General features: G+C 37.9%; 1 long non-coding RNA gene and 1 pseudogene across 7 annotated transcripts; one reads left to right on the plus strand and one right to left on the minus strand.

Annotated features, from left to right (window-relative positions):
• The first annotated feature begins 5,782 nt into the window (after positions 1–5,782).
• On the plus strand, positions 5,783–117,585 carry LOC110347061 (uncharacterized). Of its 7 annotated transcripts, none has more exons than XR_015442421.1 (7): positions 5,783–6,490; positions 8,179–8,279; positions 9,759–9,841; positions 31,265–31,278; positions 47,229–49,219; positions 93,492–93,659; positions 115,730–117,585. It is a non-coding gene; the product is annotated as an uncharacterized LOC110347061 (long non-coding RNA). The 7 variants fall into 7 exon arrangements; XR_015442419.1 differs by lacking the exon at positions 31,265–31,278 and having other exon boundaries at positions 5,784–6,490; positions 47,229–49,029; positions 49,130–49,219; XR_015442420.1 differs by lacking the exon at positions 31,265–31,278 and having other exon boundaries at positions 5,789–6,490; positions 47,229–47,311; positions 48,264–49,219.
• Positions 117,586–138,215: 20,630 nt separating this feature from the next.
• Positions 138,216–139,107, minus strand: LOC101725051 (mitochondrial fission factor-like; annotated as a pseudogene).
• Between the last annotated feature and the right edge of the window lie 5,072 nt (positions 139,108–144,179).

Here is a 144,179-nt window from a genome sequence, read left to right on the forward strand (position 1 = left end):
GAGTTCACATATGCATTACAAAGAAGAACCTTTTACTGAAGATATCACAACAAAAATACCATGAGCAGATCATTAAATTGTGAACTGTTAATGTTTCTTTATGGGCTTGATTTTTAAAAACAATCTAATATAAAATTTGTTTTCATTCTACTGCAACACTTTAATTCAATTTGCAGGCTATAGCTGGACTACTTTGGCACATTTTCATGAGAGAATAGTTTCAGTGAATCTCAAAGTAACTCCTGACTGTTTTAAACGTTTTCAAAAGTTTTTAGAGTCTAGGTAGCAAGATCCAACAATAGACATACAGAAAATTATTTCCAGCTTTGCTTTTTTCAGAGAATTGACACTTTCTATTTCTCCTGGCATTTTTTGACTACGGAGCTACTCTATTCATCTTCAAGTGGTGCAGACATTTCTCAAAAGCATTTGGTTTTCTTTTATGGATAATACACAAAAGGGATGGATTTCTGATGTTGCTTGTGAGTTTATATTGGGGTCTGTCCCAGGCACATATTTCAAAATGCTTTCTTCACTAGCAATGGCAGATTCTACATTTCTATTAAGGCAGGGCATTAGGGGCATGCTGGTTGGGGCTTTCTGACAGTTGCATTTGTATATCAAACACTAGTCTATTCTTCTTAAATATTTTAGGAGGATGGCTGGAGAGGGGGTGGGAGTTGGTAGTTATCAAAGAGGGCAAAAGGCCCTATCCCTGGCCCCTGCACTACTCCTTAGAGCCACAAATGCTAAGTGGATTAAGAGAAATAAAGAGAATAAGGTTCCTGGGACCTTTTGGTCCTGTGTTACAGTCCCATGTTATCATCGGAATCAGGTAGGACTTCTCTGTTATGTAGACTTCTCCCACATAAAGTTCCAAGACTGTTTGTCTTGGGCTCTCCTTTTCTTCCACTTTGTCTCTCCTCTACCCACCTGCTATGGCTTGAATGTTTGTGACCCCTCCAAAATTCATGTTGAAACTCAATCCCTTATGCAGTAGTATGAAGAGATGAGGCTTAGGAGGTGAGTGAACCAGGAGATCTCTGCCTTCATGGGTGGAATTAGTGCCTTATAAAGGGCTGGAGGGAACTAGTCAAGTCCTTCTGCCTTGTGAAGCCACAGGAAAAAGGCCCTGTATGAGGAACAGACCCTTACCAGATATTGAATTTTCCAATGCCTTGATCTTGGACTTCCTAGCTTTTTAAACTGAGCTGGGTGTGGTGGTGCACACCTGTAATCCCAGCACTCAAGAGCCTGAGGCAGGAGGACTGCCACAAATTTGGGGCCAGCCTGAACTGCATAGTGAGGCACTATCTCAAAAAACAAACAAAACAACAACAACAAAAACAAAACCCAAAAATCTAGCTTCCTAAACTATGAAAATTAAGTTTCTGTGTTTATAATTTACTCAGTCTCTGGTATTTTGTTATAGCAGTGTAAACAGACTAAGTTACTACCTTTATCAATCCTTTGTCTAGCTCTTACTAATCTCAGCTTTTCAGCTAACTTTGTAGATACTTAGGATTCCACTAGCAATGAGGGGATATAACAATGAACTGGGAAACATTTAAATTGAGAACTGACCTGAGTTCAGGTTGGGAAATTTTCCAGACTCGTTTATACTTACATAATGTTTTATATTATTTACATTTAATTTTGGACTACTGGAAGACCAAAAGCTTCAATATGTAAAGGGAGGAAGCTATTACAACCCAACACTTAGAGGTGGAATTGAATCAGTGGGGTACATTTGAGTGTTAGGAATTACAGTATGTACACAGGACCCCATCATGCATTTTAAAAAATCATACCATCTAGGTACATCATAATTTCAAAAGAGAAAAATCTCCAAGATCCTTTGAATTCACTGAGATTTTGTGACTCTGTGTTTCTGAACTGTTAACAGAGTTCCATTTTGGAGGAGCTATTAGATTAGGTAAATTCTCAAGATTCCTTCTGATTCCTGGGTAATTCTATCTTGCTTTTGTTCTTTATGCACAAAAATGACTCTGCCTATCATTCTTTTTTAAAAATTAATTCCATTGGTACATTTTAGGTATACAATATAATGACATTCATCATTGGAAATTTGCACCTTGGTTCTTATTTTTTCTGCCTATCATTCTTATATACCCTATACTTGAAGACTTACTCTGTGCTGGGTACAGAAGACAATAGGCTGGCATCACAAGGAGTTTGTGACGATTCTCTGGTGTATTGGTTTCCTAGGACTGCAAAGTACCACAAATCAAGGTGGTGGCAGAGATAGGCACCTTCTGAAACTTCTAGAAGAGAATCCTTTCTTGTCTCTCTGACTTCTAGTAGCCCCAGGTATTCCTTGGCTTCTGGCACATAACTCCAATCTCCCTCTGCCTTCACATGGCCAACTTCCCTCTATGTCTCTGTCTTCTCTCCTTGTAAAGATACCATTTATATTGGATTAAGAGACAGTTCTACTCCACTGTAACTTCATCTTAATTTACATCTTAATTACATCTGCAAAGACTCTCTTCTTTTAAAATTTTATTTTATTGGTACATTTTAGGTATACAATATAATGACATTCATCACTGGAAATTTGCCCCTTTACATAATCTCTCTTGGTTCTATTTTTTCCTCTTTCCCCTGCCATCCCTTCAACCCCTCCATCCTTCCCTATTTACAAAGACTTTGTTTCCATTTTGCAAAGACCCTCTTTTGAAATAAGGTCATATTTATATGTAGCACAGAGTAGGATTTCAACTATTTTAAGAGACACAATTCCAGCTATGACACCTAATGACTAACTATACATTTATCTATGTCTAGGAATAGGACTTTGATTGTCAGCCATGAAAGAGCACAATCAAAATCACCCACAGTGGGAGGAAATCACAATTTTATTAAGCTGACATGCTTATCAGTTGTGCTAACCAGTCATATATTTAATCATCATATCATATTGTCACTTTACTTGTTCCTACTTGCTTCTTTTCTTCTCCTTCTCCTTTTTCTTTTTAATTGTAGAATGATATGGTTAAACAATCAGTGCTGGGATCCGAATAAGGTACTTTCCTATGAGTAAGGTATTCCTATGAGTGGGGTATTCTTCAGTTTATCACATATCCAAAAACCATGAAAGAGCTTATCAAAAGTTTCAGTTTATATTTAGCTTTGAATTATACATATACACACCCACCTACACACACACATATTTTTAAGCATCAACAATTCAATCTGAACATTAGATGGGTGTTCTCTATTCTCATTGTCTTATGAGATAACTACTGACATTTTTCTAACACAAGAAGAAACCAATTAAACTAAATGATATTCTGCAAATTTTAATCAATGATGTTGCTCACTAATCCTAATAAACCAAAGTGAAGAAACGTAGTTCATGGTTTTCTTACAGCTAGAGGAGGAAAATGGCAAAATAACTGTCCTATTATTTCCCTCTAAGCCCATTCTCAGTCATTATAGGAAAGAAAGAAGACTGTATTATGCTCAGACTCACAGCCCAAAGTGTTAAGTGGACAAAAAAACTATTAAAATAACTATCAGGAGAGAATTTCTCAAGAGGAAAAAGCTAGCATGTAATGAAACTTTTTGCTGGGTTGAGAATCAGAAAGGGGATGTTGATAGGATTAAACTGTTAAAAACAAAAATTCATGTTTTATTTTAATTCTCCTATTTTGTCATTAGCACTACCCTTCTAAGGATTTATATAGGATGTTCAGTTCTGTCCACATCAATGTCACAGACAAGTCAAGAGAATGTCTGAAACCAAATGGAGGGTGACACAGAATTCCTTGGGGACAGTGGGAGTGTCCAGTGCTCTTTTTTATTTAAAGATCAGTGGAAAATTCTCAATAGCACAGGAACTAAAAGGGAAATGTGAAATGTAATGGTGTTTGGTCAGTGGAGCAAGGGATTTGTAGTGGTGAAAGAAACTACAGATAGAATTATTTGAATTGTACTTTTTATGCATCTTGTAGCATAATTTAGGCTTAGAAAGAATTTCAATTGAGTTTTGCTGTGTTAGTTTTGATCTCAGCAAAATGGATTTGTTGTTTTTGTTTCTTCTTTTTATTCAGATGGGCCACACCCTTCTGGTTTTGAGAAATCTGATTGTTATCTCTTAGTTAGAACCATGCCTGATGAAGTACTCTTTCCAATTTTGGAAGCTTAATCATGCCGGATTCTTACCAAAAAACCTCAAGGGACATTCAACTTGCAGGACCAAGATGATTGTCAAGTGAGCTGTGGATTAGGGTCTAATTCTTAGAAATTCAATGAAAATAGTTTAGGCAAAGATAGATTCAATAGGGCAGACAGAAAGAAATGGGGAATAACAGGACAAAGCAAACACATAGGAGCTCATTAAAGCAGCAGTCAATGAGTAATTCATAAACAATATCTGATATATAATTTAAGACCCAAAGGTCACTTAATATTAACTCTATTGCAACACATATAAACCCAAAGAATCTGGCCTGCAATTGTTGTTGAGCTTGCCTTAGCTGTTTTTATTTCTTGCAAGTGTTTCTCTGGAGGCATAAAAAAAATAAGAGTAAAACTGAATTTATTGGAGGCATTTACTTGGATTAATTAGCTAATAAAAGCATTTCCAAATTGCTAATTTACTAAGCAATGTCACCAAAATGCTGAATTACTTTACTTTTATTATGATGATCAAAAGAGATAAATGCAGGCCTAGCCGCAAAACCGAAGCAAAGAGAAAAGAGGCAGCAGTCATTCTTTGCATAATTACTGGCATTTGTCATCCTTTCCTTGAAAAGGAGAGCCTCGGTTTTTCTAAAGACTGTTTTCTTTGCCTCAGAATCTCTTCTTCAGAACTGTTTATCATCCACATTGTCCTCATTTACCCAGGAGCACGTACAGTACTAATATACTTTTCATTAGTCAATTTAATGAATTTAATTTCAGTTCAAGATGTTAATTAAAAAGTGTACATTTTATTCTTACAAGGAGAAAACTTTAAAACAAACTCTTGGTTCTCAAATGTTAGGTGGAATTACTAAAAGAAGTTGAAAAACAGGATTAATCAATGTGAAATTTAGTATTATGGGCCTGGGGTGGATTTTGATGATGAATTATAATTAATTTTCCTATCCCCTTTAAGAAAACAAAGGCTCAAAATCATGGCACCTGTAACTTTACTTATATTTAGGGAGACAATTTTGAAGAAAATTTTAAGAATCAGAAAGGAAGTTTGCCTTAAAGAGAAAAGCACTAAACAAAAAGCTACTAGACCAGATAGTCCATTACCAGAAAATGAATGAGAATTTTATTATTTCTTGGCTCAAAAAAAAATTTTGTCCTTTGCCAGATCTAAAAATGCTGCCAACCTGGAAAAAAAGGATCCATTTTTCTAAATAACTACATTTAGTAATTTCCATGAAATTGACATTTTAAAACTGTGTCAAAGAACCAAATTAAAACTTAGGGGTTCCTAATCCCTAAATTCGGAGCCTATTTTGGGAAATACCTAAAATATATTTTAAAACTAACCAATTAATATAATTATAGTGAGTTTAAATAACATATATACACTAGATCTGCTTCTGTAAAGCACGGCTGATCTGTTATTTATATTTTGCTATTTTTAAAAATCAGAGATGTGGGTTTATATACATATGAAATACGTATCTGCAAAGCAACTTTTAAAAAAGTAAATCTGTCTTTTTTCATCATTAAATTACAAAAATCCCAACAACACTACACCAATTAGCTTGAAAATCTTATATTCATCATGCCTGTGAATATTATCGCGGTTGTAACAAGGACAGCAGCACATCCAGGTAGTTAACGTAACAGAAAAAAGGCACAGGCAGTAACTTGCATCCCCTGGCAGTTGACATGGTAATTTCCTCGCCTCCACTCTTTGGCTCTCTCCACCCCGCTTCAGACCCCCTCCCCCAAGACACGAGGCACCCTGGGTGCCAGGGAAGGTGCCTCGCGGGGACTGAAGAGAGCAGGAAGAATTGGGGCAGAGCGCTCGGTGCCCACACTCTTGGCTTCAGGGTAAGTGCGGATGTTCTCCCCTGGAGTGGGGAGTGGGTTAGGGTCCAGGGGGTCCGGGCGGATCCGGATGCCGCTCCCTGCCCTCCCCCCAAGCCCAGTGCCTGCGGCACTAGGCGCTGGCCCCCCAAGCCCCCAGCTGGGCCCCTGCAGGGATGGGTGGGCGGAGCGCAGCGCGGCGCGGGGAGGCGGGAAAGGGGTGGGGTGGACAGCTTGAGTTCTGGAGGATCGCGGATCGGTGGCAGAACCTGCAGGCTAGGTGGGCGACTCTTCTCCCTGGATCAACGGACTTGAGGACCTCAGCTCCATCGGAGTGAGGAGGACCTTGGAGTCCCGCACTCTGGCCTTCGCCACCTTCAACAGCGCAAGACGGTGGACCCGCGGGCGCACAGGCGACCCCACGAGCAGGTGGGCACCCCTGAGCCCGGTTGCTGCGGACTGGATGTCCCCCCTTCCAGGCCTCTGGGTAAGGGCCGGGCATGTCCGGGGGCAGGAGAAAGGTGGCTGGCCCGGGGGTGTGCACGGGTGCCTTACTAGGTGGGGAAGAGGTGGGGAAAGCTCCTCCTGTAGGATTCACTCCCTGGAGTCTCAGTGTCCCCACCCCCACCCAGTCCCCTGCTAAGGAGGTGAGCACTCCTGCGGCTTCTCTGCTCGCAAAGCGCAGGTCGCCCCCTCTTCCCGGCCCACACCCAGCGACCGTGAGGACTCCCCTTGCTCCGGGTCTGCGGGGCTGTGGGGGTCGTGGGGGGAGAGGCTGGTGGCAGGACCGGCCGGGCGTGTGTGGGAAGGCTGGAGTTGCTCGAGTTATTGTGTGCTGGCGCCGGGGCGTGCGCCCGGGGGCTCCCTCATGCTTTCTGCGCCGGAGTGGAGGTTCGTGGGTGGGCTGAACTTCTTCTCTCCAAGGGCCGGCCGAACACAGACCCTACAGCCGCTCCTGCGCGTGTGGACGAACGTTTAATGGACGCGTGTGGAAGTAGTCGTGGTCACTCCCGGGTCCCGAGAGAGTCTCTTGGGATGGCCCAGGGCGCGTTCGGGTTTTGTTAGGCAAGGGAGAGTTGTGTGTAAACGTCCGTCAGCAGGAGAGTTTCTAAAGGAGACTTGATTTTCTTGGATTTGCTGCAATTCCATAAACGAAAACTGGCTTTCGGGGCGTTAAAAGTAAATTACGGGTAAGGCGGATCTGTAGTCGGGCTTTTTAAAAAAGCTTCGGGGTTTGCGGGGTAGTGGGGGTCGGGCTGGTGCGCTCGCTAGGCTTCTGGCGCTGCCTCAACTAGGTGGTGGGGCGAGGGGTGGTGCTTGAGTCTTCAGTTAAAAGGTGTTGGGGCTGGAGCACTTGTGCTGGGTACATTGTGGGATTCCAAGAGGTAAAAAGCTGCGCAGCGCGGTCTGCTCTTCTCCATTGAACTCCAGAATTTCGGTGTTTGTCGGTTTTTCTCTCCGACGCATTCACTCCTTTCATCTCCTGGCTGTTGGACTCGCTGATAGTTGGTCGTGTATTTTTACTCTTCTGTTCCTTTCCTGATTTAGTTTTTTTTTCTCCTCTTTTTTCTTTTCTTTCTAACTTTTATTTTTTTTTAAGGGGAAAAGATCTAAAATGCATGGGATGAAATAGATCTTTCAGCACTTACCGCATACAAATCAGGCAGGCATAGGATGAAAATACCCCCATCAAACTGTTTAGATTGGACAAAGCTCTATTTCAGGTTAGAATTACCGTTTTAAATAGATGTCTTAGACCTTGTGATAAAGTAACCTTAGTTTGGATGTCTCCTTTCTCTTATAATTGCGGTATTTTACTGAATTCTTAATGCCCTAATTAACAAAGTGGGCAGATTTGTCTTCTAATTTTAAATGACAGGTCTTGAAATGGCTGTTAAATTGGTTCTGTGACTCCATCTCTTCAAGAAACTGATCAGAGAGTAATACAGTTGATGACCTGGGACGTAGGTATATTTCAAATTCTAATTAAAGAATTTCTCGAATCATTGGGAGAGAGGAATGCCTTAGGAATTTTGCACAAGAGGAGAAAGAATACAAGGTTTTGGTGTTTTGGAGCAAGTATTTTGCCACTTTTTCCTCAGTTCCTGTTAGATGCCTAGAAAAGATGCATTGTTGATGAATAATTCATGGTTTATTTCCCTTTTATGTCTACAGGTGGCAGTGTAGAAGCCAAATCGGGAGCTTCTAGCAGTGGTTTCTAAAAAATAAGTTGAATGTACATGAGTAAGCAAGCACAGGAATCTGAAAAACCACAGGTATGTAGGACAATTAATCCACCTATCCTGCTTTATAATTAATGCATTCCAGTAATACTAACCCATTTGCTCTTATGTTCAATATTTTGACATTTGTATGGACTTATGAAGTGAAATGTATTTTGGGATAGTCATGGAGGAAAAAACAAGTCTAATCTATTTCAGACAATTTATTTAAATAAAAATACTGCATGTTATTATGGTATCTGACTCTACTATTCTAAAGGAGAAGCGTTTTCTCTTTGTGACTATACAGCTTTGCATTTAACCAGTTGTTATTTGGTACTTGCTTTTAAAAACATTTTTCCTGAAACTGTAGAAAACTGCTAATTGCTCTGAACAATTTTATTTGAGGTACTGTTAAAGAGTCACACTGTGCAGCAATGTAACTGTATCTGCCTTTAATAAAACTTGTGTCTCGTTGTTGACTTACATCGCATTGATCGGAATACAGGTGGCTTTGGGAGGCTTCTTTTAACCCAATCTGTTTTTAACCTGCCTGTCATTTTTCTCTTACCTGGCTGCTTTTCTAGCCCACTAATTTCCCCACTTAAATGAAATAAGGATGGGCTATATGTAGATCAGAAACAATCAAGTTTGTAAAGTTATTCATGATGACATCAAAAGGTTTGCCTGTGATTATCATTACAATGTAAGGTTTTGCATATTAAGGTTCTTAATGTGCACATTATTCTCAATGGTAGAAGAAGCCTGAGGGAGTATAGAGTTCATCTTTTTGTGGATTTTCATTTTCTTTGCTGAGAATGGCAGGCCATAACACAGCTACTGGCACTTTCATGGGGAAGCTACAGTTATGTGTTGGCTGTGTAAGGGGGCTCTATAAGGGTCGGGCATCAAGATGGCTGTTAAAGGGAAGGAAGGTTTCTGTTCTCTAGGGAAAGTACGCGTTCTCAAAGCCTGAAGGTGATGATACCTTACCTTGTGATTTTTGACATTCTGCCTTTATAGCCAGGGAGGGATTTGTTTTAGCTCATGGTAATGAGGGTGTAAAACAAAGGGATTCTGTTCTTAAAGATTAAAAAAAAATCAAATTAGTCATTTAACCAGTAGAAAGCAAATTGGAAGCTCAGACTCAAAGATTAGACTAACCTTAAAGACTGGTATCACTATTAGGACCTCATGGATGGGAAGTAGCTTCAGTAAAGCAGGGACATTTAAAAATGTGTTAAGTTTGCTCTGTGTGAGACTTAGATTCATTATCTGACTGAGAAACAGGAGTAACTCCACCAATAGGTCTGAGAGGAGGAATAAGGTCTAATCTTCTAAGTCAAAAAAGGAAAAGAGCAAGGTTAAGATTATATATATATTTTTTTAGAATCAGCATACACATTGTAGAGATATACTAGGTGTTTTAGAGGTATTTTACTTGGAAGTGAATCATATGATAAAGTGTGTAAAATGTATTGATCTAAACTGTATTGCTCAGTTAATTTTACTTGCATATACACCCTGTGACAGGTCAAGCTGTAGAACATGTCTGGTGTGCCAGAAGATTTCCTCCTGCCCCCCCTTCTCATCATTTGTCTACCTCCAATATGAAGGTAACCACATTATGATTTAAAAAAAAAAGACTACATCTACTAATTTTATCCACTTTTAAGCTCCGATAGATGATATGGTAGGAGCTCTTTGTGCATGTCATTTTTTATTTAACCAAATATCTGTACAATTTATGTGATCATATGGATCAGAAGTTCTTTCTGATCTGTTGTAGAGTAGTAATTATGTGGATATGCTACAATTTATTTATCTCTTTCCCAATTATATCTTTGGGTCATTTCCAGTTTTTGGGTGTGAATAAAACAGCTGTGAACATTTTTGCTTATGTCTTTTGGTGTACATTCCCACTTATTTCTTTGGGCATAAACCTAGAAAAGGGATTGTAGGGTCATAGTATTTAGATTTATTACCTAATGCCAAACAGTTTTCCAAAATGGTTATACAGTACTAATTTAAATTCCACCAGAGCCAGGCTGGTGGTGCATGCCTATAATGCCAGCACTCTGGATAGCTGAGGCAGAAGGATCACATGTTCAAGCCCAGCCAGGGCAATTTAGCAATGTGGCAAGACCTTGTCTCACAATAAGAAAGGGCTGGGGCTTTAGCACAGTGCCAAGGCTCTGGATTCAATCCTGATTACTATAAGCAAACAAACAAACAAAACATCAGTAGTGCACAAGATTCCCTCTACATTTTTACTGACAATTGGTTTTGATTTTTTTTTTTGAGATAGGATCTTGCTATATTACCCAGGCTAGTCTAGAATTCCTCGGCTCCAGTCATCCTCTTACTGCCTGAGTAGGTAGGACTATGGGCACATACCATTGTGCCCAGCTTTTCAGTCTTCCGGATTTCTGCTATTTTGGTGAGGATAGTGGTATCTAGGGACTTTAAAAAAATTTTTTTCAGGGGTAGTGGTATAGCTCAGTGGTAGAACACTTGCCTAGCATACACAAGACCCATGGATTTCATCCTCAGCACTGCCAAAAAAAATAAAAGAAGGAATTAAAAAATTATGTTAAAATACACATTATACAAAATTTACCATTTTTAGGCATTTTTAAGTATACAGATAGTGGCTTTAAGTACATTTCCATTGTTGTGCAACCATCACTGTCCATCTTCAGAACACTTTTCATATTACAAAATCTAACACTAATTTACCTATTAAAAACAATAATGCCCCATTGCCCTTTCCCCCATTTCTCAGTCTCCAGCAACCACCATTCTACTTTCTGTCCTCAAGGTTTATCCATGTTATAGATTGTATCAGAATCCCAGGCTAATTAATATTCTGTGTATATGCCTTTTGTTTATCCATTCATCTGTCCATGAACACTTGAGTTGTTTCCATCTTTTGTCTATTTGTGAATAATACTATTTATTATGAAGATGGGTGTACAAATACCTCTTGAGACCCTGCTTTCAATTTTTTTGGTATATATCTAAAGCAGAATTTCTAGAATAATTCTATTTATAATTTTTTAGGAATTGCCATATTCCATAGCATATACCGTTTTATATTCCTAATAGCTGGTGTACAATGGTTCTAATTTCTCCACATCCTCACCAACATTTATTAATTTCTATTTTTTGATAGTAGCCATTCTGGTGGGTGAGGTAGTCCATGTAGTTTTAATATACATTTCCTGGTGAGTATTGATGTTGCATGCCATTTTATATACTTACTGGCACTTCAATATGCTTTTGTTAGGTGCCTGTTCAAATCTTTTGCCCTCTTGATTTGGTTTCTCCCTATAGTTTATTTGTAAGAAATTTTTTATATAATGAATATTTTCTCCCAGTCTGTCGTTTGCCCTTTCATGATGCTTTTCTTTTCCAATACGGAGAGTGCTAAGCTCATATCCCTAGCCCTTTTAAAATTTTATTTTGAAATGGGGTCTCTAAATTGTCTAGGCTGTCCTCAGACTTACCAATCCCCTGGCCTCAGTCTCCTGATTAGCTGGGATTACAGGCATGTAATAACATGCCCCAGCATGTTTGATGGTTTTAAAGAAACCAGCTATCAATTTTTCTCTTATAGCTATTGCTTTTTTGTTCCATTTAGGAAATGTTTGCTTTTTGGGGGGTTCTGTGTAAGCTTGCAGCATGCCACACAGAGGTGAGTCTTGAGGTTGTGCTGCATGGATAATGTGGGATGGAGCTTGTCCTCGGGCAGCAGGCAGTTAGTTCTCCAAGAGGATGAGCGTGCCCTAGCACAGGCTGTCTCCATTATTGCCTCTTGCCGCCCAGAAGCTGCATTCCCTTATCCTGAGGCACCACCCATTGCTGGGAAGGGGGTGGGTAGGTGCCAGCTCTAGAGCCCCCAATATTTGTGTGTATGTGTGTATGTGTGTATGTATGTGGTACTAAGGATTGAGCCCAAGGCCTCATATATACTAGGCAAGCACTCTACCACTAAGGTACATCCCCACCCCTTTTTAAAAATTTTCTTTTGAGATGGAGTCTCTTGAAATTGATCAGGGTGTCCTCAGAGTTGTAATCCTCCTGCTTCAGCCTTCCGAATAGCTGGGATACAGGCATGCCATGTGCCACTGTGCCCAGCTGCCAGGGTTATTATTATTTTTTTTTAATTTACTTTTTAGTTACTGAAAACATACGGAGACAGTTTGTTTGGAAGATGTAGTAGATTAGCTACAGGTTTATTCTCCCTAATCTGAAATGCTTGGGACCAGAAGTGTTTTGGATTTCAGACATTTTAGGTTTTGACATATTTGCATACGTATAATATAACATACCTTTGGGATGGGATCCATGTATAGACACAGAATTCATTTATATTTCATATATATTTTATACATACAGCCTGAAAGTATTTTAGTTGACTTTTTTTTTTTTTTTTGTACCGGGGATCGAACTTGGGTCCTTGTGCTTTCGAGGCAGGCGCCAGAACCTGAGCTAAATCCCCGGCCCAACTTGAAAGTATTTTAAACAATATTTTTGGTCTGACTCTGTTTTGATTTTGACCCATCACATGAAGTCAGATGTGGAATTTTTCAGATTTTGGATTTTTCCATAGCAAGTAACATAAAAGGGGTTTGAAAAAAATGAATCTTCAATATCTATGATGACAGATGTTATGATTCATGTGATTCCCATTGTTCCTATCCTTGTCACTAATTAGTACCCAGGACCCCTCTAGAGTGGGAGGAACCATAGGGAAGTATGTGGTGATAAGTTAGCATTAGGAGAGGGGCAAAATGATGGGTTGGGTAGCCACACCTCTATTTGTAATGCATGCTTGCTGAATGATTCCTTCCTGCCCCTCTTGTACCTCTCAGGACTATTGTTGTTGTTTGGAGCCACATCTTTCCTTTAGCCCCTAAAATTTTAGTCCCTCAGGGTTCTGGCATTTATTAGCTTTCTTCCTGTCCATTCTATAGCTTTTCCCTGAATGCCTTGTCATTAACATGAAATTTCACTTTAATTCTGCTCCTTGGTTTTAGACAATCCCCCAGGTCTTTATCTCCTGCTTCTATTACCTGTTCATTATTTCAGGGTCTTGATCTATATCCTTAATTGCCCTGACATCTGGATGTCCTGCAAGTACCTTTATAGGAAGCATGAGTAGTTCTTCTCCAGTCTGCTCTGCTGCTTTCCTACCTCAGTCTATTTACCATGAATTTAGGATTCTGAAGTGGAAGTCTTGGCACTGTCCCCAGTCTTCCCACACAACTTTCATCACCCTCACAGCCCATATTTAGTTGTCAAGGCTGTTGAGCCTTTCTCCTATCTCTGAAACCACTTTCAAAGACGTCTTCTCCCTTATTCACTGTCTCGTGGTTCAAGTTCTTTAATCCCCCTTTAGGATGTAGTAATAGCCTCCTAACCGGTCTCCCTGATTTGTACTCTAGCCTCTAATCCATCTTCCACTTGTCATCAGCTTTAATCATGCCATTTCCTCTTTAAAGACAATTTGTAGCTCTCCACTGCCTACACAAGGCATTCAAATCCCATAGCATGATTTACAATATGAGACCCTTCGTTATTTGCCTCCATCTGTTTTTTCCGCTCCATCATCTGCCATCTCCACCCTACACTCCATCTGTCCTGAGCTATTTTCCATTCCTAGAACATTCCTTGAGTTCTTCCCCACATCCTTTTGTACATGCTGTTTCTTCCACTTCTGATGTCCAGGCTTATCTGGTAAGTTACTGTTTTACCTTTTAAAAATAGCTCAAATTTGGCTTCTTTGAGCCTGCCTATCTGCTAGGTAGACCTTGTTACTGATTTTTTAGTGTGCTTAGAGGAAGTAACTATAATTGCAGGCATCACTATATGTTAATCTTTGTATCCTCAGTAACTTGAGGCAGTAATTGAAATACAGAAGTTATTTAATAAATATTCATAGAATCAGTTAGGTTTTTTTGCTTAACAATTCACCACACTACTAGGTTCAGTTAGTTATTTTAAGCCAACATTTATTTAGCTCTTGATTTTGTGGGTTGGCAGTTTGGGCACCCAGCTGGGTGGTTCTTTGGATCTGGGCAGGTCTCTAGACTGAAATCAAGTTCATTCATGTGGGTGAGTTGGGAGCTGGCGTTTCCAGGATGGCCTCAGCTTCTCTCTGCTCCATGTGGTGTCTCTAGTCTATAAGGAACAGGGAAAGGGGGCGCTACTAGAACCTCTGCAGTAAGTCCTAGTCTCCTGCGAGCCATGGCGGCACAAGGCGAATTACAGAAAAGGTAGAAAAATGAGACTGAGAAGAAGCTGAGCTTTGGGTCTGATCAGTGCTGCTCTGGGCGGCAAAGACCGAAGTCCCCAGCTTACTGCCCCTTTTATTCAGTACTTTGGGAGAAACAAATGTAACAAATGACTTGCAGAGAGTTCAGTACATCCTGTGTAAACAAGATGTAACAATCCAAGAACAATGAGGAACTGAGTTGATGTTCGTTCCTCCCAGGAGTTTTCAGCTTCCAGGATGTTTCTTGTCCTGGAGAATCAGAGACAGCATCACCGGATCGTTGAGGTCTCAGTTGTGACCGGAGGCCAAAATGGAATTATGTCTCGGAATTCCACAGCTGGGCTATAGGCAGGAGAACTAGGTTAACCAAATGATTTTTCCCTAAAATTATGTAGCATTGCTCCCGACACTAGTCTGGAACCTGAGTAAGCCAGGCTTGTTAACAATTTGGCTGGCAGGGTTCAAAGAGAATGCAGAGGTATAAAAGGCCTCTTGTACGTGAGGCCTAGGTTTTCAACTGGTATATACTTCCTATGAATGAATTCTGTTAATCAAAGCAAGTCACAAAGCCAGCCCTGATTCAGGAGATGAGGAAACAGATCGCATCCCTTAATGGGAGGAACTGCAGTCATGTTGCAAGAAACACGGGAGGACAGAAGAGAAGAATAATAGCTGCCATTTTGCAGGCAGCCCAGGAGAAGGAACAGATGAAACCAGCTAGGTCCAGAAGGTTGATTCCACTATCACATCAACAGGTTGGGCAGTTCTCACCTGACTTGTGGATCTGATTGAACCTAAGATAAGCCCAAGATTCCCTCACGGTCCCTGGCATCCTCTGTTGGGCCTCCTGTCAGATCTTTGACCTTTTTCCTTTTATTTCAAACCCATTATGTGGGATGAGGAAGGAGCTCAGCACTACTGGGAAAGGAGAAGCATCTCTCTCGAATATGGGGTTTTCTCATTGTGTGGCACTCTCAAGTGTTTGCCACTGATTTGTCTTACAAATTCATTTAAAGAACATTTTCCGGGTGTGTGTAAAATGATCTGATTGATTGGGGCTGTTCATCTGCCTTCTCCCCCACCATATGCAAAAGTTTAAAATGCCCACCTGCTGAGAAATAGTAGGTTTACTCAGTCTTCAGTGTATATACTTTTCTAGTGGTTATAAACTGTTTAAGGTGGTAACATGAATTTAAATGTTTTTGATTTGCCTCTCATTCAAGGATCCTTTTTATTTTGTGATACTGGAGATAAAATCAGGGCATTTGCACTGAGCTACATCCCTAGCCTTTTTAAAAAAATTTTATCTTGACATACAGGGTCTCACTAAATTGCCCAGATTGAGTTTGAACTTGAGGTCCTCCTACCTCACCCTACTAGAGTGATGGGATTAAAGATGGTTGCACCCTCTTCCAGCTACGAATCCTTTTGAAAATTAGAGAACTTTAGGAAGAAGTTTAGGTATATGTAACTTACACATATAGGAACTTAATCAGAATATGCTAAAACATACATGAAGGGACTCCAAGTTTCCAGAGATAGTATACATTCCTGGATAGTCTGAGCTAGGATTTGGCTTTAATATACATCTGCATATTTCAGTACATTTGTTAGAAATAGTAAAAAGAAAGCAGATACAGGGATGAGGGGTGTGGTTTTTTGGCAGAGCAATTGCCTAGCATGTGCAAGGGCCTGGATTCCATCCCTAGCACCGGAAAAAAATGATTGCCTCATTCATGCCCATTTCCACTAACCCTAGAGATGTAGATGAACTATGAAGTAACTGAAAGGCATAAAGGAATGGTAAGCTTTTAAAGGCCCTAAGATTCCATATGACCACAAGGAACTTCTCACTGCCTCATACCACTCTTAAATTGGATCCTGGCACTGCTAGAGGCAGGAAAAAATTCACACCCTGATGAACCCTCTGCCAGTGTAATGAGCTGTGCTATTTGTGGATAAAAGTAGAATTTTTTTTTTCTTTTGGTACCGGCGATCGAACTCGGGTCCCTGCGCTTGCGCAGCAGGCAGCGAAACCACTGAGCTAAATCCCAGACCCAGGTAGAATTTTAATTTGTTAAAAAAAAAAATCTTAAAATTTTTTCTTAAGGAATGTTTTTCTTTTTTATTTTTCAGAGAATGAGAGATTTGGCTCTTATCTCACTATATATACCTTTGTAGACCAGTTTCTAATTGGATCTCTATATAACCTTCATTTTTCACTTAAAATGACATTAACTCAGATGGCCATAGCTCAGTATTTTTAGAGACCACAACAATTTGAGTTAGCAATCAATATTTTTATCTTAATTATCAAATGAAGTATTTTAACAGACTAAATGCTATTGAGATAGCATTTATGGGCATTCATGCTTTGTTTTTCTTAAAAGAGCTGTTTTCACTGGGCTTAATGGCGCATGCCTATAATCCCAGCAGAGGCAGGAGGATCGCTGTGAGTTGGAGGTGAGACTGGGCCACATAGTGAGTTCAAGGCCAGCATGAACTACATAGTGAGACCCTGTCTCAACGCGCCGCCCCACCAAAGAGCTATTCTCAACATGTATTATAGGAATTTGTTGTAAGCTATATTTATTGATGTGTAAATACAAAGTATTATGTGTGCATAGACACACCCTCATTTGTGTGTGCACATATATGGTACATGTCATATGCACACATCTATTTAGTTATAGGCAGCCCAAACATCCTCCTCTATAAGGTTGACATATTAGCAAAAGCTATATGAAAATCATGAATAAATGTAGAGCTGGTGTTTGTTGAAACACCAGGGTAGGACAACGACAGGGTTTTATTGGGGATTTCTTGTTAATTATACTTATACTGAGGGAAGAGCATGATAGAGAAAAGACTACTGAATTCAAGGTAGTAGTTTCAGAAGGAGTCTGAGGTGCCACAGTGAATAGCGTTAATGGCCATACTGTTTGTTGGCATTTACAGTCTTGAAGACATACACAAGTAAGGTGGACTAGATGGTGATCAGTCATTCTTCTGAATATTAATCCCTACGTTGGAAAATACGATTCACATGTTTTGTAAATAATCTGTTTTTGTCTCTGATTAATGATTTTAGCAAGTTTTTATTGTCATAGCACTGTCAGTAAGTTCAGTTTTGGGATGTAAGTGTGGGCAGAGAGGTCTACATCCATGGCTGCAAAAGCTGCTTTGCTTATCCAGTAGCTCAGCTGTATGTGCAAGAGAATCTTGGGCTGTTTTGACAATGAAAATGAAACCAAAACCTGGCAGGTATATCACAAGGAAAAAACAGTAGAGGAAAACAATGGACTCCTAGTGACTTTTCCTCAAAATGAAGGTATGTGGTGGTTTCAGTATATTCAAGTGCCTCAGATTTATGCAGGACTGAAAGAACAGATGATATTTCCCCTTGGAACAGCTGTGCAGTCATGCCAAATGTGCTGAGGGAATACCTTGTGCCCTGGTGACAAAGAATCCACGCAGAGGATCAGCTGTTGTTCTTTCCTTAGTCCAGGTATGGGCAGTGTGGGAATCATCTCTTCTGGTCTCCATTGTGTGTGTTGATATTAACAGATACTCATATTTAGGTTATGGAGAAAGATCCCACAACTCAAAGAAATAATATGATTGTTGGGGCTTAAATGACAGTTGTTGTCTATACCTTTCCCAACCCCATTTGTCTATTTGTCTGTCTATCTATCTATCTATCTATCTTTGTTTTTTTTTGAGACAGGGTATCACTGTAGCCCACACTGGCCTTGAACTTAACTATGTAGTTCAGACTGGCTTTGAACTTAAGATCCTCCTGCCTCAGCCTTCCATGTACTATGATTACAGGTATATGCCACTTCTCCTGCCTCTTTCCCTACCTTTTTGATGCATGTGCTTTCTCTGCATGTGAATATAAGGTGTAGTCATTGTGTGTGTGTGCGCTTGTGTGTGTGTGTGTGTGTAGGGGCTCTTCTCAGTAATAGATTTACATAACTGCGTACTCAAAGTGAAGAAGTACCTAGTGTACTATGTTTGCATCACTATCAGTAAAAAATTATATATTCATAAGAATAGAGATGTTTCATCAAAAGCTTTAACCTTGGGATGGATATGACTTTGAACTGGATTGGTGTTGGGCTAAGAAGGCAGACCAGAAGTCAACAGACTTGTTCTGGCCCCCATTCAATTTCTAAGTAGCTGTGATGGTTGGGCACATCATTTTTATTGCTGTGCCTTCAGTATTATCATCCCTAACATGAAGATTTGGACACTGATGTCTGAAATCCCATCGTATTCTGACCACGCCAGTCTTCAATACTGTGGTTTTGGTTTCACCCCCTTGTCAGTAAATGTTACCATAAAATTGTTATTGGGCTAAAAATATTTGATTGTATAAAATGTGGAGATGAACTGTTATGTTAATAAAATGATACCAATGACCTTGTGGAAACTAGGGGGCAAATTTTCTATTACAGAATATTCAAATGTCTTATTATGGGGTTTTCCTGTACTTGATCAAGAGCAGAGTAACTACAACTCTATTACCAACTACAGTAATGTTAACTTGTTGAGTTATGATGTGTGTTCCCCACCTCTCCCACTGTCCTCTTTACAGTTTGGGCCCAGTAGGGGCTTACTATATGACTTACTCTGCTTCTGCTCATCATGTTTTTGTATTGAGCATTTGACATTCACAACTCTTGGTGTGGCTTGCCTTGTCTATTTATCCCACTTTTGGCAACTGGGTTCCTTGAATTTGAAGGTTGATGTCGTTCATCAGAATTGGAGAATTCTCAGCTTTTGTCTTTTGCAGTTTTCTAAAATACATTTTATTAGTACCTATTAAATGCATTAATACATTTTTATTAGTACCTAATTTTATAATGGTTTTCAATGTGGTATTTTATACATGCATACAGTATATCTTATAGCCCTACCTTATACCTCTTTTCCTCTTTATTCCCTTCTTCTTGTTTAGTAATAGTCTCCCTTCTACATTTATGTCATTTTTTTTTTTAGATTCTACATACTATTAGGGAAAACATGTGATACTTGTCTTCCCGAGTTTGGCTTATTTCACTTAATATGATCTCAAATTTCATCCATTTTCTTCCAAATGACTTGATTTTGTTCTTTATAGCTGAATAATAACTCCAATTTGTGTGTTCCACACTTTTAGAATTCATTTTTCTTTTTTTATTCATTAAGTTTATTGGTACAATTTAGGTATACAATATGATGACATTCATCATTGGGAATTTGTACCTTTACGTGATATATCTTGGTTCTTATTTTTTCCCCATTCCCCTGCCCTCCCTTCAACCCCTCCACCCCTCCCTATTTACAAAGACTTTATTTCCATTTTTTCCTTTTCTCATATTTTTTCCTTTCCTCTACCCCTCCCAGTTCCCCTTCCCCTTTAGACCTTTTCTTCCTGTTTCACATTGAATAAAGAAGATGTGTTTTTTTAATGTAAAATGGAGTACTACTCAGCCATAAAGAATGAGAAACTAGAGACATTTATTATCAGGTGGATGCACATTAAGGCCATACTCTTAAGTGAAATAAATAGGACACACGGGTAAATACCGAATAGTTTCTCTGGTGTGAGAAACTGAAAATATAAATAGAATTCATTTTTCTGTCATCAGCTATTGTCTCTTAAAGTATTGCTTCTCCCCTGTTAGCTCCTTCTGGCTTTCCAGAGAAGAAACTCTTTGATGGTTTTTGTTTTTGTTTTTGTTTTGTGGTACTAGGGATTGAACTCAGGACCTTGGCACTTGTGAGGCAAGCTCGGTGCCACTGAGCTAGTCCCCGGCCTAAAAGGCACCCCCCACACACCAGGGATCGAACTCAGGACCTTGTGCTTGTCAGGCAAGTGCTGGCACAACAACTAAATCCCTAGCCCCTTCATGTTTTTTATGATTAGCTTTTTAACCTCCTTTTTTTGTTTGGGTTTTAATATATGTATTTTTCTTTAACCTCTGTCTTCATGTACTACTGCAGTGGAGGGGGGAGGCAAACCCTGGCTTTGGCACTAAGCTACATCCCTAGTCCCCTTCCCTCCATTTTTGAGACAGGGTGCCACTGAGTTTCCCAGGCTGAGCTTGAACTTGTGATCTTCCTGCCTCAGCCTCCCAAAGTACTTGGGATTACAGGTGTGCACTACCAACCCTGGCTTTAATTTCATCTTTTGCTATGTCTAGTCTGTTATTAAACCCATTCAATGAGTTAATTTCAGGTCTGTTTGTTTTTTTCTATAGTGCTGGGGATAGAACCCGTGGCCTCACACATACGTGCTAGGCAAGCTCTCTGCCACTGAGCTGTACCTCCAACCCTTGTATTTTCCTTAATTTCAGATATTTTATTTTTCTAAGATGTCTGTTTGATTGTTTTTAAAATAGGTACTAGTTTTCTGCTGAAATTACTATTGCTTTATCTATTTCCCCTTTTTTTTCCTGTTACATTCTTTAACCAGTTGATCATGGTTATTTTAAAGATCTTGCTTACCAAATCCAGTATTTAAATCCTGTGGGTCTGCTTCTAAATTGTTTTTCTCTTAAATATTGGTTACATTTTCTTGTTTTTCTTCTAACAGCATATATCAATATTTTGGTTCTTTTTTTTTTTTTTTTTTTTCCGAGACAGGGTCTTGTTTTGTAGAGCAGGCTGGCCTTGATCTCACTATGTAGCCCAGGCTGGAGATCCTCCTGCCTCAGCCTCTCGAGTGCTGGGACTAAAGGTGTGTTGCCGCCGTGCCTGGTTCTAATAGTATATTTTATACTGGTCATTGTATCCAAAAAAATCTTACTTGTTCTAGATTATTTCTTCCTCCAGAGAAGATTTCCTTCCTTTCTTCTGTTAGGTAGATATAATGAGGGGCTGATCATATTAACTCCATTTAGAATTGAGCAAAGTCAAGGCCAGGTTACAGTTTTAGGAAGACTCAGTTTAGCCTTGATTGTCTGCATTCTTCAGGCATGGTATTCTTCTTTTGATTGAAAGTCTAGAGGATCTTTCTTTGTCTTCTTAGCCCTGAAACACTGTAGGAGATTCAGTGCTGCTCTGTGGAGATTTGTGCTTAGCCTCTTGCCCTCTTATTTTGAAATTCTTGCAACCAGCCATGTAAGTATTGTGTACTGGAGAACTCTTGGTGTCCAGTAAAGCCCTGAAGAACCATAGGAGACCTCACTCTGCTTTCTAGAAACCCTCAGCCTAATATCTGATTCTTTTTCCCAGCCCCAGAAATGAGCAAATGGGAGCATTTCCCATCTGTCACCTTAGCCTTTGAGTGTTCACCATAAACTTTGCTGAATCTCTGTTCCTCGCTGGAAGTCCTTCCTCTTGACAAGACTCAGCAGTGTGAGCCCAGAGTTCCCAGGTGCCCTAAGGAAAGTTTACTGAGGGCGCCCTTCCTCTGACATTCTTGTCTTTGTCCCTTCTAGTCTAATGAGAGCCTCACATTATTTTTCTCCATAAATCAGGTCAGATGGCATTTTCAGTTTCCTAATACGCATCATCTGCATGTTCTCATCTATTCCACTTGAAGTCTTCTGTTGAAATATTAAACATTTTTCAGCTTTGTAGTAAAAAAATAATTTTGGTGGTAAGCACCTGCTGACTCATTTCAGTATTTCCAGGGAGGAAAATGGGAACACAGTACTTAGACAATATGGCTTTCTTCAAAATATTTTCATTGCGCTTTTTTAGTTTTTTGATTTTAATTTGTTTAGAAAACACTTTGTAGGTAGAAGACAGTAAGGGAGGCAGTTTCAGTTGGTTTATAGCTCCCTCGGATGGATTCCTTATTAGTCACATTTACTTTGCTTTTGTAGTGAAAGGATGTATGAGTGTCATTACAAGCCCTCTTATTTGGGAGGAGATTTGCTCCAGAGAATTCTAGTACCACTAGCAGTCAGTATCCATATGGTTTGCACATGTAAAAACAAGACTGTGTAGACCCCTGTCACTTAAAGTTGAACCATTTCACTGTTAAGGAGCGATCCTGTTAAATTTCACTTGAAGCTGTGTAAGACCTGGCCCTATTAAGAGCCTCAGGGCTGGAGGAGAGCCTGAGTTCTAGTGTTGACTCTACTTCCCACAAGCCATTTGTCTTGGGAGGGGCCTCTGTTTCCTCATTCTGAGCATGAGTACATTGACAAAATTATGTGTCACTTAACAAAGTAGGTTAAGTTCTGTGAAAAATATCATTAGGCTGGAGATGCTGTGGTGCAAACATCATAGTGTATTTACACAAGCCTAGGTGACATAGCCAAGTATTATGTACTGCACGTAATGGTGCATGCTATAGTTTTGTGTACACTGGCATCAACACAAAGGTGACAAATTCCCTGTGCTCTAGTTAAGACTGATAGGGATGTTTCGGCTCACATTATTGCCTGAAACATTCTTAACCCTGTGTGTGACTGTAGTTGAATCCTCATCCTTTCCCTCTCTTGCCTTTTGGATTGCAGTGAATCATTCATCATTTGGAAATTAAAGGTTGTATTTGGATTTCAATAAAATTACATTGCTAAGATCAATTTTAAGAATAAAAGTATGCAGATTTCTTTGTATTCATTTAAATTTTGTGTTTGTGACAACTAATGGAAAAACAAGGTGCTGTGTGCCCATGTGTAAGAAAAAGCATGAAACAAAAAATAGTAATTTTAAATCCTCAGTTAACCTGGATTCAAGTCCCAGTCTTGTCAATTATATGCTTTAGGGTGTTGGGGCCCAACTTCTATAAGTCTTAGTTTTACCAACTAGAAAATGGATAGAACAGTGCAGTATCATTATCTGTCTCATATGCTGTTGTAGGAATCAAATTAAACTGCTTCATGTGTGAAGAGTCTTTCTGAGCAATAAAGAGCTGTAAAAACATCCATTATTAGAACTAATGACGCAGCCCCTGTCAGTAGCCATCTGTTTGTTGTGGATGTCACTATCAAAAGCAAGACGTGAAAATGGCTCAAGGGTATTGAAATTATGTACACCTTGATTTTTGTTCTCCCACTTCAGTTTGTTTTTGTGGGTTTTTTTGTTTTGTTTTTTAGTAGGAAAGCTGACAGTCTATTCAAGGTATGAGCTGTCTCCTTGAAGCCATTGAAATGTACAGCCAGAAGGGACTGTTCATCTTATCAAATCTCCCTCTTTTAAAGATGTAGTGTAGGAAATTTAACTGACCTAGCCTAAGGTAACAGATGTATTTCAAGGGAAAAACCATAACTAAGGCCAGTTACTCTTTTTTGGTTTAAACTCCAATTTGCAATTACTTCTTTAGTTTTGATAAAAGACCAAGTGAAATAAAGGAGACTTTTCTTTTGCTTTTAAACATGGGGACCCTACCTCCTTTCTCCCTAACCACATTAACATCCTTCACAGCTCCATTCCCACTCCAGTGGTGATACTTCTTCCCTTCAGAGAAGAGTGTCTTCAGACACCCACATAAAGCTGACTGCCTTGCAGCTTTTTAAGCTTCCATTCATTCCTTCCATGGTGATGTACAATCACAGACTGCTTCTTGGTGGTAGCTCAAAGAAGTTCCCTCCTTCCAACCTTCTCCTGCCTTTTTCATTCCCCACCTTCTTGTTCTCCACCTCCTTCTTGATCTCTTCTTGTCCCTTCCTTGTTCCTTGCCTCTTGTCCCCTGTTCCGTTCCCCACTATGTGCTGCCATTTTGTATTCTGGCCCTTTTAAGAAACATAATTCAAAAAGATCTTGTCCACCGTGACCAAATTGTGAACTTTGATGACCAGTCCTCAGTGATATTGGTCGTCTTTGACTTGCTGCTCAGTTTCTGGCCACTTTTTTTTCTTTAGCCTCTATAATCCCAGTCTCAAGATTGGCTCCCTTCTTGAACCCTTGTAGTTTTTAAATGACACTGTTCTCCATTGGAATTCAACAGCAATCTGCAGTTACCTCTCCACTGTGCTCCCTTCAGTGTTGACCAGCATGGCAGGGTGCTTGCTCACAACTTTGAACCATGCTGAGTTTTGTGCTTTCAGTCCACTTGTCTTCCTTTCCATAAACACTGGGGCCAAACACCCTCTTCATGGAAACCTTCACCAGCAACCTTGGCTGCAGTGCCCCAGAACTTTGCAGGTTCCTCTAGTAGCCCTGATTCTACATTATCTTGTCTACTGTGTTGAATAAATGAGGGAAAATACTCATTTCCATAAGTACAGTATACTTTCTGTAGATAAGAATCTTCTCTTTTTTTTTCTTTTTGTTGCTGTACTGAAGATTGAACCCAGGGCCTTCATACTGTGCTACATTCTTTGCCTTTTATTATTATTATTTTTGAGACAATCTTGCTGAATTTCTGAGTTGTCCAGGGTGGCTTGGAACTTAAAATCCTCTTGTCTCTGTTTCCCCAAGTACTGGGATTACAGGCCTGTGCCAGCCACCATGCCCACTAAAGAACCTTAAGACTGAATGTTGGTTGATCAGCCATGGGCTGGATCTAAGTATAAGATCAGAAGAGAGGAAATCTGGATTACTAGCCAGTTTATTAAGTATTGTTTTATATGAAATACCACAATGTGGTACATATGTAATAATGACCCTCCAAAGATGTCTATTGCCTGATCCCTGGAACCTGTGAGCATGTTACATTGCAAAGGGAAATTGAGGTTTACAGATGGAATTAAAGTCTTTACACAGCTGATTTTAAAATAGGGAGATCACTATGAATTATCCGGGTGGGCCCTGAATAATCACAAAGTTCCTTAAAAGTGGTCTGTGCTGCAAGAGCTCCTAGGTGAATCTGCAGACTGCCGAAGGTCTTAAATTGCCTTGAATATTATCTCTAGTTAATGCCTCATTGATATAGTCCTTTCTGTAAGAGATATAATTGCATTAGTTTTCTGTGATATTAGCTGTAATGAAAGAAAAGTACTTTTATCAAATGCTTATGAGTCAGGTGCTTTATATATGTATATTACCTTATTTAGTGTGCTAAATAGCCCAAGAAATAGATATTAAATCCTTTTATGGATGAGGAAATATGCATGGTGGTTAACTTACACAAGGTCATCCCACTAGTAACTGATGACCCTGAGGTTTTATTGTCCAATAAAGAGCTAAATTGTGAGATGTGGTATTTTCACATTTTGCAGATGTTCATAGTTTAACTGTCTGAGGCTATATATATATTTTTTTGGTACTGGGGATCAAACTTGGGACCTTGCTCTTGCGAGGCAGGTGGTGGAACCACTGAGCTAAATCCCCAGCCCCCCTGAGGCTATATTTTTAAAAGTCTTGTTTTTGATTTTAAAAGTTGAAGATGAATGTATATATTACTTGTATTTTTGTGTGTGTGTGTGGCACTGGGAATGAAATCCAGGGAGCACTGAGCTATATTCACAACCTTTTTATTGTTTTGAGATAGTCTTCCTAAGTTGCCCAGTTTGGCTTGAACTTTAGATCTTCCTGCCTCAGCTTCCCAATTAGCTGAGATGACAGATGAGTGCCACTGTGCCTGGCTCAGGCTGGTTGGTTTTTGAATTCATATTCTATTTTTGGGCCGGGTCTCTGTCTAAAAGGGGCCCATGGCTGCCTCTGTGAAATGCAAGGTATAAGAGAAACAATGTATGGAAAGCATGATATGCATTGCCTGGCATGTCACAAACAGGCTGCTAGCAAATGCTAATTCCCTTTAAAGATGTAATTTTGCCATGGTACCAAATGTGCTTGTTTGGTGCTACGCTGTGTGTATGGAACTCATCTTTGGATTTTTGAACAAAATGTTCACAATGTTGTGGATATTCTAGCCACTAAAGAAAAGATGGACAAGTCCATAGATTGTAGTCTTTAAATCCTTTAATTTATTTAGTCTTTTTTGTGGCTCTTGGGATAAGCCCTGGACCATTCAGTGTCCTATACTTCCAGCTCAAGTCCTTTTTAAAAATGCATAGTAATTACCAAGGAGCTAATTTAAAATTCCTGGCTTTATATCCAAAGGGCTGATATAAGAAAATACTTAAACTAGATATTTATAAATAATAGAAATATGTTGCTCACAGTTCTGGAGAAGAACTGTGAAGTCCAAGATCAAGGCACCAGCAGATGAGTTGTGTCATCAGGGCTTGTTCTCTGTTCTATCTATAGATGTTTTATTGTTTTACCTTCACCTGGGAGAAGGCAGAAAGGGCCAGACAGGCTCCCTCAAGCCCTTTTCCAAGGACGCTAATCCCATTCATAGGGTTCTAGATTAATCCCATGTTGAATCTAGATTACAGACTGTTGGTCCATGACATTTTGTTTGGGTTATTTTAATACATTCATTTTACATTTTACAAGATCAAACTCAAACAGTATTTGTTAAAAGTATCCTAACAGATAACATTTAGAGTCTTTACAACAAAATGAGAAGTCTTGAGCTGAAGAAGCTTTTTTCTCTCTTGCTCTTGTCTCTGTTCTTTGATAGTAATCTTGATCTTGAATTTTGTTTTCTGTGTACGTATGTCTGAGGATCTAATTCACTGTAAGGACTGTGTGGATATGGAATGGTTGTTTGAAAATCCTTAACACTTCTCACTTGCCCAATCAACATAAGGTGTTTGTGTGGTTTGTGGGGCCAAATCTGTGCCCATTTTTGTCAATAAGTTTATGGCTGCTTTCATGATGCATTGGTAGAGCACTCTTAGTATCAACAATAAAAAGTATATAGCTTTATCTGCGTGTGTGTATGTGTATGTGTGTGTGTAATTGAGAAAGATGACTGATAAATTTTGAGGGTTTTTTCATTAAAAAGAAAAAAAGAATCCAAGTAATATTTAATGATTTTTTATTTTTCCTTTGGCAAATTATATACCTTAATACCTTGGCCATAGGTTAAGTGATCTTTGTCACGTTGTGGGATTTTTTTGTATTGTGGTACTGGGACTGAAACCAGGAACATTGAGCAACATCTCCAGCCTGTGCGTGTGTGTGTGTGTGTGTGTGTGTGTGTGTGTGTGTGTGTCTGTACATTTGTTTATACATGTATGTGCACACAACATTTGCAGTTACTGGGGACTGAATTTATGACCTTCTCACTGACCTGTATCCTTTTTAAAATGTTTTATTTTTTAAAATTTGTAATATTAAGACACAGTCTCACTGAGTCACTGAGTTTCCCAGGCTGGACTGGAATTTATAATCCTCCTGCCTCAGTGTCCCAGAGTGCTGGGATGACAGGTGTGCCCTACCAACTTCTGCTCCTTTCGGGGACAAGGTCTGGTTAGGTTGCCTAGGCTGGCCTTGAATTTGAGATCCTCTTGCCTCAGCCTCCTGAGTACCTGGGATTACACGTTTGTGCCTCCATGCCAGGCTATGTACCTATTTTTAAGTCATTTAGTCAATCCTTTTCCATGTTCTGAAGATAATGTTGACTTTACTATACAAATGAAGTATTTCATCAATGAATTGCTTGTATTTTTTCTTTTTGGTAATGAAGAGTGGCTTTGTATGTGTTCAGCACACTCTCTTCCACTGAGCTACACTCTATCCCCTGTATTTATTTTTATATATCTCATGGCTGCATGCTTTCTTCAGATAGCCACGAGTATGTTCCCTGGGAACTCTGCAACCTTAAGCTCTTCCTACTCTGGGGTGCCTCCTGGTGGTGGCTAGAGCCCTTCGTGTAGGATCACACAGTTTTGTCATTGAGGAAAGTGAATCTTGGTCACTCATAGCCAGTGCCACTCACAGTAAGAAACCTCATCGTGTACCTAAGAAATCATGAATCATTAGACTGGGTCAACTTGTTGGTGGGTAGAACTTGGACAAAATTCCGTATTCTGCTGATTTTCAAAGTCCCCTCTCTCTCTAGTGTAAAAGTAAACATTAAAGCAAGAATATTGTGAGAAATCGGATGTACCTTGAGACCATAATGTTAAGTGAAGTAAATCAGATGCACAAACTTATCACATGGTTTCTCTTATACTGAGTAACTCAGTATATAAAGTGCAAAATAAAAGACAATAGGAAAAAAAGAAAAAAGTTATGTATCTAAAAGTATGCCTTGATTTAGTATAATTGTCTTACATATTTTCTATGTTTTTTGGCCTGTTAGTCTGGCAGATAAATGAATCTGCTGCTGGCAAAAATAATAAAATAAAAACATAAGTACAAAAAAAACAAGAATAAAAAAATAACTCTGGAAGGCTTTAGAGGATTTAGTCTTAATTTCCATTTTAGTTAATTTACTGTTCATATTGAGGGCTGGGGATGTAGCTCAGTGGTGGAGTGCTTTCCTAGCATGTACAACCAACCCTGTGTTCCGTCCCCAGCACCAAAAAACAAAGGACAAAAACTCATACATTAGTTTGCTTTATATTGTTGTTTTAAAATAATACATCCATGTTCATATGTGTATATGTATCCATGTGTTTTGTGTGCATGCACATGTATGTGTGTAACTGATTCTCATTTCTGGTGAGCCTTATTACTGAAGGAGTATAAGAGAAGGAACTGTGTGTGATTGTACCTTTACACAGGCCCTTTCTGTGTCTGAATCTCCCACCTATGACCAGTTTTCTTTGGATAGATATTAAGCCATCACTTACAAGTAAGTTAACAGGCGGTTTATGCAAAGAGCTACATCCAATGTCTTATTTTCCACCTAAGTTATTTCTAGAAGAAATATTTGATAAAGCCCGTCCATTACCCTACCAATATTCTAGGCATTCAAGTAGATATGACAATAATAGCTAAGTTCCTATCTAAAAATTGTAACATTTCACAATCTGAAAGTTTATACCATTTATTTGCGACTACTGTCAGAAGTATTAAAATGTGCAGAAGTACTAAATAATCAGTTTAGCTATATATGCAGGGAATTAATGCCTTTAGCTTCAAAATACAGTAATAATGAGCAAACTTATGACCCACCTTATTCTGCTATAACTTTCACTAGTCTGAGTGAGGATAAAGATAGATGTATTACTCACAAGAATTGACAGATCTGGGATACATACAGCACAAATAGCACTTTAGAGACATTTGAAAGTATGGTTTTCAGCTAAATGTTCCCATAGTTTTAAGATGTATTCCTCCCTGGATATTGTGCCAAGGATAGTATTGCTGTGAGCAGCTTGTAGCAGATTTGTGTGGTTGCTATGTGCAAAAACCCCTAGAATAAATGAGTGGGAGATAAAATCAGGATGAGAAAATATTGCTATAGTAGCAATACATTTGCTATAGGAAAAATTTGGAAAATAGAGGAAGAAGTCCTAGAACTTGGATAGAAATAATTTTTGCAGAAAATGGACAGAAAACCAAGTCATGCTTCTGATAACTGCTTTTTATTAAGGATATTTTATAACAATTGTAATGGGGTACATCAATATCTCACAGACACTAATCTACTAAGAAATATCAAACCTGTGAACAAATGGATTTAGTAGATGTCTACAGAGTGTTCCACCAACAGCAGAATACATGTTCTTCTCAGTTGCACATGGGATGTTTTCCAAAATAGACCACATACTAGCTCATAGAACATGCATAAGTAAATGCAAAGGAATTAAAATTATTCTATGCATATTATCAGACTATAGTGCAATGAAATTGGAAATCAGTGGCAAAAGAAACCACAAAAATTACATAAACACGTGGAAATTAAATAACATCCTCCTGAAAAACCAGTGGGTCACAGGTGAAATTAAAGAAGAAATTAAGAGAGTTTCTGTAATTAAATGATAATGCCAGTACAACATACCAGAATTTGTGGGACACAGTGAAAGCAATCCAATGAGGGAAATTTATAGTGGTGAATTCCCACATCAGGAAAACAGAGAGAGCTCAAATAACCTAATGTTGAACCTTGATCTTCTAGAAAAAGATATGGAGTAATTTTTAATGTTACATTTTGAGTGTTTTTCTAATGAACTGCCTAGTTTGTATAAAGTTGCAAGAAAATTGCAAAGCCCTAAGAGAAGGCAGTTCATTCCATTTTTTTTCCTAGCATATGCTCTTCAGATGAAATACAGTGTTCTAGAGAAGTTAATTGTATGTATTTCTTAATTACATTTTATCAAATATTCTTGATCATGAAATTCTTTAAATAACAACTTGAATCTCTTGGGTTGCCCTTTACCTGAGTTTTCTTTCTCCTTTTAAAAAGGCCACATATATGTTCAACATATATATTCAATAATGTCTTGCACCTATGCTTTTAGTCTTGATTTTTCAAAATGTTCTATTTTTCAAAATTTTATGACTAACAATTGCTAATTGTGTTAGTTACTTTTCTCTTGTTGCTGAGACAAAATACCTGACACCCAAAGTTAGAGGGGAAGGGGGTTTATTTGGCTTATAGTTCGTAGAGGTTTCAGTCCAAAATCAGCTGGCTCCAAGGCAGGGTGACACAGGCATCGCAGAGGAGAAACAGCATGGCTCCCTCACAGTAGCAAAGGTAACAGGAGAGCCTTACCAGTGTCTTCCTGCACCTTTTATCTTATTCAGACTACTTGGGGCAGCTAGCACTCATGCCCTTAATCCCAATGCTTTAAGGCCTACCCCTACCATGAGTCAATCACACACTCTAGATTTAACCACCTCTGGAAAAGCATGAGGATTTGAGGGAACATCTAAACACAAGCCATGACACTAATGTATGTAAAAATATTTTAATTTTGTGCTTTGATATTCTTTTCAACCATCTTGTTCTAAACCCTTTAAAATTATAATGATTTTTGTGATTTTTCTACTAACATAATCTCATTTACAAGTATTTTTTCTTTCCTTTTAAATCCTGTTTTTTTCTTGCCTTGCTGCAATGATCAAGATCTCCAGTAACAGGTAGGCACCCTATGTCATTCTTTTTTCTAAAAGAGTGTTTTTAATATTTTGTTGTTAAGTATGGTGTTTATCAGAGGTTTTTGGTATGCAACTTTTTCAGAGTATGATGTTTCCTTTTCATTGTTTTCATTTTTTAAAAAAAAATCACCAGTGGATGTGTTACTTCTTATCTATTGTGATGAGAATATGATTTTCTTCATTTAGTTTATTAGTACGGCAAGTTAAATTGATTGGCTTAAAAATTTAAAGTATGTATGGAATCCTGGTTTGTCTAGTTTGATCAGGGTCTATTATTATTATTATTATTATTATTATTATTATTATTATTTTTGGTATCAGGAGTCGAACTCAGGGTCTCTCACTTGCCAGGCAGGCGCTATGCTGTAGAACTACATCCCCGGCCCAGGGTCTATTATTGTTTTTAAATAATGAGAATTTGATGTGCTAATATTTTCTTTAAGATTTCTGCATCAGTGATCACAAATGAAATTCACCAATAGCTTTCAATTCTTACACAGTTCTAGTTTTTTCTTTTCTGTACTGGGTATTGAACCCAGGGATACTTTACCACTGAACATTTTTAATTACTGATTCAGTTTCTTACAGAAATGTTCTGTCTTTGTTTCTTAAGACTGTTTTGGTAAGTTATACTTTCTTGAAAATTTTTCTAATTTGTAAAAAGTTTTAACTTACTGATGAAAGTGAAACCTGGTCTTTAATTATCTTTACATATAAACTTGATTCACCACTTTGTCTCAAAGATTTGGCATGTTGTAATTTTCTTAAATGTCTAACTATGCCTATGCCCTTATTCAGTGGTGGCAAATTGATGGCACTCATGCTGCACTGGACTGTTTCTATCATTCAGGTTCTAAAGGTTCGCCATCATTGCTAGTTGGTCATCTCTGTTTTATGCTTGTTTTCTCTTTCTTTTCTACTTATTAGTACTTCCTTCTGTTGTACTTTCTTTGGGTTTATATTTCTCTTCATTTCCTGAGTTATGTTTTTAGCTTTTTAAAAAGGTTTTAGCTGTTCTCATTTTATAACACATGTATGTGTTACCTAAGTAGCTTTGGCTCCATCCCACAAGTTCAGTATGCAGTAAATTTACTATTTAGTTTGAAATATTTTGAAATTTCATTGACTTCTCCTTTGACCCATTGGTTACTTAGGTTTGTTAATTAAATTTTGAATACATTTCAGAATTCTTGATTCTGCTTGACAAGCATGGTTTACCATTTCCTTTAGTGTGGTTCTTCTGCTTGCGATAATTTCAGTTTTTGTTAGTTGAGAAGTGCCTTTCTCATCTTCATTTTTTTTTATAGATTTGTTAACTGGTTATAAAATTTCAGATTGCCAGCTAGTTTCTTTTAGCATTCTGAAGATACCACTGCCTTCTGACTGGAGTAATTTCATTTTTAGAAAGTTAACTGTCAGTATAATTGTTTCTCCTTTGAATGTAATTTGCCTTTTTTCTCTGACTACTTTAAAAATTTCATCTGGATCTTTAGTTTTTTTTGAACTTTTACTATTATGAACTTAAGATGGTTTCTTTTCATTTTCCCTTTTTGGAAATTATTAGGATTTATCCAATGTTGAAAGTGTGTCTAAAGTGTGTCTAAGTTTTGTATACCTAAAATGTACCAAAAAATAAAGTTTAAAAAAAAAGTGTGTATAATGAATTTTGAACACTTTGTAGCTATTTTCTATTTTCTTTCCACATTATATGTATCCTGTTTTCTTATTCTTCTATGTCGGTGGTTCCAATCTAATACATGTTAAACATTGTTAGTGCATCCTTTATGTCTTCTCCTGTTGTAATTACTGCATATGAGTCACTCCAAAACTTAGTAGTTTAAGACAAGAAGCATTTTGTTATTTTCATGCTTCTGTAGATAGACTACGACTCAGTTGGATGCTTCTTCAGCTGGTCTTGCAGAGCGTCTGTCATGAAGTTCCAGTCAGAAGGCATCTGAAGCTTAAACATGGAAGATACTTGCACTTATATATCTGGTCTCAATGGTGGTAACAAGACATCTTGAGTCTTAGGGACACCTCTTTTCTATATGGCTTGTTATTGGAGTTTCCCCATGTTATCTCTCCAGCAAGGTTCGGAAAAAGGCTTCCAGAAGTGTAGAAGCTGTCAGCTTTTGTTAAGTCATAGACCCAGAATTGGCACAGTGTTTCTTTTGCTCCTTTCTTTAAATGCTGCCAAAGATTTTAGTTATATTTAACATGGGCAAGGGATCTGCCCAACTACATGAATGCAGAGAAGCATGTACAGTATTACGGTCTGTGTTTGAAGAGTGGTTCCTTTTAATTCTTTTCTGTGTGCTTTTGCCCACCCTTATGCCCCTCTATAATCCACTCTGAATACTTTTTTGTCCTAGTTTAATCTTACAGTTCATTTTTTCTTCACCCATTGAATTTCTGATTCTTTGGAAATTTTATTTTCAGGTCTGGGCTTGATATTTTTTCTTTTTTCAAATCTATGTCATGACAAATTCTACTTCTAGTTTTCCGCTGAAAAAGTTATATTTGGCTTTTGAACATTCTAAAACCATAGATATTTTACATTCTAGTTCTGATAGTTCTAATATTTTGTTATCATTTTTCTTTTATCCTGTTGTGTCTTATTTCTGCCTTTTCTTGCTTAGTAGATTTCTTCTTGCATACATGGTTATCTCTGATTGTGTCTGGATATTGTATTTGAGAAGTTAGTTGTCTTAGGTCTTTAGAGAATGTTTCTGTTTTCTGCTTTCAAATGGCTGAAGGTGCTAGCTTTCTGGAACCATCTTAATCTAGGTATCTAAACTACCCAGATGACTTGAGGGCTGTATTTTCTTTTTACTTTTTTTAAGTCCCCAAATTAGATAATTTACTTTTAGTAGGCCTCAGATTGTTTTTTCTCCCTCAGAGATCATCCATCAAAAATATCCTTCATCTTATCAGCTTCTTAGGGTATCAGCAAACATTGCCCTAGCAAAAAAACAGCCCATATGTAGTCTCTTGCCCACTTTCAGACTTGGTACTTGGTTGTTCTCACCATCTTAATTGTTCTTTGGTAGTTTTAAGATGTTCTCTTCTACTTTGGTCAGCCTCTTCAGTTATCTTCAGTGGGACTGGTGGTTCTATTTATCTGCTACATCATTACTGAAATTAAAAGTTGGTATAATTTAGTACTGATATGCCTTTCAGTTTGCATACAGTCCTGTGAGTCCATGTGCTCCAAATCTGCAAGTTCAAACAACAGTAGTTTGAAAGCATTTGAAAAAAATGAGTGTCTATACTGAATATATACTTTTCTTATCATTACTCCCTAAACAATATAGTAAAACAATTATTTACAGAACATTTATATTGTATTAGTGTCTTAGTTAATTTTTTTGTTGTTGAGACAAAATACCTGACACTTACAAGTTAAAGGAATAAAGGTTTATTTGGATCACAGTTTGTAGAAGTTTCAGTCCATAGTCAGCTGGCTCCAAGGCAGGGTGGCATGGCAGAGGGGCATCCCAGAAGAGCAACATTTAATGGCAAAGCAGGCAGGAAGCAGCAAAGCAGCAACCCTTCTTTTCCCTCTTATACCGTCCAGGCTACAAGCCTTTTGGGTGGTACCAACAACATCCAGGGTGGGACTTCTCATTACCCACTTCCACGACTATGATAAACCAATTAGTGTACTAATCCAGTACTATACACCCTTAATCCTAGAGTCATAACTTTAATCCACATTCAGACATCCTAGATACAACCACCTCAGAAAAGCACCACCTGTCACCACATGAGGCTTCACAGGAGAATCTAGATATAAGCCATAATAACAGTTAGGTATCATAAATAACCTAGAGGTGATTTCAAATACGTATATTTGAAGATGTGCTTAGGTTTCCTGCAAATAGTGTACTATTTTACATAAGGGATTTGAGCATACATGGACTTTGATGTCTACACAGGTCTTTGACAAATCCCTTACAGACACTGAGGAAACAGTTGTATTCAATCCTTAGGTTGTATATGCATTGTTTATATGTAGAGCTAAGATGCAATAATCCTGCTCTTGGAAGACCAACAACTTCCTGTATAGCTCTAGTATAGTATATCTATCCTTATGTGAGTTGGGTTCTTGTGTCTTATCTCATCTAAACTGTTTTATATTCATAGACCATTAGAAAGTCTTAAGGACTATATAAGCCAGTGCACATCATGATTCTTGTATATAAGAATTATGCCAGAAAGGAAGGAAAAGTAAAAAACAATAGAAGAAAAAATGGAAGCAAAGCTTTTGTAAATAAGGAGGGGAAGAAGGGTTGAAGGGAGGGGAGGGGGTTGGGAGAAAAAGAAGAATAAAGATAAATTTTGTACAGGGGTACACATTCTCTATGATGAATGTGATCATTATGTATATCTAAAATGTAACAATAATATCAATTTAAACCTGAAAGAATTATGTTGGGGAAGTTGTGAAAATGATCTTATGCAATTATCTCATTTTTTTGTGTAGGAAAACACAGGGCAAGAGTGGTTAAAGATTGTATTTAAAGTTGTGACTACATTTGTTGATAGGGTTATACAATTGAATGTATAAATACCTATGCACAAATCTATGCTACAGCATTGTAACTTGTTTGGAAATGGTGGTTCGTACCTTAAAATGATCTGAGTTATGTCTAACACCATCCTGGGCGAGTGGTGGAGAACCTATGACATGTGTGCAGCAGTAGGTTTATTGTTATCATTGAAAGCTCTAAAAGGTCCACCATCACTACCCTAGATGATGTTTGCTTAGGCATATTAACTGAGCTTTACTTTTCTTCATCAGCCTTCAAGTTCTTAGTGAGTTATCACTTTGGAATTGAAAGAGATGTGTTGCTTGCTGTGAAACTTGACCTTGTTTTGAGGCTGGGAAATAAAGAACATGAAATAATTTGGGCTTAGTGGTGTATGCCTATAATCCCAGCTACTTGTGAAGTTGAAGTAGGAATACTGCAAGGTTAAGGCCATGCCTCAAAATAAAAAATAAAAAGAGCTGAGGTGTAGCTTACAGGTAGAGAATTCTGGGTTTAATCCCCAGTACCCAAAAAAACGAAACAAAACCAAAAACCACAAAAGACCCCTTTGTCAAGACACACACACAGAGGAAAGGTCCAACTCCAATCCATGCAATTAGGAATGAAAAGGGTGAAATTACAACAGAATACCTACTTTGAGAACCTATACAACAATAAGATGGAAAACACAGAAGAAATGTACAGATTCCTAGATAGGTATGAATTACCAAAGTTAAATGAAGAAGATCTAAAAATTCTAAACAACCCAATATCAATCAATGAAATTGAAAACATAATTAAAAACTTAACGAACAAAGAAAAGCCTGGGTCCTGATGGCTTCACTGCTGAATTCTACAAGACATTTAGAGAAGAACTACTGCCACTCCTGTTAAAACTCTTCAATGAAATTGAAAAGGAAGTAATACTCCCAAATTCGAGAGTCCCGCCATTCCATCTGTGAGTGCATGGACATCCCAGGAACAGGTGTGTGGCCCAGACCAGTGCACCTGCAGGCAGATCCCAGTCAGGGTCGGTGCTGATGCCAGAGGCTCCGGTGTACCCATGCAGGCCAGGGGTCCACCCAGAGAGGAGCTCCACGGGCATGCTGGCTTCAGCCAAAGGCCCCCCCATAGCATTGGCCACAACAAGGGACATGCCTGAAGAAGAGCTATACAGGCACACAAGCAATACCCAGAGGCTCACCCCAATACCATTGATAAGTGCGTGGAGACCATGGGCAAAGACTGTGTAGACAACAGGAACTGGAGTACTCAGCCCCCAACCAGAGGCCCTCCCAGACAACAGCTACATAGGGCCCCCAGTGAGAGGCACACCTAGATATCATCCAGAGTGTGGACAGGCCCCAGCCAGAAGCCTGCCCAGACAACAGGTCAGCTCAGGGATCCAGAAGCCAACCACTCTGAACCCAGGAATTGGTGTACTGGTGAGCAGCAGAGTAAAGTCTGTTCGGTGGTTTGCTGAGAATTCAAGACCAATGGGTGAGCAAAAAGTCGCCTCAACAAAGATATAGCAGGCTGCATCTGTTGAAATGAGAAGACACCTAAATGAGTCTCAAAACCAGACTTCCAGATCACCTAAGGCAACACCAAAGGGCAATGAGATGGAACAGTCTTACTCAACCACCTGGACTCCCTGAATTGGTAACGAAACAGGATCTGGAAAAACTGAAATCAGAAATAATTTCTCACATAACAGCAGAGATTGTGCCCATAGTATAAGACATGATTAATAAATCTAGAGAGGACACAGATAAAAAAATAGAGGAGCTGAGGAACATGATGGAATCCCAACGTAGGAAACAAATGGAATCCATAAAACAGATGCAAACAGATTTCCAGGAGATTAAAGACTATTGAAAGTGTATGCAACAGAATGAGCCAATGTGAGGATAGAATTTCAGATATAGAAGATATGATTGCAAATAGTGACCAGGAAAAGAAAAATTTCTTTAAAATAGTAACTGACCATGAGAAATCAATCCAGCAGCTGCTAGACAATGCAAAGAAGAATAACATAAGACTGATTGGAGTCAATGAAGAAACAGGAGAGAGCACAGATGACATAAAGAAAACTGTTCACAGAAGTGATGGCAGAAAACTTCCCAAGTAGGGGAAAAGAATTTGACATAGAGATAAGTGAGGCATATAGGACTCCAACTAGCCTTGATCAAAAAAAAAATCTACACATAGGCATATAATAGTTAAGATTCCAGAAACCCAACAGAGGAATAAAGTTCTACAAGCAGGTAGAGAAAAGGAACATATCACATACAAAGGAAAGCCCATCAGAATCATAGCAGACTTCTCAACGCAAACCCTCAAGGCAAGAAGAGCATGGAGTGACATATTTCAAGCCCTAAAGGAACACAGCCTCCAACCCAGATTGATGTAACCTGCAAAACCATCTTTCAAAATTGGTGGAGAAATAAGATACTTTCATGACAAAGAGCACCTGAGAAACTTCATGAATAACAAACCAGCACTCAAAAAATTTTTAGACAATATCTTAGGAAAAGACAATAAGGATCACAACCCCAGGAAGCCCTGCAGAATGAATCCATCAGGCACAACAAAAAATTAAAAGCAAAGGGGGAGAATCCAACAAAAAGTCATGACAAGGATAAGTCAATGCATATCAGTTCTAACCATCAATGTTAATGGTCTCAATTCACCAATCAAAAGAAATAGAGTGGCAGAATGGGTCAAGAAGCAAGATCCAACAAATATGCTGCATCCAAGAAACATACTTAATTCAAAAAGAAACTCATAGACTGAAAGGTAAAGGGAGGAAAACAATACTCCATGTGTCAGGAACCCGAAAAAAAGCTGGAGTAGCTATCCTCTTTGCAGATCAAGTGGATTTCAAACCAATACTGATTAAGAGAGACAAAGAATGGGCCAGAGATTTAGGTCAGTCATTCCGACGCCTGCCTCTCAAGCCCAAGTTTCTGAATTCGATTCGCAGTACCAAAAAAAAAACCAATAACACAAAAACAAACCAAGAGACAAAGAAGGACACTGCATTCTTGTAAAGGGAACAATCCAAGACCAGGAGATGACAATAATATATATGCACCAAACACTAGTGCACCCAACTATGTAAAACAAATACTAATGGACATAAAAAATCAAATAAGCACTAATACAGTAGTAGTGGAGGACCTCAATACCCCACTGTCACAGATCAAATAGACAAAACATAAACAACAAAATACTAGAACTCAATCAAAAGCTTGAACAAATGAACTTAACAGATGTTGACAGAGTGTTTCACCACACAAAATCAGAATGCACATTCTTTTCAGCTGCACATGGGTCATTCTCCAAAATAGACCACATACTTGCTCATAGAACATGTTTAAATAAGTGCAAAAGAATTAAAGTTATCCCCTGTATATCATCAGACCACAGTGTGATGAAATTGGAAATCAGTAGCAAAAGAAAGCACAAGAATTTCATAAACACATGGAAACTGAACAACACACTTCTGAATAACCAATGGTCATAGAGGAAATTAAAGAAGAATTCAGACAGTTCCCACAATTAAATGACAATGCCAGTACAACATACCAGAATCTATGGGACACAATGAAAGCAGCCTTATGAGGGAAATTCATAGCAGTGAATACTCACATTAGGAAAAGAGAGCCCAATTAAACAACCTGAGGCTGAATCTCAAGCCTCCAGAAAAAGAAGAGCAGGACAACCCCAAAGCTCATACAAGGGAGGAAATTATAAAGATCAGAGTAGGAATCAATGCAGCGGAGACTAAGAGAATGATACATAAAATCAGTGAAGCAAAGAGTTGCTTCTTCGAAAGAATAAACAAAATTAACAGACCCTTAGCCAACCTTATCAGAAAAAGGAAATAAAAGGCCCATATCCATGCAATTAGAAATGAAAAGGGTGAAATTAAAATCAATCTATCAGAAATCCAGAGGATCATCAATAACTACTTCAAGAAAATATAGGCCAATAAAATGGAAAATACAGAAGAAATGGACAGATTCCCAGATACATGTGAATTACCAAAGTTGAACGAAGATGACCTAAAAATTCTAAATGACCCAATATCAATCAATGAAATTGAAAATATAATTAAAAAGTTACCAACTAAGAAAAGCACGGGTCCTGATGGCATCACTGCTGAATTCCACAAGACATTTAGAGAGGAACTACTACCAATACTGTTTAAACTCTGCAACAAAATTGAAAGAGAAGGAATACTCCCAAATTCATTCCAGGAAGCAAGCATCACCTTGATCCCCAAAGCAGAGAAAGACCCAGCCAAAAAAGAGAACTATAGGCCAATCTCACTAATGAACATAGGTGCAAAAATCCTTAATTAGGTACTGGCAAATAGAATGCAGAGGATCCTCAAGAAGATCATACATCCTGACCAAGTGGGATTCATCCCAGGGATGCAGGGATGGTTCAACATAGTCCAATCAATAGATGTAATACACTATATCAATAGAGCCAAGGACAAAAGCCATATGATGATCTCAGTAGATGCAGAAAAAGCATTTGACAAAATCCAACATGCATTTATGATAAAAACCCTACAAAAAATTGCAACAGATGGTCTCTACCTCAATCTGATAAATGCCATCTATTAAAAACCAAACGCAGTTATCATACTAAATGGTCAAAAACTGAAATCTTTCACACTAAAATCAGGAACAAGACAAGGATGTTTACTATCACCACTCCTGTTCAATATAGTTTTGGAAATGTTGGCTAGAGCAGTTAGAGAAGAGAAAGAAAGAAAAGGAATAAAGATAGGAAAGAAGAAGTCAAATTGTCATTATTTGCAGATGACATGATAATCTATATAGAAGACCCCAAGAACTCAAACAAAAGTCCTCTAGACTTAATAGCCAAATTCAATAAAATAGCTGGATACCTGGTCAACACACAAAAATCAACAGCTTTTTCTGTACACAAAATACAGACTCACTGAGAGAGAAATGGCGCAATCCATTCCTTTCACAGTAGCATCCAAAAAATTGAAATACCTAACAATTGAATCAACCTAACAAAAGAAATCAGAGATCTCTACTCTCAATACTATAGCACTCTGAAAAAAGAGATTGAAGATGGTGTCAGAAAATGGAAAGACATCCCTTGCTCATGAGTAGGAAGAACCAAAATAGTGAAAATGGCCGTACTTCTGAAACTGCTATATAGATACAATGCAATCCCAGTTGAAATCCCAGCAGCATACTTCACAGACCTGGAGAAGACAATCCAAAAATTCATTTGGAACAAGAAGAGACCTATAATATCAAAAGCAATAATAGCAATAAAGACAAGGTAGGAATATTGCAGTTCCTCACTTGAAACTATACTATAAAGCTACTGTGATAAAAAACAGCATGGTACTGGCAGAGAAACAGACCTGACATCCAGTGGAACAGATTAGAAGATGCAGAAACAACTCCAGACACACTCAGCCACCTCATCTTCATCAAAGGAGCCAAGCACTTTCACTAGAGGAAAGATAGCCTCTTTAATAAATGGTGCTGAAAAAATTGGGTTTCAACTTGCCAAAGAATAAAACTAGAGCTATATCTCTCACCATGCACTAAACTAAAATCAAAATGGATTAAAAATCTAAATATTAAAACAGAAACTCTGAACCGGCTGGAAGAGAGGTTAGGTAGAACTCTTGAAGACATTGGTGGAGCAAAAGATTTTATGAACAAAACCTCAGTGGCTAATGAACTACCACAATCAACAAGTGGGACCTCTTACTAAAAAGCTTCTGCACAGCAAGAGGAACCACCAACAGTGTGAAGAATCAACTCACAATGTGGGAAAAAAATTTCAGCTGTCTCTCAGACAAAGGTCTACTATCTAGAATATATAAAGAACTGAAAAAATCAAACCTCCCAAATTCAAAGACCCAATCCAAAAATGGGCATTTGAAATGAGCAGACATTTCTCAGGCGAAGAAGTAGAAATAGCAAATACACACATGAAAAAATATTCAGCATCACTGATCATTTGAGAGTTGCAAATGAAAATAACTCTTGAGATTTTACCTCAACCCAGAAAGAATGGCTGCTATGATGAAATCAACCAATAACCAATGCTGGCAGAGCTGTGGGGAAAGAGGAACCCTATTCCACTGCTGGTGGGAGTGTAGACTGGTGCAACCACTGTGGAAAACAGTATGGAAATAACTCAAAGAACTAGGACTGGAAGTCTTATTTGACCCAACTATTCCCCTGTTGGGTATCTTTCCCAAAGAATTAAAAGAATCATACCACAGTGATATATGTGCACCCATGTTCATAGCACCACAATTCATTATAGCTAAAACTTGGAAACAACCCAATTGCACATCAGTTGGAGGCTGGGTAAAGAAAATGTGTTTTTTTATAAATATAAAATGGAGTATTACTCAGCCATAAAGAATGAGAAACTAGAGACATTTATAGCTACGTGGATGCACATTGAGGGGGTACTCTCAAGTGAAATAAATAGGACACACATGTGCAAATACCGAATAATATTGAAAGTGTAAATAAGGCCTAAAAGATATAATAGATAATGTGAAATAGGAAGAAAAGGTGCAAAGGTGAAGGGGAAGTGGGAGGGGTAGGTCAAAGGAAAGAAGGGAATGGAATTAATGTGAGAAAAAGAAAATATGGAAACAAAGTCTTTGTAGATAGGGAGGCATGGAGGGGTTGAAGGAAGGGCAGGGGAATGGGGAAAAAATAAGAACCGAGATACATTATGTAAAGGTACAAATTTCCAATGATGAATGTCATTATATTGTATACCTTAAATGTACCATTAAAATTAATTTAAAAAATACTCCCAGATCCATTCCTGAAAGCAAGCATCACCTTGATCTCAAAAGCAGAAAAAGACCCATCTGAAAAAGAGAACTATAGGCCAATCTCACTAATGAACACAGATGCAAAAATCCTCAGTAAGATACTGGCAAACAGAATGCAGAAGATCATCAAGAAGATCATACCCCCTGATGAAGTGGAATTCATCCCAGGTATTCAGGGCTGGTTCAACATATGTGAATCAATAAATATAATACACTATATTAATAAAGCGAAGGAGAAAAGTCATATGATCGTCTCAATAGATGCAGAAAAAGCATTGCACAAAATCCAACACCTATTCACGATAAAAACCCTACAGAAAATTGGAATAGACAATCTCTATCTCAACCTGATAAAAGCCATCTATGAAAAACCAACAGCCAATATCATACTAAAATGGTCAAAATCTGAAAACCTTCACACTAAAATCAGGAACAAGACAAGGATATCCACTGTCACCACTCCTGTTCAATATAGTTCTGGAAACGTTAGCCATAGCAATTAGAGAAGTGAAAGAAATAAAAGGAATAAAGATAGGAAATGAAGAAATCAAATTGTCATTATTTGAAGATGACTCTATATAGAAGACCCCAAGAACTCCTCCAAAAGTCTTCTAGATTTAATAACCAAATTCAGTAGAGTAGCTGGATTCAAGGTCAACACAAGAATCAATTGCCTTCTTGTACACAAATAACAGACTCACTGAAAAAGGAACTGGAGAAACAACTCCCTTCACAATAGCATCCAAAAAATGAAATACCTAGGAATCAGCTTAATGAAAGAAATCAAAGTCCTGCAGTCTGAAATTTAAAGCACTCTGAAAAAAGGGATAGAAGAGGATATCAGAAAATGGAAAGTCCTCCCTTACTCCTGGGTAGGAAGAACCAATATAGTGAAAATGGCCATGCTTCCAAAACTGCTATATAGATTCAGTGCAATCCCAATTGAAATTCCAACAGCATACTTCATGGACCTTGAGAAAACAATCCAAAAATTCATTTGGAACCAGAAGAGACCTTGAATAGCAAAAGCAATTCTAGGCAGCAAAGGCAAGGTAGGGGGTATCACAATCCCCAACTTGAACAGCGACATGGCTGGAGGTATTACAATCCCCAATTTGAAACTATACTACAAAGCTGCTGTGATAAAAACAGCATGGTACAGGCAAAGAAACAGACCTGTGGACCAGTGGAACAGATTAGAATACGCAGAAACAACTCCAGACTCACTCAGCCACCTCATTTTTCACAAAGGAGCCAAACACCCTCACTGGAGGAAAGATAGCCTCTTTAATAAATGGTGCTTGAAAATCTGGGTTTCAACTTGCCAAAGATTAAAACTAGACCTATATCTCTCACCATGCACTAAACGAAAATCAAAATGGATCAAAGATCTAAACATTAAAAGAGAAATACTGAATCTACCAATTAAAACAGGAACCGGCTGGAAAAGCGGTTAGGTAGAACACTTGAAGACATTGGTGTAGGAAAAGATTTCATGAACAAAGCCTCAGTTGCATGTGAACTAGCAGAAAGGATCATCACATCAGACATAAAGAATTGAGAAATTAGAAGCATTTATACCTAAATCGATGCACATTAAGGCAGTACTCTTAAGTGAAATAAATAGGACACACATGTAAATACAGAATAGTTTCTGTGATATGAGAAACTGAAAGTGTAAATAAGGATCAAAATGTATAATTCATAATTTGAAATAGGAAGAAAAGGTCTAAAGGGGAAGGGGAAGTGGGAGGGCTAGGGAAAGGGAAGAAAGGAATGGAATTAATATGAGAAAATATAAAAATGGAAACAAAGTCTTTGTAAATAGGGAGGGGTGGAGGGGTTGAAGGGAGGGCAAGGAAATGGGGAAAAATAAGAATGAAGATATTATGTAAACATAGAAATCTCCAATGATGAATGTCATATTTTATACCTAAATGTACTAATAAAATTAATTTTAAAAACAATCAACAAATGGGATCTCATCTTATTAAAAAGCTTCTGCACAGCAAGAAAAACCACCAAGAGTGATTAGACAACCCACAATGCGGCAAACATTTTTTACCAGCTGTTACTCAGACAAAGGTCTACTGTTTAGAATATATAAAGAACTTAAGAAATCAGACCTCCCAAATTTAAAGACCTAATCCAAAGATGGACATCTGAAATGAACAGACATTTCTCAGACAAAGAAGTAGAAATAGGAGATAAACATATGAAAAAATGTTTAACATCACTGGTTACTGGAGAGGTGCAAATGAAAATAATGCGGAGATTCCACCTTACCCCAGAAACAATGGCTGCTATGAAGGAAATCAACCAATAACAAATGCTGGCAGGGTTTGGGGGAAAAAGGTACCCTTCTCCACTGTTGGTAGGAGTGTAGACTGGTGCAACTACTGTGGAAATCAGCATGGAGATACCTCAAAGAACTAGGACTGGAAGTCCCGTTTAACCCAGCTATTTCCCCGCTCGGTATCTTCCCCAAAGAATTAAAAGAATCATACCACAGTGATATATATACACCCATGTTCATAACAGCACAGTTTGTAATAGCTCAAACACGGAAACAGCCCAATTGCCCATCAACTGGACAGAGAAAAAGAAAATTTGATTTTTTAAAATAAAATGAAGTACTTCTCAGCCGTAAAGAATTAGAAACTAGAGACATTTGTAACTAAATGGATGCACATTCAGGTGATAGTTTTAACTGAAATAAATAGGACACATGTGCAAATACCAAAGAGTTTCTCTGGTGCAAGTAACTGAAAGTGTATATAAGAAACAAAATGTATAATAGATAATTTTAAATAGGAAGAAAACGTCCAAAAGGGAAGTGGAAGACGTAGGGGAAAGGAATAAATATGAGAAAATTTAAAAACGGAAATAAAATCTTTTTAAATAGGGAGGGATGGAGGGGTTGAAGGGAGGGCAGGGAAATGGAGAAAAAAATAAGAACCAAGATACATCATGTAAAGGTACAAATTCCCAATAGTGAATGTCATAATACTGTGTACCTAAAATGTACCGATAAACTTAATGTTTTAAAAAGCGAGAAAAAGGAAAGTAAAAGTTACATTAAAAATTAAAAACGCACACACAAAACATACATATCAATAGAGATCATTCTGCACCCCTACTAGTTTAGACTTACTTTGAGGAATGCTGCAGATCTTTGAGGCCTGCTTACCAAACTGGGCACCCAGAGACTCAAACTTCACTTCGTGAGAATTCCTTTCTTTTTTGCAAGTTGTAGATGATTCCTATGTCTTGAGAATGGAATCGACTTGTCCTAGAATGACCTGAAACTTTAATAAACCATGAAGGTACAGTTGTCATCTCTTATCTATCTGCTAAGTTTTCATGGATTGCCTCTTATTCCGGTGGTTTTCCATTTTAGCTTTGTTAGAAACTAGAAACTTTGTTATTATTTTAATTTACTGTTACATTCCCCTTCCCTTTATTTTCACCTTTAAAATACCCTACAGTGTTATGTTTTTTAGTGAAGAGTAAACAGGGAATTGAAAACATTAAGTAGTTACCTCTTCCTTGTGTTTGGGGGGATGATTGGGGTTTGAGACAGGATCTTACTATGCAGCCCAGGCTGGCCTTGAACTCACAGTTCTCCTGCCTCAGCATCCTAAGTTCTGGGATTGGAGACAGGCATGCCCACCATGCCTGGGTTTCCTCACTCCTTATTTTGAGAGATGAGTATTTCTAGGAGCCATTGCTTCTTCACTTCTGAAATCAGGGTTTAGACTAGATAGTTTTACAAGTTGAATCACTCATTGTGTAACAAAATGCTTATATGTTAGAGATATCCAAGTGATGATGTTGCATATTTGATTGACTAGCTGAGCCTTTGTCAGTGTGGCTTTTTAGGCTGAAGGTAGACCTCTAGGAGCCATTAGAGCAGGGATGGCATTCTAAATCATGAGCTCAGAGAATGAGGTGGTCTGAGCCCTTGGACACTGCTGTTGAAAGTAAAGGAACACCAAAGGTATGAGTACTACTGAAAACTTGTGTCCAGAAAATTAGGAAGAGAACCAAGAGAAATTAGTATCTTGGAAATCAAGAAGATTACAGGTGTGTACCACTGCTGCCTCACATATGCTTCTCTTAGAAAGTATCTGTTCCAGGGCCAGGGATTTATGTTAAATTCTTTTGTTGGTACATTTTAGGTATACAACACAATTACATTTCTCATTGGGAATTGTACCTTTACATAATGCATCTTGGTTCTTATTTTTTCCCCATTCCTAGCCCTCCCTTCACCCCCTCCACCCTTCCCTATTTGCAAAGACTTTATTTCCATTTTTTCCATTTCTCATCATTTTTCCTTTCCCTTCTTTCCTTTCCCCTGCCCCTCCCACTACCCCTACCCCTTTGGAACTTTTTTTCCTATTTTGCATTATCGATTATTCATCCTAATCATTGGTACATTTTAGGTATACAATATAATGACATTCATCATTGGAAATTTGCACCTTTACATAATCTCTCTTGGTTCTTATTTTTTACCCTTGTAGGGCCAGGGATTTACCTCAGTGGTTTCACCGCCTGCTGTGCAAGAGCAAGGACCAGAGTTCAATCCTTTGTACCACAGAAAAAGGTATCTGTTCTTTTCTTTGTCCTCATCATTCTTGATTTAAACTCTACCATGATACTCATTGTCCTTCTTTTGTCATTCGTGGTTTTTCATGTCTCATGGTAGGGTTTGCCTCTTGGGCAAGTGAGGAGGCAAAACAAGATGGCTGGAGGTGGGTTACTGTGGTTCAGAATTAGGTTTGAGGGTATTCCTCAAATGACCCCTCACAAAATGTTTTGACCTCATTGAAGTAAAGACTAGAATGATTGTTACATGAGGCTGGGGTGATTAAGAGAAGGGGGCTTGGGGAAATGTTGGTCAAAGGCTGTATAATCACAGTTAAATCCGTCGTACGCATGATTATAGTTTTAAATGATGATATATTGTGTTCTTGAAAAACACCAAGAGTGGATGTTATGTTCTCACCACAACAATGACCATTAGGTGAAACAATGCATTTGTTAATTAACTATATTTAACTGTTCCACAGTGTGTGTGTCAAAACATAATATTGTACATGATAAATACAATTTTATCTATTAATTTTAATACTTAAACATTTTTCATAAAGGAATGTAAGTCACCCTGTGAATTCTACAATTTGTGAGGAGACCTGAGGTGACTTATGCAAACTTACGCAGTAATGGGGAATTGTTAGCATCCCTCACCTTTTACACAGGGCTTTTTTCCTGTACAGGAAGTGCTGGCTATGAATAGTAGGAATTGTCCCTAATTCTTCCAGGTAGTTTTATGTGGACAGTGTGCTTCTTCCAGACAACTTAGATCTAAATAATGTCCCAAAGGACATACAATCAAAGCGTCCTTTCTCTCTTTTTGCAGCTTCTAGGTACAGATACTGATTCTAATTCTGGAACTGTTTACAGTGAGGCCCTGTATTGGTGTCAGGTCACTAGAAAGCCAGCAGGGCGAGATCATTTTGAGTTGTTAATTATGCTCCTTGTGTTTCTTTATTCAGATAGGGACAGAGACGAAAGATGGCTGGTTTGAGAAGGCCCTACTGTCTGCTTTGGTCCTGAGTTGAGGATCCCAGATGCCCTGTCAGGTCACCTTATTGGCCCACCTTGCCTGATGTGATGGAGAGGATGATGGAGGGGGTGCTCTGTGCAGTAATGGGGAGAAGCACCTGTACATATAGGTCCCAGTGCTGGTGCATCAGGGCTACTGTTTGGAAGCTGGGGCTGCCCAGAGAAACAGGCTTTGGCTATTGGGGGCAGTCCTCTCTGGTAGCCAGGAGTCTCCACTGCTACTTTTGACACTTGTTCTCTTTCTCTCCCCCCTCCTTTCTCTCCTCTTCCTTCTCCTGCTGTTCCTGCTATCGTGCTGGGGATGGAATCCAGGGCCTTGCATATGCTAAGCATTTGGTCTACCACTGAGCTATACTCTAGCCTAGCATTTTCTTCTAGATGTTAGATCTTCGATGTTTCCTATTAATAGAGTGACATCCCTAAAGGAACAGAAGGTTGAACTCCCCTGAAGAAATATCGTGGAAAGGGTCATTTAGGTATTAGTAGCTTGTTGGTAGCTTGTAAGGTTGCAAGGCGGAGGTGTTTGAATGAGGAGGGATGAGAAGGACAGGACCATAGTTGAAGCCCCTGCTCTGCTTTACAGATGTGAATTTGGGGACTTGGGAGAATTCCTAATTTTCACTTGGGCCTTTAGCCTTTTGCACTGTTTGATCTCTTTCTCCTTTATTCCTGAGACTCCTGCCAGTAAGTACCCAGGTATGTACCTTCTGCAGCCTTTCCTAGGCAGTGTCCTCACTGAGGGCTCCACGGGACAAAGGCTCACAGGCTTGCTTCTCTGGTTTTTTACCCCCTGTAGGTCTGGAACAGTCACTCTTGGCTGTGATTATGACACTATTATGAATTCACTGAGGTGGCTTAGAAGCAAGAAAAACCATAGCTTGCTCTGGTGAGTTTCTGAAACTTTCGCTGTTTTGCTTTGCTTTCTCAATAGACTATAGTTTATGAAGGAATATGCAAATCACATAGAAACTTAAGCAAATATATTTCCCATCTTGTTCATGATTTTACATACCTGAACAGTGTGTCTGGTAAAATGCAAATAAGGCTGTTTTTCTGAATCATAGATCCCAAAAACCAAGGAATCATGAACTCTTGGGAAATTCAGTTATATAGTCTTTGTTTCTTAATCTCTAAGGCCAAGATGTAGAAATGTTCATCACATTTCTATTATAGGAGAAATAGTCTTGGGCATTCAAATTCATTCACTCATGTAATCATTTTTACAATGAAAAGTTGAAATCATGAGCTTTTAGAAAATGTGCAGTTTCCTTTGAGTGTAGTGTTTTCTGAAAGGAAGGCTCAGTGAACACGTTTGCTCTGCCTCTTTGCTCTGTCAGCTTTAGTTTATTGTTCTTACAAATGTTATCTTCTTAAAGTAACTTTGACTTTTCAGAGGAACAGATGATGGATCAGTGTTTAGAGTAATGAGAAAGTAAAGACAGGTTTGGTGGAGGGGGAACCAGTGTGGGAACCATTGAAAAAGTTGGACAGTAGCTTGTAATGCTTATATACTTCCAGCCTGTACGCATGAATGATTCATTTTGCAGCCGTTGTTATAATAGCCACAGTGTTCAGTCTCAAAGACTGTCTTGTGATATATCCTTCTTTTGCTAAAAGGCTACGTATCAGCAGGCTCATTTGATTTAGAAGCCAATTCAGCATACCACACATACCATTTGAGAAGAATGTCAGAATCCTTCCTGCTATGAAAATGTCATGCATGCTTAAAATGATAAAGTTTGTCCCAAGCAGTGGTTTCAAGTGCTTTATAATCTTTGTTCTTTTTTGAGTCTTCAAAGCAATTTAACTTGAGTTTTTGTTTTAAAAAGGAAAAATCCCCCAAATATTTGTTTTATTTTAAAATGTCAAAATATTGAATTGGAGATTTAGAATATCCAAAATGTAGAATTAAAGTGGTACTTTTTTATTGTGGCAAAAAGCCCATAGCATTAAATTTACTATCTTAACCATTTTTAAGTACAGTATGGTAGTGTTAAGTATATTCACATTGTCATGCTACAGGTCTCTATAACTTTTTTGTCTTAAAGAACTGAAAAACCCCCTTCCACTTCTCCTCAGCCCCCAATAACCACGATTCTACTTTCTGTTTCTGTCAGTTTGACTACTTTAGTTATCTCATAAGTGGAGTCAAGCAATATTTGCCCTTTTTGTGTCTGGCTTATTTTACTTGAATCATATCTGCCACATTCATCTATCTTGTCATAAATGACAAGATTTCCTTTTTAAGTAAGCTAAATACTATTCCACTGTGTATATATGCCGTGTTTCATTTATCCGTTTATGAAGATAGTATTTTTTTCTCAAGTGTTCTCATTAAATCTTTTCTTAGGAAGTACAGTAACCAAACCATAGACAACATAGACAAATCAAATCTGACTCACATATGATAAGAAATGGAATTTTGGTGATACTTAATATCAGACTTTTGTACTTGCAAAACACAGAATTTCCTCAATTGAAATTTTAGTATGAGTGGTTTCAGTTTATACTGCCCCACTGCCCCCCTTCCCACACACCCAATCCGACTCTGTCTTAAAATTATACTCCCCTGGACTGTCAGGCCTGTGCTCAAGTGCTCAATGGAGAGTAGCATGGTAACCCATGGCATTTTCTCCTGAAGTTGTCTGGGCTTCTCTAGAATGTCTAGAGAATCAAGATAAGGGGTAAGGGGACAGGGCGGGAATGAGGCTCTTGTAGCTGCTAAAGGAAAGGTGACCTATGAGATCATATAGGGTTAGTAATGGGTTTTCCCACTGGACTCTGCGGGATTTTCTCACCGATCATCTTCTATATGGATTCCAGCCCCAACCTGTAGTTGAAGCAGCCCTGGCTCAAGCAAAACCAGTAGTGTGTTCTGTGGTCTGGCTTTAGTCTAAGAAGCGTGGTCAGAGAACCCAAAGACAAAGGTTTGACTTGAAAGAACATGTACTGAAGAAGAATCACCAGTGTTACTTTCACTCTTTCTTGACTTTTATTGTTTACTGTGTGCAAAATTATGAGGCAGACAAAGACTGGGCTTGGTTAGGGGTTGGGGTCTCTGTTCTCACAGGTGCCTCAGTGTCAGCGACTGCCCATCTTGAAGGTGCAAGCTGTAAGAATGAGCCTTTCCTCCCTCTGTGTCCCCTTTACAATTCAGGAATGAGTATGAGGATCAAAAGAGAGTGGGAGTCCCTATCTTTCTGTGCTCTGAAGATTCCTGACCTGAGTTTGTATGTCCTGTGGCCTCCACGCCAGCCCTGAGAATGCTTCCCCTCTGCCTGGGCTTGGGAGTGGGGTAATGCCTTGTCTTTCTCTGTTCTTTGATATTCTCCCAGGAAAGCAAGGCAGGGCGCCATGGAGTAAGTGAGGGAAGAATAAAAGCTTTGAGAACAGTCAGGGGCTGACAGACACACCTGAGAGGCCCAGGGAAATACTTGCATGCTGTAGAATGTGGCTCCTTGAATGCTTCAGTCATGGAACCCAGATGGGATTCAGGCAAACCAGGTACACCATTCTCTGGCAGTGGCAGCTGGTTTATGCCTGCCTCACTTGACAGAATGCTGGGGAAGATGTGCACACTTACGCCCTGCCAACTGGCAAGATGGTCAGCTAATTCTCAGGTGTGAGTCAAGTGAAAACCAAGACAGATCTTCCCCCAAAATGGCAGGCAGCCAAGAGCTCCCAGTTTGATGATGCCACTTTGGAGGACAAAAATACTTTAAAGAGTTTTTTTTTTTTTTAAAAAATCAAATCCCTTTTTGTGTATATATGGCTTTAAGAGTAAGTTTATGCTGTACTTCTCCCCTTTTATGAAAATCTTTAAGTCTGCAACAAAACTGAATGAATTTTACAATGAACAAAAATGACCACCACCTAGATGGCTAGCATTTTAATATACTTTCAAAAAATCAAATGTCTTTGTCCATCTAACTATTCATTAACCAGTCTTATTTCTAATGCATTAAAAAATACTTTCCCGGCCTAGGGCTATATAGTTCAATGGTAGAGTGTGTACTGCTCAAGGCCGTAGCTTTAGTCTCCAGCACCAAAAATACATACATACTTAATTACTTTCTTCCAAATGTTTTTGCATTATAAGTTCAGTAGGTATTGTAGAATTTTCCTTTTGAAATAAAATTGATACACAATGGAGAGCACAAATGTTGAATGAACATTTTCTGTCTTTGGAATGCTGTGTGTTTTTATTGTTTTGGCAGAATTTACAAAGCCAAACTTTCCATTTTGCAAAAACAGTTGCTAGCTAATTATATAATTTCTATAAATTACTTCAGAAGTGCAGTTTGTAAGGTAGTTGGGAATGATAGACTACTACTAGCTTATTGGAAGGATTGTTAACAAGAGATTCGTTCTCTTGGTCCTAGCCCTTGCCTACACCCCCCAACCCCCATGAAAGCCTTGCAATTAATTGACTGAGGTTTTTCTTGGATCCACATATGAAGGGCTAGCTAAAAGGGACTTCTGAGGTTTTGCTGTTCACATCTTGGCAACTTCTTCCACTTTTTCTTTTCTTAAGAAAGGAGAAACAGTTCTGTCATGCAGTATTTCACACCAAGCCAAAACCTTCCCTCGATTCAGTATAGTTATTGTGTAAAGCCAGATAAGACGGTTTCATAGCAATTCTTGGTGGCATTTGTTCATACAGAATTGACATGTCTCAGTGACATGGCAGATTGCCTTAGTATTACAAAGAACACATTTGTCATGATCAGTAGGAAAATGAGATGTAGGTGTTGATTTTAAATTTATTAGGGGCTCACAGGGGAGTCCTTAATCAAATTATTTGTTTTAATTGTTCCACCATTGCTATATCAGGCTGCTTCAATGATGGAAAAGAAGCCACAAATGTGATAGGTTCTGGGTCTCGGTGATGTCCTGCCTTAAAAAGGGAGGAAATGGAGGAGATTTGGCTTGGCACATAATTAGTGTGTGTCTCCAAATGCCAGTTGCTGTGAATACAGCAACTAACCTTAAAGATAGACTCTCCAGAAGGACACAGTTTCCTTGAGAAGAGAAGATGTAGGTACATAATGGGTCAGAAAGGATGACGATTTAAATGCAGTGTGGGTCCAGAGAGCATGGGAGTGGCTGGCAGCCAAGGTGATGAGGGAACTTTTTATTTCCACTTTTGTTTCTGTGGATCATGTGTTTTAAGGTGGTTGGAGGCCCCTGGACAGAGGGAAAGGAGAGCTTTCTAGCTCCCTTACAAGTAAGCCTTTGCTTTCAGTCCAGCAGGCAGGTTCTAGGGATGGTAGATTTTGCCGAAGTCTTGTAGCTGACTTTGTAGAACTTTAATTGGACAGATAATTTTAAAAGTCAATATGGGCCTTATCTTGGATCAGTTTTCATTCATTCCTTGCCTGTGATTGACAGAAATCCTATACTAGCCTTTTTGTCAAAAGAAAGACTGGTACCCATATACCCATTGATCATTTTGTGTAAAGGAATAAAAGAAGAATTTGACTGTGTGAGCTATATCTAAATAAGCTAAGAGAAATAATGTTTAAACAAAACATGCAGAATAAATTTTTTAAGCCAAAGGCAACATTCCAAATTCCAGGTGTCTCCTCTTTATTAATGATAAGCAATGTGATCATGAAAATTAGCACTCCATTTATTAAGGAGGATATGGTTGATGTTTAAACCACAAACAAACAAGAAAAGCCCAGAAACATTTCTTGGGTATAGTTACTCATCTCAACTGTTGCAAAATACCAAGAGGGAAAGGAAAACTAGAAAGGGTTGGGTGGTTAGTGGTTTAAAAAATACGGTGACTAACCAATTTGTGCTGACTAATATCAGTGAACTCATAATGAGTAACAATAGTGAATTTAGAAGGGATATATAAGTAGCAGGAGTGCTATTTAAAGGTTGCTTAAGTACAAAAGGCAGCTGAAATGTTGATCATAAGTAAGGATCCCTTTTGGGAGATTTGGACATAATTCTGCCACCCCACGAGTTTTGTCTCCTTTAGTATTCTTGGGTAGTGTGGCTTCTTTTGTACTTGCTTCCTGGGAGGAATTCTTGGCAGATGAGCCTGCTTGTGGTTTTGCATTGAAGTAGTAGTATTAAAGGTGTAATTGATTAAAACAAGGTGATAGTAGTGATGCCTGTGACCTGGAAAACAAAAAAAGTTTGTTTGAATTTATCTTCTTAGGGTTTTTTTTTTTCTTATCATGGTGTGAAAATATAAAAACTGGCCAACCAACCTTTTTTAAAACATAGATGCTCTATATCTTTTAAGTGAAAGATTATAACCTACAAATAAACACATAACTGACCAAAATACACAAAGACAAGGTAGTCTCTTGTAGAGTTTTCAGTTATCTGAGTGTTTGTTCCTGTCTTTGTTGAAGATATTTTTGAGCATTAATTAATTTCCCTGAAACTCCTTTTTAATGACTCCACTTGATCCTAGGTTAGTTTAAGGGGATTTGCTGCCTTTGCCTATTATAGTATCTACAGTTTTTATTGATATGGTGTCTCGACTCCTTTCATGTCTATTAGACTTGAACTCCTAAGAACATCCACCTAACCCAGTGAATGGCACTAGCAGGTACTTAAAATTTTGTTCAAAAAAATAAGATCATGAATAATACATTAAAGATGTCTTAAAGATTATGATATCGTTTATGATTTTTTTCTTCAAAAAGATAGCAAACCCAGCTAAACCTAGGACATGACTGCAGATTTAATTTTTAGGTAAAATTTTTAATTGCATTTATTTTTCCATTCTTTTTCTTCAGTTTTGTTTTCCTCTCATTACTATTTTCAGGGACTAGGGTCAGCCTTGAAATTTTTACATACAGATATTTATGCGTATATAATTGGGGAGATGGTCTCGTTTTATTTAGGTAAATAATTTTTCCTTTTGGTCCAAGTAAATGAAATGATCTCAAAGTATACAAGTTTGAATGGCATGAATAAGGAAGGGAAAAGCCTTCAGTTTTCTTGGAGAAGAGAACTATTATCTGAAGGTCTTTGAATAATTGAACAGAATATTTATGTTAATAAGTTTAAGTCCCTAGGCAAGTTGATAAACAGTTTGAGTTTCAAAGAAATGTAATGTTTCAGAAATAATGAATTGAAATTCTTATTAAAACATGAGTTTCCCTATGTTTAATTTCAGTTTCAACATGAGAAAGTACTTTTTTGTTTATAAGGTTGCAGATAATTCAGGTAATTTTGTCTTGAATTTAACAGACCTATTCAGAGGTAGGGGTGCTTAGAACAGATCTACATAATAATATTCCTTCACAATTGGTGGTAAATTAAGATGAACTTTAGAGCTCCAGAGGAACCATAGAGCTTGGTGTTGCATTTAGGAAAAGTTTCATCTAAGAATTTTACTTTCAATTAGAGAAAACTGTTTTGAAAGGAAATACTTTTCAAAATCCAATTTGGTACTTGTATTTTACTCTTTAGAGGTTTTGTTGGTATATGAGAATGAAAAATGAATGCTGAGAGAGATTTTTATGGGCTTTTGGTTTAAGAATTGCCTCAGGCCTTGAACATGACATTGTATCCAAATTGAGGGTGTCTCCTGTTTTTATGTCTTCTGGTTTTGGGTAGGGCCAGATATTCTGAATATGTCTTATGCAGAATCAGTTTCCAGTCCATCCTAAAGTACTATAAGTGTATATTCTGTAACTTTTAGGGATTGAACATTTTCTAATCTTATCTAAGTTTATAACTTTGGAAATAGATTAGTAAACCACATGGCTCTTATTTATGTTTTGACACATAAAGGCCCTGAATGGGTTCTATTGGGTTTTTTGTTGTTGTTGTTGTTGTTACTATTTCAAATTCACATTAGCAGTGTTTGAAATATGTTACCTAAAATGAAATTTGGGTATTGAATGAGGTGTTGTGGATTTATTACAATTTATTAGCAGAGAGCAGTTGGTGAGCGAAGGAGTATGGATGGCAGGAGTGAGTTTTTAAGATTATTGAATGGATGACCAAGAAATGTTATAGATGAATAGAATACACTTGGAGTGTGGAAGCCAAAGGACTTGTGGATTCTTAGCTATTTGTTTTTTTTTTTTTTTTTCGGTACCAGGGATCAAACTTGGGACCTTGTGCTCGTGAGGCAGGTGGAGGAACCACTGAGCTAAATCCCCAGCCCATTAGCTATTTGGTTTTAACTTAACAAGGTACCTAGGCTTTTAGATTTGACAGAAAAACAATAATCTAGAAGTTATTATTCAACAGCCAACCCTTTATTTGAGCAGTAGAGATGAATGGTGTCCAGCATCATCAGAGTAAGGAAAACAACACCGAAACCACTTGAATGCTCCTTAATCCAAGTTGCTCTCTGGCTCATGTGTAGCTTTCAAGTGTGTAGAAAGGTGGAAAGATTTTCTATTGGCCAACATTAAGGAGAATAGATTCCTCCAGACTGTAGAGACTTCATACCACTCTCCAGTGACACAACGTAAGGGCTTAATAAATGTGTTGAGTGACTGGATTCATACATTTTAACATTCTGGAATGATAAATGAAGCTTAAATCCTGAAAGAAGCAAGAAAGTAAGGCCAGCAGAATTTTATACATTGAGAATGAAATCATAGGGTTTGTTATACAAAGAAATGATGCCCTTTGGAGCTCTAAAATCTCAAGAAAAAATTGCTATTAGGTGATCAATGTTAGGTGTATCTCTGATCACTGAAGAAAACAGTGCCATCTAGTGGAGTCATTTCAGTAAAGTGTACCGCAGCAAATACTTTTTTAGTCTTTATTTTGGTCTTTTTTTGTTTTCTTTTTTGGTATCAGGACTCAAACTCAGGGCCTCACACTTGCCAGACAGGCGCTGCTCAGCTGAGCTACATCCCTGGCCCCCCTTTTTCCATTCTTAATACAAAATGTAACATATCTTAAAACTTTTCACATTGAATTGATTTTACATTTGCAGAAGAGTTGAAAAATAGTAGAGTTCCTATATTCCATTTGCCCAGCTTCCTGCATTAACAGTATATATGTACTGATCATCAGGAAATTAACATTGGTATGAAGATACTAACCAATCTCCAGACTTTATTCAGATTGTACCAATTTTTTCACTTAAGTCCTTTTTCTTTTCCAGGATCCTATCCAGGATCCCACAGTGTTTTTAGTCATGTCTTCTTAGGCTCCAAATCTGAGACAGCTCTTCCTTAGTTCAAAGAGTGTTTACTAAAAATGCTTCTCTAGGGACTGTGGCTGTTGTGAAGTACACTTGAAAATACAGGAGACTCAGAAAATTTAAAAATAGTTGTGAAATAAGAATTTTTATCTAGAAATATTTATCCTGTTTCCACACCCTCCATTATCTTTTTACATAGCTTTCTAAAAAATATTTGCAAAGTGCTTTGTAAGTTTTGCTTGTTCTGAAAAGTTAAGAAGCAGGAACTAATCTTCGACAATTTTCTCATGTTACTTAAAAGGAAATTGAGCCATAGGGGAGTTTTATGCTTTGCTTTTCAAACAGCAGTCTCACACACAGCGGCAGGTAGAAAAAAAAGGTCAACAAATTATAAAGCAACTGAAAAAAAAACACCATTTTGCCAATATTTTTTATTCTGACAGTAACTGAAATTTTAAAATGGAAGGCAAGTCTTCTAAAAATCGCACTATTTTTTTCTACCATTAAAAAAAATTGATCTCTTCAATACCAATGAATGCGTTCAAATGCCCTCAATGTTTGTTGCATTTAAACAGCATATGTATCTAGTGTTTGAGTAATAGTTTCGACCATCCATTTTATGAATCCTAAACTTTTTGCTGCCTTGGATATTGAAATAATTACTTTTATTCACAAATTATTTAAAAAATACAAAGGAGTTTTGGTCTTTAAACAACTTCATGGTTTTGTTGCCCCCAGGTAATAGGTTGTATTTTAAAGGCTACAACAAAATCAGGGAAACACAGGCTGAGGGTTACTTTACTAGTTTATGGATTTATTCCCCAGAGAATTCCCTTTTACACTGTGTAAGTCTCCTGAATGTAATGAGCACAGTGAACTGTGGCATATCTGGAAGTGGCAAAAAAGCAAAAAAATTGCCAGAGGATGTTTCCTTTTATTGCTGCTTCACATCTACCTTTCTCAGATCAACTCCAATTGATGGGGATATGAAATGCAGCTGCCTCTCAGTAAGGATGATTCAGGAAAGGCCTTGGCTAGTAGACTCGACTTCTTCAGGACACTCACCATCCGGCTGATGCTGCCATGAGGGAAGGATGGATGTGGCCTGGATCCAGGATGCCAACAGGCCTTTGAATTATGATTGGTCCGTGAAGTAGCCAAGCTGCAGAGGTGGGCTGCCTTTGGAAGCTATCATGTCTGCTTCCCCAGAATGCTTTTCTTCATTGGGAAATATGAATGTGTTACTTTTCCATGTATTGTATAATTAGGCCTTTTCCTTTTTTTTTTTAATCTTCGTCCATTTTAATTTGTTTTTACCTATATGCATATGTAAAGTTATTTGAAAGTGAAAACAAACATTAAAATAGAGTTATTTACCTTGCAAGCAACTTAGAAAAGAAGAGAAATTAGTGATTCCAGTTTTTCACCTATTAAAAACACTCTGTTACCTCTTTTCCTTCCATTTCCTTGCCACCCAGGCAACCCACTTGGGCCACAGAGGACTTTAACTTTCTTCCCCTCCTGTGCCTGCCCTCTGCCCACAGAACTAAATTCACGAGTAGCATTTAGTCATGTATTTTTGTGATTGTTAGCTATTATTCTTTTCAAGTAAGATACCTGAAACTTAACTGAAGCCTGGGGGAAGGGGATAACTGAAGGGCAAGGACTGATTGCTGTCGGTTTTTGCACAAGTGAGCATTTTGCTGTTGATCCTCATACCAGGAGTGACCCTGCCCTGTCTAGATCACATGAGAAGCATGCAAAATACATCTTACAAAAATACTAATTATAAATATGGCCTCCTTTAGAACACAGGAAGTAAACATATTCCAGGTCTATGAATGAAAGGATTTCCAAATGAAGCCATTTACACAATATACTAGATCATATTACATCTCTGGAACTGAGTGGTAAGGGCAATGTGAACACATTCCATTCTTAAGGAAATGGGAGAAATAAAAAATTTGCCTATTCAGCTGTATACTTCTAGAACTTTACATGTGTATGTTCATTGGAGACTGGATTCTTAAGAGATCATTTTTATATTAATATTTAGCGGGGATATTATTTTTCATGAACCTCCATTTTATCCTGACAACTTGAGTTTATCATTGGCAATTTCAGTAACATTTTGGCTTCCTTTGTATATTTCTCCCCTCTTACAGTAAGTGGAAAACATTCTTCTTGCAATTGCTTATAAAAAAAATTGCTTCAGGCTTTTTAGAACAACTCTTTAAAAATGGTGTAAATTAGACATGCTCTGCACAGTGTTAAAGGCCTAAGATGAGATAGAGTGAGAAAAGAAGAGTTTATGCTCCCCTAGAAATACTGAGAGATGAAGTCTCATTTTGTAGACACTTGGTACATTAGTACAAACTCTCTGATTCTTAATTAATTTTCTTTTGTCAACTCAGTAGAGATGCTTTGTCAACCTTTCTTTACAGTCATAACTCTCTAGTCTTTAAAAATGGACTTGAATCACTATGAAGCAAGATGAGTTTGAGTGCTTATAAAACAACGTTGCTGTAACAACCTATATACTGTTTCCTGCATTGGTCGTTTCCTGTGCTTTTGAACCTGTACATTGTGTGACTGAGTCACTTCATTTAGGTACTCTACAGTTCGTAGTACTTAGTAAGTGGCAGATATTCTATAGTCATGTTGGGTTTCCAGAGGATATAACATTAAGTTTAAGGCCTAGGGGAAGAGTTTGTACAGTATTTAGTAAATACTAAGGTTTCCTCTGGATTAGGGTTACTGAAAAATCTTATTTTTAAATGCATTCTAGATATACTATGTTTTTAAAGTAGGCCAGTGTTGGGATCCACTTGGTTTTCCTGCCCTTTCTCTCATTGTTATTTAAGAATGTTACAGAATAGGATGTGTGATGGTATGTTAACTTGATTATAATTTGCATAGTAAAAAATATATGTGATTCACCCATCATCAACACTAAGTCAGAGCATTCTATTAAGCCTCAGATTGCCTACCTCTTGCACTCCTCTGCAAGGGCTGAGCAGTGTTGTTGATTAGCCTGTGGCACAGGGCCCTAGGTAGTTTTCCCACTGTCCACAGTGTGAAGCTATTGACTCAATGATATGTTCATATTTTGTGATTATTACAACCACATATTTAGCAAGAGTGTTCCCAGTTTGTAAGTAGATTTATTCTATCTTCAGATGAGCTTTGGCAAATATAAGAGGTTTGTGACATCTGGGTGATGTAGTTAAGGAAATTTAATTGGAAGGAAAAGAAGGGTGGGTATTACAGTGGGCTGTCCCATTTTAGAGTGAACCAGGTGTCTAGAAAATTTTCTCCAAGCTAGTATTAACTCTTGTTATTTTTTAAATCCTTTCCTTCATATCCTTCACAGGAACCACATATTCAAAATTTAGCATATTTGGTAATAAAATAACTACCCCAGAGGGAAGTAACAGTGATTTCTGTTTTCAGAAGTGTAGTGTTTTAAAAAAGACTTGGATGAGTCCATCCCTCCCTGCTTGTTTTAAACAGATGGAGAAACTGAGTCATATATGCTGGCTTTTAAAATGGAGACTTTTAGCAGCACTTTGGTCTGTTATCAGTTTAGCCAAAATAACCAGCTGATCCCATGTGTGTTTTGAGGGGGACCTTAGATATAGATTTACTTGAACTTTGTCAGATCACAGCTTGGAGAAGACATTGTCAGACTGCTTTTTCAGTTCTTGGTTAAATGAAGGATGCTTCTCTGAGGCCGAACTCATGTTTTCCCAATTAGAGGTGACTAATCTTGGTTGGTGTTCCCCATGCTGGGCCTGCCTTTCTGCTGTCTTTGTCCACTGCTTTCTTTTTGGTGCCTCTTCGTCTGCAAGTATCTGGGCTCCTGGAGAGTCTAGGGCCAGGGTCCCAGTCCTCAGGGCTAGGTAGCCCCACTCTTCTTACTAACCTCAGGAGAGTCACTTGGAGTATAGTAGTAGATCAGTTGGCTAGAAAGTTCCTCTGGGGGCCCTGCTCACAGCCCGGGTGGAGAATTATTTCTGTAATGAGCAAAGGACTCTTTCGTTTGGGAATAAACTCAGCAAAAGGGATGGTACAAATCTCTATTCAATATCCAGGCTTGAGGCCAAAGGAGAATAAAAGGCTTGGACGTATCTGTCAACATGTGCTTCGTTGGTTGAACATCTGTTGTGTGTCGGGCTCTGAAACAGTATTACCACATTTTATTCATACCGTGACACTGAGAGGAAGGGAAAAGTACTCAAGTCATTTGCCTTACATTGCATAACTAGTAAACAAGGAGACATGCAGTACCCTCAATTGCTGAACTCACCAACCCATATCAAGAAAAAATATCTCAAAATGGTTCTTGGGTTTGATATTTTCTTTTCTATTTGTATATCTACATATATTTTTGTGATACTGGGGATTGAACGCAGGTAGGACCTTTACACCGAGCTACATCCCTAGCCTTTTAAAATTTTTTAAATTTTTAGACAGGGTCTTAGTGTGTTGCTCAGGCTGGGCTAGAACTTGGTGATACTCCTGCCTCAGCCTCCTAGAGTGCTGGGATTATGGGATGCTCCACCATGCCTGGCTACAATATAAATTATAAAAATATTTTTAAGGCACCTATTTTAATTTTCTTAAGAGACAGGGTCTATGTTGCCCAGGTTTCCTTGAATTCCTGGGCTCAGATGATCCTTCGGCTTCAGCTCCCAAATAGCTGGTACCATAGAGGTACATGCCACCACACTTAGCAAGATACATAGTTTTAATTTTGTAGAAATTTTTTTGTAATCATGAGATTGCATATGTATTTAAGAAAACTTTTTTGGAGGTCTCATTCTATCCCAGATGCTATTTTAGGTACTGGGGATACAGCAGTGAACATATATAAAGATGAGTGTTATATTTATCGAGTTCTGAGATAAAACTAGCAGCTTTATGTGTGCATATTTCATCTTGTCCTTTCTTCCCCAGCAAGACATTGAAATACAGAGTCCAAGATAAAGGGTTGTCGGTTTTCCACTGACTTACTGAACTACTGAAGTAGCAGGGCACTTCTGAGGATTCTTAGCTAGCTCTGAAGGCCTGGGGAAAATGTCAACCTAAACTACTCTATTATTAATAATTGGGGAGCCATCTCCATTAAGCCTCTGTGGTAGCCACTGTTTAGGCTCTTACACCCTGTTGTGATGATGATAAATTACTTCTGCCCTGTCAGAGTTGGTCAGAGTAAATGTGATTTTAAGGCTATATATAAGAAAGCAAACAAAAACACATTTTAAAATCTTAAATTCTATGCTTTTAACTAAAATAAGCACCTTGAGAGGTTAAGAAATGACAAGCAGAGAGCACAAGTCACATGCTTATTCAATACTCCTGAATCCTACCCACTGTGGTGTCAGTGCCTGACAATTTTTCCTGCTTTTTTGTCCCAACCTGACAGATAGGTCATTTTACCCCAGTTTGGCACCAGTTTGGAGTGTGGTTTAGTAGCGTCTGGGAACTCTTGGACTAGTACTGTAGTTATCTGAGCCATCTTACAGGTGACTTGATTTTGCTTTTTCTTCTAGAAAGCTCATACCAAGTTTTTGTTCTTATGTTGATCATTATGGTCAACAGAGCCTGACTTACTGTTTTAACAGAAATAATCAGTTTTTGGACCATAGACTAGAGTCTTGTTTTTAAAAACCTTCCCATGCGGTTACTTGCCATCTGCAAAACTTAAAAGGTAGACATACCCCAAGTTTCCGGTTCCTTGATGTGTTTATTCCTTGAAAGTACAGAGAAACATTGAAGGTACTAAATGTTTCCCATCATGAGAATGGGAGCTGGGGAGGAAGCTCTCCTAGAAGACTAAACCTTGACAGACATTTCCCCATTAGAAGTGTTATTTATAGCAGGGTCTGAGATAAAACCTGAAGCCTTATCTCTGCATATTTCATCATGCCCTTTCTTTACTATGGTGGTGTTGAAACGCAGAATCTTAGATTCATCCATTTCCTGCTGTGCAGAACTACCTGGTTTACATAGCTTCTGCTCTCTGGAGTATGTTGTGCCAATTCCTGACCCTTCTTGGCTTTAGGGTTTTTTCTTTGGCAATATCTGGGTTATGTTTAGCTTGAGTCACCTTGCAGTGGTTCCTTCATTTTGGTCTAACAAAAGTGGCCATGTCTAGAACCATTACTTCTTTCAATGCTTGTTTGTCTTTCTTCTTTTTTGGTCTAGTTCCCTAGTATATGTGACATTCTCCTCTACTTGCCTAAGATTGTATTTCAGGTATAGGGCAAAAGTACTTTCTAAGGTGTGGGCTTAATCAGTATCTTAGTTATTTTTCTCATTGTTGAGACAAAATACCCAAGACCCAAAGTTAAAGGGAGGAACAGTTAAGTTTTGGCTTACAGTTCATAGAGGTTTCAGTCCATAATCAGCTGGCTCCAAGGCAGAGGGGCATCTCAGAAGAGAAATAGTTCGTGGCAGGAAGAAGACAGAAGGCACCAAGCTACTAGTGAAAACAGCAGCTTCTTTCTGCCCCTTTTGTACTCTTATCTAGGCTACCTGGCTTAGGGCAGGTGCCAAACCAATCAGTGGACTAATTTAGTAATCACGCCCTTAGTCCTAGCATCACACACTCTAGATCCAGCTACCTTTGAAGAAGCCCCACCTATGACTCCATGAGGCTTTGGGGGGATATCTAGACATAAGCCATAACAATCAGCATAAAATTTGGCTTAATCACCAAAAGATCATGGGACCCTGACTTTCCAAGGTGGAACATTCCCATTGGGCTGACCATGACTGTGGGGACATGGTGGTGGTAAGCTGTGTCTTGGAAAGATTTGTTTAAAGTGATGTATGTATTTACACTCAGCACTGCTCCTTAGTAACCAACTCTTATTTCCATTTTAGTTATCTGTATAATTGTTTAATATCTGTATTCACCAAGGTTCAAATTCCACAATAGCAGAACTGTTGGCACATTGCCTCACATATACTGCAGTAGCTTTCCAACTAATGCTTTTCTGTTAGTGTAAAGAGCACTGTGCTGGGAACTTATTCCTGATCTCATTTTTGAGATCTAAAGAGCACCCTGGAACTTATTCCTGATCTCATTTTTGCCTCAACAAGGTATGCAGCCTTGGGCCAGTCACTTCCTGTATCTGAGCAACAGTCTCCTCAACTATGAAATAAGGGCATGGACAGGGAGATTTATGAGGTTGCTTTCAGCTCTATGAGTCTTAGCTTGTGTCTGACTAAATGGGGGAAGAATTGCAGCCAGTCAGTTAGATGCCACAACTTCATTGCCAAGCTTCCTCTGACTCTACACAAGTGTCTTTGCTTTGCCTTGGGTTGGGAATGGCTGGCCCATTACTTCCTGAGAAGTCCATGCCAGAATTCCAGGTCACCTCCTTTGGGACATATGAGAGCTGTGTTTTTCAGATTTTTTCTGTAGCAGTCGAATTCCCTTCGAAGGAATGAAGAATTAAAACAAACCTGTTATGTCTGGGTAGAAGCCATGTCCACCCATGCTTAATCTGTGGCTGGAAGGTTGTTGCATGTAAGATGGAAGAATCTCAGAAGGTTGTGTTCCCCAGGGTGGTCAGAAAGTAGTCGCTCTGTTTGAAGAGGAACCTGGCCTTTCCTGGTTCTGCCCCCATGGCCCCCTTTGACCCTATCGCCAGTTCCATACTTCTCATGTCATTTCAGAAAACATTTCAAATACTCTGTCCTGGCCAGGTAATAGGGATTTGGATGACTACAGTAACCATAGCTGTATGAGACAGATCAGTCTTTGAAGCTGGGAGCCTGAAATACCCTTTATCAATACCTATGAACCCTCTGTAAACCCCTCCCCCATTGCTTCTAAGAAAATTTGAAACCTCTCTCCTCTGTTTGGAAGACCCCAGATCACAGGATCACTTCTTCAATCCAGAGGAATTGAGTAACTGAATCAAACTTGAGAATTCAACAGGAACTTCTTATAGCTCCAAATCTTGATAAAACCAAATTCAACCAAAACTCAAGTAAGATGAAGTAGATAACTTGAAAAGTCCTATAACCCTTAATAAAACTATATTTATAGTTGAAAACCTCATGACAAAGGAATTTCCAGACCTAGATTGTTTCACTGGCAAAATCCTAAATAAGGAAGGAATAACGCAAATTTTAGACAGTCTATTCAGAAGAAGGAAAACATTCTAACTAATTTAATGACATCAGCATCATACTGGTATCAGTGATATTAAAAAAATTACTTTTGACAGACAAAAAAATTCAAGCAGTATTAATCATCAGATTTATCTATATAGAGTTGCTAGGAGAATTAACAGTTGAATTGACATTTTCAAAGAATCAATTTTTTGTTTCATTGTTTTTTTCTCCCATTTTCTGTTTTTCATTTCATTGCTCTCTGCTCTTAATATTATGCTTGGACTGAATTTTGCTCTTTGTTTTCTAGTTTCTTTAAGTGGAGGTGTGGATCATTGGTTAGAGATCATTTGTTTTGAATATGGACATTTAATGTTAAAAATTTTCCTAAAAGCACTATTTTACAAAATACACATTTTGATATGTTGCATTTTTATTTTATTAAAAATATTTTTTACTTGATGCTCATTGAAAATAATTTTTACTTGAGACTTTTTCTTTGACCCATAGGTTACTTAGAAATGTGTAATTTCTGTACATTTGGACATTTTTTTCTCTGTTGATTTGCAAGTTTAATTTCATCATGACAAGAAGACATGCTTTGCATTATTTCAGTTTTCCTAGATTTAAAGCTGTACTTCAGGTTATGCCTTGATGAATCCTTTATGTGTACTTTAACAGATATGCATATCTGCTTTTGTTAGTTAGAATGTTTTATAAATACTAGATTCAATTAGTTAATGGTGTTTTCTATTTGTTTTGTTTTGTTTTGTTTTTTTAGACAGGGTCTCTCACTATGTAGTTCAGGCTAGCCTTGAACTCACTATTCAAGTGGGTGGCCTTGAACTCAAGGCCTCCTGCTGCAGCCTCTAGAGTGTTGGGATTTCAGGTGTATACCACCATGCCTGGGCTAGGTATTTTCTATTTCTGTGTTTTATTGCAAGGACTATTAAAGCCTCCAGCTGTATAACTGTGGCTTTATTTCTTCTTTTGAGTTGTCTCAGTTCTTGCTTCATGTATTTTGAAGGTCTGTTGTTGAGTATATATGCATTTGGGATTGCCATGTCTTGGCAAGCTGACCTTTTTATTATGTAATATCTTTCTTTGTCCTTGACAATTGCTTTGGCAAATCTGCTTTGTCTGATATAAATGTAGACAATAATAACTTTCCAAAAATGTTTGTGTGGTATGCTTCTTTCCATCTTTTTTTTTATTGTACCGGGGATCGAACTCGAGACCTTGCGCTTTTGAGGCAGGCAGTGGAACCACTGAGCTAAATCCCTGGCCCTCCATCTTTTTTTTTATTAGTATTGAACCGAGGGACTTCACACTGTGCTACTTTCCCCAGCTGAGTTTTTAGACAGTCTTTTTTTGCTAAGTTGCCCGGGCTGAACTTGAACTTGAGAGATCCTCCTGCCTTAGCCACCTAGAGTGCTGGGTTTACAAGTGTGCACCACTAGGCCCTGGTCTATCCATTTAACTTACCTGCCTGTAATATTTTAATTTTTATTAGAGTTTGTGTAGTTGGTTCAAATTCTTTACTCATCCTCACAGTCTCTGCCTTTAATTTTTATTGTAATAAATTTTAAACATTAACCATATATCTTGATTATACTTCATATAATATGCTCTTTCCCAAATATCATTTATCCATTTTGCATATAATGAGTGGTTAAGTAGGTTTTCTTCCCCCTATGGAAAGTAACACCACTACAAATTTTGTTGTTTAAGTCTCATTTTTGTATGTAGGGAAGTGTTTTAGGCTATGTGCATCTTCAGTTTATCTAGATACTGGTAAACTGCTCATCAATACTCACAGCAAAAAGCAAGAATGCTCCTACTGTTCCACCTCCTTACCAGCATCTGTTATTGCGTTGTATTTTTCTCTCAAAATTACTGGGTAGGGAAGGATATATCTAGGTACATTTTCCACTTCAAAATTTCACTGAATACCAGTAATTTCGAATAACTTCTATCATGCCTATTGTCCATTTCTACTACTGCCTCAGTGACTATCTTGGTATTTTTATCCCTCTTTCTACTATCTGCTTTTATCTTATGTCTTTCTAGGAGTTATTATATATTTTATTTTATTTTATTTTTATTTATTTTTTTCCCCATTAACTTTATTGGTACATTTTAGGTATAAAATACAGTTACAGTCATCATTGGGATCTTGTACCATTACATAACTCTCTTGGTTCTTATTTTTTTCCCCTTCCCTTGCCCTCCCTTCACCCCCTCCACCCTTCCCTATTTGCAAAGACCTTGTTTCCATTTTATTCCTCTTCTCATATTTTTTCCTTTGCCTTTTTTCTCTTCCCCTACCCCTCCCAATTCCCCTGCTCTTTTAGACCTTTTCTTCCTGTTATACAATATCAGTTACACATTTTTTAAATTACAATATTAAGATCTAGGAGACATTACCACAGATTTTACAGAATTTGAAAGGATACAGAAAGCATATTACACAAATCTTTTTTGAAATAAATTTGACAACTTCTAAGAAGTAACTCAGAAGACAAATTAATGAAACTAACTCTGGAGGAAATATAAAATTTGAATAGCACCTATTAAAGAAAGTATATTCCTAGCTTGAAAACCTACCTATATGACAACAGCAGGCTCATAAACATTTTAACTGATAAATTATATCAAACATTTAAAGCAGAAAAAAGAAGGAACACTTCTCCCCTCATTTTAGGAACTCAACATTGTGCTAATCCTAAAACTGGATAAAGATAATAGAAGAAAACAGTATGAACATAGATAGAAATTTGTTTAACAAAACAAACTATTGGAAGTCAGATCTGGCAGGATATAGAAAGTGGTTTTGTTATAGGGATGGCAGTGTTGGTTCAGCATTAGAAGATCCACCCCGAAAAGTAATCTTTTTAACAGAGGAAAGGAGAAAGCCATATGATCCTGTCACTAGTTGGAGAAAGAATATTGGACTAAATTCTACAGCTGTTCATGGTAAAAGCTATCAGGAGACTAGAAGTAGAACAGAACCTTCTCAACAGATCAAAGACATGTACTCCATACTTCCAACAAAAACTCCTTCTATGAATGGAGACGATACAATGCTTTCTCCCTAAAGTGGGGAACAAGGGCCTATATGCCTACTCTTCATCTGTCCATTAGACTGTGAAACATAGGTCTAAACCAAAATAGTCTGACAATAAAATGACACAACTAGGATAGGATTGGGACGGCAGAAGCAAAATCTTTATATGTAGATGAAATGATCATCTACAGAGAAAATACTAAGAAATCTCTAGGAGCTCCTAGAACTTGTACTTGAATTTAGCAGGATTAGAAAACACAAGGTATATATAAAAATTCAGGTCTGTATATACTTGCTATAAATGGAGAACTGGATATTGAAATTTAAAAGTTATGTAGGAGTACAAAGGACCCAGAAAAGCCAGCAACAAAAACAAAAACAAAAACAGTGTTGGAAGATGTTTAGCACCCAATTTTAACACTTCTTCTAAAGCTACAGTAATCAAGGCAGTGTTGGTGTAAGGAAAGACATATAGATCATTGGAATAAAACAGAGAATCTAGAAATAGAACCACACATATATGGTCCACTGAGTTTTGAAAGATTATTTAACATTAGCATTTTATGGAATACAAACTCAATTCAAGAGCCGAGGAAGAGATAGTGTCTTCAGCAAACGGCACTAGAACACCTGGTATCCATATATAAAAAATTAACCTCAACCCTTTTTTTCCATACATGAAAATAACTTGAAGGGATTCAAGAACCTAAATAAGAAAGCCTAAAAGTATGAAACTTTAAGAAGAAATTATAAGGGAAAATATTTATGAATTCAGGGTGGGCAAGAACTACCTAGGATACAAAAAACATGTATAAAAGAAAAAAAATTGATAAATGAGATTCTATCAAAATTTAGAACTTTAAATAACATCATTAAAATGAAAAGTAGTCCTTAAACAGAACATATTTACAATGCATATAACCTATGACCAGAATATATAAAGAATTCTTAGAGCTCAATAGACAACCCAATTAAAATGTAGACATAAGAAGATGATAAATAGCCAGTGTTTCACAAGGAATGGTGTGCAATTCTAGAATTAGAAAAATACTAATCAGTACAATAATAAGATTGAATTATACACTCATTAGGGAGATGAAGTCAAAAGTTTTAAAAGCCTTGTCATGACTTTTTCTTTTTGTTGGATTCTCCCCCTTTGCATTTAATTTGTCACCCCCAATGGATTCATTCTGCTAGGTTTCCTGGGCTTGTGATCCTCATTGTCTTTTCTTAGGGTATTGTCTAAAATTTTTTTGGAGTGCTGGTTTGGTATTCATGAAGTTCCTGAGGTGCTCTTTATCATGAAAGTATCTTATTTCTCCATCAATTTTGAAAGATAGTTTTGCGGGGTACATGAATCTGGGTTGGAGGCTGTTTTCCTTTAGGGCTTGAAATACATCACTCCAAGCTCTTCTTGCCTTGAGGGTTTGCATTGAGAAGTCTGCTGTGATTCTGATGGGCTTTCCTTTGTATGTGATTTGTTTCTTTTCTCTCACTGCTTGTAGAATTTTATTCTTCTGTTGGATTTCTGGAATCTTAACAATTACATGCCTATGTGTAGATTTGTTTTTGATTAAGGCTAGCTGGAGTCCTATATGCCTCACTTATCTGTATGTCAAGTTCTTTTCCCCTCCTTGGGAAGTTTTCTGCCATCACTTCTGTGAACAGTTTTTTTTTATGTCATCTGCACTCTCTCCTCTTTCTTCATTGACTCCAATCAGTCTTATGTTATTCTTCTTTGCCTTGTCTAGCAGCTGCTGAATTGATTTCTCATGTTCCCTTACAATTTTAAAGCAATTTTTCTTTTTCTCCTCACTAATTGCAATCTTACCTTCTATATGTGAAATTCTATCCTCACATTGGTTCATTCTGCTGAGCAGACTTTCGATGGAGTTTTTAATCTCTTGGAAATCTGTTTGTATCTGTTTTATGGATTCCATTTGTTTCCTATGTTGGGATTCCATCATGTTCCTCAGATCCTCTATTTTTTTATCTGTGCCCTCTCTAGATTTATTAATCATGTCTTGCACCATGAGCAAAATCTTTGCTGTTATCTGAGTAATTATGTCTGATTTCATTTCTGCCAGATCCTCTTTTGTTGCCAGTTCAGAAAGTCCAGGTGGTTGAGTGTCAGAGTGTTCCATCTCATTTCCCTTTGGGGTTGCTGTAGGTGATCTGGAAGTCTGTTTTTGAGGCTTGTTTATGTGTCTTCTCATTTCCACGGCTGGGGGGTACTTCTGGCGCCCACACTGCTCACCTTCTCTGCCCTAGGAGCTTGGGATGGCAGCAGGGGAGCTTCCTTCTGGGTGCTGGGACCGGCTGAGCATCACTGCCCTAGGAGCCTGGGATGGAGGCGGGGAGCTTCCTTCCAGGTGTTGGGACCAGCTGAGCTTCTCTGCCCTAGAAGCCTGGGATGGTGGCGAGGAGCTTCCTTCTGGGTGTTGGGACAGGCTCACCTTCTTGGCCCTAGGAGCCTGGGATGGCAGCGGGGGAGCTTCCTTCTGGGTGCTGGGACCGGCTGAGCTTCACTGCCCTAGGAGCCTGGGATGGAGGTGGGGAGCTTCCTTCCAGGTCTTTTTTTTTTTAATTTTTTTTTTAGTACTGGGGATCAAACTCGGGACCTTGCGCTTGCCAGGCAGGCGGAGGCACCACTGAGGTAAATCCCCGGCCCCCTTTAATTCTTACATTTACAATATTTGAGCTTACTGTAACTTGATATGTTGAGATTTGTACCTTCTGCTAGTTTTGTTATTATTTTTCCTGTTTCTTCTACTCTGCCCTCTTTTGAGTTACTTGCATATTTTCCAGTGTTTTAATTGGTCTCCTGTGTATCTTTTTGTACCTGTTTTTATGCACACACTGCAGGGAGTACAATTTACGTATTTCACTTTACAGTAAATTCGGAGTCTCTTAGAATTGACATTTTACCAATTTAAGTGGACTGTAGAAACTTTGCCATCAAATGTAGGTTCGTTTCCCTCATTTGTTACAGTTATTTTTTGTTGTGTCAGCATATGTCGGCAACCTCATAGACAATAAACAATGTCACAACTCTTGCTTTCAGTGGAGAGCTCTAGAGGTGAAATACAGTCATACTCCACCTGATGTTTCCACAACAACAGTTGTTCCATTAGATAATACTGTCTAGTGATGTCATAGCCATGTTTGGGTAAGTACATTGTAATGTTTGCACGTTGAAAAAATTGCCTCTGAAACATTCTCCAAGAGTATCCCACTGTAATCAACATATGATGTATAATGTTTTAGATTTACCCAGATATATGCTATTTGCATTGTTCTTCCTTCATTTCTGATGTTTCACAATTTTTTTGTGTTATTTTCTTTTTACCTAAAAATTTTCTTTAGCTGTTACTTTCCAGTGAATTAACTTAGTTTCCTATACTTTATCTTTATTTCTGAAGGACCTACTCTCCGGGCATAGAATTCTTTATTACAGTTCTTTTCTTGTAGGACTTAAAAAATGCCGTGCTACTTCTTTCTGTCCTCTGTAGTTTCTAGTGGTATCTAGACGTATTTGACTTTCTTCATTTTCTTTCTCTTTTTATTTATTTACTTATTTTGAGACCGAGTCTCATGGTGATCTTCCTGACTCCTCCTCCCTACTGTTGGGATTACAGGCGTGTGCCACAAGGCTGGGCTGCTATTTGATTTTTATGTCCCTGAAGGCAATGTGTCATTTTTCTCTCTGCTTTCAGATTGTTTACTTCACCTCTAGTTTTCAGCGTGGTTTTCTTTGGATTTATCCTACATGAGATTCACTCTGGGTGTTTTTTTGAATTTGTAGATTTGTGTGGCTTGTGAAATTCACAGTCTTCATCCATTATTTTGTCAAATCTTTTTCCTGAACTGCACACTATTAACACTCTTTCTCCTCCCTCCTTCCATGACACAAATGGCACACTTGCTCTTATTGTTCCCTGTACCTCTAAAGCTTTTTAAATTTTTTTTAAATTTTAGGCCCTGTACATAATGATTGGATTCCTAACGATTGCATTCCTCATGGGGAGTTGCCACATGTACACAGCACACCTTAATTCTTTTTTATCCCCTTCCCTTCTCTTTTCTTCCCCTCCTTTTCCCCTCCCTCCATCTCTTGGTCTTCTTCCCTCATAAATCTTTTGCATAAAGCTTTGTTTTAAATTTTTAAAAATTGTTGTTAAAAAGTTAGCCAGTTTACAAGATTTGTTCAATTTTGTTTATTTTGTTCAGTTCTAAAATGTCCAACAGTACTTCTTTATATCTTCATTGCCTTGTTCAGACTTTCTGTTCTCACGTAGATTTTAAGATTGCTTATGATTAGCTGCTGGAACATTTTTATAATCACTAAAGTCTTTGTCAGATAATTCAGACCTGTGTCATTTCAGCCGTGGCATCTGTTGATTGTCTTTTCCTGTGCTGAATAATTTTGGATTCTATCCAGGATATTTTGAATATTCTTATGAGACTCTGATTCTTGTTTAAATCGTATGGAGAATGCTAATAGTCTTACTTTAGCAGGCAGCTGACTTGGTTAGCTTCTGTGAGCAAATCCAACTCACTTTCTATGAGCTGTGGTCCCAATGTCAGCCCTTGCCAGTACTATTACTATTTGGCTATGTCTCCTTATGCCTGACATTGGCAATTTTGGACCTCAATAATGGTGAGCCTGGGATTCGTAAATAATATTATGGAGTGATTTTCAGAAGCTTCTCCCCCACCCCATGATCTTTCTAGTATTTTCCAGTTCCATGGAAGTTTTCCTTTTACTCATTTGGGCAGAAATCTTGGGTTTTTGTTGTTTTGCTCTGCCATGTATTTCTACAACTGTATCCACATCCCTGGAGCTGAGCATTAGGACAATAGAGACACTAAATACAGTGGGATTCAGGCCTACCTTCTTGGAAACACACCTCCTCTGAACCTCTAGAAGAAAGTTGTCCATCCTCAGAGGTCTGGTCCTGCAGGCTTGCCTTGTTGCTGGCTATCATCTCTACCACAGGGTTATTTTGGGACTGTGGCCTGAGAGCTCAGGCAGAAAAGGAAAAAATGGAGGAGTTCCTCCATTGTCTTGAGCATCAGAGTTCTCTTTCCTCCTGCTCAAGCTAGAGCTATGAGGCAGCTCCTGCTTCTCTCTCTCTGCTCATACTTAGCTCCACTGGTAGATAAAGGAATGGAAAACTTGGTGTAAGTTTGCTGGTGTTTCAAGTCTGACCCTTCTTCATCTGCCTGCTCAGTTTACTTTGCAAAGTCCCAGCATAGCTGCCCTGGATTTTATAGTTGTGAGCTCTGGAAAGCAGCTAGGGTGCTGTATGCTGCCTGCATCCTGGGTGGAACCACAACCTCCACATCTGATTGTGAACATAGAGAATAGTACGAAGCTTAACAGTGGTGTATTAGCTATCTCTTTAGGGAGGTTCTCCCCAGCTTTATGTATTCCCTTGAAAAACCATCCTTAGGACCCACATACATCTTTTAGGAGGGAGGTGAGGTTAGTACAGCCCATGAAGCAAAACTTCCTTCTTTATTGACTCCACAACGCATACTAAATTGAGACGGTTTTCTTCTTTCTCATTAACATTTAATAAAACGAAGGGGCTGAGGATGTAGCTCAGTGTTAGTGCCCTTGCTTAGCATGCACAAGGCCCTGGGTTCCATCTCCAGTACCACAAAAATAAAAAATAGAAAATACCTTTTCAAAGCCAAGTGTTCTACACATGTCAAAGCCTTCTGAAATTCTTTTAGTCTAACTTACAAAAGGATCATAATGCTTATGTCAATCTGAATCCAACAGGCCCCCTCTCTACTAAATGAAGAGCTACTTTAATGAAGAGAGCTTTGTTGTGCAAATTTTTCAGTGCCACAATTGGGATTCTGAATGTTAAATGTGCTTATAATTCGTGTAGAAGTGATTATTGTGATAATAGTTAAAATAGTTTAGTGGAAATCAGAGAACAAATGTCTATGGAAATCAAAGTGAAGTTGGAAATGGCTCCCTTAATAGCAAATTGCTAAGTGGTTAAAGGTGTTCCCAGGGCAGTGAATGATACTCAAAGACCTGTTGTTCAGGAGAGGTGGGGAGCAGGAAGCTCTGTTGGTGTAAGCGGAGAATGGAATGTTTCAGGGAGTGGGGGTTTGTAATTTCCAGGAGCAGGGCGGGCTACACAGTGGGAAGGTCTGGATCCAGCTTGAGCCCACTCACAGGATGTCAGGGGGAAGTGTGACTAAGGTCATGGCCATGCCACGTGGTAGGCCAGCTGGATCCAGAGCAGGAGCCGCTGTGGCTACACATCCTGAGTTTCCATGGCCTAATGTAGTGGGCTTGAAAGAAAGGGTGGATGCAGGATGCTGGCTGGGTCTGTTCTGTGCGTGGGCTGTAAGTCTTAAGTGACAGTGGGTGGAGATTACAGCATTTCATCTGCTTTTCCTTTGACACCTTTAAAGATACAACCCACAGTTTGCAAGGGTTTATGCCACTGTCTGCTTGCAGTAGATCTTAATCACTTTAGCATTCTTAGGAACACAAGGAAATTTTTTATTTGGGTACCATTTGTAACCAATATGGAGATTTTAAAGTTACATTGAGCATTTGCAGTACTGTTTATATTCAGCAGTTTATTATAGGGGTTACTTTGAAATTCTTATGTAATTTTAAGATGTTTCCACGTCTGAGAAGGATACATCATATTTCTTCTAACTTTTCTTTGGAGAAGGGCCTTTCAGGATGTTTAGCAGGTTGGATTTTGGAATTTCAGTGGCTTTATGGTGGTTTCATGCCGTTTGACAGATTGAATTTGCACTTGGAGGAAATGGAATGTATTTTTAATCACTGGAATGTATTATACCTAAGGAACATAGGAGAGTGTATGTCAAGTTTCATCTGTGATAAATAGTTTGCTGATGATTTTTCAGTTACATGGCATGCTTAGACTCTGCCTTAACTTGAACAGATTCTATTATTTCCTGATTGTAAAAAAAAAAAAGACTTTGAAATTTGGTCTTGAATTCTTATCCTTTGTCCATTTAGGATTTAAGAACTTTTCTGTCCAAAAAGTTTACCATAGAAACTTGGGTGGGAGGCTAAGCCCTCACTGTGAGGTATATGAGCTGTTATATTAGACATCATTGTTGTAGGTACTGGAGTCATTGAGGTGTCAAAAGCATTTCCTTCAGTGTGCTAAGTTTTTATTTAGTTCAGCTGTTCTTCCTAACAATTAAGAATGGGAGTCCTTGTGTGGAGAGAAACCAAAGAAGGAATCATGATCTTTAGTTACATTATTTTGAATGTAGTGTTATATTTAAAATAAGTGAGCTTACTTTGGAAATGAAGTCCCTGGATAGGACAAATCCTTAACAGAAAGGGAGAGCAGGAACCAGCGTTTCTTAAGTGCCTTTTATGTACCCTCCAAGAGGAAAGGTGCTTATCCTGCTTAATGATTTCTTTTAATTTTAACAGCTGTTCATTGAAGTCAGTTTATAGGTTTGAAAGAAAGTTCATAAGTCTGCGTTAGGCTTTTGTTGGGTAGGGAAAGGTAAGAAAAGTAAAGGGTGCACAGATGGATGTTTGGGAATATAAAACTGTGATTTTCAGTTGGGGGCAACTTTTTCCACCATATGACATTTTGCAGGGGTTTTTTGGTTGTAATGATTGGCGAGCGGATATGCTCCTGGCATCAAATAGAAGCTGGGAATGCTGCTAAACATTAAACAATGCACAGGACAGCACCTTCCTTCCATGCAAAGAAAGTTCTGGCTCCAAGTGGCAATACTGGTAAGACTGAACAATGAATGATATATAATTCACAGAGAAGTTAAATTCAGTGTCTTCCCTGCCTCATTGAGATGTATTGAAGAAATTTTAGCCTGATTCACCCATCCCTATAAATAGCTATGCCAAAATATTATTTAACAAAAAGTGGATTTACATGTGATTTCAGGGGTCCCTTTTAAAAAAACGGCTTTCATTTTTAGGATATAATCTAATTGTGATCTAAGCTGGTATGGAACTCGGTATTAAACCCAAGTTGGTCTTGAACTCGTGATCCTCTACCCTCAGCCTCCCCAGTGCTGGGATTATAGGTGTATGCTACTATCCCTGGAAAGCCTGAAGTTCTCATAGTATCATTTTGGCTTTTTCCACTTCCACTCATCCTATAATGGATGTGGTAATAATTAGTTGGTGGTCATTCTGCATGAAGGATGCTTTGTCCAAGGTATGTAGAGAAGATTCTATTAAATTGACCCTGAGATTTGAATAACATCAACCAGTGAGAAATATTATACCCTGTCAACGATATTTAGACTGTTGCTAAGCACAGAAAGCAGTGGGCTGACAAAGACAGAATATAATGTACCATAAGGATGTTGTTTTGTTAACATCAAATGACATTAATATGGGGTTCTTGGTAATAAAACACTTGGAGCTCTATGTTTAAATGTTTAGCTTGTGTCTTAAGACTCAGTTTGAGTTGCAAGGCCTTAGAACTTAAGAGGTTCTGTGTTCCAATCTGCCGTACCAATAGGTCCCTTTCTACTGCATTTCAAGTGGCCAGAGATCTGTAAAAGGTAGTCTGACCTACCTGCACTGTAATGTAGTACATTATTCATAGATATTTCAGATGGCATACCACCATGTCAGAATGTTAAATGTCAGAATGTTAAAATCAATGAAGAGGTGGGTCTTTTCTAATAAGAGTAAGGTGTGTGAAGAATGGCGCAGTAGGGAAGGGCATCAGACAAACCAACAGCACTTAATTCTGCTAGAAATACTTCAGAGCATCTACAGAGTAGGAGTGCTTTAGGCACTGAAGAAAGGCAAGGGCCTTAACTTTCACTGAGTTTCTGTTCAAGATGACAGAAATCTCAGCACAGTCTAGTTGGCCCTCTGAATTTAAGGATTCTGTATCTGAGAATTTAACCCACCAAAGATCAAAAGTACCTGAAAAAAAATTGAATCTGAGCCAGGTGACCTGGTGCATGCCTATAATCCTGGCTTCTCAGGAGGCTGAAGCAGAAGGATCATAATTTTGAAGTCACCCCGGGCAGCTTAGCAACACTGTCTTAAAATGAAATAAAAAGGGGTGTAGAATGTAGTTCTGTGGTAGAGGGCTTGCCTAGCATGAGGTAGGTCCTGGGTTCAGTCCCCAGCATGTTGCCCTGCACTCCAAAGGCAAAACCACATCTGTAGTGAACATGTACAGACTCCTTTCTCTTGTCATTATCTCTGAACAATACAGTATAGCAACTATTTTCTCAGTATTTACATTGTATTAGCTATTATAATCTAAAGATGATTTATAGTTTATCTGGAAGATGTGCACAGTTTTTGTGCAAATCATTTTATACAAGAGACTTGAGCATTTGAGGATTTGGGGGGTTATCTACAGGAAGGGCCTGGATACTAAGGGGCCATTATAACTGATTGTGGAACGTGAATTAAGGAGATAGTTGTGATATGGAAGAGTAAACCAGAAGTGGGCTGTGTTAGGAACTTTAAGGAAGGTGATGTTAGAGTTGAAAGAATGGATGGGATTTAGCTGAAACTCAAAGGGCAGGTGGAAAGAACCACAAAATCTTCAATCTCAGCTCCTGGTTTTATAAAATAAAACATTTTAGGGCCAGGGATTTAGCTCAGTGGTGTCGCCACCTGCTTCACAAGTGCAAGGTCCTGAGTTCGATCCTCGGTACCAAAAAACACAAAACAAAACATTTTATTATAGTCCTGGGGGAAGATCAGATGTCTGCTTCCCAATTTTAATTGTGACTTGCATTTTAGTTACCTGGAAAAGAAATGATTTCTACCCTCTTAAAATTATATTTAAAAGAGTTACATTTAAAATCCTGACCTCTTAAAGTTATATTTTTAAAATGCTACCACCATTTCCATGAGAACAGTAGTATGGGTATAAGTTCAATATTTAAAAACATATTTTTTCCATAACATCTGTATTTTTAAAAAAGTGGAACATGGACATACAGATTTTTGTTGTTACGCTTCATTGAATTTTAACCTTTCATCTGTCTGTTAACAATTTAAATTTTACGGAAAAAACAACAAACTATCCATTTAAAATTAAAGTTTTAAAAATTGACCTTTTGTCTTGAAAAGTATTTACATATTCAATTGCTGGTCTGTTCTCCTACTTATGTTTTTAATTTGCTGAGGTGAGAGAAAAGACTTCAAAGGATGGTAATGGCTTATTCAGGTCTGTGTTTTTTATTTTGTTTTTCCTTAATTTTTATCTCTCTGGGACATTTTTCTGGTATAGTTTTTTTTTTTAATTGAGGTAAAAACACATCACGTAAAACAGCACAGTACCCTTTTTTGGGTCGGTTTTTGTTTTTTTGTGACAGAGTCTCGCTGTGTAGTTCAGGCTGTCCTTGAATTCACAGTCCAGACTGGCCTCAAACTTGTGGCAATCCTCCTGCTTCATCCACCAGAGTGCTGGGATTACAGGTATGCACCACCATGCTCGGCCATATACCTTGTTTTTTTGTGGGTTTTTTCGTACTGGGGATTGAACTCGGGACCTTGCACTTGCAAGGCAGGCGGCAGAACCACTGACCTAAATCCCCAGTCATATACCTTGTTAAACATAGCTTTAAAAAAAACTTGGCCCAAGTTACAATCTTAGAACTGCTTTGAAAGGGGTAGCTCTAAGTGAGGTATTACCATCTCAATATCAATTTCATTAACTTTTAAAATGAGAGAGAAGAGCCAGTGGGAGAATGGATGCAAGATGATTAGCAAAATGTGGGTAATTTTTGAAGCTCATTAAAGGGCACATATGGGACTTTTTGTATATGCTTGGGAAATTTTATAAAAGCGAGGCAGCAGAAATAAAGTGGGATAGGACTGCCATGTGATTTTGACTTTTCTTTTTCCTGGTAAAATCTTGAGCAAGGTCTTTAAAGAAGATGAAAAGGGGGCCAGGTTTTAGCTCAGTGGTTCCGCCGCCTGCCTCAAAAGCGCAAGGTCCTGAGTTCAATCCCTGGCACTAAAAAGAAAAAAAAAAAAGGACGATGAAAAGGGAAAAGGATACTGGAAAGGATTAGATTAAGATAAACATAATGGTACAACTAAAGTGCTTGAAGAATTGCCGTGTGAAGGGCAGATACAGTAAACCTGACACTATCAGTAGGGACTTGGTGACTGATCTATAGGTTTACCTATAGTTAGAACCTGGTAATTCATCACCCACTTTTAAGCTACAGTTTCTGTAATGGAGGAGAAACAAAAGAGGCTGGTTTACGATTTGCTTTTTCCAGGCCATCACTGCACTACTCACTGGCTGCAGCTATTTTGTGCTCTTCAGGCTTAGAATTCCAGTGAGAAAAGTCACTCATGGCACCAGCTTTTTCTAATCCTTCCACCCCTGACAGGTGTTCTGCTTTTCTGTTTCCCTAGTCCACCTGTGGCATTGTGCATGCCTCCTCACTGGTATCTTGGTGGTCCTTCTTCCTTAGTGGGCCTTTTCCTTTCTGCTCAGTGAAGTGTTGCTCACTTTTGAAAGCACTCTCTGTCTGCCTTCTTGAATATTCCAAAGGCTGGATGCTGTGGGGGTTTGAGGCCAGTGACAGGCAGTGGAGAGCAGAGCTGCCTACAGTAGAGGCTCTTCCAGGTTCTACCAGGATGCTTGCCTTTATCTCTTTTAAATGTTAGGCTTCTCAAAAATTTCATTTGAAGAAAGAAAGCATTGCTAAGTTTAAGGTGTTGTCTGTACATTAATTTGGAGCCCACATGTTTCCTTAGACTATTCATCGTCTTTCCTAGTCTTTTTTTCCCCCTTCGGTACAGTGCTGGGGATGGAACCCAAGGCCTCACACATGCTAAGTGAGGGCTTCACCACTGTGCTACATCTCCCGCCCAATCTTTGCTAATCTGTGTTCTCTATAGTCACAACATGAATTCTTGAAGGCAAGGTCCTTGGCCTGTATATCTCTAATGTCCCAGAGCCCAGCTATGACACTGCATACTGTGAGGTCAAAAATAAATATTTTTGTGGAGGAGATTAATACTTCATTTACTGATTTTTTTCAGAGCATGGGGCTTATAGTTTATATTTTCATATGCAAAAACCTTACCCCTTGAGAGGTCATGTCTATTCCTTGCTCCTCAAAACCTGTATGGTTTTGAAAATGGGAACTAGCCATACCATCTTGTCATTGTTTTGCTCATGCATCAGGTTCCTTTCATCTGTCTCTTATGTCTGAGGTTGAAAGTATAGGACAAGTGGGGACAGGCCTGGCTTGGAGCATCCCTGGGAGCTCTGAGTAATCTGATAGGGGGGAGGAAAGGAGAACTGGGGGCTTTGACACAGACTGCTCACAAATAGCTTGGGCATTCCTAGACATTCCTTCCCACTGAGAAACTAGTTACAGGGCTGGAGGTACAGCTCAGTAGTTAAATGCCTAGCATGTGCGAGGCCCTGAGTTCTATTCCTAGTACTGCAAAAGAGAAGAAAAAAAAAAACCGTGTCACATGGGATCTCTCTTTGGACAGGTAAGTACCGTTTAGAGGAGACCCCAAATCGCATAGCAAGGGAAAGATAGCTGAACTTGGGAGTAGGTAGCCTTAGTTTATTTGCTAACTCTACTCCTTACTGCTTAACCTTAGGCAAGGCACTGAGCTTTTGTAGCTGTTTCTTCTAGTTTTAGAAATTCTACATGTGAGAGAACCCTCAGTGCAATTGCCTCATAAGTTGATACCTCCTCTGTGACTTAGACAGTGTTTTATGCCAGTGTCCCTCAGAAGTTCTGTACAAGAACATTACACCTCAGAGAAGATGAGAAGAAAAGGACCCAGGGCAAGCTTACAACTTACTCCAGTCCACCTTATCCTAAAATGCGAATGTAGTACCCTCATTTTCACTACAGCTATGTTTACATATTAAAACAATTGAAAAATTATTTGTTAAAAATAATTTTTTTCAAATTACATATTTATTGTCCTCACATTTTATAATGCAATTGTTACTCTTAAGAATATATAGCATCCTTTTCCTTTGTTTGTGTGAATTCCCTAGATGGGTCTTTCTGCTCCTTCAGCTAATTATTATTTTGTGGACGGTTTTAAATTCAAGATAGATGGAGAATGACAACTACATAATAATTAGTGCATAAAACATTTGACTTACACCTCTTCAGAACCCTGTGAAATAGGTTCTATTTGATACCCTCATTGTAGAGACAGAAAGCGGAGACACAAAGAGGTTCAGGAAATTGCCTAAAGCTATATAGCTGATAAATGGTGAAGGTGGGATTTGTCTGTATTCTGAACCCTAGTCTGCTGTCCTGCCCCTAAGAGGATGAACTAATTCAGGGACTCCAACTGTTGTTCTTTTTGATCATTGATAACAATCTAAGATTTTTGGTGCTGCTTTTCACAGTCAATACTTGGTGCACAGCATTTTTCAATAAATGATAATTTCATATACTGGCACATATCAGTTCCCAAGAACTCAGGTTAGCCTCTATTGTGTGGCCACAGAGAGACTCTACCTAGTGGCTGCCAACTTGCCACTTTCTGAGAGGTACCTTGCCTGGAACGCTCAGAGTCATTAGGGGAGTCACGATCTGAAGTATGTCTTTATACACACTCAATCTGAAGATGGATCTGCATAAGCCATCCAGTTGGGTGTTTTCAAATAATGTGTCTAAGATACAAAATGTACAGTTGCTGTAGTTGCTATGGTGGCTTTGTAGTATCATTCAGTATTGGTGCCCTTTGCTTAGAGTTCATTGTTTTTCTTAGTTGTATAAACAAAAAGCAAGCCCCATTTATTACTCACCACTTTGTCAAATGCTTGTGGTTTACTGTTTGCCAGATAATTTCAATATATAGCCACAGATCACTCTGGGTAACATCAACAACAGCAAAGGATTTCTGTTTCTTTAGTTAATTGTAAAAATTCGGATCGAGGCTGTGAGTTGACCATATCCAATGTGGCAAGAGCAACAATAAAGTCATGGAGGAGAACAAAGTAGCACATGTCTAAAGAGAGGAACTTAGGCAAACATACCACATAATAATCAAGACACAATTGGAAGGAAACTTCCACATGTTCCTACCTGTGGATCTATTGGTGTACCTCCAAGAACACTCATGAGTTACTTTCTTGTCCCTCACACTTGATGGCCATCCTCTACATGGTGCACTAGACACCATCTGTTTGCTTACTGAGGCTCTTGTAACTGGCCAGGTATTCGCTGACCTCATCTGTTTTTCATCCAGCCTTCCTCCAGCTACTGTGCTCTTTCTCTTTGAAAGCATTTGTCTGTATGTACTGCTTTGCATAGCCCTCCTCCCATGCTCTGTTTTGCCTGCAGTGCTTGTCTTACTCAGCCAGCCTGACGCAGCTAATCATATCCTCTTGAAATCATTTATGTCACTTGGTCTCCTGGTACTGCACTTGGTGATATGTCTCCTCCTTGCCAGTCGTCTTTGTTGATCTTCCTGGCATCGCTTCATCCTCTTCATATTCAAGTGCCTCAGTCCTCCTACCACTTTTCTAACTGTCCTCAGTCCCAAAGTTAATTTATCCAGTCTCTTGACTTTAAATGCCTCTTAAACACTGACGCTGATGATTTCATCATGAAACTAACTCTGCTCAATTTCAACTCTGGATGCCTAATTGATACTTCAAAGGTAGCATGGCTAAACCCCATTCTTCATTCCCCTCTACATACCTTCCTGTGTACTATGCTTATGTGTACCACCTTGGTAAAGGCAGCTCCACACTTTCAGTTACTCAGGCCAGAAACCCTGGAGTTAGGGCAGATTCCTCTCCTTAGCTTATACCCCACATCAGAAAATTGTATCTGCTCTTCTTCTAAAATATATCCAGAATCTGAGCAGTTACTTATTATCTCTACTCTACCATGTAACCCAGGGCACTGTCACCTCCCACCTGGGTTAATTACCTCTGTTCTACCCTAGCCGTAAGTGTCACCCTTTGCTATAGTTTCTATCTGGAATGTCCTCCCAAACCCCATGTGTTAAAGGCTTGGTACCAAGCTCATGGTACTATTGGGAGGTGATGGAAACCTTTAAGAGATGAGGTCTACTGGGAGATCTTTAGGTCTTGAAGAGCATGCCTTGATGGGGGTTGTGGGATTCTGGCCCCTTCTTTCTTTTTTACTCCTTGGCCATCAGGTGAGCAAATTTTGTTCTATCATGTTCTTTCACCATGATGTGCTACCACAGGCTCATAAAGTCTGGGGCCAACTGACACGGACTGAAACTTTCAAAAGCCTGAGCTGGAAATAAACTTTCTCTTTTTTTTTTTTTTTGGTACTGGAGATCGAACTCGGGTCCTTGCTCTTGGGCAGGTGGTGGAACTGCTGAGCTAAATCCCTGGCCCAAACTTTCTCTTTTTGTAAGGTGATTATGTCAGGCATTTTGTTAACAATAATGGCAAGCTTTCTAACACCCTCCAAAGATACTTAGATCCTTATGATAATGGTCCTTAACAAGCTTCGTGGTTTTGTCTCTTAGAGTAAGGACCCATAGCCCTGTAAAGATAACAGACTAGGAAGCCCTATATGATCTGCCTCCCGACCTAATCAATCTCATCTTCCTTCTCTTTCTTTTTTGCACATTCATTCTTCTGTGGTAACACTAGTTTATTCACTGTCCCTATAACTGATCAGGTATACTCTCACCTCGCTATGCTTGCCTGAGTTCTTTTCTCTGCCTTTCCCTGCTCTTTTTTTGCCCAGATATTTATGGAGCCCGCTTCCATGCTTACTTGATCAGACAGGTCATCTTTCGCCAGCTACCCTGAAGAAAATAACAGTCATTGCACCTGCACCCCCACCTCCACACTGGGATTGCCTTCCTTTATTCTGCCTAAGCACTCGTCAGCAGCTAGCAGATTTTGAATTTATTTGATTGTATTTCCTCCTCTAGCCTGGAAGCTCCGTGAGGGCAAGGGCTTTGTCTCTTGTTCCTTGCTATATACCCTGATCTTAGCACAGTGCCTGGAAATGGAAATTAGTAGGTACTCAAGTTTTTGAATGACTGAATGAATTTCCTGGGCAAAGTCAGAAATGGATTATAGGGGATGAGGATTTACCCATACTGGAGAAAATCTTGAGCACCTATGATGTTTCATGTATACTGCAACATCCCCTCTGCTCATCTCCTGACTTTGTAAAATTGGGCAGGTAATGGAATGGATGAGGCCTTTCAGTTGTCAGCTGGTCATCATGGCAGTGATCATGATGCAGTTGCTGTTGCCCATGCAATCACAAAACTGGCCATAAGTGGTCATGTGGCGAACAGCTTGAGTTGCTTATATTGTTGGTTCTATGTATACTGAGTATACCTGCCATTTGATATGCCTTACTAAAATTACTCATCAAAATTTAATTGGGATTTAAATGATGTTATTGTGAACACAGAAAGGCATAGGGAGTGAATTTAATGTTAGTGAAACACATGTTTATTGTTGGGGAAATGTCTGAAATTCTACCTTTTCCTTCAAAGCAACACCTAAGAGATAGAAGTAGTTGAAGCCATGTCATGCTCTGTTACTGCATTACATGCAGGAATACTGCCGATCACATGACAAGCAATCCAACTGAAGGCAAAAGAAATTGCCAAATCCTCTAGAACAAAGTAGTGAAAAACTAGTTTGACTGTCACCCAATGTCTTTAAGGCATTGTGTCATATTTTAATTGATAAAGTTTGTTGCTTTCCTAATGGTACCTAACATAATGTGTCTTGCTATCAACAGTATTTCAGCTTTGAAGAAATACGATGGGTCTCTTTGCTAGATCTTAGAATTAAAATGGCTAATTTATAAATCTTATTTTGGTTATGAGTTTACATTTCAGTTTATCAGATAACAAACACTACACTCTTGTATGAAGTAAAAGAGGACAGGAAAGACTTGGCCAAGCATTTGTCTTAGGTTTTCTTGGTGTCCCTATTGAATGTCTTTCTCTAGCATTACGAAGAGAGCTGGCAGCATTGGGATTAATTATCCAGTAGTGAGATTTGACTTTTATTTGTTGTGATTAATTTGAGGATGACTTTTTCAGACAGCTGCAGGTTTTGTTTTTCAATCTTTTTCTTTTGAAATAATTATAGGCTCCTATAAGAAGTTATAAAAGTAGTAACAGAGAAGGCTCAAGTATCCCATCACCAAGTTTCTTTCCATGGTGACATCTGCACAACTATATTACAGCTGGAGTTTTTGATAGATAATCTTGTTTTCTTCTGATGACCTGTTGGGATAAGAATAGAAAGAGAAAAGTGAGTTTTGTCATTGTAAAAACAGCCACATCATTTTAGTGGGGTTCCTTATCGTAGGAGGTAAGTCCAGAGGCAGAGGTGCTGTAAAGGGACTCATATATTGTCATTACATGAAGAAAAGAATCTCTTCAGGTTAAATTTCTTCAGGAATTAATTTGTGCCCTAAAATCCTCCAGCAGAAGAACTCTTCAGCAAACTTGGTTTTGCCTTCTGTTTAAATACATGTAGATCATTTAATCCTGTGGTAGTTTCAGGGCCCATCCCTCAGTCCTGCTTGCTGCTTCGCCACGAGCTGCAGTGTGTTAATAGTGTGGTTCCATCCTAGAGAGAGGATAATGATGGATCAGGTAAATTGGGGGAGTAAGTTGAGAGGTACATTGTAGGAAAACTATGGTAGTGAAGATTTGGTAGGGACATGATTGGAAACTAATAAAGCTCATGTTTAAAATCAGAGTCTTCTAATGAAGTAGTACCTCCCTTTTCTTGTTCCTCTTTTCCATGTCTGTTATTTCTTCCCCTTCATTTGCACTTTTGGATATTCTGTGTATTGTCTTCCATCTTTGGAAGTCTGTCTTGCAGGGCATGGCCTGCTTTGTGAGAGGCCATGATAGACCATCTCCATTGCTGTTCTTGCTCAAATGCCTGGTCTCCAAATTGTCTTTGCTATGTGCTTTGTTCTTTTCACTTATTCGTAGGTGAGAACCAGGTCATATCAGCTGACCAGTTATAATCAGTCTTAAATTCATTTCTACCTAGCATCAGGGGTGCCTTTGAACTATTCTCTCCACTTAAAACATGAGAATGGCTGATCTCTTCTCATGACCCCCAGATCAAATATTTGAGGATCTGAAAAAAACCCATCCAGACTGCTCCAGGACTCCTCAGAGGGCTTGAGAATCCATGAGACACTTTTCACTGTCTTCTCTCACAATTAACATTTAGAACATTTTTTCAGAGAGTAAGAGAACTAAAATATGAATTGAATATTTCTGGAAATTTCTTCACACAGATTAGATGTGAAAAAATTGGGCTGAAGGATATTATTTCTATTACGTAGGAAGTTGGAGATTCTAAGTTGGGAGAATGCTCACTTGTTGCGGTGTATTAACTTGGCTGAAATGGGGTTGCAAAGAACTTGAGGGCTGGTAAAAATTAATAAGACACCCATTCTGAAAACATTAGGCCTGTTTTTGATATATCTTTGTGGATTTTGTAAATATATGTTGACTAAGATTTCCAACTGTTACAATGTAATATAGGCAGATTTGGACATATGTGAATTTGGGCATATAAATTGTCATCCCCAAAGATCTCATTGTTACAGATTCAGATTTCTAAATTGAGGAACACATAGAAATAGAGAAGCTTATTGAGAGTTGTCTTGAAATGATTTATTTGGCCACCCCAATAAAAGTATTGGAAAAAATTCTTGTCCTATAAATAGAAATGAACTTTGGAAAGGCTGACAATACGATAGTGACACTGTTCTCATTGAACTGTTTGTAGACCGTTCTATGTAAGTACTAAATTCATCTAGAATTCTTGCCTATCTACAAAATATCCATACTTATGTTGTAGTAAAAAATGTTAGCCTCTCAAAATAGGTCCCCTTAGGCTTGGGGATATAGAATGCTTGCTTAGCATAACATGCATAAAACCCTGGGTTCCATCCTCAGCACCCCTCATTCCAAAGGTCAAATATAAAAATATCTTAGATTAAATGAATAAAATATATTTGTGAAGGCTAAGAGTCTAGCTCAGTGGTGGAGTACTTGGCCTAGCATGAGGGAGGTGCTGGGTTCTATCTCTAGCTCAGTGGATGGGCTCTTGACTTACTTTAGAAAAATTTTTATTAGCACATGTTTGCAGTATGTAATGATTGCATTCATTGTGGGGAGTTGGCACATGTACATAACACATCTTAATTTTTTTATTACTTCCCTTTCCCAACTTCCTAATGAATACACAAGCCCAGGAGTACCAAATACTCTTTGCATGTATGAATATCTGTACATAATTCCAAAAAATGCATTTTATTTGGGTCCATTTTGTTCATAACACTGCTCCTAATAAATTCTTAAATTGATAAGGATTCGCTTCTTTCAGCCTACAGTCCTTCAAAAGTTTTGTACGAGTTTATTCTCACCACAAACTATTTGGACAGGAATGCCCACTTTTTCCTGAGGGTTCATTGTTTTGTGGTGTTCCCGTTGGAGTGCTCTTGAGAGGTCTGATTTGTTTGACTGATTTGTCTGAGCAGTTGTTTTCATAAATTCAGTATTTTGCTTGCAGCGCTCATGACTAGATGGTGTTTAACCTTGTCTCTACCTGATATTATCCTCGTTGTTTTTCACATCTCTCTGCCAGGGCCAAAGATTATCTCACAGAAGCTCTGAAATAATTCCTGTTTCTGAAATTCATGTGTAAAAGGAAATTTTTAAAGGAAAGAGGGTGTTAATGGAGTTCAAACTCTAGGAATTTTTGACAAGGATTATATTGATTAACAAAAGCTCTCTGGCATCTTCTGGAAGCCTGAGAGAAAGCAGTGATTGCAATTAATTTTTAGTGAGTGCTGCATATTTGCTAATTGCTCTGATTCATGCTATTATTATATTCCCCTTCCTTCACCCACAGCAAAACAAGCTTAATTTGATTCATACTCTTAGGAAGAAAAAAAAGCCTAAGATTACTCACATGGCTGTGATTCAGCTCTTGGCTCCCACTGCCACCACCTCCTCCTCTTCTCCTCCTCCCTTTCTCCCACCCTGCCCACTCCCATATTCACTCCCACCCAGTGGTGTCGCCATCAAAAAACTGAGTCAGTTCTTTAAAATGGGTGGGGAAAGAAGACAACTAATAAAAACTTTTCTGAGTGAAGTATATGGGTTAGATCTGAAATAATTGCAGGAAGACAGGCAAAGTGGCTCCTTATATAACATGGAAAACCTGGTGCAGAGGCCAGTCCTCAAAAAGAAATACTCCCAGTGTTCACAAATCTAGACAGAGTTGGTGTACATTCTGTAGAGGTGTACACAGCCAAAGAGACAGGTTTTTATGAAAAAAATGTGGATACTGGTAATCTTACATGTACATAGCTGAGCTGTTTTCAAAGATCCTATGCTATAATCAAAAGGTAAATATATAACAGCTCTCCAAAGATTTTTGATCATTATAAAACGTAAGTGATAAACTCACTTTATTTGCCTTCAAATGAACAATGTGACTTAGAAGTGTGAAATCAGCCTCCCCCTATGCCCCCTGACCAAATTGGAAGAGGAGTAGTGGAGATGGTTGCTCACCTCTAGTAAGCTGATGTTGGTAGCAAACATTATTGAGGCAGCCATTTCTGTTTCTTGCATTTTCTCACTTCCAGATGAAGCAAAAAGAAATGAAGTGGCTTTCCCAAGTTTGCACAGATAAGTCCCACAGCCAGTATTGGAACTCAGGGTGTCTCTCTTCATCTTGACCTGTAGAGTGGGTTTCTGGGAACCTGACACAGTTGTATCATTTAAGATTGCCTTCAGAGAGGAAGCTGTCAGAGGTCCAAACCAGCCTTTACCTGAACTATTGAATTAGGTCTCTGTTTGTCTTTGAATCAAGCTTCCACACAGAGGGAAGAGCATTGATCCTTCCCCCAACACTCATTTGTAATCCCAGCTACCCTCTCTCCATTTTGCTGGCTTTCCCCCCATTATGTTACCATCTGTCTGTGAAACATTGCCTGTATAAGGACAAGTTGGAGCAGTTGCTTGCCCCAAACGAAACACAGAAGTACTTCTCTTCTCCCCCAGAACAGTGCTGAACACCATATTTGAGGAATTGCATATTTATAAAGCTTGCCTGGGAATCAGAGATGTCTGCTTGCTGTCCTTTTTATTATTCTTCAAATATGTTAGATGCTGACTGGAAACTATTAGCTTTTGTTACCCAAGGGTTTATGAGATGCTTGAACTGCTTCATACAGCTTTCAGATGAAAACCCTTGCTGTTTGCTCTTTTAAGAAGCAAAATTTTCTTAATGAAAGACAATGTAGAAGAGAATATATACTGAGGTTCCCCACCGAACTCCCTGAGTTTCCCTTAGGGTAAGTGTGGTAGAGTTTTATGTCATGACCCCGTAGAGAGAAGAAACAGTGGACCTCAGTCAGGTACTTTTTCTGAGTGTTTCCCCATCTTCATACCTCTGATTGGGGGCCCCTGTTAATGTCAAGGTTCCCCTACAGGGCTGTAATACTCCCCACAATCTTTGACCCATTTACCTTCTTTCCTGGCTGATGACAGTTCCAGTGTATTGACCTATTTGGGCCAACTGGATGAGGGTTTTTCTTCAATATCCTCCCTGGCTCCATTCTGCACTGGCCTTAGGATACTTTAGAAAGTTTGGTGGGAAAGGCCCACCAGATTGCAGATGTAAAACTGGATGAAAATTTCAAAGCTGAAACTTTAGGAGGAAATATGGATTGGCTAAGCGTTTGTCAATATAAGTAGTTTTAAATGATTCTTCTTTTAAAAAGTGACGGAATTATTATTTTTTTTCATTCAGAAATGTTTCTTGGGGAAGACTAAGCTGTGTATAACTTTCCAGTTACATGTCAGGCAGGCACTGTTCTCAGCACTTGCATATGTAGTAGTAACTTTTTATTCAGGTGCTGTACCTGGGAATGGTAGAATCGGCACACACACCCCAGCAAGTCTGAATCCAGAAACCAGACTTTTAAAAGATATTATAGGTCTTTTTAGATGCCAGAATTTGAGTTGTTTGATTTTATTAACATTCTGTTTTCGTAGCCTATGTTTATTTCCATTGAAAGCCATATAATTATAGATTTTATGTTCTCTGTATCATAGGAAGGTAACTGTCTTATAGCCAATAAAACTTTACTCAGAAAAAGGCAGTGGCTAGATTAATACATCCCTATTGAAGTATAAAGAAGTTTTAATAACTGGGTGAGAAATAACGTGTACGGAGTTCAAATAAAGACACAAAAGTGTAATTTGGATATGCATTCCTAAATAGTTCTGTGTGAATTTCATTGCAGAAAACCAATTCTATATGTAAATTTAATGTGGGGTTTATTCTAGTAAACCCTGCAGGGAATCTTTTTGTAAAGTAAATAGTCAACTCCTGAATTAGTTGTTCTATACTGTTTCAGTGTGTATACTTCTCTTTGCCTTCAATTATGAATTTGAAAATTAGATATTTGAGCATTTTGCTATGTTATAAAAATAGAATGTATGTTCCACATTATGACAAAACTAATTATTCATCAAGGCGTAATTAAGAATAAATGCCAAGCCTTGGTGAGAGCAGTTGCTGACTTTGCTCAAGGTTAAAGGAAGTATGCTGAAAAGAGATAACTGTAGTTAAAAGTGCTCAGCCTGAGCCCTCCAGATTTTTTGTGTGGGGAACTGCACTTCTTATTACTGCATTGTTCCTGTCTGTGCAATACCTGGAAACAATTTACTCCATGTAATGCCACTCCCATCTTGGTGGTAAACTTTTTACCAAAGAGGAAGACTTTCTGTCCATGTCAGTTTGTTTAATCGGAATTTTCACAAATGTTACTTGATGATTTTCAAGTGTTTATCTTGTAGCTTTTAGGGAAGCTGGGATGAAAGGACTGAACAGATTGTGTATGTGTGATGTGGTTGTACGGTGTGTGTGCTTGCATGTGAGTGGCTCACATTAGTGATGGCAGTAAATGCAAAGGGAAAGCTTCAGCATGGTTCTGATGTTCCCAACCACCTCCTAAAGAACCCACCACTAAAGAACCCACCACGTGGCCCTCAGATGTAACACTTAAACATGGGTCCTCATGGACCCATGGACAATCTGAGCCCCCCATGGTAAAGATGTCAGGCAAACTTAGATGTGTAAAACCTGTGTATCACTGTTGTGTGAACTCAGGTGTTTGGTTGCTCCACTTGTAAAATTTCCAATCACAGTTCTGAAAGTTACATATTAGGGGCTGGAACCAGAGCCTTATTAAACCTTAAAAATAACTAATCCTGCAACTTTATTGTTTACATGATCTGATTCTTTGAAATCAATTGGAATGTGCATTCTGATCCTTAAATGGACAAGTTATGAAAGAAAAATATGAGCTTGTCAAATAATCTACAGCCACCAGTCTAATAAAACTGAGTCACATTCAAATGGGCTGCACTTACACTACCCTCCCATTCTGGGGAAAACGTGGCCGGGGGAGGCAGACTGAGTCATCACCTGGTTTGTTTGACATATGCTTCCTTCCATAAATTGGGAATGGCAAGCAGCACAGTGTTCCCGACTTGCCTCTGAGAAGGAGCTGTTGCAGCCTCGCAGGATCAAAATAGGGACTCTAGGTTTGAGGTACAAAGCTGAGTCCATAGTTTGACTTCACATAATGGACGAGGGGCAGAAGAAACCAACGGAACTAAACAAGGAGCATTTGTAAGTACCATTTTTGGAGGTCAGAGAAATAGGGGTGTTCACTGTTGAATTTTTTCATAGGATGTTAGAGGTAGTTAAGAGATAAATTGGAGGTGTTGAAATAAAAATAAACTGTCAGCTAGTTCCCAAAGTGGGCTTGTTTACTTAACAAGAGTATTCGTGCTGTGGACAATCCGAAATGATTATGAGAGCTACAGATAGGTAAGTAAGTATGATTTGGCAGTTGCCATAAAAATGTGTCCTGATAATGTTTAATTTAATTCATTTAGGAACCGTTTTGTGACAAATTTCAGTCTCCTTTTTTGAGGGGGAGGGTATTTGGGGTAGATGGGAAAAGAGAGACTCATGTATGTTACACGTTTTCCTACAGTGGCTCTGCCTAGGCTCACTGTTATTTTTTAAGATGAAGTTTAGAATGTAAAAATTGTTGAGATTAGAAGGAGGAGAATGAGGAATAGATTTTTAACCAAAGTAGTTAGTAAACTCAAGGCTCTGCTTTGGGGTTATTTTTTAATTACGTGCCAGACATTCTTCTGATTTCCATCCTGGCTTGGTTGCGGCTCTTTCTCTCTATGTGAGGCTAGGGTGTTCCTTGTTTTAAAGCCGGAGTTGTCGCAGCCGGGGCGTTTTCTGTTTCATTTATGGCTTTTTTTTCTCTTTTCCTGAATGAATGTCCTTTGTGTAACCCCAGTAATTCAGAAAATCTGCAGTCATAGAGACTGCCCAGTCATGTGACTTAGGTACTAGGTGCTGGCTGTGATTGGTCAGCAAATAATTGGCGGGTCCCTATAAGAGGTCCCCTGGTCGGGCGTCCGGTGTCTGACTGCTCTCTGGCCTGGGCTGTTGCTTAACAAGGGCAGGCTGGGGGTGGGGTCTGTCCAGTGATTCAGCCACATGTGATAGATGACCAAGTGACTGCTTCCTTGGGGTCCACACTCAGTGGAAGGCACTCAACTGGTTGTGGCTGAGCTGGTTGATCAAATTCTGGCTTCCTGAACGGGTAACTGGTCACTTTAATGTAGCTTACTGATTAAACTCAGAAAAATGCAGCTGAAAATCTTTGCCAGGAACTTGTGTGAACTTACTCCCTGTTCCCCCCCTCCCCTTGTTCTGATTTGTTTTGTCACAGGAACGAAATGCAGATAACTCTTTAGAAAACTTTTGTAGGAAAAGTACCTCATGTGATCTGGAACAAAGACGTTTTATAATCAGATTTATCAAGCTGCGAAGAGGGAGTTTTAGCGAACGGAAAGCAGCAGCATTCCGTCACCAGGAAACACTGCTTTATCCAGAATTGGTAAGTGAAAAGTGGCATTGCTCCCTAATAGATATCGTATGGTGTGTGTGGGAATTGCAGAATTGTTCACAGACCCCTAACAACTGTGTAGAACACAGAACACATAAACAGAGTGAGGTTTAAAAATGAGCAGCCCAACAATATAGAATAAAGGCTGAGAAGAAGCCAGATAATTAACAAAATTGAGCTGAGCATTACCACTTGAACCAATATAACTAGATTTTGCTTTTTTGATTTTTTTTTTCCTTTTTAGTGGGGGGAAGCATAAAATCAAAATGGGCTGTTTGGTCGAGTCGTGGCATTAACTTTCTAAATATATAGATTTCCACTTGGTCTGAATAGCATGTACAAAATTTGAAGTGATACTTTCAGAATTAGTCAACTTGCCCTCCTTTACCTCTCTCTACTCCAAGATGTCATGTATTTCTTCAGTTAGAACTTTTGACAAAATGAGAAGCAGCCCCTGATTGTGAAGGGCAGATCAGAGCGGTAACAGGCTTTTCTTATTCCTGACGTGGATCTTAGAATTGTTTTATTTGATTACATTAGTACAGCAAAAGTGGTTATTTCTCTATGATCTATTACATTTTGAGAGATAATTGGCAGTCCTTATTGGTTTGGTGTGCATGTCTGCTTGTCTCTCTCTGAAACCTTAAATTCGGTTTTCTAATCTTGAATCTGAGCTGTTCCTATGTTTAAGGTTTCCAGACAAATACATTAAAGTTTTGAGTACTTGTGTTTATATAATAGGCTCTTGTTTGTGAATTGTAAGGTAACATAATTTTACATTGGGCACGAATGTCTGATTTCTTGATTTGGCTTAAGAATGATTACACTGCAAAGGTTAAATAGAATAAGCAAAGACTGTTAAAAGTGGTGGGTAGGAACCTGGTTTTACCAGTTTTTTATTGGTCAATAGAAGTTACATGGTGTCTACTTACATAGAATTAGATGAAGAAATATATTTTTAACTGTTGGCAGTTTTGGTGATTGCCATTTATGAATATGAATGTACATAATTAAACTTTTAACAGATTATTTTGGATTATATAGGATATTGTATTTACTTTTTAAGTATCTTCAATCAAATTCAAAGTAAAATATGTATTTTTTTTGTTTCCATTCTGTTACTCTTGAAACTTGAAAGAGAAAATATATATAATAAAACAATAGCAGTGCTACAGTTTCTGTTGGTAGTGAAAATAAGATGAAGGTGGAGAGAAAGAAGATGAATGTAGTGAGATCTCTTAATTGGTCTGGTTTTCCTTTTACATCTGAGGATTTTAAATACCATTTTTTTCTTTATATATATATATATTTATATATATATATATATTTATATATATATATATATATATTTACCTTTACATAATCTCTCTTGGTTCTTATTTTCCCCCCTTCCCCTGCCCTCCCTTCAACCCCTCCATCCCTCCCTATTTACAGAGACTTTGTTTCCTTTTTTTCATTTTCTCATATTAATTCCATTCCCTTCTTTCCTTTCCCATACCCCTCGCACTTCCCCTTCCCCTTTGCCCCTTTTCTTCCCATTTCACACTATCCATTATACCTTTTAGTCCTTATTTACACTTTCAGTTTCTCACACTAGAGAAACTATTCGAAAATATCATTTTTTCCACACTAATATCTTTCAAGATTTAAGTATCTATTTTCAAAGAAATACATTTTAAAAACACACAACATAAGCATGACTGTTAAGGGCAGGTCCTCCAATAAATCAGGAGTTTGGTGTTGCAAACTTATAAATATCACAAGTCATTTGGCCTGAGATGTGGACCTCATTTATCCAAACCATGTGCATTTACGTGTTTTAGAGTAAGAAAAAATGGTGACAAAGCATGAAGTTATTTCCAGACAATTTATATCTTATTGCTAGTGTGTATTCAGTGACTCACAATTATTTTCAGCCTTTTATTTCATGTAAATACTTGGGTGAAACATGGTGATTTAATAATGTGGCTAAATACTGCCATGCTTGATGAGAAGAAAAAAACCTCTACATAAATTTTAGATTTTTCTTAACCATTTAGAAGGCAATGTTTTGAATGACAAAAATGTGATAGGAATAGATTGGAACAGGAAATGGTAGAAAGTATATCCCAGAAGAATAATATGAGAGCTTCATGGTATTAATTCTATCTGTTCTCAATTTATTAAGTTTTCAAAGTACATCTAAAATGAATGACATAGTAATACCCTAAATTCTCCCCTGGAATCACCAAAAGTATTAGCATTTTTTGTATACTTTGTAAAAAGACATTAATGACATTCATATGCCTTTATTACTGTGGGTGTGTAAAGCAACATACTGAAGGGAATTGGGTCAAGCGACAGACCTCATAATAACTTCTCTCAAATAGTATTTGATATTTGCATATTCAGGAATCGAAACTTCTTTTTAGGCTTGTTATCTTAAATTTTTGGTGTGGTAAACCGTTTTACTCAATTAAATTATTCTTTTGAGGAATGTGTATTTCTGCATATATGTATTTGATTTGAAAGGGGATCCTTAATCACTAGTGAAACAAGTGGCTGTTTGTTAGAACCCAGATAAGTCTCACTCACAGTGTTGTTCCCATGACAACTGAGTAGTTGGGTGTTGAAATGTAGCTTTAAGTTCTTGGTTTGGAAATGTCATTCAGACCTCCCACTAGAGTCTCATTGAGTAGGAAGATCAAGAGAAAGGGAAAAACTATGAAGCAAAATAAGTATCTCCATTCGTTTCATGTCTTTCTGGTCTGCCTTTATGTAGGGGATCGCCATGGGAGTGGTCTTGAACAAGCAATATTTCAGTATAAAATCAGTGGGAAGTGGTCAGAAATGTTGGGGAAGATAAATAACAACATATGGGGGTAATAAAGAGATGGGAGAAGTGAACTTCCATGGATTTATGCAAATCCTTTTATCCAGTACTGACAAGCAGTGAGAACATCTTGAACCAGTTATTGTATAGTTCTTCAAGTGCTGCAAATATTCCCTTCAAACGCAGTGTGGAGAAATTCCTTTTGTGGCAGCATCACATTTATTTCTCTCCCCTAGACTGACTACAGAGGTTACCACTGATTTCTTTGCACGTGTATTCTGAAACCAGTAGTTCATTTGTCATTTCATAACTTTTGTCTTTTTTCTATGGGAAAGACAAGGTTGTACTATGAAAATACCGATAAAAGTTAAGTATTTTATCCTATATTCAAAATTTACTTAAAAAAATTCTTAAAGATTCCTTGAGACTTGTTTGTGGAAATGAATTGGATGCCTGAGGAGCTATGGAATACTGTATTTGAAGGGAGAGATTATTTAGGCTAATGTGTAGCATGGAGTCATTATGTGGTAGTGAATTTTCCATGCAGGAAGGGCTTCCTATTTTTACTTGTAAATAATACTGACTATTTTCGCATCAGCTCCTTCAAATATTAGCAAAGAAAATATTTCATTGGAGTTTGTCCCCTACTTAATAAATACAGGTCTACCATTTATTCTGAAGTCTAAAATGTTCTGAAAAAAAATTCATGTTACAAATTGGCAGCAAATTCTGACTTGAACTTATTATATGGGGCTAGTTATAGTCTTTTTCACTGAGTCTTTCATATATTTATCATAGAAATATTGATGTTTTTGCTTGTTGAGTACTATACTGGATCCCCTCTTCCTATAGTTCCCCCTCCCCACAGTTACTAGCGTACATAGAATCCATATCATTTGCCAGGCATTGGCATCTAGAACACTGCCCCTAGAACATAGTAGATGTTCAGCAGACACATTTTAATATAAAATGCTTATTTTTGAACTAATTTAGCTCAAGAAAACCATACATGGAAAATATGATTGTTGCTTCATTTTACGTGGAGAAATTGATACACTGAGAGGTGAAGCAGGTTGCCCAAAGTGATACAGACAGGAAATGATGGAGCCAAGTCTTGAAGTCTGGCTATATTCTTAATGAGTCATATACAGCCAAGTCCTGGAGACATGGCACTGGAACTCTTGACTGAGTCAGAGCTGGTTCCTTTATTCCTGATCACCTTGGGCCTGCTGTCATCAGAAGGTGATGATCTTATCACTCTGGTCATTACCAGGATCCTGTGTGATGTGCTTATAACAGGTCTTCTTGGGTGGGAGTGTGGGCATTCCAGGGGTCTGATGTGTATCAGTGAATTGACCTTCTTGTACAGTTGGAGAAAATCTTTTTGTAGACAGTGTCTGGGCCCTTTACTCAGCAAGAGGTGTAGATTTTAAAGAAGGCATAATTACCTTGGAGGGGATGGCTCTTTGGACATAGCAAGGGCCCTTGGGAGAAATTGGGAAATGGAGTTGCACAACTCTCTAATTCTATGAAAGGATACCTTTAACAGTAATTCTGGAAAAAAGTATGTAACGTGTCTGTCCAATCCCTATATATCTCTAAGGATTAAAATCATGAATTCCAAACTGATGGCAACCTCTCTGTTTCTTACTGCCCCAGTTTCCCTATATATCTTCCCTGCTTAATTTTTCTTCTTAGCACTTGTCTCTTTCTGACATATTGCACATTTTACTTCAAGCAGTAGTGGTATTGTTATCTTGGAGTAAATTTAAAGATTTTAGATGTATTTCTTTGCTCTCTACCTTCAAAAGTCATTCCCTCCTGTGAATTTTAGACTAATAATGAATTTTTTGCCCATTGGATTTTTCTTACTATTAATTTTATATTCAATGAGAACTTATTTTTCTTAAATTGTTTTGGTTGTACAGCCAGAATGTGGAAAATAGATGTCTTCATTCAGGAAGGGAAACTGGGCCAAATTTGAATATACAATTACCGGACTGTTTAAAATTTAGAAATGAAACAATTAGTATTTCATTTTTTGACATTAGAAAGATTTAAAATTATGACAGAGAACACGCAAACTAAAAATAGACATTACGTGAACTACTTGCAGTTTAGATAGGACCAAGGAGCTGTATTATATGTTTATTTCAGCCAAAACATCTTATTTTTTTTTAAATATATATATTTATTGGTACATTTTAGGTACAAAATACATTTACATTCATCATTGGGTGTTTGTACCAGAACATGATGCATCTTAGTTTTTATTTTTACTCCCATTACCTGTGCAACCTTCACCCCCTCCACCCTTCCCTATCTACACAGAGTTTGATTCCATTTTTTTTTCTCATAATTTTTTTCTTTCACTTCTTCTCTTTCCCCTTTCCCCTCCACCATCCCCAAACCCTTGGACCTTTTCTTATTTCAAATTATCAATTATTCATTTTAATCATTTTCATCCTTATTTACATTTTCAATTTCTCACACTAGAGAAACTATTTGGTATTTACACATGTGTGTCCTATTTATTTCACTTAAGAATATGGCCTCAATATGCATCCATTTAGCTATAAATGTCTCTAGTTTCTCATTCTTTATGGCTGAGTAGTACTCCATTTTATAAAAAAAACCACATCTTCTTTATCCAGTTTCCAGTCGATGCAGCCAAAACATCTTAAATGTGCCTACATATTACATTTTTCTTTGAAAAATACAAAATCAATATGAAACAATTGTTCTACATGTTACATTAAAGAATGTAAGTGATTTAATCTTAGACATGTTCTGGCTCAAGTTCATAAAATTTGCAACTGTAACTTATTATCTTTCAATGCTGTATACTAATTTATACATGCCAAAGTATTAGGCTAATCTAAAACATGAAGTAAAACATACACATTATTAACTAAACAATGTGGTTGCATAAATATATAACTATAGTTAATTGCCTGTCTTTAGATTAATTCTCTCTTTAAAGAAACAGATCTAATGCATATAAAAATTGAATTAGTATGCCTTTGTATGCCAGTATAAAATTGAGTCATTTTTTCTTTGGCTGTAGTAAATATGAAAATTGTTTCTGGTTGTTTTCTTTTAAATGGTTAAAAAGTTTATAACTTGCTTTTTTAAATGAAATATAGTCATTTTAATGTAGAGGATGGAGTCACTGGCTATGGAGACCATGCCAAGGTTTCACTGTATTTTAAAGGATCTCCCCTTTCTACTATGGAAGAATTTAATTTCCCAGAAGAGCCTGTTCTTGTGAAAGCCTGTTGTTGGTGGTGTTATTGGAGTTTCCCTGCCTTTCCTAAAAAGAGATTGGTAAAATATTTTTAAAATGAAAATTCATTAGTTTTTCTGAATTAAGATGCATGTGAGATAGATATATAAAATATATAAATATATAGTATTTATTATGTATGTATGAGGCCAGAGTTTTTTAAATTGAGAGATATTGAGTGAATTTATATAGTAAAGCTTTTAAGCTAGCTTTCACAGTTCTAATTACCCAGGGTGAAAACCCCCAAACCTATAGGCATTTTCCAGTGAGTATCAGGTATGTGGTTTTGTTTCCCATGGCCCCATGAAGATGCTCATTCACAGGATCCATGGAAGTGTTTATTTCTTAAGAGGCCCAGCCTTGGGAAATAAGTAGAATTGAGTGCTAAGCTCACTTTGGCCTTTTGCTAGCTAAATAAGCGACCCCATTTGTTTTCCTAAACCCCAGAATATGGAGCTTTAGAATTAGTACACAGGGGAAGTTGTGCAAGATCAGCCATCACATGGTGAGGAACCTGGAGTAATGGTGCTTAACACACTCATGTTCCCTTCCCAAATCCTTTCAGGTTAGTTCCAAGGCCTGTGGATCCAAGCTAAGTTATAAGACCATTTCCATATCGGGTTAAGCAAAACAGCAACAGTATCGATGACTTTGATTTATTATGCACTTGCTGCGGTCTAGGGTTCTGCTGTAAGTACTCTATCTGCATGGACCCCTTTAATCCACATGGTAACCTTTTGGGGCAATTATAATGCCCATTCTATAGTGAGGACAGAGAGGTAAATGGCCACCCATCTGTCATAGGAGCAGAATCTACATCCAAATAGGCTGTTTGCAGTTTAGATGGTAAGTAGTTTGGGCAGAAAAACAGAGCAAAAGTTGACTGAACCTGAAAGTCTCAGCAGTGATCTCAGTTCTGTTTTGTAAAGTGTCACAGTCTTTCAAGCCTGGCCCTTTCAGTATTAAAGTACAAAAATGACTTTTTCTGCTGCTTATTTCACAGATCAATGGGAACAGTCTTAGTCATTTGTGTTTTATGAGTTTTAATTAGGCCACTGCAGTCCAGGAGGGGAATTCCTTGTTTTCGGTTGATCTCATGCGCTAACAAATTTACTCATGTAACTTCCCCTATTTTTTCCTCTAATGTTTTCACTTGAAAGTGGGGGTGGGGTGGCAGGGCGAAGTATGTGAGCATTTGGGTCCTAGGAATGCACTTTCATCAACCTTTCTGGAGAATCTTCTCTCTGGTATAGAATTAATTCATAGAAAAATAAAATGAGTAAGAGTCTGTATTTACTAACCTTTTTTCTTTATTTCCATCTAGTCCTGGGTGCTTTCTACAGGGGAAAAACTTCTAAGTAAAAAATTATAAGGAGAAATCTGTGCACATAAAGCCTTGTGTTTCAGTAAGGAATTAATTTTCAGAATATAGGAAAGGAGATTCATACTGAAAATGTACTATTTCAAATGTAGGTTGGAAATTTGAATTATGTTATGAGGGCAAGCTACCCCAGCCCTCATGTATTCAAAGTGCTTGGAAATCTCCAAGAACTAACTCCGTGGCCTGGAACTAAGCCTGTTTGTAGGAGAATATGTTAATCGTGCCCATCTTCATTCTTTCATTTATTTGTTTATTCATTCATTTGGCCATATTTTCACATAACTCATTCAGCACTTACCTGCAGACAGAGGAAAGAAAGGACAGGGTGATGGTCTATCAGGGCAGGGAAGAGGAGTAGCTAAGCAATCACTGTTCCTTTCACCTCAATAATTATATCTTTTATTTGTTCATTTGCCATTTTTGAGATAGTGTCCATTTCACAGACTGACACAAAAGTTTTAAACATCTTTCTGTGGTAACCAGGCTTCTTTTCCTTAAAATGAGAAGGAAAGGCTTGTGAGGGCAAAATAATGTAGAGAAAAGGTTGGTTTTTGTGTCTGCCTGTCTCGCTCTCCCTTCCTCTTCCTCCCTCCTCCTCTCTTCCCTCTTTTTCTGAAAGAAGGCCTCATGTACAGTAAATATGGTCTAAGAATTGATGAGCTTTAAAATTCTCTGTTTAAAGGCTATTAAGAAAGTAAGGCCTCCACAAAAATGTCTTAAGAAATAATTTTAAATATAATTAAGCCAATTCAGAAGAAATCATGTTCCAACCTGAGTCAAATTTATTGTTTTTGAAAATATCTGTGAGTACAAATGTGAAAAAGAAGAATGCTTTTCTGTTTTGAGGGAGACAAAGAAAGGGAGGAAGATTTATCTTAGTAACACTTCAAAGGGTGTCATTTTCACCATCTTGAAGTTAGGAATACTCTTCCCGAAGACAGAGTTGTTACCTTTGCTTGTGGTTTAGTAGGGAGTTAAAACTTGATGTCATTTCCCTTAGTTTTGAAAAAACACATACGCATTCAAATTCTTTTTACAGTGTTTCTTTTGTTTGTTTGTTTTTGTTTTTTGAGATGGGGTCTTGCTATATAGTTCAGGCTGGCTGAGAACTCTAGATGATCCTCCTGCTTCAGCCTCCAGAGTAGTGGATTATAGGTGTGCACCACCATGCCCGGCCTCTAATTCTTTTTAGTGACACAAACTTCCATCTCTTTTCAGAGACAGGTTGTTCACAGCCACAAAAACAATGAAAATGCTTATGTTTTACAGCATGAAACATTAAGTCTCTATCATTAGAAAGCATATATAGCCCAGGGGAAGAAGATATTAATGTAGATCAAAAAACAAGCAAACAAAGTTACCTATACTCAAAGCCCTCAGTATCTCAGGACTCTTCTCTCTGAGCAAGACGGCATAAGGACTATTTGGGACAAGTTAGGTTGGTAAAGACAGTGAATTTCTACCTTTCTTTTTATCCTGTTTGACATCCATACTCCAACAAGAGACCCTCCCTTAATTTCTGTCCATGGACAGCAGGGAGATTATAGAGAAGCTGTTCTCACAAACCTCTTAATGCTGGGGAAGTGAATCATTTTCCAGTGGCTTCTGTCCACCTGGTTTTGAAACATGCAGAATTTGGTAAGATGCAGGAAAATATTTTCTCAGGCACCAATTAAACTTTCTAAGTTTATAGGAAAAAAATAGAGATACCACACTGGGGAATTGTTATTTTACAGAAATGTACTGCACACCTATGATGAGCCAGTGTTTTGGGTCTGAGAATACAGCAGTGAACAAAGTCCTTGCTCACATGGAGGGGGTAGATTGGCAGTGATCAAATAAGTACTGTATATGCCGGCTGTTAGAAATTGTTATAAAGAAAAATAAAAGCAAGTCAAACAGATAGGGAGCACCAAGGGGTTGGGACAGATCTGCTTTATCCAGGGCTACTGGGAAGGCCCCTCTGATGTCATGACATTTGCATAGACTTGCCCACAGGAAGTGGGGAGCTTGCCATTGGGGGTGTTTGGAAAAAGAGGATTTCAGGCAGAGAAAATTAGTTAACTACAATGGTGGTGGGAGAAAGTTTGATGTGCCCAAGGGAAACATAACAAATCATATAGGACTCTGTTTGGCCATAGGGAAAAGCTTCTAGAAGGTAGGAGATGACAAGGAAGATGGTAGTCCATGGATGCAGGTGATTTATGTGGGGATCCTAGTGAGTTAATCCCCTCTTGCCTCATAAGCATCGTATATATAAGCTGTGTAGGGATTTATTTTTGGTAGAATGCTACTTTTGAAATTGAAATTATAAGAAAATCTTAGCAGGGAAACCAACTTGAGCTGTTTGAAGCATAGTGCAGTTAAAGAGCTCAAACTGGGTAGTTATTTTTCATATCATATCCATTCAGAGAGGTAGTGAGGTACTTGCTATCTAGTGAGTGGTATGCTTTGATTGGATTTATATTTGCCAAAAACTCCTCTTTGTAGGATATTTTTTGGTAATTTTGCCCTCGGTGATAAGCTGCTTGGAATTTTGAACTGCTTGGATTTTAAGTGTGTTTAAAACGTTTTCCTTTTTTGTAATTAAGGTTTTATGTTCAATTGATAGGTTTTGTTTAATCTGTATGAAAATTTATCATTTTGTGCAAGTGAGGAAGTTGTGTTACACAGCAGTCATTTTACAGTTGGAAGCAGAAAAGGGAGCTTAGCCAGTTGGGAAAGGTGGGATTTTATGTACCTTTTGTCTTTTGAAGTTGTTTTAAAAACACATTTGTAGTTTTTTAAAGGTAGAATTGATTGCTGTAAACAGATTCCAGCCCCTTTTCATTCACTTGTTTTCATAATAGGATGCCGAAAGTCCTTTTTGTTGAAGGGATGTGCAATTTCTATCTTTTGGGAGTTTATATGTTAATACATGGCATGAGTAAGAATAGACATAAAATGTCCACATGTCATAGCAACAACTGGATCACCACAGTCCTGACAGTCTTAGCTGGCTTCACAGAGGCTGATAGTTACTTGTTCGTAGGTGATGTCCAGATCCAGGTTTATCTTAATTCACACCATTTAAGTTTTTATATCTACTTCTTATCTATTGCAAATTTCTACTAGGTAGTGATACATTTGGGTTAGCTCTCATATTCTTTTTAGCAAGGGACTCACCTGCAGAAAAGAGTTACTGGTTTTGTCATTTATAGTTTAGCTCAACTGGACCGGATTTCCTTACTGCCTGTAGGTGAAACTGACTGACTGAATCAGTTTCACTTGTGGGGAGGAGAAATGAGTACTTTGGGAACAGAGAGCGTGGTGTGGAGGAGGGCTGATTTTTCTTTATTTTCACCCTCCCCTAAGGTAGGAACTCTGCAGTTTGAGAGAGGGAAGGTTGGGACATTATGAGGAAATGGATCACCTGGGACAAGCTGCATTGGGAGCTGAGAGAGGAAGATGTAGAAACGGACAAGGGAAGGATAATAGTGGGGCCCAAAGGGCGCTGGCAAGCCTCTGGTTCTAAGCCCAGGTGTCACGCCTCAGTGCTTTCTGGTGTCCTGGACACGCTGTCCATTTCTTCTCTTATCCTTTGAGACAAGAGGCATGTTTGTGAGTTAATGGAGGAGCTAGAGAGGACAGGGAATTTCAAGATTGGACTTCGAAGACCCCATCTTCCACAAATCCTCCTGTGTACATCTCTCCTCTAAAGGTACCACTAAAGTATACAGAAGTATTGTTTTGTTTACTTAAATTAGGTCGGAACCTGTGTACACTTATCAGAAATAGGTGTAATATAAACCTAATATACAGACACTGAGGTTTCTTTTCCACCAGTTTCTGACTTAGCCTTGTGGGCAACATGTGTGTGTTGTCCATGAAGTAGTGTGTTCTATTTGGTTCTTCCTTTTAAGGCCTCAGCCTTGGTCCTCCAAAACCACAGTCTTGGTCTCCTGGGACTTGAGCCATTTTGTCCCCTGCACCTTGGAATTTCCCTCCTCCCCATATATACAATTTGTGCCTTTGTTCTCAGCCCTTGATATTTTTGCCTTTGTCTTGAGTGCCTTCTGAAACGATTGTGTGGTGGCTGGGCACTGCAAAATGAGTCAGTTCCTGCAGTTTGGTTACAAGTTCTCAAAAAGTATTTCAGAATGTGGATGTGGTCAGCAGAGTCATTTTCCAGGCATCTAAAAGGAAACCCACATCAACTGTAACAATTGAGCTTCGAACTGATGGCTCTACACTCTAAAATGGGCCTGCTTTTTCTCAAAGCCTGGAACTGCCTTCCTATCTAGTCTCTACAGATCTTAAAGGGGAGTTTATCTTCATGTTTATAAATCACATTTTACCTGCTACCATTTGCACACACAATGCCATAGAGGTTTTGACCTTTGTCGCTTCTGAATGTGTATCAAACTTTGACATAAATTATTTTTATAAGATGAAATCTGTGGGCTTAGAGTGTAATTAGCATGAAGTTTGAAATATGGCTTAGAAACAAATTTTGATAATTTAGTGAATGTACTAAGGAATAATCTAAGGTGGTTTAGATACTGCTAAAGTGCATGGACATAGTATTTTATTTATGAAGTTCGAACTTTGGTAAACCTAGCAGTAATACTGATATGTAATAAGTAAATCCATTTCAAGGTTTAAAAAACGTTCAAGTTTGTAACAAATATTTAGTGATTATTTTGTGCATTTTTTATCCTCTCGAGTACTTTGAATTGTGTAAAACTTGATTGAGTTCCTAGTTTCCAGTCTCGAACCACTCATGAAAACTAATGGCACTTTCAATAATGGAGCAAGCAACAAAATTAAAAAATGGGCAAGTGATCTGAATAGACACTTTACCAAAGAAAGCACAGATGACATAAGCTCATGAAAAGGTGTTCAACAGCGTTAGTAAGGACATGTGAACCAACAAATGAGGTCCTACTACACACCTTTTTGAATGGTTAATAATAAAAGGGCTGAGCATATCAAATGATGACTAATGTACAGGATTTAGAAGTCTCATGCATTTAGGTAGAAATGCAAAATGGCACAAACATTTTAGGAGACAATTTGGCAATTTCTTAAAATGTTAAAAACCATTACGTTTCAGTTCTTCCACACAGAGAAGAGAAAGCATGTGTATCTGACTCTTCATAGTAGTTTCAATGAGTTATGACTAAGAACTGGAAACAAATTGTAAATTATCCACTGGATGGATACTAGTCAATAATGAAAAATTGTCAACTATTGTCACCTCAAATAACATGGATGACCCTGGCCTATGAGAATAATGCTGTATTATCCATTTGTATAAAATTCTAGAATTGTAAAACCTATAATGACACAAAGCAAATCAGTGGTTTCCTGGGTGGTGTAGGTAGGGGTGGCAAAAGGGAGGGATTTGTATTTATTTATAAGAAACCTTGGGGCTAGTGAATAATTTTGTCATGATAATGGTGATTTCACAGGTGTGTATGTGTATCAAAATTTATCACATTATACACTTTGAATATTTACCAGTTTTTTCATTCTACTTCATTTACAAAAGCTGAAGAAAATAAGTCATTCTTAGTAGTATATGGGGGTTAAAATGTCATTATTTAGAAAAATAAAAATTACTATCTGTGAGATAAAAAACCTGATAGAGTTTTAATATATGAGGGGTGGAAATATTTATGTAGCTTTCATCATAGTTAAACAGTAAGCACAATAAATGCGTGTCTTTAACTTCTTCTGTTTAGTTTACAAGATATTTATGCAAGTGGTTCAGGAAGTATCTTTTCTAGCTTGGTGTGGGGTCAGCTGCACGCCTGCTTTATAAGCATTTGCACTTACACGCCACTGTTGTAGCTCCCATTGTCTGATGGGGTTGCAGCATCTGAAGCTGGCTGTAGGTTGCAAAGAGAAAACACAGAAATGCCTACCATCAGATTCTGCCATTGTTAAAGAGATAAAACTCTTACATTTGTGGAGCTCATAAAACTTTATTATTTTATTATTTTTAAGCTTTGAGGTATAATTGCTAAATAAGTATTTTATATATTTATAGTTAATTGATGTCTTGTTTGTGTACATTATGAAATGAGTACCACACTCAAGCTCATTATCAGATGCATTACCTTACATAATTATCAGTTTAAGATCTACTCTCAGTAAATTTCAGGTATACAGTACAGAATTACTCTCATAAACCTCACTGTGTGTGCTCCTCTCCATAGTCCTGTTAGAGGTAGTGTTAGTATAGTCTCATTTGCTTGAGAAGCAAACTGAGACCCAGAGAAGCCAAGCTGTTTGCCTAGATCACAGAGCCCCCATTCCCCTTTTTTTAGGGAGAAAGATAACTGTTCTCTCTCCTATCCCCAAACTTAGGTCATTGAATACTTGGCCAAGGCCCTTGGCTCGTCAATTTGTCAGGCAGTTAGTAGAGTCCCTTCTATTTGTATATAAGACAATGGTGGCAAACCTATGGTGTGTGTGCCACAGCGAGCATGCAGAGCCCTAGCAGCCTGACATTCAGGTTTAATTGCAGTGTTGGCACTTGATGATAAATAAGTGAGTTTTGGGTTGCAGTCTGGGCACTTGGTCTCTAAAAGGTGTGTCATTACTGAAAGGTATTCAAGGTAGTGGTCTCCTCTAATCCTTAATTCCTTCACCTATAAATGGATAATAACAACCTCTGACCTCCCAGGGTCAATGTAAGAGTCAAAGAGCCATGAAAACTGGACAGCCCTGTGTGCCCAGTGGATGTTGATGTTTACTGTGTGATCACTCTCAGGTGCCTGGATTATTGATGACACAGTGCCAAGTAGGTGGCTGAGTAGACCCAACAGAAACATGGAAGCTTAATTCCATTTGTTGCCTGTGGTTTCTTTAACAGTTGGAAAGTTGCATAATACATGAAATCCACGGCACTGGGTCACTTTAAATTCTTATTTACAAGATACTAAATAATCATTAGTTGGTCCCCAGTGACTCTCAAAACAGAGTTAAAGGCAGGTGCCATTGTGTTTGCTATGCCTGGCACCCCCCCTACCCTTGGTTGTTTTGACTGCACATCTCTCCTCCACATAATTACCACTTTCAACGGCCTTCTTCTTTTTAGGTTCTTGATTTGGGGGCAGTGGCCCCCAAGATTCCAGAGAATTTCTGGTTCTTTGGTCACCCACATTGTTCCCAGCATTTGTGATAAACTGCATGGGGACCATTTTACATTCTTCAGTACTCTCTGGGCAATTTTGGAAAACTTGAGTTCAACACCTTCAGATAGGTTTATATCCTGCAGGATTTCTTGGATACATTTGTAGTGAAATTTTAAGGGGTCATATGGTATTCGAGCATTTCTCTGATTTAATAGATCCAAAGAACTTTTTGTAAATCATCTCTTGGTTGAAGGCTCCAAAGGACACACTTTGGGAATTCCTTTTTGTAACTTGTTCTTTGATGTGTTGGTAAAATGACTATTTTCCTAAGAGCTTTCTGTCTGCCCCACTGGCCCATCTAAAACAAAACTTACTTGTATTCTTGGCTGGGTCTTGAGTCCCAGTTTCTAGAACTTTTAATTAATGGATTAATGGTTTAAAGACTCATTCAGGTGTTTTAACCATAAAAGTTAGGGGATATAATAATGTGAGATCACAATGTAAAGTTTTGTTTGAGGATGAAACTCAATCAAGGGAAGCCTGATTTTTTCTTGTATATCGTTTAACGAAATCCTCTAATTCTGCCCTTTTAAGTGTCTGTATTTTTACCCCTAATTCTGTAGTCCATTATTGCTTTCATAGGGGCAGCTGTGGAAGAAAAGTAGTGACATACATGACATTTGGTGTGCATATACTATTAGTGATCCCAGGGTGAGCATTCCATTTAAAGCATAAAAAGAATGGTCATATCAGGAATTCTATTCCAGTTTGTTCCTCAGATAACAGAATTTGGTAATTACAGTAAGGTTTTTAGGAGAGACAGTGCCAGAATGAATAGTAATTGTCCATGAGAAATTTGAGTGCTCTTGCTGCTGTCCCCTACCAGCTAGGGACTGGAAGCAGGAAAAGGAATGTGGAGTTTGGGGGTTGAAGTCAGGAGGATCAGGTGGTTGATTACAGACCTACATAGAAAGGGACCATTCCTGGCTTGTCACACTTATATAGAACATTTAGAGTGTGTGTCCCAGTAAATGTGTCTTCTGGCTCTGAGGCTCCTCTTCTATCACTGCCGATTATATCTAGAGTGCTTGTTCTAGATGAAAGTTGCCTTTCATTTTGTGAGCCTTTCCTACCCTGCCGTTGTCTCTACCCAAGGGTTTTACAATTTGTCGGGGCAGGGTAGTTGCTGAAGATGAAACCAGGGCCTTGCACCTGTTAGATACGTGTTCTACCACGAAGCTAGAGCTACATCCCCAGCACTACACACACACACACACACATGCACGCACGCACGCACGCACACAGTCCTCCCTCCTGGAGCCAGTCCCTTCAAGGCATACCTCTCCTGACCTCTTTCTCCGCTCTCTTCTTTCAAAGAGGAACCAGATTTCCCCTGTTACTTACCACCAATATAAACAGCAATCTTGTTTCTGTTATTTCCCCTTTCAACCTAGTGATGAAGTTGGCCACTGCTGCTCCCCACTCCTTGCACAGGAAGAAAGACTTCCTTCCTTCATCTTTTGCCTTCCTCCAGACCTATGAATAATCGTCTCTTTCTTATAGATTCCGGACAGTCACCTTTTCTAAATTAAAAAACAACTCCCAAGGGTTGCTCCTCCTGCATCCTTCCCCTCCCAACCTTCTGGTTTTTCTGGTAAACTTCTACATAGGTAATCGTGGGGGCACACGAAGCTGTTACCTCATTGACAAGTGACTGGGTGTTCTGGATAGGTGTTGGGCTTCTCTTACACACCTTTCTGCTGTGGCTACATTGACTGATAGCTCTCCTCCTTGTTCTTTGTCATTTGCAGTGGCTCTCCCTGTTCAGTATCCCTTGTTTTATATTTCAGACTCTGCCCTTGTAGACTAGCTCCAACTGTATGGCAGCAGGTGATCTTTTGATGTTTTCCTCTTCATCATTTTTTAAAGCCTTATTTCTGAGTCTGATTTTTGCTTGTATTAGTAGACCCTCCACAGTCAGCACAGACATAGTCCAGCATCTACCAATAAGGAGGGAAGAGGAAGATTGCTGTCACCAGGATGTTGCACAACCCTTGGTTCGTACTGAGCTCTTTTCTCCAAATTCTTTGTATTTCCTTACAATAGCTTGAAGAACTGGGAACATGTATACTGTGTGGCCACCACTTTTGGAGCAGATACTTAATTTATAGATTAGGAATTTATACTGGTATCTTTCCCCATTTTCTAGAATTTAAAAAATAATCTAATTCTCCATTTTTCTTCCATTTAACACATTTCAGACTAGTCTTTCTTTAAAGTCTCTATGAACTGTTCCATTTTCTCCTTGTAGAATTCACATTTTTTTTCCATTCCTCTTTGCTGAATGCTATGTGTGCTGTAGCAGGGTTGGGCATTAGATAGTGTCTGTAGGTATGATGTACACATTTAGCCCTTCATCATTTTCAAGTCATTTTTGTTAGTTATTCTAAATCTTCACAGTTTACCTGTTAGATTGTCTTCCTCTATCTTTGTGGTATGAGCCATTTGTATAGATCACCTAATTTTAAAAATTGACATACTACCATTGAACGTATAAGAATTGATACTCATAAAGTCTCTGGTTTATGTAAGAAGGCCTCATATGATTACAGTACAGAATAGTTCATTTTATAGTCATCATAAGCAAAAGAATTTGCATATATGGATGTTTCCTTTCTTCCCTTCTCCCTAATTACCTGTTCAGTTATCTTGCCAGAGTTGATCTTGTTCCTAATTACAGGAAGTGGAATGTTAGGATAGGCTTCTTGAGCCCCAAGGACTCTTCAGTCCTGTGAAGTCTGTGGTCATATATGAACGTTCACTCCAAGACCATGCTAAGTTGTAGGCTAAGTGATCTGGGAGCCAGCCCTTCGTAGTTTGCAGTTAACTTTCCAGAAGAGGCTGGGAATGACCTTAGCATCTTAGAAGATTCTCTTGGAGCTGGGCGGGCAGTGTACAGAGGCCAAATATTTGCTCCTTCATTCATCTGAGCTGAGTGGGAACTTGGTGGGAAGAGTCATGGGAGACCAGAGTTTTATACCATGAAAATACTGGATGAAAGAAGGAATTCTGTCCAGTGGTATAAAGCAGAGGCTTGGTGATTTGATTGAAAATGAAGCCTACAATTATAAACACGTGTTGAAAATTCTAGAAAATAACACAAGGTTTAGAAGTGTGACCAAATATAAAAAGACTCCAGTAGTAGCATAGACTAGTAATGGATTAATTATAATAAAGACAAGAATTCTTCACTGTGTTGTACACTGCCAATATTGTATGAAGAGAATGCCTTGGGGATTTCTTCCACAAAGGGAGGAGAGAAGTTATTTGTTACTTAGATTAATACTACCCTTTTTTCTGAGTGTTTCGATGAGTAAGATGATTAATGTTTTAATTTAGTGATTGGTTAAAAACATTGATTTTCATTGGGAAGGATTAAAGGCATACACTTAATTGCTAAATTATTTTTTAAAATCTAGGCTGAGTGTGTCTTTATGGGCTATCAGTGATTTTGCCCTTAGAAGCTTATTTTAGAATCGTGTGCTAACCCCAGTCCCTTCCTAAGCCTGTTCAGGCTGGAATTATTTGGCAGAGTATGTCTTTTATAAAAGTGTCTTGAGCAGGAATGTCCCAGAAAATGTTCACCTCAACTTGAAGATTGAGCAGTTTACTAAATAGAGAGATGTGAGGATCAACTGACCATCAGCTGGTATAAATGTTTCTGGTCAGTGTGGTCACAGGATCTCAGGTATGCAAGAGCTGGATGGACTGCAACCACATGCCTGGTTGTGGTGATACCTTGGCTCACATGCTCTAATGTAACACAGGAGGAATCCAAGTTCAGAAGAATGTACTTTAATTAGACACCTATATTTAAAGATTGGTTTCTCCCCTAGCATAATTTCTCCCCATGGCATACTACATGTACATGGGGCCATTTCTTTCCTCGTCTACAGTTAATTAGACCTTTCACCTTTCATTCTTACCCACATGGCAGGCAGTTTGTTTCTTTTAATAAATAAAACAGTGTTACTGAAGCATAATTGATAAAAGGATGGCACATATTTCATGTGGACATGTTGAGTTTTGACCTGTGAAAACACCTGTAATATCCCAATCAAGGTCATTGACATACTGAATATTTTTCAAAGCTTTTTTTACAGGGTTGGGGTGGGGGATAAGACCATTGAACATGAAACCTATCTGGCAGGACGCAGTTTTTGGTCACTTTTAAAGTAAACTCTGACTTTGTTAGAATAGTAGACTGGCTTCTGCTCTTTCAAACCCATAAAGATGTTTTTGATAGAAGTTGACCATATTCTTTAGTTTGACAGAAGGCTACTGTACTAAAACATGTGAAATGTTGTGGATGGGGACTAGGGTGACACATGGGACTAAGCTTCACAGGATTATAGGAAATGGAACCGGAAAACATTTAGAAATTTTCTTATTAAAAAGAAATAGATCCTTTCACTTTTGAATTTTAAAGTCACTCGGACAGGGTTGACTTAACAAAAGTTATTCTGGCAATGCTATGAAATTGTTCATTTATCTTTATTTACTTCCACATATGGTCCTTGGAATCAAAATTTCTTCACAGAAGCAGCACATGTATATTTAAGGAGGCTTTCTGAAGGGAAAATAGAATTGCCTGGATAATCTCTTTTAAAAGACTGGGTAATTCTAAACTCTGTGTGGCTGAATGACCCATGAAGCAGCATTTATTTAATTTCTGGAGAAGCTTTGATGCGAATGTCTTTTTTTATCTGGCAGCTTGGCTTTAAACATCACTGTGTTTCTTTGCTTCTTGATTTGGCCTACAGACAGACCTCCCCAGTTTGAACTGTGGAGTGTAAGCTCCTCAAATTGTAGGGTAACTTTTCAAGTAATGGACTTCATTGCAGTTGAAAGCAGGCTGTCCAACAGCAGGTGGCAGGCTTAACTTTTAATCAGTTTTTTTTTTCTTCTCTCTTTAAACTCATTTCCTACTTCAAATGGTCATTAGAGTGGATGAAGTTTCCTATTATTGTTTTTGCTCTGTTTGCACTGTGAATAAGAGTTACACTTCTATGGCACGAGGCTTAGTTCTCTTCTTAGTTACTAGATAGCACGGTTATATAATATGATTATATACTTAACATTTCTAGTCTAATACAATGTCTTTCGATTTTTATTTCTAAACTTTGAAAATGCATCATTGGTAATATTCCATGCTGTGTACATTCTGTATATTCTGAACTTTATGTTTTTAATAAGTTTACACATATATCCTATTGTATTAATGGTCTACACTAATAAAGTAACATGTAATATTTTATTTACAGTATTTCCTATTATAATATCTAGATAAATTTTTTTTTTTGGTACCGGGGATCGAACTCTGGTCCTTGGCTTGCACAGCAGGCAGCGAAACCACTGAGCTAAATCCCCAGCCCATACCTAGATAAATGTAAGAGAAGGAAAAGCTCACCTTAACTTTTGTTCTTTAAATGTTATAAGATTTGGAGGGTAAAGGGGGCAGACTTTGAGAATTTAAAGTACGATTCTTTTCTAATTGGAAGAGGAATTAAATTTATATGAGATAGGGCTGGGGATTTAGCTCAGTGGCACCACACCTGCCTCACAAGTGCAAGGTCATGATTTTGATCCCTGGTCCCCTCCAAAAAAATTATATAAGATAATCCTGGATTTTGGCCATTGGAACTAACCAAATGAAACCCCTGTCTCACTTTTTTGGACTTACTCATAAAAGTCAAGTTATAAATAGGTATTATGGTTTATGCAATGTAAGTGTGTGTGTGTTTTATTTTACATTGAGGGTAAAATTTAGCCAAACTTATGTAAATGGACCTTTTCACCAGTTCACTATGTATTTCTCTAGTGTATAGGTAAATGCCAGAACGCACTTCATAGATGAGATTGGTTTTAAATTACTTAAAAATTTAAAAAAAACAAATAATCAAACAAAATGTTATTTCACCTTCCAAATTCCATCTACTTTTATCTTTTCCCAAAGATCTAACCACACTGGTAAAGCACTGTTATTATAACTTGGCCATGGATCACCACTTAAAATTAGGCATTTGTGATTAAATAGTTAAATCATTCCCTAGATAATGTATATCTTTAGCACCACCACCCCCTTTTTTAAAAAGAGCTAACAAACACATTAAAAAAACCTTTCCTCTTGGTAATAGATATTTGAGGGTAATTTGGTGGTTCAATTCCACGTCCAATCAAATTATACTACAGTTCTAAACCTTTGAGAACTTTCTCCCAATTGATAACTCTTGACATTTTTCTAAATGATTACTGAAGTATTTTAAAATCATAAGAGGGTGGGATGAAAGATGTGTGTAATTTTTTCAAAGTTGCATGTTCACTTAACATTCAAGAATAACTGTAGAAAACAATAATTGGCCATGTTGGTCATGTGCTAATATGACATCAGACATTTTTCTGCTTTGGTGTCTTTGTTCTGACTCTTGGTTCTTTCCTCATAGTGTCCGTTTCCTTCCCAGGTACGTGCATGCGTCTGCTCCTCTTCATCTAGACTGCTCAAATATCAGGCCCTCAATGAGACATTTCTTGACCGCCTTAAAAAATAGCATTCTTCTTAACTGTTTATTATTCCATGAAATTACTATACATACCTGTTGGAACATTTTCCTCTCTTTTTTGTACCTTCATCTTAGATTCTTAGTTTCATGAATATGGGGATTGGGTTTACAGTATTGCATCCCCAGTACCTGAAATAAAATACAGGGAAAAGACACAGTATTTTCTGGGTATATCAGTGAGTGGGCTAATGGGAAGGTCACCTATCCCGGGAATTTATCTGAAACCTGCATTGTGTCATGAGAGGAAAGGTTGGAACTGATATACTGGTGAGCTGGTGCTTTGAATAATATGTAAGATATCTTTTCTGCAAAGGTCTTGGATGTTTTAGACATTTCATTTTTAAAAAGCTGTATTATCTTCCACTTATAGCAGGAAACAATTTTTACTACAATTCACCTATGTACACTGTTGCTACACCAGCCAAGTTAAAGTTACAGAAAGTAACAAAAATGATCCAAAGCTACAATTAAATGATTGATTGGGTTTGTTTACTTACTCTGTTTTTGTTTTTCTCTATATGTATTTACATTTTACTACAGAACATCTCTAATAGTCAGTTACAGATTTTCCAACAAGGAATCATGCACATTCTAGAAGGCCATTTTGTTTTGTTCACTCCTGGATCTCTAGCACCTGAGACAGTATGCAGCACTTTACTGAATGTCATTCAATCACCATTTGTTGAATAAGTAAATGAATATAGAATTTGTTTCAAACTGCATACATGGAGTTATTGTCAAAATATCAATTTACAACCCAAAGAAAAATGCAGTTGAAATCTCTTGAAATTGTTTGCACATTAGTTTCCAGACTAACATCTTTTCTTTCCTTCCACAGAGTCTCTCCAGAAGGCCACAAATGGTCCAGCTGCCAGAAAAGTATAGGTGCCCTCAGTGGCTCAGTAGCCAGTGTAGATCCTGTCTTTTGTAATCAGTAGCTACATCTGGCTACTGGGTCTCTGATGACATCTTCTAACTTCTGTTACAATATCCTAAGAAGATTATTGGTCCATCTTCAGTAATGAAAGCTTCGCTTTGAGTCACACACAGAGAGTTTTTGAAGTGTGATAACCTCCATTATTTGCTGGGTTTTAGAAACTATTACGGTTTTATGAATAATGAGAGGTCTGTTTGCTTTCATATCACAAAGGGGTAGATTTCGATTGTTATATCCTCTGTCCCCCTTCTTCCCCTTATGAAAGGAATCATTTGCTATCTATCTATATCTATCATCTATCTATCATCTATCTTACTTGATATACATCCATCCACCTACCTAACCTATCAGTCCATCCTTCTGTCCATACATGAATAGAGGACACTTATATGGCCTTTTGAAAATAACATGATCATTAAATAGTAACACCATAATACAGTGGTTTGAGGAAACTTCATTTTTAGTAGGTGAGTCTCAGCAATTCTGACTTTAGCTTGTCTTTTTCCTGTGGTAGAAATGAGTTACTAATTTTGACATCTTTAATGCAGTAGGTAATTATGTTGAAATAGTACTGGGGGAATGACTTGTGGGCCGAACCTCCAGGTCTGGGGCATGAACCTGGCATACAATGTAGATTTCTGTGTTTGTTGGGCAACAGCTACATTGTCTGCTGGGTTTCAGGCTACCTGGAAATATGTTCTCCATTGACTATGTCATCATTGCTGCATACTCTGAGTAACTTTTCCATAAAACATGTCAGTGAGGTTTACCATTGGACAGTACAGAGAAGGGGTCCTATGAAAATTGTTCATTTCAGCAAAGAATGATTTCATTGTGAATTCACCCAAAAGGGTCTCACACCAGCCTGCAAAACTGAATGAACCAGAGACAAGCTATAACATTATCCTTCCTTCCCCTACCTCTACTCTTAAAGCTTAGGGTTATTACGAGTTGTTTTGCTTCTATTTGTGTACTTAGGATCAGAAAGTGTAGTATCCATGGGCCTAATTACACTACCCTGTCACTTCACCATTCCTCTGCATTTTGCCTTCTCACCCACCTGCAGAAATCAGGTTTATTTTTGTAGTCCCTTTACCATCATCCTTATAACTTTTATGAATGACCCTCAGCCTCAACAGAATGTGAATCTTCCACTCTGCCCTGACTTCCCATTTCCATCATGGATGTGCCCCCCCCATACCAGGGGATCGAACTCAGGACTTTGAGCTTGTCATGCAGGCGCGGCACCACTGAGCCTACATCCTCTGCCCTCCATCATGTGTTTCTTGAAAGTGAATTAGGTAAAGTGGATTATTTACCACTTTCACCAGCTCTCATGAAACTGAAAAAACTATTTTCTTAGGGAATGACAGAGAACAGGTAAAGCTAACACAACAATTTACAGGATAAAAAGGGACAAGAAAATGGAGTAACTTCTAGAAAACAAGAATTTTATAATATGTTTTGTTTGCCTGCTCTTGGCAGATTTTAATCCTGTAAGTTTTGAAGAAACTAGCAGTTTAGATGATGAAATTGTTAATAATAAAAAAACTTTTAAAGAGGAATTTATTAGTCCTTGGTCATATGAACTGGAGATTGTTAGTAAGAAACCATGTATTATAAAAGAATATGTTTTAACATTTAAAGTAGAAAATGAAGATAAAGACCAGTATCTTTATGTAATAGTTAATTATAATGATGATGTTTTTGTCATCCTATTCTCAACTCAGTAAAAATAAAGATAATGATGAGCTTTTGTTCTGTGTGTGAGTCTTTTGGTCTCCTATCCACTAATTGGTTCCATCAACTGTTCTGTACCTGAGCCTACTGGCCTTCGTATCCTGGGAAGTCATTCTACTTGAGGTGTTTGACGGCCATTTAAAAGTGATAAATGGATCTTTGTAGCATACAGTCATAATCATCAAAGGAACAGTGTTTTCCTCCTCCTATCTCTACTCCCATACTTCTGACATTCTTTAAATTCCTTTGTCATTAAACAACATGTTGATGGTGGTGCCAGTTGTAAAGAAGAACTCCCTAGTTCCCCTAGTTCTGCGGTCAAGTTTTCATTTCCTTCTCAAGTCTGATTTATCAAATTAGATTGATTCCCAAAACAAAGCCAAAGATTGTGATATAGCAGGAAATACATATTGAGAATTTGTCTTTTGTCCCTGGCACAGAGCACTTAAATCCTTGTACTTTGCTGAGTGATAGCAGTGCTAGGAGCATCTTCTGTTCTACTACTTGGTCTTAGTCCCCAGTTCCTGACACAAGGGTACCTAAAAACCCTTTGAATCCCTAGAGTGATGAGTCTTGTGCATGGTAATGAGATGACTGGTGGCTGGGGTCCCTTGTGTTTATCTTCAGAAGAAAGGGGGCTGGATGCCAGCCAGAAAGACCAAGATGTGGTTTGAAAGTTGGGATTTTCAATCCCATTGCATGACCCCCCAGAGTCTGAGAACAACATCTTTTTAAAAAATCCAGTACTGGGAATGGAACCCAGGGCCTCCCACATGCTGAGCAAGTGCCCTACCACTTAGGGAGTGTGACTTCCCTTGCCCAAACAGCCCATTAATTATTATTTCAGTCTATTTGTGTTAACAAAGTATCTGAGACTGAGTAATTTATAAATAACACTTAGATTTATATTGTTGCATTTCTGGAGGCTGGGAAGTCCAAGACCAAGGTGCAAGCATTCAGTGTCTGGGTGAGAGTCTTGTTGACACAGACTCACAGGGTAGAATTGCAAAAAGGAACCCCAGGCACTATGTAGTTCTCACATAGTGGAAAAGTGGAAGAAAGAGAACCCTTTGTTTGAAGTGCTTTTATAAGGGCCTCAATTCCCATCCCTGAAGGAGGAGACCTCATGCATGACTTACCTCCTGAAGGCCCCATCACAGTGCTATCACATTGACAACCAAGTTTCACCATAAGACTTTGGAGGAAACACGCAGACCATGGCATTCTATCACACTCAAAATTCATGTCCTTCTCACATGTAAAATAGATTCCAGTCCAGTAATGTGGGAAGTTGTTTTAGCAACTTAAAAGTTCAGATTCTCATCTAAATTTAATCACTACCTAAAAGGCCTCACCTCTTAATACTACTTTTGTGATTAAGTTTCAGCACAAGGGTTTGGGAGGAGTCCGTATCAATCAGTGGCTAATGAGTTAAACATGTATGTAATACACCCCTCCACACCCACACACACTAGGAGGTTCAGGTAGCCTCTGAGTCTGCAAGCAGTGCTGGGAGGGTGGCATGACTTGGAGATGGCATGGGAACCTAGTGCCCCTTCCCACTTACTGGTTCTTGACTTGTATACTACAGTAAACCAGTAACATATCTTTGAGCGGTTCAACAAATTATTAAACATGAAGAGATTACTGGGGACTTCCTAGTTATTGCTGGTCAATCAGAAGCACAAATGGCTCAGGATTTGAAATTGGTATCTGAAATAGGGGCATTCTTGTGGAACAAGCCATTAACTTGTACAAGGCTCCAGGGAAATGGTGTCGAAATTGGGTTCAGTTGTAGACACCCAATTGGTGTCATAAAAACCGTACACATTTGGTTTAAGAGATATACATGAAAACAGGACAGAAAGGTGCAAATGGCCCAGGAGCAGTCTTCTCATTTTTTCTCAACTTTTTAAAATCTCACCTTGACTTCAGAATGTTGAACCACATATGATTGAGAAATTCCATTCCTAGGTCTGTACCCCAAAGCATTGTAAACATAACACATGCACATATGTATTCATAGCAGCAGTGTTCCTATTCACAATAGCCCATGTCCATCAATTAATGAATGATAAAATGGGTTACGCATTCAGTGAAGTATTACACAACCATAAAAGGAATAAAGTACTGATATTTGCTACAATACCAATGGACAAAGGAAGAAAGTATTGATTTATGCTACAATATGGATGGGCCTCAACATTACACTTAGTGAAAGAAGTCAGATACAAAAGACCATGTATATGTTTTAGTTACTCTTGTTGCTGAGTCAAAATATCTTGACACCCAGAGTTAAAGGAAGAAAAGTTCATTTCAACTCAGTTTGTAGAGGTTTCAGCCCATAATCTGCTGGCTCCAAGGCAGAGTGGCATGGCAGATGTGCATTGTAGAGCAGAAGATGAGCAGCAGCAACAGTAAGCGAAAAGTGACAACACTTTCTGTCCCTTATATCTTACCCAGACTACTCACCCTTTGGGCAGGTAGTACTCACACCGTTAATCATAGCATCACAAACCCTAGATCCAGCCACCTCTGAAAAGCCCTACCTATGATAACATGAGGCTTTAGGGGGACATCTAGACACAAGCCATAATTTAGGGTTCCATTTATATGAAATGTCCACAGTACACAACTTCATAGAGATAGTAGATAAATGGTTGCCAGGCCTGACAGGAGGGAATGAGTTGGGTGCAGGGCATCTCTTTTGGTCATGAAAATGTGGAATTAATGTTCTGGTGATGGTTACACACTTTTGTAAATATACGAAAAGCCACTGAATTGTACACTTAAAGTGGGTGAATTTTATGGTATGTGAATAATATTTTTTAAAAATGTTAATGTGGATTGTGTCCGCATACTCTGAATTCCCAAAATGTTAATTATAAAAATCAAGAAATTTATATTACACACACACACATATATCATGTTGAGATTTCACCACTTGTCTTAATGTTTAACTATTGCTATTGGGCTATTTCTGGTTTAGAAGCCAATGTAAGGTCCCACTTTTTTTTTGTACTGGGGATTGAACTCAGGACCTTGTGCTTGCAAGGCAGAAGGTCCACTTTTTAAATTGTCATGTCTATAGTCTTCTTCATCCAGAAACAACTTACCCTGACTGATGCTTTGGAAGAGACCACTTGTTTTGATGAATATTCCTCAGTTTGGGTTTTTCAGATGGTTTCCCCCGCTTAAATTTGGGTTACACATATTTGGCAAGAATAGCACAGAAGCAATGTGTCAGTGCCTCATATCAGCAAACACATTTTGTTGATATGTCCCACTAGTGATGATGCCAAATTACTTAGGTAGATGTCTGGTTGTGGCTACTCATACTTCCCTTTCTTGCTTATATACTTTTTCCTTTTATCACAGTTCTGTACTTCCATTTCCCCTCTTTCCCCATAGTCAATTACATCTTAATATGTATCATTTAGTTCCTATGTATTCTTGAAAAATGTACCTTGTTTTGGTGTGCAGATGTGTTTAATTTATATGAGTGCCACCATGTGTCATTCTCTCTTTTTCCAGTACCATAGCCTTCACATTGAGCTGTATCCCCAGCCCTTTTTATTTTGAGACAGGGTCTCACTGATTTGTCCAGGTGGCCTTAAACTTGAGATCCTTGTGTCTCAACCTCCCAGACTGCTGAGATTTCAGGCAGACACCACCATGCCTTGCTATTGTTTATCATATAATAGGTACAATTAATATAATTAAATAGTGCTTTTTATGGGTATATGTTTGCAGTGTATGTTTAACATTTTTGTTGGGAGTTGGTACATTTTATTTTTTCCATCCCCTTCCCTCCCCCTCCATCTCTTGGCCCTCTACCCTTTTGAAAAAGATCCATCTCATTTCCTATGATCTATTATTTTTCTAAGCACTGCTTTTAAGGTCCATCCATGTTGATTCTAATTCTGCATCATATTCCAATGGAGTGCAACTACCACTTTTCACCTATGCTATTTACAGTGAGTGATACCAAATAAGAACAAATTCCTTGTTGTCACAAGCATTCTTTTTTTTCCCCCATTAACTTTATTGGTACATTTTAGGTATAAAATACAGTTACATTCATCATTGGGATCTTGTACCATTACATGAGTCTCCTGGTTCTTATTTTTTTTCCCCTTCCCTTGCCCTCCCTTCACCCCCTCCACCCTTCACTATTTGCAAACACCTTGTTTCCTTTTTTTTCCTCTTCTCATAGTTTTTCCTTTCCCTTTTTACCTCTCCCATTTCCCCTGCTCTTTTAGACCTTTTCTTCCTGTTACACAATATCAGTTATACATTTTTAAAATTACAATATTAGATCTAGGAGACATTACCACGGATTTTACAGAATTTAAAAGGATATAGAAAGCATATTACAAAAATCTTTTTTGAAATAAATTTGACAACTTCTAAGAAGTACCATGGAAGACAAATTAATGAAACTAACTCTGGAGGAAATATAAAATTTGAATAGCACCTATTAAAGAAAGTATATTCCTAGCTTGAAAACCTACCTATATGACAACAGCAGGCTCATATACATTTTAACTGATAAATTACATCAAACATTTAAAGCAGAAAAAAGAAGGAACACTTCTCCCCTCATTTTAGGAACTCAACATTGTGCTAATCCTAAAACTGGATAAAGATAATAGAAGAAAAAAGAATGAACATAGATAGAAATTTGTTTATCAAAACAAACTATTAGAAGTCAGAACTGGCAGGATGTAGAAAGTGGTTTTATTATAGGGATGGCAGTGTTGGTTCAGCATTGGAAGATCCACCCCCAAAAGTCATCATTTTAACAGAGGAAAGGAGAAAGCCATATGATCCTGTCACTAGTCGGAGAAAGAGTATTGGACTAAATTCTACAGCTGTTCATGGTAAAAGCTATCAGGAGACTAGAAGTAGAACAGAACCTTCTCAACAGATCAAAGACATGTACTCCATACTTCCAACAAAAACTCCTTCTATGAATGGAGACGATACAATGCTTTCTCCCTAAAGTGGGGAACAAGGGCCTATATGCCTACTCTTCATCTGTCCATTAGACTTTGAAACATAGGTCTAAACCAAAATCATCTGGTAATAAAATGACACAACTAGGATAGGATTGGCACAGCAGAAGCAAAATCTTTATATGTACATGAAATGATCATCTACAGAGAAAATACTAAGAAATCTCTAGGAACCCCTAGAACTTGTACTTGAATTTAGCAGGATTAGAAAACACTAGGTATATATAAAAATTCAGGTCTGTGTATACTTGCTATAAATGAAGAACTGGATATTGAAATTTAAAAGTTTTGTAGGAGTACAAAAGACCCAGAAAAGCCAAAAACAAAAACAAAAACAGTGTTGGAAGATGTTTAGCACCCAATTTTAAGACTTCTTCTAAAGCTACAGTAATCAAGGCAGTGTTGGTGTAAGGAAAGACATATAGATCATTGGAATAAAACAGAGAATCTAGAAATAGAATCACACATGTATGGTTCACTGAGTTTTGAAAGATTATTTAACATTAGCATTTTATAGAATATAAACTCAATTCAAGAGCTGAGGAAGAGATAGTGTTTGCAGCAAATGGCACTAGAACAGCTGGTATCCATATATAAAAAATTAACCTAAACCCTTTTTTTCCATACATGAAAATAACTTGAAGGGATCTATGAACCTAAATAAGAAAGCCTAAAAGTATAAAACTTTAAGAAGAAATTATAAGGGAAAATATTTATGAATTCAGGGGAGGCAAGAACTACCAAGGATATAAAAAACATGATGTATAAAAGAAAAAAAATTGATGAGATTCCATCAAAATTTAGAACTTTAAATGACATCATTAAAATGAAAAGTAGTCCTTAAACAGACCATATTTACAATGCATATAACCTATGAGCAAAATATATAAAGAATTCTTAGAGCTCGTTAATAGACAACCCAATTAAAATGTAGACATAAGAAGATAAGTAGCCAGTATAGCACAAGGAATGGTGTGCAATTCTAGAATCAGAAAAATACTAATCAGTACAATAATAAGATTGAATTATACACTCATTAGGGAGATGAAGTCAAAAGTTTTAAAAGCCTTGTCATGACTTTTTCTTTTTGTTGGATTCTCCCCCTTTGCATTTAATTTGTCACGTCCAATGGATTCATTCTGCTGGGTTTCCTGGGGTTGTGATCCTCATTATCTTTTCCTAGGGTATTGTCTAAAACTTTTTGGAGTGCCGGTTTGGTATTCATGAAGTTCTTGAGGTGCTCTTTATCATGAAAGTATCTTATTTCTCCATCAATTTTGAAAGATAGTTTTGCAGGGTACATGAATCTGGGTTGGAGGCTGTTTTCCTTTAGGGCTTGAAATACATCACTCCAAGCTCTTCTTGCCTTGAGGGTTTGCATTGAGAAGTCTGTTGTGATTCTGATGGGCTTTCCTTTGTATGTGATTTGTTTCTTTTCTCTCACTGCTTGTAGAATTTTATTCTTCTGTTGGATTTCTGGAATCCTAACTATTATATGCCTATGTGTAGATTTTTTTTGATCAAGGCTAGTTGGAGTCCTATATGCCTCACTTATCTGTATGTCAACTTCTTTTCCCCTGCTTTGGAAGTTTTCTGCCATCACTTCTGTGAACAGTTTTTTTTTTATGTCAACTGCACTCTCTCCTCTTTCTTCATTGACTCCAATCAGTCTTATGTTATTCTTCTTTGGATCATCTAGCAGCTGCTGGATTGATTTCTCATGTTCCCTTACAATTTTAAAGCAATTTTTCTTTTCCTCCTCACTAATTGCAATCTTTTCTTCTATATATGAAAATCTATCCTCACATTGGTTCATTCTGCTATGCAGACTTTCTATGAAGTTTTTAATCTCTTGGAAATCTGTTTATATCTGTTTTATGGATTCCATTTGTTTCCTATGTTGGGATTCCATCATGTTTCTCAGATCCTCTATTTTTTTTATCTGTGTCCTTTCTAGATTTATTAATCATGTCTTGCACCATGAGCAAAATTTTTGCTGTTATCTTAGTAATTATTTCTGGTTTCATTTTTCCCAGATCCTCTTTTGTTGCCAGTTCAGAAAGTCCAGGTGGTTGAATATCAGAGTGTTCCATCTCATTTCCCTTTGGGGTTGCTGTAGGTGATCTGGAAGTCTGTTTTTGAGACTTGTTTATGTGTCTTCTCATTTCCACGGGGGCGGGGGGTGCTTCTGGCACCCACTCAACTCACCTTCTCTGCCCTAGGAACTTGGGATGGCAGCAGGGGAGCTTCCTTCTGGGTGCTGGGACCGGCTCACCTTCTCTGCCCTAGGAGCCTGGGATGGAGGTGGGGAGCTTCCTTCTGGGTGCTCCATAAACATTCTAATACATGTCTCCTTATGGACCTGTGTAGGAAATTATTTAAAATATATAGGCCACTGTGTTCTCTCTCACAGTGGTCCACCCTCACACTGTAGGATGTACTTCTTTTCCTACATTTACTTGGCCCAAACTCACTCTGCAAAGCCTGTTTCTTTTCCTATCTTTAATAAAACTTTGCTGCTATTTGTGCTTATTTGGCCAACTTTTGTTCTAGACAGAAAGAAACAGAAACCACCTCTAGAAGGAGACTAACACTCCAAAACCTGGTAACATATTTGCCTTAGCCAGTCAGGAGAATGGGTAAGGCCCTTTGGGCACTTTAAAAAATTTATTTATCTCTAAAATCCCAGGAAGGTTTTATTTTTTTCCTTTCCTGTTTCTCTCTCCTAGACTGGGGAACTCAGGAGACTCTTATGGCACTGGGAACTGTTTCCTGCTTTCCCATGTAGGGGTGGGAAATGCATGCCCTCTGTTTTTCTTCCAGCCATAGGAGGCCTACAGGCCTGCTTGAAGTTTATGTTCCCTTTTCTTCTTGAAGTTTATGTTCCCATTTTTGGTCACTAATTGTAGATACAAGTCAGTAAAGAATAGCCAGAGAGACTATTATTAGCCCAGTTGCAGAACAGATTGTTTAGGTACCATGTCTGCTACCTAGAGTTTAGCTGTGCTTTTTGTCCTTATGTTTCTGTTCTCCATGATGCTTTGCTCAGCTTCCTCATTCTTTTGGGAAAAATAGCTCTTAGTAACTTGGTCTCCTGCCTGAGTAGCCACCTACCCAAGTTTACTCCTTTTGAGCTCAAAGGCCCATCTGCACTTTTTCTCTAGATGGCCGTTTCTTTCTCAGACTCCAAATATACCTTTCTGGTGCTACATGCTCATATAGCAATCTAGAAAGAAAGAGCTTGCTAGCTATTTAACAATCATCTATAAAGCACAAGCAAGAAATTCTACAACTCCTAGAGACAGTCCATCCTCCCAAGCAGGTCACAGTCATGCATTGTAAGGGACACCACGGAGACATGTTTAAAGTCTCTTTGGGAAATCAAAAGGCTGATAGGGAGGCAAGAAGGGCAGCCCTACAGCCCCTCAAGACCATAGCCTTATTCCCAGTTCCCGAGGAACCATTGTGGTCCTTCCTCAATGGATTCAGTGACAAGCTATAAATATTCTACATGGGAAGTGGTCATTAGAATTTTCTCAGGACTAAGAATAAAGCTATTCCCGAGAACCACTGGAAGACCTGAAGCTCTTCTTCAGAAAGCAAGACTCCAGTGTTTCTCTAGGTGCAGATAAGTAGAGTCACTAATGACCCTAATTTACCACAGCTTAAGTGGACATCTGTATTGAGGCTTCCGTTTTTAATTAGATGCATTGTATGGGTAACCTTGCTAAAGCTTTGACTGTCAGGCTCTCAATAATTTAACCTCACTCTTTGCCATACTTTGTTCTGCACAAGAAGTGTGGAAATCTGACCTACTCCTCATATTTGGGTTCTATATCCCCAACATACTAATAAAGTTACTTTCAAACAGGCAGCTCAATGGTCACCATTTCTTTTCTCATTGTCTTCTAACAGTTCTTCTCTTCAATGCAGCCAGTGAGCCACAGCATCCCAAGGTAGTTGGAGAACACATAATCCCTAATAGGTAAGGTATACAACCTTTTCCATCCAGAAGAAACTACAGAAGACAGAGGCCTCCACTCCTTCAGTATCCCACAAAGAATTATGGGGATATGTGTCTCAGGAAAGTGAGACAGGAAGGTAGGGCGTGGTTAAAACTGACTGGAGAAGGAGAAGTGAAAAGATCTAGGAACACATGCCCAGAACAATCCCAAAAGCCTTGCAGGTGGACTTCTTGCAAGAACTTGAGCAAGTTTTCAGTAGGATGACCTAGACCTGATGTCAGCCTGAGGAGTGGGTGATACAAAAAGGACAGTCCACATTGCATTTTTGCAATTGTCTTCTCTCTTGCATGGTGACCCATCCTCATGCTGTGGGGAGTACTTTCCCTACTTTTACTTGGCTTTAACTCACTCTGAAGAGCCTGTTTCTTTTTCCACCTTTAATAACACTTTGCATATATATATATATATATATATATATATATATATATATATATATATGAAATTAAGTCATGGGAAATACACATGCGCACACACACTCAGAATGTCCTGAGCAGTCTATGTTCGCAACATCAATGAATGAAGTTTCTTACATACATCTCTGTCAATAAGCAATATAATGAAACTTTTTGAAAGGCAAAAATGTGTAAAGTGGTATCTCACTGCTTTAGTTTACATTTCTCTGAGTACTAATGATGATGAACATACTTTTGCACACATTTGAGTTTTTGGAGTTTTCTGTAACTTTCCTGTTCGTGTCTCTTTTTTTCCCATTTGTAACTTTTCAAAGTATATGGAGAAATGCCTGTAAAATAAATGAACAACTCACTGAATATATTTAACTGCTATCCAGGTCAAGAAATGGAAAATTGCCAGTATCCTAAATTTAGCTCGAATGCATTCTCCCAGTCACTATTCCTCCTCTCTCCCCAAAGGTAACTCCCATCTTGAATTCTATGATTATAGCTCAGTTTTGCTTGTTAATGAAGTCTACAAGTACAGTTACATTATCTTTTGTGTTTGACTTATTTTGCTCAAAAGTATTTGTGAGATTTATTTATGCAGTGTGTAGGTGTTTATCCATGTTAGTGAATATTTCTTCCCTTTCCTCTCCTTCCTATGTTGGGAATGGAACCCAGTGCCTTGCACATTTTAGGCAAATGTTCTATCACTGAGCAATATCCTCAGCTCAATTTTAGTAAACATGTTTCCAGTTGTGTTGTGTGCTTCTATGAGTAGTCTTGCCATAAATAGTCTTTCATTAGTAAACTGATAACACATGTATACTAATTTTGTTGGATTTATACCTAGGGGTAGAATTGTTAGGCCATAAAATATGGACAACTTAGCCTTTGTAGATAATGCCAAACACTTTTACATGGTGACTGTTATACTTTACTCTCCTACTATGTATAGGAGTTCCTGTTGTTCCACATCCTCACCAACACTTAGTATTGGAAATATTTTTTTTGTATTAAATTCTTTTATTGGTACATTGTAGGTATACAACACAATTACATTTCTCATTGGGAATTGTACCTTTACATAATGCATCTTGGTTCTTATTTTTTCCCCATTCCTAGCCCTCCCTTCAAGCCCTCCACCCTTCCCTATTTACAAAGACTTTATTTCCATTTTTTCCATTTCTCATCATTTTTTCCTTTCCCTTTTTTCCTTTCCCCTGACCCTCCCACTACCCCTACCCCTTTGGACTTTTTCTTCCTATTTTACATTATTGATTATTCATTCTAATCGTTGGTACATTTTAGGTATACAATATAATGACATTCATCATTGGAAATTTGCACCTTTACATAGTCTCTCTTGGCTCTTAATTTTCACCCTTGCCCAGCCCTCCCTTCAACCCCTCCATTCCTCCCTATTTACAAAGATTTTGTTCCTACTTTTCCATTTTCTCATATTAATCCCATTCCCTTCTATCCTTTCCCCTAGCCCTCCCACTTCCTTCCCCTTTGCCCCTTTTCTTCCTACTTCACATTACCTATTATAAGTTTTAGTCCTTATTTACACTTTCAGTTTCTCACACCAGAGAAACTATTCCGTATTTACACATGTGTGTCCTGTTTATTTCACTTAAGAGTATCACCTCAATGTGCATCCACTTAGCTATGCCTCTAATTTCTCATTTTTTATGGCTGAGTAGTACTCCATTGTATTAAAAAAACACATTTTCTTTATCCAGTCTCCAGTTGATGGGCATTTGGGCTGTTTCCAAGTTTTAGCTATTACAAACTATGCTGCTATGAACATGGGTGCACATATATCACTGTGGTATGATTCTTTTAATTCTTTGGGGAAGAGCCCCAGCAGTGGAATAGCGGGGTCAAATGGGACTTCCAGTCCTAGTTCTTTGAGGTATCTCCATACTGATTTCCACAGTGGTGGCACCAGTCTACACTCCCACCAGCAGTGGAGCAGTGTTCCTCTTTCCCCACAGCCCCGCCAGCATTTGTTATTGGTTGATTTCATGATAGCAGCCATTCTTTGTGGAGTGAAGTGGAATCTCAGCACTGTTTTCATTTGCATCTCTCGAATGACCGGTGATGTTGAACATTTTTTCATGTATTTATTTGCTATTTCTACTTCTTTGTCTGAGAAATGTCTGTTCATTGCAGATGCCCATTTTTGGATTGGATCTTTAAAATTGGGAGGTCTGACCTTTCTAAGTTCTTTATAGATTCGAGATAGGAGACCTTTGTCTGAGGAAGAGCAGGTGAAGATTTTTTCCCACATTGTGGGTTGTGTCTTCACACTGCTGGTGGTTTCTCTTGCTGTGCAGAAGATTTTTAATAAGAAGAGATCCCATTTGTTGATTGCTTGTGCTAGTTCATGGGCAACTGAGGTTTTGTTCATAAAATTTTTTCCTACACCAATGTCTTCAAGGGTTCTACCTAACCTCTGTTCCAACTGGTTCAGAGTTTCTATTTTAATATTTAGATCTTTAATCCATTTTGATTTTAGTTTAGTGCATGGTGAGAGATATAGGTCTAGTTTTTATCTTTGGCAAGTTGAAGCCCAATTTTTCCAGTATCATTTGTTAAAGAGGCTACCTTTCCTCCAGTGAGGGTGTTTGGCTCCTTTGTCGAAGATGAGATGGCTAAGTGTGTCTGGCGTTGTTTCTGCAACTTGTAATCCGTTCCACTGGTCCTCAAGTCTGTTTCTTTGCCAGTACCATGCTGTTTTTATCACAGGAGCTTTGTAGTATAGTTTGCAGGTTGTGGATTGTGATACCCCCTGCCATGTCTCTGTTACCTAGAATTGCTTTTGCTATTCTGGGTCTCTTCTTGCTCCAAATGAATTTTTGGATTGTTTTCTCAAGGTCTATGAAGTATGCTGCTGGGATCTCAATTGGGATTGCATTAAATCTATATAGCAGTTTTGGAAGTATGGCCATTTTCACTATATTAATCCTTCCTACCCAGGAGCAGGGGATGTCTGTCCATTTTCTGATATCATCTTCAATCTCTCTTTTCAGAGTGCCATAGTTTTCAGAGAAGAGTTCTTTGATTTCTTTCATTAGGATGATTCCTAGGTATTTCAGTTTTTTGGATGCTATTGTGAAAGGAATTATTTGCCCTATTTCTCTCTCAGTGAGTCTGTCATTGGTGTAGAGGAAAGCTATTGATTTTTGTGTGTTGACCTTGTAACCAGCTACTTGACTGAATTTGGTTATTAAGTCTAGGAGACTTTTGGTGGAGTTCTTGGGATCTTCTACATACAGTATCATGTCATCTGCAAATAATGACAATTTGACTTTTTCATTACCTATCTTTATTCCTTTTATTTCTTTCTCTTGTCTAATTGCTGTGGCTAATGTTTCCAGAACTATGTTGAACAAGAGTGGTGCTAGTGGACATCCTTGTCTTGTTCCTGATTTTAGTGTGAAGGATTTCAGTTTTTGACCATTTAGTATGATATTGGCTCTTGGTTTTTCATAGATGGCTTCTATCAGTTTGAGGTAGAGACCATCTATTCCAATTTTTTGTAGGGTTTTTATCATAAATGCATGTTGGATTTTGTCAAATGCTTTTTCTGCATCTATGGAGATAATCATATGGTTTTTGTCCTTGGCTCTAGTGATATAGTGTATTACATTGATTGATTTTCATATATTGTACCATCCCTGCATCCCTGGGATGAATCCCACTTGATCAGGGTGTATGATCTTCTTGATGATCTTCTGCATTCTGTTTGCCAGTATCTTATTAAGGATTTTTGCATCTATGTTCATTAGTGAGATTGGCCTATAGTTCTCTTTTTCAGTTGGATCTTTGTCTGCTTTGGGGATCAAGGTGATGCTTGCTTCCAGGACTGAATTTGGGAGTATTGCTTCCCTTTCAATTTCATTGAAGAGTTTAAACAGTAGTGGCAGCAGTTCCTCTCTAAATGTCTTGTAGAATTCAACAGTGAAGCCATCAGGGCCTGGGGTTTTCTTAGTTGATAAGTTTTTAATTACATTTTCAATTTCATTGCTTGCTATTGGGCTGTTCAGAATTTTTAGGTCTTCTTCGTTCAACTTTGGTAATTCCTATGTATCTAGGAATCTGTCCATTTCTTCTGTGTTGTCCATCTTATTTGCGTATAGGTTCTGGAAGTAGGTATTGATGATCCTCTGGATTTCTGCTGGGTCTGTTGTGATTTCACCCTTTTCATTCCTAATTGCCTGGATTTTGGCCTTTTCTTTCCTTTTTCTGAGAAGGTTGGCTAAAGGTTTGTCAATTTTGTTGATTCTTTCGAAGAACCAACTCTTGGCTTCATTGATTTTTTGTATCATTCTCTTAGTCTCCATTGCATTGATTTCTCCTCTGATCTTTATAATTTCCTCCCTTGTATGAGCTTTGGGGTTGTCCTGCTCTTCTTTTTCTAGAAGCTTGAGGTTCAGCATCAGGTTGTTTAATTGGACTCGTTCTGTTTTCCTAATATGCATATTCACTTCTATGAATTTCCCTCCTAAGACTGCTTTCATTGTATCCCATAGATTCTGATATGTTGTATTGTCATTGTCATTTAATTGAAGGAGCTGCCTGATATCTTCTTTAATTTCCTCTGTGACTCATTGGTTATTCAGAAGTGTGTTGTTCATTTTCCACGTGTTTATGAAATTTTTTTAGTTTCTTTTGCTATGGATCTCCAATTTCATCGTACTATGGTTTGATAATATGCAGGGGATAACTTCAATTCCTTTGCACTTACTTAAACATGTTCTGTGTGTGAGTGTGTGGTCTATTTTGGAGAATGACCCTTGTGGAGCCGAGAAGAATGTTTATTCTGATTTTGTGGGGTGGACGACTCTGTAAACATCTGTTAAGTTCATTTGTTCAAGAGTTTGATTGAGTTCTAGTATTTCATTACTTATTTTTAGTCTGGTTGATCTATCTGTTTGTGACATTGGGGTGTTGAGGTCCCCCACTACAATTGTATTAGTGCATATATGACTTTTCATGTCTGTTAGTATTTGTTTTATGTAGTTGGGTGCACTAGTGTTTGGTGCATAGATATTTATGATTGTCATCTCTTCCTCTTGGATTCTTCCCTTTACAAGGATATAGTGTCCTTCTTCGTCTCTCTTAATCAGTGTTGGTTTGAAATCTACTTAATCTGCAAAGAGGATAGCTACTCCTGCTTTTTTTCGGGCGTGCCAGAAATATTGTTAATTGTAACCATTCTGTTATATATAGTGGTATTTCCTGGTGCATTTAATTTGATGACTACTGGTGGTTGAGCTTTTCTATGTTTGTTTATCATTTAGATACTTTTATGAAATACTTGTTCAACTCACTTATTTTTTATATTGAGTAGGGATACTTGCTGACTTGTAGGAATTCTTCATATGATGTAGATGTAAGCCTGTTATTTCATTGCAAATATATTTTGTTTTATGATTTCTCGTTTACTTTTTTATTGGTTTCAGTGATCAAATATTCTTAATTTGAATGCATTCCAATCAACCTTTTCTTTCATAAGAAATAGCATTTTTGTGTGTCCTATTGAAATCTTTCTCTATTTAAAAATTTTTTTTGCTTTTCACATTTAAAGTTACAATTTTCCTGGAATTGGATTTGTAATTTGGGTGAGTTAGACATCAAATTTAATTTTTAATATAGCGGATTTATAATTTATCCAGCATTGTTGGTTGAAAATATTTTCCCCAGTTCTGGGCAGTGCACTTTTTACAATAAATCAAATGTCTTTAGATGTTATGTCTGTAGATGTTATGTCTGTTTCTAGTATATATATTCTATTTTGTTGGTCTGTTTTAGTATTCTTATGCCAATACCACATTGCCTTTATTATGTAATTGTTGACATCCATTAGAATCATTGATTTTGATATTGCTTTGGATTTGTGTTTTTAGAATACACCAAGAGAAGAAGAAGGAGGAGGAGAAGAAGGTGAAGGAGAAGGAGAAGGAGGAGGAGAAGCCAGACATGGTGGTGCACACCTGTAATTTCAGCACTTGGGAAGCTGAGGTAGGAGGATCTCCGTGAGCTTGAGGCTAGCCTGGGCTACATAGTGAGTTCAAGGCCAGCTTGAACTGCATAGTGAGACCTTGTCTCAGAAAAAAAAATTAGAATCCATTATTAATTTGATGAAAACATTGATATTTTCATTAGATTTGTAGTTAATCAGTTTTGGGAGAATTTATATTTGGACTTCATTGAATCTTCTAATATGTGAGTATTGGGTTCTTTTCATTTGCTTTGGTCTTTAATTTCTCACTAAGTATTATAGTTTTCTGTCTGGAGCTCTTTTCCAGAGCTATGAGTCTATGTATATTATGCATTAGACTCGTTTCTAAGTATCTGATTTTTTTTTGTGATGCTACTATAAATACTATTTTCTTAAAATTACACTTTGCAATGGCTTTTCCAGTATATTAAAATTCAGGTTTTTTTTTAACTTTATATCCAGTAGCTTTGGTAAATATACTTATTAATTTGAAGTTTAGATAACTATAGGTTCTTTTGAATTTTTAAAAAGAACACTAATATATGCATAAAAAGTTTTTCCTTTCTAATCCTTTCCTTTCTGATCTTCATATTTGTTTTTATTAAGTGTACCAACTAGGACATATAGTACAGTGTTAAGTACAAGAATGAATTGAGGGGATCTTTGTCATATTCTTATTCTTGAGGGGAAAGCTTCCAACATTTCACCAGTAAGTATGAAGTTTATTTTGGGTTCTTTGTAAAATAGAACTTCTAATACAGTTTACTTCTCTTATGAGGTTTAAGAATTTTTATCACAAGTTAACAGTAAATTTCATCTAAAACTTTTTTCACATTTACTGAGATTATTATCTTATTTTGGTCTCCTTTGTTCAGTTAATGTGGTGAATTACATTGATTGTTTAAAGATTGACTTTATTGAGGTATAATTTACATATGTTAAATGCATATATAATTTGAAAGGTTTTGATAAACAGCTGTCAAAACTAAGATAGAAATGTATTCTAATACCCTAGAAATCTTCCTTGTGCCTCTTTTAGGTTCATTCTTACCTCTCCCTCCCTCATCTGTTTTCTATCACTATTGATTGGATTGCCTATTCTGGAGTTTTATATAAATGCATGTACAGTGGACCCTTGAGTTACAACTGACCTGACATACGAGCAACTTGGGTTACAATCAGAATTTTAGTTTCAACTTATGATGAAAGTCTTGAATTATGATCTGAGTGCTGGCCAGTTGTGCTTCCAGATGGTCTCAGATACAGTTTTAACCCTTAAAAGAGTTCTGGAAGGAACATCACAACATCCTTTTCTGGGTGGGGTTAATTGAGAAATCCTGGCCAATGTCTCTCTAAAGACACTGCGATCTGCCTGTATAGAGGAGAGAGATTTTGAAGATTGTGTAGAGGAGCCTGAGCCTTCAGTTGACCAACTTGAGTTATAACCAGCCCTTGCAAACTAATTGAGTTCATAAGTCAAGGGTCCATCATATGTAATTTGTAGCCTTTTGAATCAGGCCTTTCATTTGACGTGTTTTCAAGATTCGTCCATGTTGTGTGTGTGTGTGACTAGTTCATTCTTATTGCTGAATAGTACTGTACGAGTTTGCCATGATTTCTTTATTCATTCCTCTTTCAGTTTTTGACTATTAAGAGTAAAACTTTCATGAACACTCAAACTTTGTATGAACATATGTTTCCTTCTCTCTTGGGAAAATACCTATGAGTCATAGGGAAGTATATATATATATATATATATATATATATATATATATATATATATTGTTGTTGTTGTTGTTGTTTATTTGCTTGTTTTGGTACCGGGGATCAAACTTGGGACCTTGAGCTTGTGAGGCAGGTGCTGGAACCACTGAGCTAAATCCCTGGGCCCCAGGAAGTATATTTTTAATTGTATAAGAAACTGCCAAATTGTTTTCCAAAGTGAAAACTTTATATTCTCACCTACACTTCATGAGCAATTCATTTGCTTTGCATTCTTGGTGACCCTTAGCATTGGCAGTCCTTTTTAATTTTCACTGCACTAATGAGTATAATATCTCACTGTGATTTTAAGTTATACTTCTCTATTTTAAGTTATACTTCCCTAATGACTAAAAATATTGACTTTCTTTTATGCGATTATCTGTCATTCATATATCTTTTTTGATTAGATGTCTTGTTCATTTCTAATTGGATCTTTTGTCTTCTCATTATTTGGTCTTAAGCATTCTTCACATGTTCTGGACACAAATTCTTTACTAGATAAAGGGTTTTGCAAATAGTGTATGTATACTAGGCAGTGTCTATGGATCACTTTGCTTTTTGTTAACAGTAATGTTCAAAGAACAGAAATTTTTAATTTTGATATTCAATTCCTCACTTTCCTTTTTGTTTGTTAGATTTTTCAAGTTTTGTTTTTGACAAGTCATTGTATATACTTATAGATTATGATGTAATATTTTGACTTTATGTTTATAATGTGGAATAATTAAATCAGACTAATTACCAAATCCATTATCTCACATTCTTATCTCTTTTTGTGATGAAGACATTTAAAATATACTCTGAATAATTTAAAAATATACATTGAATCATTTATTATGGCCACTATTCTGTAGAACAGATCGCTAAAGCTTATTTATTCTTACAAATTATATCCTTAGATCAAATCCCTCCCTTTTCCATCATTCTACTCTCTATATCTATGAGTTCAATTTCTTATATTCCTCATATGAGTAAAATCAAGCAGTTCTTGTTTTTCTTTGCCTGGGTTTGTCACTAAAAATAATATCCTCCAGGGTTTTTTATGTTGTTGAAAAATGACAGGATTTACCCCTTTTAAAGGATGAATACTATTTCATTGTATATGCTATATTTTCTTTATCCATCTACATTTCAAATTTACCATGCTTTTTATGTTGTACTAAAGAAGTATTTTCTTGTATTTCCTTACAGAATATTATTTTAGGCTTTTGTGTTAAGATTTATGGTCTATTTCTAATTAATTTTTGTGTAGGTTATGAAATTAAGTTTGAAGTTCTTTTATTTCCATGTAGATTTTTTTAAATTTTTGAAATCATCTCCTGAAAAGGCTATCCTAGCCCAACTTAATTACCTTGCCCTCTTTTTAAGAAATCAATTAATCATAAGTGCATAGGTTTGTTTCTATGCTATTATATTCTATAGATAAGTAAGTCTGTCTTCAAGCCAATACCACATAGTTTTGCTCATTGAAGCTTTATCATAAGACTTGAATTAGGTAATTTAAATTCATTAACTTTAGTCTTTATCAAAAGTTATTTGGTTATTTTCTGTTTTGGTTGACAATTTATTAAATACATTTGTATCTTATTCTGTAGGCTTTTAAACCATTCATATATGGAATCAGCAAAAACCTACTTCATAGAAAACCATCTGCAAAACCAAAATGATTAATAAGAACATATAAAATGCATGCTTATTAGATAAACTGCTGAAATGTTAGGAATTATTTTAATCTCCACAGGTTCTTAAGGTAACTATTAAATATTAGGTGACTTTATTTTCTTAAATCTTTTTTTTCTGGTACCAGGGATTGAACTCAGGACCTTGCACTTGAGTGGCAGGTGCAGCGCCACTGAGCTAGGTCCCTGGCAATTTTCTTAAACCTGATGCAGGGCCAGTGTCACCAAAGACTTCAAAAGTGTAGATGTTGAAATATGTCAGCAAAATATCTATTAACAAAACTATTTGCAAAGAAGTAAAAGCAGCAAATATACATATGAAAAAATGTTCAACATCACTGTTCATTTGAGAGATGCAGATGAAAACAACACTGAGATTCCATCTCACTCTAGAAAAAATGGCTGCTATCAAGAAATCAACCAATAACAAATGCTGCCGGGGATGTGGGGAGAAAGGAACCCTTCTCCATTGTTGGTAGGAGTGCAGACTGGTGCAACCACTGTGGAAATCAATATGGAAATACCTCAAAAAACTAGGATTAGAGGTCCCAATAGACCCAGCTATTCTCCTGCTGGGTATCTTCCCAAAGGAATTAAAAGAATCATACCACAGTGATATATGCACACCCATGTTTATAGTGGCACAGCTCATAATAGCTAAAGCTTGGAAACAGCCCATGTGCCCATCAACTGGAGACTGGATAAAGATGTGTGTGTGTGTGTGTGTGTGTGTGTGTTTTAGATAAAATGGAGTACTACTCAGCCATAAAGAATGAGAAACTAGAGACATTTATAGCTAAATGGATGCACATTGAGGCGATACTCTTAAGTAAAATAAATAGGGCACACATGTGTAAATACCGAATAGTTTCTCTAGCGTGAGAAACTGAAAGTGTAAATAAGAATCAAAATGTATCATAGATAATGTGAAATAGGAAGAAAAGGTCTGCAGGGGAGGAGGAAGTGGGAGGAGTAGGGGAAAGGAAAGAAGGGAAAGGAAAAAATATGAGAAAAGGGAAAAAAAGGAAACAAAATCTTTGTAAATAGGGAGGGGTGGAGGGGTTGAAGGGAGGGCAGGGGAATGGGGATAAAACAAGAACCAAGATATATCATGTAAAGGTCCAAATTCCCAATGATGAATGTCATCATATTGTACATTTAAAACGTACCAATAAACTTAAGGAAGGAAAAAAAAACCTATTTGGTCTAATCGGGTTTGCAAAACGAGACAAAATACCAGTTTCCTTGTAGTTACTTTTCGAAACCCACTCTCTATACTCTCACATTCAGAAAAGTATTTGTGTAGACTGATGAGGCACAAAAATCAATTCTTTCTTCTTAAAAAGAAGACTAGAGCTCGATTTGGTGGCACATACCTGTAATTCCAGCACTTGGGAGGCTGAGGCAGGAGGATCACTATGAGTTTGAGGCCAGCCTGGGCTACATCATGACACAGTGAGGTCAAGGCCAACCTGAAGTACATAGCAAGATCCTGTCTCAAAAAACAGAAACAAACAGACAAACAAAGGAAAGAAAGAAAATGTAACAAATTTAAAACACTAAAGCCTGTTAACAAAACATACAAAAGAAGAATTTTAAGTATTATTTCAGAATAGGTTAAATGTGAATACAGCTAAATGACAGAAAACACCTTTACTGATCCTTCCTCCCTACTTTATATAAGAAATGAAATTATGAAGGTATGGAGTGTAAAATGATACAAAATGCAAAGACAGAAACAAAGATGTTTGCAAATTCTGTATTTCTAGCTATTGAGACTTTCTTGGGAGCTGAGTTTACCACTAACGACGGAACCACAGCCAGCTAGTAAACAGCCAGAATGTTACTGTAATTGAGTACATGACCATCTCTCTTTTGGCACGTTCTTTGTTCTCCCCTTCTACAAGTTGCAGGTGTCTATTTAGTTTGATTATTTGTCTTCTTAACAAAGCTGCATCTTCAGCAGTCATGTCCTGTGAGGTTCCTTCAATTGCTGTATTTGTATTTGAAACGCCATGCCTGCTGTTGTCATTACGGATATTAGTGGAGGCAGGAGACCTGCCACCCAACGCAGGTCTATGATTTTCTTCTGTCATATCTAAGATGTAGTGTAAGCCCTCTGAGTAGAACACTAAATAGTTTATAAAATGTCTCAACAGAGAAATGATTAGCTGTCTTCAGGTAACAGCTCTTGAAGACAACAGACCTGGTGGCGATGGTGTCACAGTGGAATGATTTCTAACTGTCCATTTTGATGATCAGCATTGTCACTCATGGAGAGATTTTTTTTTAGTTTGCCAACTGTATGGGTTTCTTCATTTTGAGGAACTAGAGGTCTTTGTAAATCCAGAAATCTGGCGATCTTTCACTTAACATGAGGACATGAAGCTGTGGTTGTAGTCCCAGAGGTTTACAGGTAGTTGACTGAAGGTTGGGATCTGCTGGTCTTGGTGACAGAACGCCCTCATTGTCTCCTGCCATAACAATCCTTTCTACATCATCACAGTAGCATTTTGAACTCCTTGGAGTTCTGTTTCAGGTCACCATTTGATGATGTTACCTTTAATTTTTTCTGAGAGTCTCCCTCGCTGACTAATAACTTTGGTGTTTTCCATTTCTTACTGAATTTAATGAATTTGTGCCATCTCAGCAGCAGTGAGAGAATGAAATGCTGCCCCACTCACCAAATGTAGACCAACTACTGTTTGCTGATTAGTACTATGTGCTCCTGTGCTTTATATTAAATACCACAATGGTTCATGGCCCTTTATATAAAAGCTATTTGTATTTGTTATTGTCTTTCCATTTCTCTGTCTCTGAAAAGACCTTCTTTGTTCTAAGTGACTTAAAACTCTATCTTGATGTGGATCGATTCAAGGTGATCATGAAATATTAGGTGACTATTTTCTTAAATCTGACACAAGGTCTTATTTGGTTACTTTTTGGATAAGTCTTTTCAAACTGGAGATCCTAGTTTTTCAATTTGATGAAAGGTTCTGGAATTATTTTGTTGACAATGTTTACCCTTACTTTGTGTTTGGAGAACACAGGAATGGGTGACAGTAACAGCCCTTGCTCTTTCCCATAAGTCTTTTTTTTTTGGTACTGGGGATCAAACTCAGGACCTCACACTTTCCAGGCAGGCTATGCCACTGAACTACATCCCTGGCTCTCCCATAAGTCTTAGTGACCTATTTGCCTTTTAAACTATATTCCCCTACAACTTTAAGAAAAACAACTAAAAAAGGAACAGTTTGTGAAACTCAGGAATTCCTAAGAATATCTTAGCAAATGATGTAAGATACTTCAATTTTGTTCTACAAAATTAGCACAACTTTTTGAGATTTGGGTTTGATGAGTTGATTCTTTTTTCTCCTATTTTAAATCCCTAATACTTTTATCCATTTATGAGCTACTCTGTTAACTTTTTTAAATTTTTTGTTTTATTTCCAACAGTTCTCCAACATTTTATGGATTCTGAATATTCTTTTTTCATATCATCTGTTCTTGCTTCATGGATAGCTCTCTGAAGATGTTCTTTAGTTTTTTCTTCTCTCAGCAAAGTTTATTTGATAACCCTTGATTGTCAGAATACAAATATATCTTTATTCACATGAGTAGAGGTTTTAACTATGGGAGACACTGTAATGTTGTGGCAAAGTGGAACAGCTCAGTGCCATAGCCAAGTGCCACAGCTCTGAGGCTCAGCTGAGTGCTACAGCTTAGTGTTACAGCTCTGGGTCACGGCTATTGCAATTTGAAGACTCGAGAATCTGATGGTCACTCGAAGAGGTGGAGAAAAACCTTTATTATGCCAGCAGGCTCAGAGGAACTTGTACTCTGAAGTCTGAGTGCCCCACCAGAAATGAGAGCCTCCTTATACCCTCTTCTACAGGGTATGCGAGCATGCTTACTGAAGCAGAGGGGCGGAGTTACAGAACATTCCTGAAAGGCATAGTGAGTGAGTATGCTCACAGAAGCAAGGGAGCAGATTTACAGAACATTACTGAAAGGGGTGCAGCTAACAACATTTCTGAGAGGGTCAGAGCTAACAGAACATTCCTGAGAGGTCCCTAAGTTCAAACAGTTACAAAACATTTTGATATATTGGGCAGAAGGCTGCCCAGCAGCACAAACTGTTACACTTCTGGAACAAAACAAAACAAAAAAACATGGAGGCAAGGCAAGGACCTGTCTCATTGTATGGTATTGCTCTATCAATATGATCTGCCTGATCCATTTTTTTACAAAGTCATCAATGTTAATATCATTTTTCCCCTGATTTGATCAGATTTCCAAGAGCAGACCTTTATATTCTCTTGTGAGCATTGGGGAAGCTGAGTGGCAAAATAAAGCTGGCTGTGTCAGCAATTTATATATAAATTTTGTTTATTCCTTTTACATTTATATATTTCTCTACCATAAGCTATACTTGCTGTTTCCCAATTCAGATACTTGTTGTCCTTTTTGTTCACTATAATGGATTCAATCTTTTGCATCAGTCTTCTGCTAGGATGAGGTAGGATCAGTCAATTAACTGAAGTGGAGGAGATATTTTGGAACCCAACTTTTTTTTTTTTAAGATTTTCAATGAAATATCCAACTTTTAAGTCCTTCCTTAACCCCATTTCTACAGCTGGCACCATTTCCTAAGCCATAAAAAAATTTCTGAGGTGTAAACTGTGTTTTTTGGCTTTCCTCATGCTGGCTTAGAATTCAACTGAGTTGAGTCTCTTAAACTGGTTACCATCCATTCATCTGTTTTCTTCAGGATTTTTTTTTTGTAACAGGGACTGAACTCAGGACCTTGCACTTGCAGGGCAGGCTTGGAGCCACTGAGCTAAATCCCTGGCCCCCATTCGTCTGTTTTCTAGCTTCTATATTTATTTATTTATTTATTTATTTATTTATTTATTTATTTATTGGTACTGGGGATTGAACTTGGTACGTTGCGCTTGCAAGGCAGGTGCTGGAACCACTGAGCTAAATTCCCTGGCCCTTCTATAATTTTATTACTACTGTCTTTTCTGTCTTCTCTTTGTTCTTGTGGCCCTTTGGCAGATGTAAATCTGTATGTTCAGTTGGTCTTCATTCTCCAGAATAGAGTATTCCCTTTAACTTAAATTCATTATAATATTCATGTATTTTCTGATGCATTTATTTCCTCTCATTGCTCCTGTGTTCCTTTTCTCTCCTCACTTTAACCATATATTCAAATGTTAAATTTCATTCATAATACCCACATAATGTTCTTAATGACAGTTGCTTATTTCAGTGCAACTGTAAGAAGAAACCATATGCATGTGTGTACCCCCCCGCCCACACACACACGCCATCGAACTCCTGCTTTATTTAGTTAAGCAAGAACATAGAATATTCCCAGAAACAAGACTATCTTTCCACTCCCTGCCCCTGGGCATCTCTTGGAAACTGGCAGTGACATTAAACATGCAAAGTTGGTTTGAGTTTTGGATTTTTACTCTGAGAAATTCATTTTTTAATTATGGCACAGTACCACTAGGGAAATATTTGCACAAATAGTGTAAGTACTTAGAAGGAAATATTTAGAAATGTCCTGGAAGATTAGAGGTAAGTTGGAGAGTGGATGGACAAGTGACTCTTGAACTAAACTCAGCATCAGCAAACTCTTATGCTCATGTAAAGGGTAAAACACTGGGCACAGTGGTGTATGCCTGTAATCCCAGCTGCTCAGGAAGCTGTGAAAAGAGGATCACAAGTTGAAGGCCAGCCTGGACAACTTAGTGAGATCCTGTCTTCAAATTTTTAGAAAGGGCCTAAGGATGTAGCTCAGTGGTAGAGTGCTTGCCTAGCACATGTGAGGCCCTGAGTTCAATGCCCAGTACTGAAAGGAAAAAAAAGAGAGAGAAAGAAAAGAAGAGAGGAAGACAGAAGGATAAACCAGATCAAGTGCTCAGATGTCCTTGGACATTCTCTGTGCCCATCTTTCTAGTGTCCTGAAAACGTATCTTCCTGTTAGTCTGCCCATAGTCTTTGATACAATATCTCTTTTTTTCAAGGGTGGATCTAATTCTATGTTTGGTCAAAAGATCATCTAACATTAAAATTTTAAAGCAGTCTGCCAGATATGTGACTTTTGTGTTGATAGAATAAAATAATGTTGATATCCAAATGAGTCTTGTTTTAGAAGCCATTTATTGCTCCTATAACCATTAATATTATTAGTGACATACCTTTTTAGTCCTGTGTAATTTTTGATCCATGTAAGTGATATAGAAACTTGCACTTTTAAAGAGATTGTCCTGTGAATTCACATACTGCCAAATGGTTTTTCCCCAATGAATACATTTTGGTTCTGTGTAAAGGAGTACAGTAGGACTCTGTTTAGTATGAATGTGTTTAGTTGTAGGAATGTTAAAGAATGTTATAAGGTCTCAAGATCTTCATATAGTTTATAGAAGGTACTGCAAGAACCGTAGTGATTGTGCAAATCTACTTGCAGAGAACACTGTTTTAGTATTCAAACAAAAAACATAAATTAGTTTAAAAGGACCCATAATTAGAAACAAAGTGAAGGTATTTTAGCCAGGTTTAAATAGCTAAATAATTCATATTGAGCCACAAAATTTAGGAATATAATAGGTGTCAACAAACTTTTACACTTCAGTATTAAGCTTAATATTCTTCATTTTAAACAATTACAACTTCAAATTGCTACTTAAATAAAAACTTTCCTTCCCTTTTGGTAAAGAGATGATAAACCCTAAAATTTTTGCTCCAGCAGAGCTTGGTGAAACATAACCATTATGAAAGCTGCCACTGAAGAGGATTTTGCCCGTGAGCCAAGAAAGATTGAGCTCACATGCCCAGAAGTTTATTCCTTGCCCTAAAATTGTCTTTAGCAAGTTTGTGTTCTGCATGTTTAGTAGTTGAATCAAAGTTAAATAATCAGCAGTATTATGAGTTGCTGAGGTGTTTAGTCTTTTTGGAAAATTGGATTTTTCTCATTTGAAATCTCAGCTCAGATACAAGGAGTTTGCTCTAAATCTATGTTCCCATGATTAGGAATAAGGAAAGTTCATTCTCATGTTTGTTCTTTCCTACAGGATGGCTGTTACTAAGTTAATATGATTTTTTTTCTTTAACAAGTATTACATGTTTTGGGAGTCTGATTCAGAAATGTGAAAAATACCCTCAGGGCCATGTTTTGCAAACTTATTAAAGAGAACAAACACAGACTCCAATTTTAAGGTGACATTTTTGAACAAACTGTACAAGCTGCATTTTATGCTGCTTTGTAAAAGGATTTTTTTGTAACTTCTTATGTGTGTTTTGTGGCCTTACATGGTCTCTGGTCAAAGTTAAATTCAGGCTTGTGCTTGATCTCTTGTAGAAATGTCCTCCCCCTTCTTTTCAATTATGGAATCTACATGCTGCCTGTGATTCATCAGCATTCACATTTTAATACTTAAAGAACTAAACATAGAATTGAGAGAAAACTTTAACCTGTAACACATATGTCATTTGTTGCTGTACATTCCCCAAATTGTATATCACATTAAGAAAAAGACTAGTGAAAGTGCAAAAATGAGTATTTTTTATAATCTAAATCCTGCTGCCATTTGCTGGAAGATTTATGGCTGGAGGAAAACCCTTCTACAAAAATTTAACAATTAATTTTCCTGCTTTATGCATGTTAGGATATATTTAAATGTTTGAGCTCCTTTCTAATATTCTA

This window comes from Heterocephalus glaber, unplaced genomic scaffold (genome assembly GCF_053883595.1).
Source record: "Heterocephalus glaber isolate CG9 unplaced genomic scaffold, H.glaber_assembly_v1.0 deba00001547, whole genome shotgun sequence".
Classification (NCBI taxonomy): domain Eukaryota; kingdom Metazoa; phylum Chordata; class Mammalia; order Rodentia; family Bathyergidae; genus Heterocephalus; species Heterocephalus glaber.